The 141,037-nt window shown below is 40.5% G+C and overlaps 11 protein-coding genes, 1 long non-coding RNA gene and 2 other non-coding genes across 16 annotated transcripts; 11 read left to right on the plus strand and 3 right to left on the minus strand.

Moving 5' to 3' along the window:
* The first annotated feature begins 4,247 nt into the window (after window positions 1–4,247).
* TRNAD-GUC (transfer RNA aspartic acid (anticodon GUC)) lies at window positions 4,248–4,319 on the plus strand. Its single transcript has one exon. It is a non-coding gene; the product is annotated as a tRNA-Asp (tRNA).
* Window positions 4,320–4,825: 506 nt separating this feature from the next.
* Window positions 4,826–4,897, plus strand: TRNAD-GUC (transfer RNA aspartic acid (anticodon GUC)). Its single transcript has one exon. It is a non-coding gene; the product is annotated as a tRNA-Asp (tRNA).
* Window positions 4,898–8,175: 3,278 nt separating this feature from the next.
* On the plus strand, window positions 8,176–15,656 carry LOC115675965 (DNA replication licensing factor MCM7). The gene is made up of 15 exons (XM_030598789.2): window positions 8,176–8,308; window positions 8,407–8,474; window positions 8,676–8,735; window positions 8,831–9,054; window positions 9,439–9,616; window positions 9,853–9,975; window positions 10,115–10,204; window positions 10,857–10,999; window positions 11,774–11,951; window positions 12,316–12,507; window positions 12,778–12,950; window positions 13,060–13,263; window positions 14,099–14,264; window positions 14,587–14,808; window positions 15,256–15,656. The coding sequence occupies exons 1-15, from the start codon at window positions 8,278–8,280 to the stop codon at window positions 15,358–15,360; spliced, it is 2,157 nt and encodes a 718-aa protein (XP_030454649.1). The 5' UTR covers window positions 8,176–8,277; the 3' UTR covers window positions 15,361–15,656.
* Window positions 15,657–19,843: 4,187 nt separating this feature from the next.
* Window positions 19,844–22,824, minus strand: LOC115676198 (receptor-like protein EIX2). The gene has a single exon (XM_056308305.1). It carries the CDS (start codon window positions 22,822–22,824, stop codon window positions 19,885–19,887), a length of 2,940 nt encoding a protein of 979 aa, XP_056164280.1. The 3' UTR covers window positions 19,844–19,884.
* A 7,716-nt stretch (window positions 22,825–30,540) lies between these two features.
* Window positions 30,541–50,966, plus strand: LOC115675964 (uncharacterized). 2 transcript variants are annotated; one of them, XM_030598788.2, is made up of 25 exons: window positions 30,541–30,730; window positions 35,149–35,518; window positions 36,001–36,155; window positions 38,875–39,114; window positions 39,697–39,806; window positions 39,906–39,983; window positions 40,076–40,182; window positions 41,845–41,939; window positions 42,025–42,155; window positions 42,337–42,440; window positions 42,541–42,618; window positions 42,776–42,854; window positions 42,998–43,166; window positions 43,708–43,778; window positions 45,127–45,207; window positions 45,297–45,367; window positions 46,469–46,565; window positions 46,645–46,704; window positions 46,991–47,045; window positions 47,137–47,531; window positions 47,621–48,414; window positions 48,491–49,367; window positions 49,466–50,038; window positions 50,164–50,222; window positions 50,549–50,966. In XM_030598788.2, the coding sequence occupies exons 2-25, from the start codon at window positions 35,160–35,162 to the stop codon at window positions 50,742–50,744; spliced, it is 5,034 nt and encodes a 1,677-aa protein (XP_030454648.2). In that variant the 5' UTR covers window positions 30,541–30,730; window positions 35,149–35,159; the 3' UTR covers window positions 50,745–50,966. The 2 variants fall into 2 exon arrangements, with proteins under 2 accessions (XP_030454648.2, XP_056167155.1); XM_056311180.1 differs by lacking the exons at window positions 30,541–30,730; window positions 35,149–35,518; window positions 36,001–36,155; window positions 38,875–39,114 and having other exon boundaries at window positions 39,699–39,806; window positions 40,060–40,182.
* Window positions 50,967–52,290: 1,324 nt separating this feature from the next.
* Window positions 52,291–54,245, plus strand: LOC115675977 (uncharacterized). The gene is made up of 2 exons (XM_030598805.2): window positions 52,291–52,455; window positions 53,796–54,245. Exons 1-2 carry the CDS (start codon window positions 52,315–52,317, stop codon window positions 54,087–54,089), a joined length of 435 nt encoding a protein of 144 aa, XP_030454665.2. The 5' UTR covers window positions 52,291–52,314; the 3' UTR covers window positions 54,090–54,245.
* Window positions 54,246–54,759: 514 nt separating this feature from the next.
* Window positions 54,760–57,612, minus strand: LOC115676197 (histidine kinase CKI1-like). The gene is made up of 4 exons (XM_030599083.2): window positions 57,294–57,612; window positions 56,633–57,207; window positions 55,255–56,391; window positions 54,760–55,002 (listed from the first exon to the last, which is right to left on the minus strand). Exons 1-4 carry the CDS (start codon window positions 57,610–57,612, stop codon window positions 54,760–54,762), a joined length of 2,274 nt encoding a protein of 757 aa, XP_030454943.1.
* Window positions 57,613–61,786: 4,174 nt separating this feature from the next.
* Window positions 61,787–64,559, minus strand: LOC115676071 (uncharacterized). 2 transcript variants are annotated; one of them, XM_030598932.2, is made up of 7 exons: window positions 64,352–64,539; window positions 64,118–64,189; window positions 63,450–63,517; window positions 62,876–63,026; window positions 62,347–62,427; window positions 62,119–62,214; window positions 61,787–61,990 (listed from the first exon to the last, which is right to left on the minus strand). In XM_030598932.2, the coding sequence occupies exons 1-7, from the start codon at window positions 64,484–64,486 to the stop codon at window positions 61,883–61,885; spliced, it is 711 nt and encodes a 236-aa protein (XP_030454792.2). In that variant the 5' UTR covers window positions 64,487–64,539; the 3' UTR covers window positions 61,787–61,882. The 2 variants fall into 2 exon arrangements, with proteins under 2 accessions (XP_030454792.2, XP_056166782.1); XM_056310807.1 differs by lacking the exon at window positions 63,450–63,517 and having other exon boundaries at window positions 64,352–64,559.
* Window positions 64,560–76,832: 12,273 nt separating this feature from the next.
* LOC115676073 (universal stress protein A-like protein) lies at window positions 76,833–78,551 on the plus strand. Its single transcript, XM_030598936.2, has 4 exons — window positions 76,833–77,175; window positions 77,521–77,630; window positions 77,774–77,892; window positions 78,195–78,551. The coding sequence occupies exons 1-4, from the start codon at window positions 76,968–76,970 to the stop codon at window positions 78,283–78,285; spliced, it is 528 nt and encodes a 175-aa protein (XP_030454796.2). The 5' UTR covers window positions 76,833–76,967; the 3' UTR covers window positions 78,286–78,551.
* Window positions 78,552–81,412: 2,861 nt separating this feature from the next.
* LOC115676072 (GTP-binding protein SAR1A) lies at window positions 81,413–84,423 on the plus strand. Its single transcript, XM_030598933.2, has 3 exons — window positions 81,413–81,823; window positions 82,366–82,497; window positions 83,897–84,423. Exons 1-3 carry the CDS (start codon window positions 81,695–81,697, stop codon window positions 84,215–84,217), a joined length of 582 nt encoding a protein of 193 aa, XP_030454793.1. The 5' UTR covers window positions 81,413–81,694; the 3' UTR covers window positions 84,218–84,423.
* Window positions 84,424–85,844: 1,421 nt separating this feature from the next.
* On the plus strand, window positions 85,845–87,495 carry LOC130140221 (uncharacterized). Its single transcript, XR_008818240.1, has 2 exons — window positions 85,845–86,024; window positions 86,977–87,495. It is a non-coding gene; the product is annotated as an uncharacterized LOC130140221 (long non-coding RNA).
* A 3,428-nt stretch (window positions 87,496–90,923) lies between these two features.
* On the plus strand, window positions 90,924–91,955 carry LOC115676196 (uncharacterized). The gene has a single exon (XM_030599082.2). The coding sequence runs from the start codon at window positions 90,977–90,979 to the stop codon at window positions 91,574–91,576; it is 600 nt and encodes a 199-aa protein (XP_030454942.2). The 5' UTR covers window positions 90,924–90,976; the 3' UTR covers window positions 91,577–91,955.
* Window positions 91,956–97,580: 5,625 nt separating this feature from the next.
* Window positions 97,581–101,978, plus strand: LOC115676187 (probable beta-D-xylosidase 2). Its single transcript, XM_030599074.2, has 7 exons — window positions 97,581–98,119; window positions 98,647–98,934; window positions 99,480–99,649; window positions 99,769–99,866; window positions 100,093–100,443; window positions 100,602–101,015; window positions 101,180–101,978. Exons 1-7 carry the CDS (start codon window positions 97,694–97,696, stop codon window positions 101,776–101,778), a joined length of 2,346 nt encoding a protein of 781 aa, XP_030454934.2. The 5' UTR covers window positions 97,581–97,693; the 3' UTR covers window positions 101,779–101,978.
* Window positions 101,979–117,541: 15,563 nt separating this feature from the next.
* LOC115676188 (uncharacterized) lies at window positions 117,542–120,860 on the plus strand. The gene is made up of 3 exons (XM_030599075.2): window positions 117,542–117,920; window positions 118,217–118,650; window positions 119,347–120,860. Exons 1-3 carry the CDS (start codon window positions 117,765–117,767, stop codon window positions 120,629–120,631), a joined length of 1,875 nt encoding a protein of 624 aa, XP_030454935.2. The 5' UTR covers window positions 117,542–117,764; the 3' UTR covers window positions 120,632–120,860.
* The last annotated feature ends 20,177 nt before the right edge of the window (window positions 120,861–141,037 follow it).

Genomic DNA, 141,037 nt, shown 5'->3' on the forward strand with positions numbered 1-141,037 from the left:
CGGTATTTTCCATTTGCTTTTATGTTGACAACTTCAGGTGTCAAGTATCATAAAATTTTCATATTAATTATAAGATCAAATAAAATTTCAAAATTATAAATATTATATCAGGTTCATAAGCATTTCATTGCATAACCATATTAAAGAACAATAAAAGGTAATACATTTAAAGAAAAGCAACTAGAAAAGAACTTATTAGAATCATAAAATTCGAAGTCTAAGTTATCATCCACCAGTGTGATGCCTCATCAAAGTAATCAGAGGTCCTCAAAGAAATCAGAGACATCCAGGGATGCATTTGCTACTTCAGGAGCAAGAGGAGTCCCACCAACAGAGATATTGTTAGCCTCAACAGTGGTTATGGCAGCAGGATTAATTTCAATGGCGTGAGATTCACCATGCTTGCCCGTATTTTTTAAAGATGCATGGTATAGATCAACAAAGTGATTTGGCGTACGACAAGTACGTGACCAGTGCCCAGTGCCCAGTCATGCCACAACGATGTCAAATACTTTCATTAGTCACCTTCTTTGGCTTCTTTTCTTTGTCATGATTCGGGCCAAAGTTAGATTTCCTAGGGCGGTTAAATTTCCTGCCACCCCTTCGAGGATTATATTCTTGCCTGCGCTTGTAGCCCTTAAAATGGCCAGTAATTTTCTCAGAGTTAGCATGTGCTTCAGGCAATGCTTTTGAGCCAGCAAGTCTAAGATCATGATTTTTGAGCAGCAATTCATTAGTTTGCTCAGCAGTGAGGAGCACAGAAATTAATTCAGAGTATGTGGCAAATTGACGCCACCGGTATTGCTGTTGCAATACAATATTCGAAGCATGGAAGGTGGAGAAAGTTTTCTCTAACAGTTCCGCATCAGTGAGTTTGATATCGCATAATTCAAGCCGAGAAACAATATCAAATAAAGCGGAGTTATAGTCAGACACTGATTTAAAATCTTATAGTCTGAGATTTTACAGTCATATTGTGCTTGAGGAAGGATAACAGTCTTGGTATGATCATACCTATCCTTCAACCTCTTCCACAGGGTCTGAGGGTCTCGAATGGATAAATATTGAGTCTGCAGGCTCTCATGCAAATGACGACAAATAAAAATCAGTGCATTTGCTTTATCTTTTGCATTTGAGGTTCCGTCTTCTGTAATTGCACTAGCGAGATCTTGCCCTTGGAGGTGCATTTCCATGTCAAGGCACCAGGATAGATAATTATTTCCACCCACTTCCAGGATGTGGAATTTGGGCTTTTCAATATTTGCCATAATTCTTGCAAAACAAATGAATCCTTAAATTAATTAGAAGGATTTCCAAATATCCACCGCCACTTCAGGAGCAGAAGAATACTTTTAGATTGGAAATTGGCTTCAGGCCTAGAAAAAGAAAAATGAAGAATTGATAGGAGAAGATGAAGTATAAGTTGATTAGTGAAAACAAAGAGAACACTTACCTTGCAAAAGTTATTTACTCAATTGGTAGATCTTCGTGCTGATAACGTGTTGTAAAATATTGCGTTGCAAAAATATAATAGAGAGAATAGAGAGAGATTAAGTAGAGAAAGTAGATAAACACCAAAGATGGTAGAGAAAGTCAGAGGAAAAAATTTTATTTTCACTGTATATTTTCCTCTTTCATTCTCTTCTTCTGTTCTAATTTCTTACACAATGACCAAAACTAAGCTCCTATTTATAAGAAAACAAGGATGCACATATCATTAATGTCAATGTATTGAATATATACATTGAATAGGGAGATAGGCCATTGGAGATGTAGGTAGAATGTAGGTTATAAATGTACCATAATAGGTACATTGAATATTCATTCATGTATGTAGGTTACGAATGTGCCATATAGGTACATTGAATATTCATTCATGTACGTAGGTTACAAATGTACCATAATAGGTACATTGAATATAATGAATATTCATTCATATATTTCATAACAATTATGTTTTATATTTCAACGTTTGTAATACAAAGGTAACAAAGTCGTTGTAGTATAGTGGCAAGTATCCTCGCCTGTTTAGCGGGAAACCCGAGTTCAATCCTCGGCATCGATGCTTCTCCTTTTGCCTTTTTCTTTATTTTCTTTATTTTTTTCGATTTTTATCCCATTGCCTTTTGGACCTTCATCTTCGTGTATGAGATAATTGATATTAAAAAAAAAACTAATGCTCATCCAATTGAAAAGCGCCAAGTCTAAATATGAATGCAAACTGCTATATAAATCGTAATTGTTCCTTTGCAAACCCTAGCGAATGACTTAAAATCCTTTTCAAGAAAAGTTCTCTTTCGTTATCATTCACTTTCCTTCTTCGTAACATAATCGTAAACGGATTTCAAACCCCTTCAATTGAATTAAACATAACAAAAGGCAGGAACTTTGACAATATTATTATGTTTTACATTTCAACATTTGTAATACAAAGGTAACAAGGCCGTTGTAGTATAGTGGCAAGTATCCCCGCCTGTGCCTGTCACGCGGGAGACCCGAGTTCAATCCTCGGCAGCGACGCTTCTCCTTTTGCCTTTTTCTTTATTTTCTTTATTTTTTTTTTCGGTTTTTATCCCATTGCCTTCTGGACCTTCATCTTCGTGTCTGAGATAATTGATATTTAAAAAAAAAAACTAATGCTCATCCAATTGAAAGGCGCCAAGTCTAAATATGAATGCAAACTGCTATATAAACCATAATTGTTCCTTTGCAAACCCTAGCGAATGACTTAAAATCCTTTCCAAGAAAAGTTCTCTCTCGTTATCATTCTCTTTCCTTCTTCGTAACATAATCGTAAAAGGTTTTCAAACCCCTTCAATTGAATTAAACATAACAAAAGGCAGGAACTTTGACAATATTATTATGTTTTATATTTCAACATTTGTAATACGAAGGTAACAAGGTCGTTGTAGTAGAGTGGCAAGTATCCTCGCCTGTCACGCGAGAGACCCGAGTTCAATCCTCGGCAGCGACTATTCTCCTTTTGCCTTTTTCTTTATTTTCTTTATTTGTTTTCGATTTTTATCCCATTGCCTTTTGGACCTTCATCTTCGTGTATGAGATAATTGATATTTAAAAAAAAAAAAACTAATGCTCATCCAATTGAAAAGCGTCAAGTCTAAATATGAATGCAAATTGCTATATAAACCATAATTGTTCATTTGCAAACCCTAGCGAATGACTTAAAATCCTTTCCAAGAAAAGTTCTCTCTCGTTATCATTCTCTTTCCTTCTTCGTAACATAATCGTAAAGGGATTTCAAACCTCTTCAATTGAATTAAACATAACAAAAGGCAGGAACTTTGACAATATTATTATGTTTTATATTTCAATGTTTGTAATACAAAGGTAACAAGGTCGTTGTAGTATAGTAGCAAGTATCCCCGCCTGTCAGGCGGGAAACCCAAGTTCAATCATCGGTAGCAACGTTTCTCCATTTGCCTTTTTCTTTATTTTATTTCGGTTTTTATGCCATTGCCTTTTGGACCTTCATCTTCGTGTCTGAGATAATTGATATTTAAAAAAAAAAAACTAATGCTCATCCAATTGAAAAAAGCCAAGTCTAAATATGAATGCAAACTGCTATATAAACCATAATTGTTCCTTTGCAAACCCCAGCGAATGACTTAAAATCCTTTCCAAGAAAAGTTCTCTCTCGTTATCATTCTTTTTCCTTCTTCGTAACATAATCATAAAAGGATTTCAAACCCCTTCAATTGAATTAAACATAACAAAAGGCAGGAACTTTGACAATATTATTATGTTTTATATTTCAACGTTTGTAATACAAAGGTAACAAGGTCGTTGTAGTATAGTGGCAAGTATCCCCGTCTGTCAAGCGGGAGACCCGAGTTCAATCCTCGCTAGCGACGCTTCTTTGCCTTTTTCTTTGTTTTCTTTATTTTTTTCGATTTTTATCCCATTGCCTTTTGGACCTTCATCTTCGTGTCTGAGATAATTGATATTTAAAAAAAAAAACTAATGCTCATCCAATTGAAAAGCGCCAAGTCTAAATATGAATGCAAACTGCTATATAAACCATAATTGTTCCTTTGCAAACCCTAGCGAATGACTTAAAATCCTTTTTAAGAAACGTTCTCTCTCGTTATCATTCGCTTTCCTTCTTCGTAACATAATCGTAAAGGGATTTCAAACCTCTTCAATTGAATTAAACATAACAAAAGGCAGGAACTTTGACAATATTATTATGTTTTATATTTCAATGTTTGTAATACAATGGTAACAAGGTCGTTGTAGTATAGTGGCAAGTATCCCCGCCTGTCACGCGGGAGACCCGAGTTCAATCCTCGGCAGCGACGCTTCTCCTTTTGCCTTTTTCTTTATTTTCTTTATTTTTTTCTATTTTTATCCCATTGCCTTTTGGACCTTCATCTTCGTGTATGAGATAATTGATATTTTAAAAAAAAAAAACTAATGCTCATCCAATTGAAAAGCGCCAAGTCTAAATATGAATGCAAATTGCTATATAAACCATAATTGTTCCTTTGCAAACCCTAGCGAATGACTTAAAATCTTTCCAAGAAAAGTTCTTTCTCGTTATCATTCTCTTTCCTTCTTCGTAACATAATCGTAAAGGGATTTCAAACCCCTTCAATTGAATTAAACATAACAAAAGGCAGGAACTTTGACAATATTATTATGTTTTATATTTCAACGTTTGTAATACAAAGGTAATAAGGTCGTTGTAGTATAGTGGCAAGTATCCCCGCCTGTCACGCGGGAGACCCGAGTTCAATCCTCGGCAAGAACTTTGACAATATTATTATGTTTTATATTTCAACTGTTGTAATAAAAAGGTAACAGGGTCGTTGTAGTATAGCGGCAAGTATCCCCGCCTGTCACGCGGGAGACCCGAGTTCAATCCTCGGCAGCGACGCTTCTCCTTTTGCCTTTTTCTTTGTTTTCTTTATTTTTTTCGGTTTTTATCCCATTGCCTTTTGGACCTTCATCTTCGTGTATGAGATAATTGATATTTAAAAAAAAAAAACTAATGCTCATCCAATTGAAAAGCGCCAAGTCTAAATATGAATGCAAACTGCTATATAAACCATAATTGTTCCTTTGCGAACCCTAGCGAATGACTTAAAATCCTTTCCAAGGAAAGTTCTCTCTCGTTATCATTCTCTTTCCTTCTTCGTAACATAATCGTAAAAGGATTTCAAACCCCTTCAATTGAATTAAACATAACAAAAGGCAGGAACTTTGATAATATTATTATGTTTTATATTTCAACGTTTGTAATACAAAGGTAACAAGGTCGTTGTAGTATAGTAGCAAGTATCCCCGCCTGTCTCTAGGGGACCCGAGTTCAATCCTCGGCAGCGACGCTTCTCCTTTTGCCTGTTTCTTTGTTTTCTTTATTTTTTTCAGTTTTTATCTCATTGCCTTTCGGACATTCATCTTCGTGTCTGAGATAATTGATATTTAAAAAAAAAAAAAACTAATGCTCATCCAATCGAACCTTTTTCTTTGTTTTCTTTATTTTTTTCGATTTTTATCCCATTGCCTTTTGGACCTTCATCTTCGTGTCTGAGATAATTGATATTTAAAAAAAAAAACTAATGCTCATCCAATTGAAAAGCGCCAAGTGTAAATATGAATGCAAACTGCTATATAAACCATAATTATTCCTTTGCAAACCCTAGCGAATGACTTAAAATCCTTTTTAAGAAAAGTTCTCTCTCGTTATCATTCGCTTTCCTTCTTTGTAACATAATCGTAAAGGGATTTCAAACCTCTTCAATTGAATTAAACATAACAAAAGGCAGGAACTTTGACAATATTATTATGTTTTATATTTCAACGTTTGTAATATAAAGGTAACAAGGTTGTTGTAGTATAGTAGCAAGTATCCCCGCCTGTCTCTAGGGGACCCGAGTTCAATCCTCGGGCGACGCTTCTCCTTTTGCCTTTTTCTTTATTTTCTTTATTTTTTTTCGATTTTTATCCCTTTGCCTTTTGGACCTTCATCTTCGTGTCTGAGATAATTGTTATTTTAAAAAAAAAACTAATGCTCATCAAATTGAAAAGCGCCAAGTCTAAATATGAATGCAAACTGCTATATAAACCATAATTATTCCTTTGCAAACCCTAGCGAATGACTTAAAATCCTTTCCAAGAAAAGTTCTCTCTCGTTATCATTCTCTTTTCTTCTTTGTAACATATAATCGTAAAGGGATTTCAAACCCCTTCAATTGAATTAAACATAACAAAAGGCAGGAACTTTAATAATATTATTGTGTTTTATATTTCAACGTTTGTAATATAAGGGTAACATGGTTGTTGTAGTATAGTTGCAAGTATCCTCGCCTGTCGTGCGGGAGACCCGAGTTCAGTCCTCGGTAGAGACGCATCTCCTTTTACGTTCTTCATCTTCGTGTCTGAGATAATTGATATTTTTAAAATAAAAGTGAACCCGCTGTGCACATTATCGAACACCCAAGGATAATTGAAATTAATGCTACAAAAATTACTTTTTGCAACAATAGATGTAAATCGGAAATTTAGTTTCCAAAAGTTAGTGTCGAAAAAAGTCTCCGTCATATATATATAACTCCGGATAAGAAAATTTTAAGATCTTGAATGTAAATAAATAAAATAAGGCAGTTTTCAAGATTACTGATTCATTGGCAATATTGAGTCCCTTTGCCTAGACAAACCATATAGAAATTTATTTTACACTATATGTGTACTGATAAAAGTTCTTTCTCGATGTAACCCAGCTAAAATAATATTGCGAAAACACTTATTAGATTAGATATTATGAGAATTGAATATGAGAGACTGCCTGAAAGATTATTTTTTAAATTAAAAGGCATATAATTGCATCAAACCAGACCAACATTTTTTAGGTCTGTTTAGTAATGTTTATGTTCCCAGAGACAGTTTCTGTTCAGAAATAGTTTTTTTATTTCTATTCCCTGAACGAGTTTCTGAGCAAAAAAACGCGTTTAGTAATTGCCCAAAATTTCTATTTCCGGAGTAGAAAAAGAACAAAAATGCGTTCAGTAGGACACTAAAATTGTCGATGGAGACTTAACGATTTATATTTGGATAAAATTGGACTAGAAATAGAATAATAATATATTATGATATAAAATTGGATGATCTTAATACAATTATAAAGACAATTACTCCTTATAGACAAAGTCAAAATATTATTTACTGCCGCTATTGATATAAAATAGGCTGCTTTATTTGGGTGTCTGCTCGCTATTTCAAGGGATTCATTCAAGTTTGCATAAATCGTATTAAAATTTTCTTCAGATCCAAAGAAATGTTATTTCATTGCTGTTGGAGTTCTCTCCTCATTACAAATTTTTTATAAGTGAAACTCATGTTGCCACACATCAGCACATCCACTGATTAACTACAAACTCAAAGCAATTGTTTTTCTCATCACCAACCTAAACTAAAAATTTATGAAATCATTTTGGCGAAAAGATCAATGGCTACCAAATTCATTGGCTATTTCAAAAAATGAGACGATGGTGTCCGCCACAAAGTGCGGGTTTCTCGTTGGCGCAAAAAATGATCAGCTAACCTTTAGGACAATATACATATATATACATATGTATGTATAAAATCATTTTGGGGTTAACTTATTAGATTCATGTTAATTGGTTAATAACCTGGCATTGTAACACTTCGTGAGAACGCGGTAACTTAACGAGAAAAGTGGCCTAATTTTAAAAAAAAGCACAAACTTTACTTTAAGTGACAATTCTAGCCCGAATTTTTTTTTTATCTTATAAGAAATCACCAACTTTCACTTAAATTTCAAATTTGGCCCGAGCAATTTGAAAATTTCACATCACGGGAGCCGGATTTGGAATTAGAATAAGAGCTGGTGCTTTTTATTGAGTTAAAAAAAAAGTTGAAGTCAGAATTATTACTCATGATAAAGTTAGTGCGTTTTTTTTGGAATTAACCCCTTGAGAAAATTTTGGGTCACTTTCTCATTTAAACCATCACTGTCCAGATTAGGCTTCCCCAAACAAAACGGGCTCGAGGCGCGAAACCGAAAGATGAATCAGGACCGTTCACTCGAAGGCTACGGCGGGGCTCGCGGACTACAGTGCGCCCGCGCACACCCGATCGCGGCTCCCCTTCGCGTTTCCCGCCAGAAACTCGTTCCCCTCCACCTTCATTTACCGCCAAATCTCTCTCTCTCTCTCTCCCTCTCCCAAAACCTCACTCGCGAGATTCTCTCTCTTCTGTGCCGCCGCCTCCCTGTCATTCCGGTGAAGCGAAGCCATGAAAGACCTCGACTTCAAGGCTGATAAAGGTTCGTCTCCCTCTCTCTCTCTCGCGATGTTTTGTGCGTGGAATTCATGGGCGGCGTTTCGTGAAATCGAATCGAGTTTGACGTTGTGGCGCTGGCAGCGATCGCGAAGGATTTCCTCTCGAACTTCGCCGACGCGAATGGAGAAGCCAAGTACACGAACGTCCTCGTAAGTTTTTGTCCTCCTCTTTGACTATCGTCGTCGTTCATACGCGGATGCCCCTTTTGGAGCGTTGCGAGATGTAAACCGTTCGTTTATGAAAAGATTAACCCTAGATTTACAATCGAATCAAGCGTGGTTCGTTTTATTCTTTTTTTTTTATTTGCAATTTGAATGACTCACGCGAGGGGCCGCCTTTCCCGATTTCAGCAAGAAGTAGCGAATAGGAAAACTCGTGCTGTTGAGATCGAGCTCGAGGACATAGTCGATGTAAGTTTCTGCACCCCGCTTAGTGCTGTCGTGCGTGCTGAGTTTTCCTATGCTCTGTTAAGTTGCTTCTGACGCTGCGGTAACTATGCGTGCAGTACAAGGACTTGGATGAAGAATTTCTTAGACGGGTCACTGAAAATACTCGGCGATATATTGGAATTTTCGCCGAGGCCATCGATGAGCTCATGCCAGAACCCACGGAGCCCTTTCCGGATGACGACCACGACATACTTTTGACCCAGAGGTCTGAGGATCGGAGGGATAATGTGGACGGTGTGGATCCACTTCAGAAGATGCCTTCTGAAATCAAACGATACTTGTAAGCTTTATTAAAGGCCTTGTCCTTCAATACTTTGAACGTCTAATTTGTTCACTATTGACTACTAGTCCAATTATAACAATGCATTCATAGCCGAAATTTGAGGGTTCACCAAAGAAATTTGATTTTCTTGCACCAGTATTCATCGACAAAACCGCAGAATCCAGGCTGTTGACTATCTGATTGATGTCAAGATTTTTACAATTTATGGAGCGAGAAAAGTTTTCCCCTCTTTCTCTAGTATGTTGTGCAATGCTTTGGCTTTCTGCTAGTTGGCCAGAACCTGATCATTGCGTGCCATATTGTCAGTTTTCAAGCAAAATATCATGTTTGTTTGTTTGTTTCTTCAGTAGTTGTGACTCTCTCTTGAATTTTCTCGTTCAGTGAAGTTTACATTAGAGCATCTTCGAAAGGACGACCATTCACTATTAGAGAGGTCAAAGCATCTTATATCGGTCAGCTAGTAAGGACATCTGGGATCATTACACGCTGTTCAGATGTCAAGCCATTGATGCAAGTAGCTGTTTATACATGTGAAGATTGTGGTTTTGAAATTTATCAGGTAATCGTAACTAATCCCTGCCAACTTCCTTGGTAGTATCTGGCATTATCCAATTTAAGATTCATCAAATGCCATATCTTCATTTGCAAGCAATCATGGTCAATGGAATTTGAAGAGATTAAACATGGAAGCTTTTATATAGCCATATCCAGGATGCCCATATGTTGCATTGGCATCTCAACCCATCGCTGAACAGAGTGTAGAATAATTATTCATTTGGTCTACTCTTGATACAGGAAGTCACAGCTCGAGTTTTCATGCCTTTGCTTGAGTGCCCATCAAAGAAATGTACAATAAACAAAACAAAGGGCAACCTTATCCTTCAACTAAGAGCTTCTAAGTTTTTGAAATTTCAGGAGGTTAGTTGCTCTTTAATATATTGGGCTCTACAATATTTCTTTGTGAAGGGAGCTCTGCTAGTATGATGGTCTATATCTTCATGTGATGGTCTAGATGGTATCCATTTCTTATGAGGAAATTCTCGGCTTTGTAATGCAGGCAAAAATTCAAGAGTTAGCTGAACATGTCCCAAAAGGCCATATTCCTCGGACAATGACCATTCATTTGAGGGGAGAACTCACAAGGAAGGTTGGATTAGAATAATCTTCCTATTTGGTTTAGTGAACGGAGTTTGGTCTCTCTACTTCTTGTTAGAGTAGCTTTTGAATTTTGTATGGTTGAACCAAATGTATTGTTCAAAATAATTATTTTATGATCACCAGTTATTAAAAATAACAGCTTAACCATAGCAGCTTTATTTACTCGACTTATATAGGTTTGAGATATACTGCTTTTGTAAGGATTTCCATTAGTTTATTGCCGTAACTCTTAAGCAGTGTATTTTGAATGTCATTATTTTTCCTTACTAGAAGATTTTTCCAATTTGAAAGATTCCTGTAGCTAAATTTGAGGTCTTCTATCTAATGGTTCAGATTTGTCTGATTTTTAGCATGATAATTTGATTAAAAATAAAAGTTCCATGGCAGTCACCATGATTCTTTGTTTTGGTAACACCAATTGAGCATATATGGTCATCCAAAAGATGTCCCTAGAATGAGTGAAGTTTGAGATGGCATAGATGAGTAGTGTGAAAGGTTACAGTTCCAAGAATCTCAATTTTCGATCTACTCTTGACTAGAAGGCGTAGTGCTTTTGGTTCAACAAGCTGAGGAAACTCATTGAATGAACTTTGCTGTAGATGATTTTTTGACTTCCATTTGTCTTTGTTGAACATTATCAGGTAGCACCAGGCGATGTTGTTGAATTGTCAGGAATTTTCCTTCCAATTCCATATACCGGTTTTAGAGCTATGCGTGCTGGCTTAGTTGCGGATACATACCTGGAGGCCATGTCTGTTTCCCATTTCAAGAAAAAATATGAAGAGTAAGCAACTCCAACCTTTTGCTGCTAACTGCTAGGTCCTCAGTATAAAGCAGTTGAATGAATTATCTTCAACTGATCCACTTCTGCTTTGCCCCCTCCTTATTGGTTTGGAGCGCCGGAGAGTGGATAGGAGTAGTTTCGGGATTGCATTGTGGAAAATAATTGTTGGACAATATATAGCATTCCTTTGGGAGACAGTTGTAGCATCATACTACTGAAATGATGCTACTAAGAGGCCTATTCTTGTCACTTTCCATGATCAAATTATACTCGCATTAATATTCCATTTATGAAAAAGTTGTGAATTTCTGTTCTATTCATCCTGCGTGGTAGCCAAACATTGGTGATTCGGATTATAATGTATGGAAGAGAATATTGGATGATTGTTAAGGCTGTTGATGCAATAGATATGATGTGCAAAGGAAGTTTCCTATGAAATGTGCTCATATGCTTGTTTATTCTTCAAGGTTTTCTGCTTTTTGACTTTTTCACCGTTATGCTTAATAGAGACATGTAATGGAAATTTTTTGAATGCCGGACTGGATGCAATATAATGTGCTAACTGCAAAGTAAATAACCATTCCGATGAAGTGGTGGTCTAATTGTTTTGGTAAACCATGGTTGTCAAATCAATCCTTCTCTAGACTAGCTTGAGGACAGAAAACTTATATATTTGCTTTTATAATTGAAATTCCTGCACTCGCACCTTTCAGCAATGAAAAGATCATCATCTATCTTAGGCCTGAAGAAGAATTTGTATAATTTCCACTGCAGTTACGAACTTAAAGAGGCTGAGGAAGAACAGATTGCACGTTTAGCTGAGGATGGTGATTTGTACAACAAGTTGGCACACTCATTAGCACCTGAAATTTTTGGACATGAGGACATTAAAAAGGCTCTGCTTCTCCTTCTTGTTGGAGCCCCTCACCGGAAGCTGAAGGATGGGATGAAGGTAAAAACAGTTGTGTTGTTGAATGATGGACTTTCATCTTCTTGACTGGCTGGTTTTTCCTTCCATATAGTAGGACAGTAGAGGTGATGTAGTTAATGTGTGGCAACATGAGTTTCACTAATAAAAAATTTGTAATGAGGAGAGACCTGCCAGTTTTTGGCTATGCTGTTTCTTCCTTCTTGAGGATGTTTTGCTGGACCTATATGATTTGCTTATTGCAGCTTTGACTAGTATTCACATCCTGTTCCTTTTCTCATTTCTTACATTTGTACCGAACATTCAAGGCCGGTATGTACTTTCAGAAGCGTTCTTATCCTTTCATCTGTGTATTTCTAAAACTTTAATGTGTACTTGTGCATTATAGATTCGGGGAGATCTACATATTTGTCTGATGGGTGATCCTGGGGTTGCAAAAAGTCAACTTCTGAAGCACATAATAAATGTTGCACCCAGAGGGGTATACACCACAGGCAAAGGAAGCAGTGGAGTGGGTCTCACTGCTGCAGTCCAGAGGGATCCAGTGACAAATGAGATGGTTTTGGAAGGAGGAGCACTGGTCAGTCTCTCTCTCTCATGCACGATGACACATAATTAAATAGCACCCATATTGTTCTTAGGCAAACTTGGTGAAGGGGGATGTCACTTACAATCTTACAGAAGAATCTATTAGTAGTTTTGTGCTGAAGCAGCCTAGTTGAAGGATCTCGCTCAAATATTGAGCTCAAATGCATGAATAAGCATAACAGTTGGGATAACTCAGTTACAATATACAAATACTTGTGCATCTTTTAAACATGTTCATAAACAAGATAGAAAATCGATCCAGGTACTAGCAGACATGGGTATATGTGCCATAGATGAGTTTGACAAGATGGACGACTCGGATCGTACAGCAATACATGAAGTGATGGAGCAGCAAACCGTTAGTATTGCTAAGGCTGGGATCACCACATCATTGAATGCTAGAACTGCTGTCTTAGCTGCTGCTAATCCAGCTTGGTATGGCTCCTCACTGTACTCAGCGGTGATGCTTGTGTTACTTGCCTACATATAACCCCTTCTTTCCTTGGGTTTACTAACATCGGCAATATTTAATTCTGAAATACAGGGGAAGATATGATCTCCGCAGAACTCCAGCTGAGAATATCAATCTGCCTCCAGCACTGCTGTCCAGGTTTGACCTTCTGTGGTTGATCCTTGATCGTGCAGATATGGATAATGATCTTGAAATGGCTAGGCACGTTGTTTATGTCCACCAAAATAGAGAATCTCCTGCTCTTGGGTTCACTCCCCTTGAGCCGTCCATTCTTCGGTGAGTTTCTCTAGATCTTCTCATATCGAAGATTCATTTTATACGAACTCACAAAGCATGTCTAGAGTAAATTAATGTCATGTGGGTTGGCATCTGCTTTACTTTCGAAATAAAGTTTCTCCTGCAGGGAGTGCATGTTTAAGGCGTTCTTATCAAACAGCTGCCTGATAATTACAAGGTCAAAAAGAATTCCTGGTCATTAATGTGTAATTTTTCTGGATATCACCCGTTTTACAGAGTTGATGTTCTTTTGAGTCTAATTTGTGCTAAGGCTAATTGTCCATTCATTTCGACATCAGAAGTAACAGTGATGTTAGTTCATGAAAGCATTGAATTTTGTTGAGATTTATGCTTATGAACTGTGGAGCTGCTTCCCTTACCAAAAAAAAACTGTGGAGCTGCTTCTAACTGCACTATAGAGCTTGCTTGTTAGTTATTTAAAATTATTAAGATGCCTTTGCATCTTGGTCGTATAAGTTTTAGCAGCTTGATAGTTTGGTTAATGTATGTCTTCCGGGATTACTTCTGCACTAGCATGCGGATTGATATCTCATCATATCAATTAGGTGAAAATGCTGATTTTATACTTGTGCAGAGACTCTGATCTTTTTCTTGTTCAGTTTATGCTGCTTTTTATGCATATATTCTCAGAATCTTGACTTAGAAGGTCTCGATAATGGAAGACTAATGTACATTTATATGAAATGGTGGAAACCTAGTATTCGCAATTGATCATATTTTTTCTCGTCTTGCCTGAGAACATATGCTCTGTATCAGTTATTTCTCCATTAACCCTTCGCTTTGTTTATTAATTGACTCTCTTTGTTGTTTGCAGTGCATATATATCCGCTGCAAGAAGAGTGTCTCCTTGTGTTCCAAGGGAACTCGAAGAGTATATTGCCAGTGCTTATTCCTCCATTCGACAGGAAGAAGCTAAGACAAATGCCCCTCATTCCTACACCACAGTGAGAACTTTGCTAAGCATTCTGCGCATATCAGCTGTAAGTAATCATGTCTTTGTACTATCATGGATGACTAACCTAAAGATATTGACGAATGTCTACAAGTTTAGACTGGTTACACGTCAGAAACTTGAATTCTTTTGTTCAAAATCTTCTAAGTACTTTTTTTCAGATAGGAAATATAGGTTTGTAAGTTTTACCAGAATCATGGTTTGCATTAACATATAAGTTGAGAATAGCACTCCAGCATGTTTTTCTAATCTGGTCTTAGTTTACTAAGCAGAAGGGCGTAAAATCATTGCTCAATTAATGGAGAGGTTAGTGTTGTTTCACTCAATTAAATGACTGTCATTGCCTGTAGGCATTAGCCAGGCTCCGATTCTCTGAATCTGTCACCCAGAGTGATGTGGATGAGGCACTCAGGTTAATGCAGATGTCGAAGTTCTCTTTGTACTCGGATGATCGGCAGCGAGCTGGTCTTGATGCTATATCTGACATCTATTCCATCCTACGGGATGAAGCTGCTCGGACAAACAGGATGAGTGTGATCTATTCTGATGCACTCAACTGGATTTCTAGAAAGGTTAGCTCTCTGATATTAATTGCAGTGTGCTTTCTGATGATTGAATGTCTTAATTGCCGCAGCACTGAATGTCTTCCGAGTTTCAACTGCACTCAGAATGAAATAGAGTTCTCTGCAAGATTAATTCATTTTTTTCCTCTGATAATGAGTTCTCTTTTGATAAGAAATGTATTGGTAATCTTTCCCTTTTGAAACCATATTGTCAGAAAAGAGCATTGCCAGATCGGTCTTCTTATTTCAACTGTATATTAAGTAATATGAGCTCTCTTGTGGACATGCTAGATTTTCCCCAAAGGTTGTTGACCTTCGTTTTTGCTTATTATTGTCCCCTTCCTCATGCACTGCTAGCAACTCCATGCTTTAAACTGACTAATTTGACGGCTGATGAAATTACAGTTGCTTTTTTTCTATTGTTTCTAACTGATCGAGGCATGTCCTTTCATACAGGGTTATAGCGAAGCCCAGCTGAAAGAATGCTTGGAGGAATATGCTTCCCTAAATGTTTGGCAGATACATCCCCAGACCTTTGATATCAGATTCATTGACGCTTGATGTGTGCTCGTTCCTGCTGTCAACTATTTATCTCTCAGTTGCTCTTATAATGCCACTGAAGCCTCCATGACTTTAACAGATGTCTGAAGGTCTAGTAAATGGTACTCCTGAGACAGCTTGGTTGATCTTCCTATTCTTTTACTGTAATTTTATGGAGCTCAGAATGTATTGTGAATCTGTAGATTCGAGAGAGCAACTTATCCTTCAGTATGTAGTCAGTGGAACGACCGTGACAGGATGTAATGGACATCTTGTTTAGAATGTAGATCACTAGAATGGCCTCTGATTTTACTTCATCTACTGTCACACTGAATGTCAATTGTTAAACGTGTGCAAAGAGTACTGCCCTACTCAGTGAAACTTCACCCTTATTAACACTGGCACGATGACAGTATAGGTTCTCTCCGCGAAATCTTAAGATATCTTTATCAGAATGCGAAAGTGAGAATACATTAATAGTAGTGTTAATGAGCTCCACACTATCTTATGTTGTATAATGTTGCATCCAACGGATTTGAAAGCCCCGTTTGGAGATGGTTTTGGTAGTCCCCCCGGTATTGCATTAGCAACTGATACTCCTCGACTGCTTGCCATGTTTGGGTGATTTCAGGCCTGCATATTTCTAGATATTTATCTGAGTTGATTCATTGTTTGTCGGAGGAAGATCGATGGGTCTATTTGCAGTCATTGAGATAGTATCCGTTCGGTCTAGTCTTGTTACTTGCATACTTTTTCCAATGTCTCAAAATCGAGGAAGGAAATCTATCTTGGGAAAGAAGTACGGCGGGGGCACTGAGCCACTAACGATTTCATGGCCTGATTTTGTATTCTTCACAAATTTGCCTCATCACATAATTAGAAGCAACAGCATAAACATGATTAGATGGAGTTACGACATATTTTCACATCGGTAACAAGTGAAACATCACGAATGTAATGACACGAAGTACCTCTACTGGTAATGAGCTGAGCAATGTCAATTTACAAATGGCATGATTTGCGCTGCCCGTTCTGTCGACGGCTTGCTCGGACAAGCTTGAAAATAAAGAAAACAGACATTGGCCGCTACTTAGAAAGAGAAACAAGCCAACTATAGAGATTATTCTGCCAGAACAGGAAAGCCCAAGAACTTCGTGAGATCAGAGAACGACTGGATTAATTGATGATGTGGAGAAGAGGCTTTTGTGTTGGGATTTTAGTATCCAAAATCCATAAATTGTAAATGAGAAGTGTGAATGGAAATAGTCCTACATTGGATAGAAGTTGTGATGAGAGATGATTTATTTAGATGAGCCTCTCAAATGGGTTTGGGCCCCAAGAGGTACCCCACTTTGTGGCATTCTTATTTTCCCGCGAGATTTTTTTTCGACACTCTCTACACATTTTTCATTTGTTTCCGCACGGCATTCTGCTGCATTTTCTTCATCATTGTGCGATTATTCTGCGAAATTGCGTTCGAATATTTCCTTTGAAGAAGTACCGCTTCTTTGGAAAGACGATCCGTTCTATCCTGAGAGACAATTGTTCAACAACCTTGGGTACCGGTAGAGGGGACAAATTGTCTTAAGGACACAACGTGAATTCGTTGGGCTCGGATCATTCGTCGACATTCGGATTACTCGTCAGAACCTGATTTCAGGTTTGTCGAACAACTTTATTTTGCATATACAAGCACTATTACTTGACAACATTTCGTTCGTTCTTTACACTCTTCTCAATCTCCTCTTCAACCGGCTCCCTCTTCTGCAACAATCACGCACACCGTGTCTATTTTACGATGCACAAAGTCGAAGCACGCACCTCTCCGATTCTTCTTGAACACCAACGCTCCAACAGCTCCCAAAAACCCAGTTGCAAACCCGAGCATTACGACTATGTAGAACATCACTTTCCTTCTTCGTCGGTATCTTTTTCAGGATGAGCGATTTTAGGCGCTTGAGGCGCCTCCGCACCAGGGTATTTCTTTTGTAGAGTATCTCCACAGAGCAGAGGATTATCAGCGTAAACCGAAGGCTTATCCAGGGTCTACATTATATTCTCTCTCGGAATTGGCCTCATGAAGTCGTTGTTCCGACAAATAGAGTTTGCTTATGCTCTGTGGGATTGATCCTGACAGGTGATTATTCGAAAGATCAAGTGACTCGGATTAACTTCATATCTCCAATCCTAGCTGAAATGGCTCCAGAGAGCAGGTTGTGCGATAAGTTCAAGCCTTGCAATCCAGAGAGCAAAGTAAGCTCTCCAGGAATCGACCCAATCAATCTCATACAGTAGTCTCTCTCTCTCTCTCTCTCTCTCTCTCTCTCTCTCTCTCTGTGCGGACGTCCAAGTAGTCACGCCTCAGTATCATACTGCTTGAAGTGGGAACAGAGCAAGTGTTTGCCTTTGCCGACTGCCATAAGCCAAGCAACAGATAATGTACGCACTTTAGTGGGGCTGGACCAGCAGCATCACCGTGGAAAACTTATGTATGGCCAAGTTTTGCAGTGCAAGATCCGCATGCATCAAGTCAAATCTTGAGGTCCATGTCGTTGCCTTATACAACGACGTGGGTCTATATTGATCTGGCTGCATTTCTTGTGGATTAATGCAAATTCTAACAGGATTTGAGTATGCCTTTCTGCCACTACTCAAGATGTCGCCGTGGATTTTGAGTATGAACTCGTATTTCTTTTACAAAGTACGTCGACGGGATGTTTAGATGAAGAAATGATGAAAGTTTACGAGAGAAAAATAAAATGCAGTACCAAATCAATGAATTCTCGTGAGAATCTCTTTAGGGTCGAAAGAGCACGCTCTTAAATCTTTCTGTTGATGTCAATTGTTCATCAAAGGAGGACACGACCATAGGAGAATTAAGGGTCGTACACACATTACCAATTTCGCTACAACAGTCTCCCTATTATAATATGAAATTGAAATCGCCATATAATAGAAGAGACAAGCAAACAATCCCTTGATGATTGAGCTAATGAATCCAAGTAAAATGGACATTCTCTCTCTCTGCGTAAATTGAGCAGCTTCCAAGATGATACATATTGATGTCATGGATTCTCAAAATATTCTCGTGGATGATACAGTTTATCAAGTCAATTGTACAATGTCTTTTACCTTTGATAAAAATGAAAAAAGCAATGCAGTGTCTCCTGTAGGTTCATTGTCTGTAAATGAACAGGAAAAAAAGGCTGACTTTTGACCCTAATTCAATTTTTATTCAACTGATAATGTTCACATTACTAGCCTCACCCGTTTTAGTACTTCTACGGTATGTATAGATGGATAAATTATTAGATAGGTACATTATACATTCACCAAGCGCAGTGAAGAATTTTGACCCCTTTGTAATTAATCATGAAAGAGGTTCTAAATAAAGAGATGGGGAAATGATGAAGCTCGCAAGAGGAAAAAGATGGAATGTGGTACAAAATCGTGCAACATTCCATTCCCCGTGAGTATCTCTATGTTATCGAATCGTTGATCTTGTTGCATTCATTCTTAGAAACTTGCATTGATGACATATGTGCCTATGCAGTCATTAGCCATTTTGGGTTGAAGGAGAATTGATTTAAGGGTTAATACCACGAAAAACCCTAAACTGATACACTTGTGACACATTTACCCCAAACTATTTTTTTGACCACAAAAAACCCCAAACTGGTACACCCGTGACAATTTTACCCCCTTTTTTGACCACCAAAAACCCAAATAGTCCTGTGACAATTTTACTCGAACTTACCACAGAAAATCCCAAACTAGTACACCTGTGACAATTTTACCCTGAACTTACCACAGAAAACCCCAAACTGGTACATATGTGACAATTTTATCATGAATTAAATTTTTAACGAGCCTCGCCCGGCGGCGACGGGGCCAACCTTGCTGGCATCGCCTCTAGCCGGTCGCCGGTCGCGGCCGCCGAGGTTGAAGATGAAGAAAAAAAAAGAAAAAAAAAAAATAAAAATTCAAGAATTCAAAAAATAAAAAATAATATTAAAAAATTAGTTGGGTAAAATTGTCACGTGTGTCGTTTGGGGTTTTTGTGGTAAGTTCGGTAAAATTGTCACAATATACCATTTGGGGTTTTTGTGGTATGTTCGGGTAAAATTGTCACAAGTGTATAGCTTAGGGTTTTTGGTCAAAAATAGTTTGGGGTAAATGTGTCATAAGTGTATCAGTTTAGGGTTTTTCGTGGTATTAACCCTTGATTTAATCACTTAGTCTAGCCCACGCGTGTTAAACCTTCAAAAGGAGTACTCAAACGGCGACGATACGAGGGTGCATCAATGACATTTCAAACCTTTTCCTATATCATATGACACTTTAGGGAAGAGATTATTAAGAGTTCTCGCTCGGGACAAAGTTGAAAACCTCATAATATACTGATTACAATACATTCATGAGCAAACTATTGAAAGGGGAAGAGATTATTAAAAGGGAAGAGATCACACGAGCACAAGAAGTTTTATACACCCAAAATGAGGAACCAAAGGCAAGAGAGAGGGCACGATCGAGATTGCTCATTACTCAAGTGCTTCTTGACTGTCTCAGTCTCTTCAACTTGGCTACCTTCACCAATATAGCCACATATGCCTTGTCTATTGCTTGATCCAGAAAGCTGAAATATGCACGTCTCCAATCCTTCTTGAACTGCAAAACTCCAAAAAAGCCCCAAAACCCAGTCGCCAACCCAAGCATTACAACCACGCAGAACAACGCTTTTTCAATCTTATCCTCTTCACGTGTATCGCCAGGGTGAGAGATTTTCGGTGCCTGAGGCGCTTCAGCACCAGGGCATCTTCTTTTCAGAAGATCTCCGCAGAGTAGAGGATTGTCGGCGTAGATGGAAGGATCGTCGAGGGTCTGAATTTGATTGCCTTTCGGAATCTGCCCCGTGAAGTTGTTGTGCGAAAGGTTGAGGTGGCCTAGGGATGTTAGCGCAGAAATGCCCTCTGGAATTGTTCCTGAGAGACGATTGTTGGAAAGATCAAGAGACTCGAGTGACTTCATGTCCCCGATGCCATTGGGAATGTCTCCTGAGAGAAGGTTGTGTGACAAGTTCAAACCATGCAATCCCGCAAGGAAAGTAAGTTCTTCGGGGATTGACCCGATCAAGTTGTTGCTCGAGAGATCCATATTGACCACAAGTTGCAGAAGAGTTTTGGTGTATTCATTATATCTTCCCTTCAAGATCTCAACCACATGCTCTCGATTCCAATCCAGATGAGATAGATTGTCTTGATTGAAGTTTTTCATGCCACTGATATAGCCAAGACAACGTGGGATCATCCCCGTAAGATTGTTCACTGCCATGTCCAGAATTTGCAATCCTGAGAGTGAGCAAAGCTTTGGAGGAATGCTGCCAGTAAAACTATTCTCTCGAAGCCTCAGGATCATTAAGAGCAGAAAGCTTTCGCCAAACCATGTCGGAATGCTTCCAGAGAAGTCATTCTCTCCAAGATCTAAAATTACCAGACTTGTGCAATTACCCAAAGCTATAGGAAGCTCCCCATTGAGACGGTTTCCATTCAAGTGAAGGGTTGAAAGTTGATATAAAGATCCGATTGAGCTAGGAATCACTCCTGACAACTTATTGAATGACAAAATCAAGTAAGATAATCTAAAACCCTTCCAACAGTTGGGAATACTCCCGGATAGCTTATTACCGCCAAGATTTAAGTCAAACAATTCCGACATGTCACATAAGAATGATGGTATCGTGCCATTGAAACGGTTATCGTTCAGATACAGGGTATCTAGGTACATCTCGCCGATATGGGCTGGAAGAGGTCCAGAGATCAAGTTGTGGGAGAGATCTAGGATGGAACAGTCAGAAGATATATTGGGCAAGGGTCCGGTAATCTGGTTGAACGAGAGATTGAACTCGCTGAATGTCATGTTGCCAAACCATTTAGGCAAAGCCCCAGAGATTGAAGCATTGGAGAGAGATATATCATTGACTTCCACTTGTGTCTGCATCCATTGGGGAAATGTGGTTCCGAATTTACAGGAATTCATCCGAATGAATTTAAGTTGGAAAGGGGGTATCCAGCTATGTTCTGCCTTGAAAGTCAAGTTGTCATTGTCGCTGATATCCAAATACTTCAACCTGGACAGATTAGAAAAATGGGTTTCCGAAATCGCTCCTTCCAAAGAATTGCTGAAAAGATAAAGAACCGAAAGTCGGGAAAGTTCTCCAAAACTATCAGGTATGGCGCCGCTCAATTGATTGCTGTAAAGGTGCAAGTCTTGTAAAGCCCGCAATTGGCCTAATGATGATGGAATGGTCCCATTCAATTGATTGTAGGAAAGATCTATTCTTACCAAGTTTGGCAATGCTCCGATGACTGTAGGAATTGGACCCGAGAAGAAGTTGTAGCCAAGCAACAAGTATCTCAAGAGTGTAAAGTGCACCAACCAGTTTGGCAAAGCACCTCTAAGAGAATTACTATGTAGGATTAAAATCTCTAAATTATTCTCCATGAATCCTGAAGAATTCCCCTGGGACGTCGAAATATCGTCTCCAATTAGGTTATAGCCCAATCGCAATGATTTGAGGTACTTCTTGCTCTTCAAGAATGAGAATAAGCCTCCTTCGATGCTGAGAAAATGGTTTCCCTCAAGATTGAGATAAACAAGGCTCGTGAACTTGTCAAACCATGCGGGAATCGAAGAGTTGAGAGAGTTCCATGAGAGATAGAGATGCCGGAGAGAAGTCATGTTTTGGGATATAACATTTGCGATGGGACCTTCGAGGAAATTATATGAAAGATCAAGGTACTGAAGATGAATGAGGCCTGCAAACTTGTCAAACCACGTGGGGATTGAAGACTTGAAAGAGTTTAATGAAAGATCAAGGTACTGGAGAGAAGTCATGTTACAAAATATAGAATTTGGGATGGGACCTTTGAGGAGATTTCTTGAAAGATCAAGAGATTGAAGATGAACTAGAGAAGTGGAATTGCCCAAGCGAAAAGAAGAAAGATGAAAATTGCGAAGTCCACAAGCTGATAAGCTCAAATGTGATAAAGATGGGAGCATGCTGATCACCTGCATGAGGTCTTTTGCTTTGGCAATCTTTAAGCCACTCATGTCGAGGTAATTTAGTGATCGAAGATAAGAAACCCACAGGGTATCGTCGATGACCAAATCTCCATCATCATCATGAAGATCAAAGACTTGCAACTCAGTGAGGTTTCCCAATTGTCGAGGAACCGCTCCATGAAAGTTACCCAATGATAGATCAAGGTGCCTCAATTGTCTCATCGAACCAAGGAATTCAGGTATTCTCCCATGTTCAAAATAGATCCCACTTAAGTCCAGGTAGGTCAAGTATCTCAAGTTGAGCAAAGACGAGTTCAACTCACCAGACATGGAGAACTTCTCTTCTGTGGGACTAACAATAGTACCATTTTTATCTCTTACAGTATGGCGTAGAAGTTGGAGCTCAATGACATGGCCATACATTGCATCACAAGTGACTCCTTCCCATGTGCAGCAATCTTCACCTTCCCAAGAAGAAAGCAAGCAATATGGGTCCGAGAGGCTTTGTCTAAGTTGGAGTAAAGCCTCTCTTTCTTGCTTTATGCAAATGGATGTTGAAATTTTGCAAAAGCATACGCACGAATGATCTAAAATAAGCAATAGGGTCACTAGTGCAAGCACTTGGGAATGATATCTCCCCATGAACAATAAGGGAGAGAATAAATATATGCTTTAGAGAGTGGGTTTGAGGGTTCTGTGATTAAATCCAGTTCACTTATATAGCAAGGCACGGAGAGATTTTACTTGTGAATGCCTGTATGTATATTCAGCACATGTAAGGTTCCCATGTCATAATCATAATCAAGAGGAAAAGGCACGTCCATTATTGCAGTTGAAGTTTGTAAATGGGATAATTATACAAACAGTCCCTGAACTTTGACCAAATATGCAATTTGATCCTTGAACTTTTAATTTGTTCAATATAGTCCTTAAACTTTAGGCTAGTGTTCAATGTGGTCCTTGAACTTTTATTTTGTTCAATATCATCCCTGAACTTTTGGTACATGTTCAATTCAGTCTCTGAACTATATGAAAATGTTCAATGTAGTCCCTGAACTTGAATTAATGGAAATGATTGCATTGAATATTTTCATATAATTCGGAAACTGAATTGAACGCGTATCAAAAGTTCAGGGACTACATTGCACATTAAGTTAAAATTCATTAACTACATTGAACAAATTAAAAGTTCATATATCAAATTGCATATTATGCCAAAATTTGGGGACTGTTTGTGTCATTTTGCCTTTGCAAATTGATGACTGGACCCACCCATCTAGAAGAGAAAATTGACCCTTTACAAAATAGGGCAAGTCAACTTGGAAGCAAGCAGCACCACCGAGGAGATTGTTGAGAACTCTGTCCAATCCTTGCGGCGCTGGACGCGGAGCACATCAAGTCTTTTGGGTCCATGTCATTAGTCCTCCCTCTAAATGCGTGACATTCTTTGACCAATAATAAAAATGTGTTACTGTCAAAGCACCGCCTGTTTCACGTTACATTTTACTAAGTTAACGACTTTGAAATAAAAATCTTAATTGGAATGTTGCAGTCGCTACAAAAGATAGCAGCTCAGAAGTGACCAAATGAACAATGATGACACCGCAAAAATCTAATACCTTTGTAAAAGAGATCCAAGAGAGAGCCTCTAATTTGAGCTCAGTAACAACATACTTTGATCTACATTGACTCAAAAGTTTAAGTTGCTAAGTTACAGCCAAGTAAGTATTATCAATTGCTTCTTTGAGCTCTATATATTCAATGTGAGGCTCTTTCTTTATAAAGGGATGTATGGGCGTGTTCTCATCTCATATGATATCCTGCACAACTATGGTGTACGTGCTAGGTGAATGACGGACACATGCATCTAGCGAATCTAATAATTTCAAGAAATCTAATCCTCACTTTGATTTCCAATTGCAATTAAAAGTTTGCATGTTTCTTTCAATTAAGGTTTGTCAAATTGAAAGTCCACGGATAATGACATCAACTTCCGTTAGTCACATCACTGTGGAAAACCCCGCAAGACCCACAAGCACCAAGTCCAAGTCTTGAGGTCCATGTCCTCCACCATATCATTGACCACATGACAATATGAAGATTTTATGGGACCTGGTGTCAAGTAATGTTGATAATATTTCGTTACCTTTTTTTACGTACAAGCCGGATTACGAGCAACACGTGGAATCTAGTTTACATGTTTCTTTCAATTAAGGTCTGTGAAATTGAAAGTCCACAAATAATAACATCAACTTCCCTTAGTCATATCGCCGTGGAAAACCCGCAAGACCCGCAAGCACCAAGTCCAAGTCTTGAGGTCCATGTCCTCATTCTACTAGATCCTTAACCACATGAAAACATAAAGAGCATATAAGACTCGTTGTCAAGAGATATATGGCAATACTTCAACACACCTTAAGTGCAAGCCGGATTACGAGTATTGCGTGGAATTCAAAATTGTGACCACGGCACTAGAGGTACATTTGCAAAAGGATAGTACTTGTTTCGATACTATGTTAGAATGTCCAATCAAAAGTTTAAGCTGATATGTAGATGAAGACCACATGAATATAAATAACATATATGACCTATTATTAAGCATGTGTGACAATACTTCTCCACATATTAATCTAGTTGCATTTATTTATTTTTCGATAAGTAAATATATTGTATTAATGTCTATAATCCCAAACTGTTCTACAAACTTCCCAATTGAGCAAATAGTGTCCCAAAACCCAATACAAGACTAACAAAAATCAAGTCCTCAACTATCATACACCCTCGAATTATAACAAGATCTCAATTGTCCTGAAAATGTCCAAAAGTTCCAAACAGATCGGGCAACGCCAGAACAAACGGCAAGAACAAAAGCAAGAAAGCATATATTTGTAGGATGTATACCTAATTCTACCATTACCCAAAATAACCATCATGGATTTTTTAGTATAAACTCGTATTCTTTCTTCACTGTACATCTATGGGATATGCATGTTAGAATAATTAAATATTAAATCACGCATTCATATAATAGTTTAAGCTTTTAAACCAGTTGGTAGTGGTCCTACAAAAAAATAAAATAACGAGTCAATTGTCCCTTCATCAAAGCATGACATGGTCAACGAATTAAGGGCTGAATACGCGTCACCATGTATAAAAGAGACTACCAGATTTTCCATTTGATGGTTAAGTTAAAAACCATCTCTTTAGCACCAAAAAGAAAATGGAGAGAATCGGATTAACGAAGGAACTCGTTCGGTTTTAACAAAAAGAGAATGAATCTAGAAATATGGGAAGACTTTTTTCAAGAACGTATGGAGAGAGAAAATCAGTGTGATTATAATAAGTGAATTAATCCCTCGAAACACAAAAGCAAGTCACAAAAAAAATTTAAATCATTGTGGTGGATGAGAGAGCTTAAAGTCGGGCCAACTCAACACACGAAGAGTTTTGAAAAATTCTTGAGGCCCAAAATCATGGGGAGAGACTTTGTTATGCATATGAAAACACTGTTTGAGTGTCGATCATAACGCAGCAAAACACATACTTCTTTTGATTGGAGATTCTATAGGCGACAGTCCGCAGATAACTTAATTTCATTCGACTGGTAATGTTCATATTACTAGCCTTCCACATATTGTAGCCGAGAACTTTCGAATTCTAACAAGAAGCATCAAGCACTTCCAACCAAGTGCCCATTATGAAATCCCAAGCTTCTAGTATTCTGAAAGCGCTTCAATAGTTTGCATCAAGTACAAAAGATGGACATCAATCGTCTCACCCTACAAAGATCGGGAACACTTTGTTAAATCATCACTCAGAGCGTTTTTCACGTTGAGCTTCTCATTGTTTAGAAGGTGCCCTTGGCATTGGTGCATTAGACAAGAAGCTCTGAAACAAAGCATGTGTCTGAGAGCGGAGATACATTGGCACTTCATGTCATAAGCCCATTACAGCAACGAAAGTCAATCCTTTATATACCTCCATCCAACCTGCAAGCTGGGTAACCAAAGAGCCTAGTTTTAAAGCTTTTCTTAAGCTTGATTTGAATAGCGCTTACCATATCGTTATGGTTTTTTTTTTTGGTGTAAATGTAAGTAGTATGTATAAGATAACATACAGAAGTTTAGGGGCATTCCCTAGCATTACAAATAGAACTAAGATTCCAAAAAAATGGAGTGGGAGAGTCTCCATATAGTAGCCAAAGTTTCATCATATCGTTATGGTTCCAGGGTACCATTTATCCTCTACTTTCAACTTTAGTGCCGCAATGCTGCGTCGGGTTGTTGACGACGGAACAGCTGCATCTGTTGTCCCACTATTCAAGAGAAGACAATGATCCATGAAAGGCAACACTGGGCAGTGGGCACCGCTAAATGACGGTAAGAGAATAGACTCCTTGGTGATGAATTAGAAGAAATGCTCATTTCCGCATATGAATGTTTGTACGCCACTCCTACCAATTAACACCATCATAGGTATATCTCAAGCCTATCCAGCATGTTCTATGATACATTCTTGTTTCAGGTAACTTGATAAACCTCACCTATATATCCAGATCCGCAGGGGTGTACCTATGAGTTCTTTAAGGATAGGCAGGACCGATGATTCTTTGTCATTTTTGCTGTATCTGATTTTGACTTACGGTTCATTGCATAAGCCCAATCACAAGATGAATCTCCAGAAGTTTTGCATGCCCTTGGTTTGAACAAAGTTCTTGCCTCATGAACAAAACCTGCTGAGATTGTAGTTCAATGAAATATAGGAGGTGTGGATGTGGAAGGATTCTCGCACCTCTTTCCTTATCACGAACTTCACAGTGTCAGTCTCCATGCAGAATTCCTTCCCATTTCTACACATCAAATCCTGCTTGCAGAGAAAAAAACTATGGATAAATTTGAAGCTATTTCTATAGATTTCTTTCCTTGCCTGCATGGACATATTCACGCATTGCCTCACATATATGTTAAAGCCATTTATATCTCCCACTTCATTTAGGTTTGCTTCATCCCATGCCTTTTCGCAGCCTTCAGGATCTCAACAACAGAGCAAAAGTTCCCACATATTTTTTGTGCGTAGTGTCTGAAATCAGCCCGTGATTCCAAAAATACTCAAACATTCCTGGATCAAAACTTAGTTTAGCTCAGAAGCTAAAAGAATCTGCTTCGAATGGAGATTCCAGGTTGATCATCTCGCCAAGAATCCCTTCAGATTGATAATTGGTCGGGCGATACCATTGTTCTGATTCACTGTCATTCGAGCGAGTTGAGGAGCATAATGGCCTAAAACAAAGGTCAATATTGAACTTGTGACTGACATAAACTGCGCTGTATAAGTTGGTTCATTAAGAAAATCGTGACAAAACACACGTACCTGCACTGTTGCTGCACATCTCTCTCCGGCAAGATAAAAGTCTCTCGTACTAGAATTTCGGGAAGACTTCAGGCCATTTATTTAGATGCTGGGTATTGACTTCTTCTTTTGTACTCCCCAAGCCGATGCCTGGCCACAGCTACGGCTGCGAGCCTTCGCCTAGTGGCCGGTGAGGGTCACCCCGGCCATCACTCCAAAAAAAAAAAGTAAAAAAAGGAAAAAAATCATAAAAAATTCAAAAAAAATACTATATTATTAAGTAAAAATTCTCACATCCCGTGTTACATGGAACGGCCAGCGTCCAAGTCAGAGTTTCCAGACAAAATTGATCGAATGGACTCATGGCAAATTGTCAAAAGGTTTATGACTCAATTGACAAAATTGAAAGGTTTAGAAATAAATTGGCAAAAGTGCAATATGTTATGACTTTTTGGACAATTTTTACCATTATCTTGTGTATATTCGTTCGAGTTATTATTACACGCCTTGATATGTGTACTAAATTGAATAGGGACCGACAGACCTTCCATTTTGAACGGTCTAAATTAAATTTAATACATTTACAAGGTTTGTGCGAAAAAAAATCCCCCCCATGAATTAATCTAAAAATTAAAAGAACGGGGGTTGTAGGTCGAGAATTTTGAACTGCAACTTCAATTTATGTGAATAATATGGACGTTTTTAGAAAAAAATTACAAATATTTATGTATTGTGTATTCCATTTTTTGATAATTAGTTACAAATATAATGCGTGTGATAGAGTCCAACACTCAACGCACTCTATGTAAGATAAGGGCCTCAACTTCAAATGTATGCCAAAATTAGGTGTGTCAATGGGTCGGGTCGGGTCGGGTTTTCATGATACCCGACCCGAAACAAGACCCGAACATGATATAGCCGCACGATCGGTTCGGGTCGGTTCAGTTCGGGTTCGTGTTTTAGATTTTTATTATAAATTAAGGTTAAGTTACGCCTAGGGGTGTCAATGAGTCGAGTTGGGTCTAGTCTCCACGCTACCCGACTCGACCCGAATCATAAAAGATATGTGGACTCTTGACTCGATCCGAACATGACCCGAAACGCAAAAACCAGGTCGGGTTTCGGGTCTTTTTGGGTTCAAGCTAATATTTGACGATATTACAATTGATTCGAAGGTTGATGCTTATTGTTTGTTTTATCTAAATTGACGCTTCCCATGTATCCCCGGTTTTCATCGCCCTCGATTGCCTCTGAATTCGGGGATTCTGATTGTCTCTTGTCTCCGTTCTCACGTTTCGGTTTCTGTTTAATGTGGGTCAGGATGCTCCAAAACCATGCTTTTTACTAATTTTGTCATGGATTTGCCCGGGAATTACATCATGTTGTCCCGCCATTTGCTTGAAAGTTATCGGATTTGATGCAAGTATGCATCTTTGCTTGATGTACTTATCAAGTTATCTACCAAAGACACAAATGCAGATGAAGACTTGAAATTTTGCCAGTTGAATCGTTGATCTAGTGACACCACTTCGAGACGGACTATGGTGACTCGTGAGCTCTCTGGACCGGATGACGGCGGCAGAGTAGATGAGGAGGACGGAGGCAAAGTCGCCGAGGAGGATGAAGTTGACGACGGCGGGCGATTTCACGTTTTGGAGGAGGACGAAGTTGAACGACAGTGCTACAAAGTGAAATGTGTTTCGGTTCTAAAAATAAAAAATAAAAATAAAAATATATGTTTTTCGGTTCGGTTCGGTTCGTGTTCTAAACACGAACCAAACCGAAACCATTGAGATACCCATTTGCTTAGCTAATAACCGAACATGAAGTTGACCCGGCCCGAAAATACCCAAAACTTCGGATCGGTTCGGGTCGGTTCGTGTTCCAGTTCGGGTATATTGTTTGGTTTTGACACCCCTTGCCAAAATACCCCTTTTTAATTAAAATAAGAACTTACGGACAAAAAAAAATTAAAATAAGAGCTTAGACCAAAAAAACAAATTAAAATAAGAAACTCAATTAACCACCCAAATTTTGTGCGAATTACATTTAGGTAAGAGGAAGCTTGATTCTCTCTTCATCGGAGTTATCTAAATCCGAGCATTGTTTAGATTGGTCCAGGCAAAGCTCCGATAAAAAATCCTCTTGCGCCAAATCAGATCGAAACATCCGATTACGCTTCTTTTAACTTTTTCTTTTTAAATTTATTTCGGCAATGGATCGATCTCATTAACATGTTCTCTTTTTGTTCGAGCGATGTTCAAAGTCATTTTCCAAACGGGCCTTTTCTTTTTCGGCTCAACAATTCCAAATTAGAAATCGGAATCTAATTTAAAACTAGTGACCAAATTAATGGACCAAGAAGCACGTGATCTCCCCCCAAAAAAAAGGGAAGGGAAAAACCGCCGGCGATTACGAGACCCAAGAAGCAGTTTCCACGTAATGACAATGTCCGGGAGAAAACCGCCACGCGTGGCAAAGATCGTGAATTCCCCGGGAACAGAGACCGGCGGCCGACGAGGGCCGCCGCTCCGGCAGCGTAAAGACGCTCTTGCCCCTCGCGCCGCGCCGAATCTCCGGCCCCGGGCCGGGGGCATTTCCGGTACTTTCGTGGCCGGGCACCGCTTCGGTCATCAATGCTCGGGGGGGGCGCACCCTAATCACTTTCCCGAAACGAATAAAAAATTCGAACCCAAAAAGTCAGGCAAATGATCAATTTTTTTTTTTTCGTTGATTATTTTTCGTAATTTACTCGCGCGTTTCCGCAGAAAAGAAAAAAGAAAATCCAAAGGCAATTTCTCATCATCATCATCATCTCTCTCTCTCTACTTCTCTCCGAGTCACTTGGTGCTCTGCGCGCAGGCAGCTTGGATTCTTCGCATGCGGCGTCGATGGCGGAGGAGAGATTCGCTTGTCTCAATGCTTGAACGCGAGCTTGCATTCCGTGGCGTTTGAGCCCCGCCCCCCTGCTCTGATTCGGGTAAGCAAGGGAATCTTTGTCCGGTAGCAGCATCAGCAGCTCCAGTTTCGGCAGTTTCGGTTTCCCTGTTTTGTTTCTTGTTTTGTTTTTTTTCTGTTGGGGGCTGTTCCATTTGATCGTGTTCGTGCGTTAGATCTTGTGTTGGGCTCGTGCTTTTGAGGAGCTTTTTTAATGCGTGTGAACTTGGGTCGGAGTAGTTATTGCGGGATTGGGGAATTCTTTCCATGTGGGTCCTTCGCGGGAGAAATCGGACCCATGGAATGGCGCGAATTCTGGGGACCCTGGCTGGGGCTGCGGCGTCTCTTTTGGTCCATGGTGGTTTTGTGCATTCCGTGATTGCTTTCGGTGTTTCTTCGGGGTGTCGTTGTTTCCAGGGCGGCGCGGCTGCGCGAGGGACTTCGCGCGATTGGATGGGTGTCTTTGGGAAATCTAGCGCAGCTTATGCGATTTTCACGTCGAGCTTGTAGTTTTTTGTTGTTTCGGTCGTTTGTCTTGCCTTTCTTGACCGGCCGCTGTTCGGTACTAGTGGAATTCCTGCTAGTAATTAGTTTCGAGTTGGCGTCGCCGTTTTGTAGTTTAATAAATGCGTTTCCTTGGATGAAACTGGGAGAAAAGATGATACGGTATAGGACGGGGTGACTGCTGTTTTCAGGCTTTACAATGGTTTGATTGATAGAAGCATCCCATTTAAAGAATGGAACTGCTCTGTTAGCAAAGTGAACTCCATATTCAGTCATTTGCCAAAATATCATTTACTGCCGCTATTGATATAAAATAGGCTGCTTTATCTGGATATCTGCTCCCTATTTCAAGGGATTAATTCAAGTTTGCATAAATCGTGTTAAAATTTTCCTCGGATCCAAAGAAATGTTATTTCCTATGCTCTCAAAGATTGATGTTGGAGTTTGCTTTGGAGCGTTGGAGTATGAAACGCATTTTAGGGTTCATAAATTCATGTCCGTGGCCTTCCGGCGCAAGATCACTTTTTCCTCTTCATATCAACAACAGAAACAGCCTGCCAACTATGAGCATTATTCAAATAACCAGTCTAGGGATACTTCTCTATCCATCAATAGTGATATCTGAATTTTTAATGTCGTATGGATAGTACATTCATTCGTTTGACTGGGAATGTTCAGATCTTTATCTATCATAACTTTACTCGTCGGAGTGGAAATGAACTGGACTTCAATGCTTTCTTTGTCCAATATTATGGGGTTTTCAAGGTGTCCTTGTATATTTCCTACAATGGATAGAATCTTTTAAAGAAATATACCTGTCAGCAATAGTTGCCTCTTTACCTAACTATTCAATAAATTTATGCAATTTAGTCATGCATCTAGTATCGATCTTTGAAAATCTTTTATATGCTGATGCATTGGGTGTTGGGGGTTAGCTTGGCTCATGGATTGATATGGGATGGGTTAAGCACATTAGAGGCAGTTTCTATTTTTCAGAATTTAAAAAGAAAGAATCTAGTGATTTTATCAAGAAATTGGATTGCTTGTCAATGAGACCCCCATGTTTTGTTTGAATGAAGCAGCTGGCTATGCTATCAGCTCTACGTGTTTTTTATTGACCTACTTCGTGCCATGAGTTGAATTAGATTGAAATTGCTTTGATTCGAATTACGATGATCCTTCCCATATGAAATGGAATTAAATTGAATATTTAATGAAGCCGAACTGCATGCTGCTTCGGCAACAATTCATTGATCGAACAAAATAGGGCAAATTACTAAACCGTTTGTATGAAAGGTAATCAGCTAAGCGCAGTCGATTCCGAAACCTTTTCATTGGTTCAATTAGGTCATAAACCTTTACAGAAATAAGGAATTGAGTCCTGGAAATTGCAATTTAAGTATGCCAAGTGGGTGTTTATTGACTGCCATGGTGGCAATTTTAGGCATTGTTCTTTGAAAGGACTTGATTTCACTTTTTTAGAAAAGGTTAAGGATTTAACTGAACTAATTAAAATGTCTTCTACTTGATTCCACACACAAGGTTTAGTGCTTATCGTACACTTATATCCAATCAAAATATATTCAAAAGGTTTCCCAGATTTCCTATATTATATTTCATGTCTTCAATTCCATAGTTTGGGTCTAGTAGAAATGCACTCAACTCATCATTGTGTACAGTATGTTAACAGCTTATGCTGCAATAATGTTTATTGATTAGCCCAACCAATCATTTTATTCCTGTCTCTTCGTTATTTCTTTCATTTCCTTTATTTTATAATTGTTGGGCAACAGTAGGGATAGCTCCCAGAAGGATGTTGAAGGGAAGGGAAGGGGGGCGCGGTGTGGGTTAAAGAATGCTTCAGGAGCATTGCTCTTGGAGCACCTAATACAAATTACATGCAGAGGGTTGGGGTGGGGGTTGGTCTGATTAGAGCATGGATCAAATGTTATCCTAATTCATTTAAAATGAATACATGCCATGAATAGAACAATCTAATTTTTATGTAAAATTGTTACCATCCTGTTAATGCATTTTCTTATGGTAAATATTGAACAGTCGTTTATGTTTTCATACTTTTATCACATGGCTTGGATAGTTAGATCAGAAGCATTCTCATTGATTCGTCATATTATTTTGTTGTAATGAAGTAAATTGTCAAAAAATATATTCCTAGACAATTTAACATAAAACATCATTGAATATATTGGTAGGTCTATGGGTAGTACGAATTGGAACATGCAATTTCACGGAAATGCACATTATTGGGACCTTCAAGAAGCAGAGAAACTGCAGGTGCTTAAAAATAGTGAAATAACTACTTTGAAGGATAGATGCTTCTTGAAGGAAATTTTGGTAAATACATTAGTAGCGTGGAGTCTTTTTAAGACTTGATTGACACATGATCTCTTGCCATAGGTGTTCGGCCTGTGGAAGTGGGTTTTTCGGGGTGGGCAGGTTGGGGTATGTGAAATAGAAACTAGGATCCAATCCTAGAGAGAGCAAAAAAAGAGACCTGTTTTTACTGATCATGAGCTGGCACCCCCTCGGTGCCACTTGCGAATATAGGCTAAAGAACTAAATGACAAAATAATGAAAAAGATACAAAACGTACTCCCTATTAGAAGAAAATACAGTAATGAAGAGTAATGCTCAATGATCGAAGGAGGCAGTCACAAGCCCTACCTTCTGTTAGCATGAGACTAGAGTGAGAAGGGATTCAGTTGCTTTTGAGCTAGTCTCTGTGCGCTTGACTGTCCTGTGCCCTTAGAGCCATGTCAATGGAACACATGTAACAGGAAATTTCTCTCTCTTCTTTCCTTTTATGCCTAACTCATTGGTTAGCTCAGCTCAGATGTGAAGGTCTGTTCAAAATGCATTTATTCCTTGCTTGAGTAAAACCCCTTCTCTTTTGGCTTAATCCCCATAAGATCGTTTGCTGGCCGTGTTAATTTGCACCTTTAAAGAGTGAATGAAATGCTTTTATCTACTTATTTTGGAAAGCTGGGATAAGGAACTTGATCTCATTTAAAATGTGGTTTGCTTTCTGTTGGAGACATGGATTTTGTCTTCACTGCTTTCCTGCTGTATCATTATAATGGCAGCCCAATTTTGAGTTTGTTGGTTCTCTTAATCTGTCTTAACTGATTTAAGCCCGAATTAGCCTTGCCGTCATAGCTTGACGACACTTGAGCTTTGTCCATGGCACCCTAATATTTCATGTTTTTTCAAATTGTGAAACTGCTCATGAGTACGGTTGATATGTAGATTTATTAAAGAACGCTGGCTCATTTATTGATTGTAATTGATGTTAAGGAATATGTTTGACATATTATGGTCTGTATCTCAATTTAAGTTGTAGAGGAGAAGCGGATGTCTAATATGGTATTACAGTATTGATCAAGAGTTCCATTTTTATGATTTCCTTTTATACATATCGTTCTTTTTGTTGCTCCTCTTTTAATGCTCATAATATAATTTCTAGAGCTTGAGGTGGTAGATGAAGACATTGTTTATTAGTAATTGCTATAATATCTGGTACTCAAAGCGCTAAAACAGCAGTGCTGTCCAAGCATGCTGTCATCCCTTTCTCTGGGAGTCTCTCTTCTAAAAAGTATTTGAATAGGTGTGGTGATCACATTTTTCCCAGGACATTAGCAACAAAGAAGATGCTTTTCACTATTGATGTCTAGATAATGTAAGAAAGAACAATAGTCGATTCCTTGAAGATAGACATGTGGTTCTAGCTTCATGTTTCTGTTGCTTGTGCTAACAGTTTTAGTTTTGATACAAAGGTTCAACAAAATGGTTTTAGAGTTTTGATCGACAGCATATTGGGATCCTCGTTCCTTCAGAAGAATTGCATTGACAAGTTGATATTCTTGTTAATGGCTATCTTGTGTAGACGCATATTTAGATACTTAGAGTATTGAATGAGTGCTTGTTTTGTTGTTTCAGCCTCCAGTAAGATGATGGATTTTCCAAAGTGTGCTTCTTCTGGTGGAGCACTTTCTTCTAGCATGGGACCTTTGATTTTCTCTAATAAGGTGCATGAAGTGGTTGAAATCGGAAGGCCAGTGAGAGCTTCTGGTCATGCTGTTGAGACTGACGTTGATGTAGACCTCAGAGAAATATACTTCTTGATTATGCATTTTCTGTCGACTGGGCCATGCCAGAGAACCTTTGGCCAACTCCGGAATGAACTTTTGGAGCATCAGCTGCTTCCTAGAAGGTATCATGCTTGGGCTTCTAGGAGTGGAATAAGAAGTGAAAATGAGGATGATGATGGCATCTCTTTCCCTTTAAATTACAGTAATCTGGCGGAAAGGTATGTTAGCTTCTACTTTCTAGCCTTGTTTACCTTTTTATACCAAAAGAATTTTTAAATCCTATCATCCAAGTGAATCAATCTTGGGATCTGCATTTACATATTCATTCAATTTCACAACATCTGTGCAGTGTATGCTTTGGTATTAACCTCATGCTTTATAAGTCTGCTTTATCTCAAATGATTTATTTGTTAATATCCAAGCCCAGTTATTTCGTAACTTATGATCATCTTGTCTAGAATTGACTGTTCTAATCAATCTGAGAGTTATCAAAACCTTTCTTAGAGATCACGTGGTGGGACTATAGTTTGTGGGGGTAAAGAACAGATCAGAAAGTGAGATGCAGAAGAAGGAGATCGAATTCAGGCTGTGGTTATCTCAAAAGCACGAGACATCAGTGTTATATACAGCGGCATGGTCCTTCATATTATCTTACGTTTAGATAATGTAAACTGAACATTCTGACATTTTGTATAAATAGGTATCCCCACATTGGGAAAGACCACTTGGTAAAGCTTCTCAAGCAACTGATGCGGTATACGGGCCATTTAGTGCAAGACAAGGTTGGAACAGATGCACTCAGTGCTGCTGATGTTCCAACGTTGCTGGGAGTTGGTTCCTTTTCCTTGTTGGATGGTATGTGATGTTCCATGGTAGTTCGATTTCCTATCCACTGTTTCTTCTGATAAAGTAAATCCATCTAATTGTTCAACATTGTGACCTGTTTACAGTTGTAATCTATCCGGTGCATACTATTATATTTGCACCTTACATAACATTGAACCTATTATTATTCATTTTCAGCTTACCACATATAAGTTGTATGCAATGTAAGCTTTTTTTTTTCATTTTTTTTTTCGAACAATTTATGTTTCGTAATAGAGGAGGAGGCTTTACATAGGGTTTGAACCAATGAACTAGACACTAAAAGATAGATTACATATAAAGGAGGCTCCACATAGGCACTGAGAAAATACTTCATAAGGCCCAAATTTGTCTCCAAATAGAGGAGGTCACATAGGATTCGAACCGATAAACTTGACACTAAAAGACAGATCACACTGACCTAAATGTGATTTGTCTAAAATTAATGGTGGGCTCATGTTTTATATAGATAAGCTTAAGAGCTCCTATATATCTGCATTTTGCATGACAACACCCACACAAACAACTTGTTTTCAACATAAGAATTTGTTCAGTTTTTTGGACTATTTATGTTCATGATAGTTCTCAAGAATTAGTCACATATAAAGTATTTAATGTCTTAGACAATAGAGGACAAATCGCTCCTAGATGGGATTTGTCATAGTGGGCTCATGAGTTATATAGATGAGTTGAAGAGACGTAGTATATCTGCACCTTGCACAACAACGCACCTATTATTATTCATTTTAGTTCAATTGTGGACGAATCATAATTAATATGAGCCTTCTTAATCTAACTATTTGTCAATTAAATTTATTGTAAGCGTTTTTTACTTTTATTAGATTAAGTATGGTCATAATAGGTCTCAGTTGTAGACATGTATAATATACTTGAGGGCTAAACAAAGTAGACAAATAAAATACAGATCACAAAACCGCAATTTAGATAAAGATAAATGCCCACATTGGTATACGTCTTGAAAATGAAGGTTAAAACGTGTCGAAATAGCAGATGAGGACCGAGGACACTTGGCGCACAAGGGATGCACCACGTATCGACGCCGCACCAGTTTGAGCAAAACTCAAGTTTATGTCCTAGTCTGCTGCCTTGTGCGCACAGGTTCCACATTTTATTAGCATATAAAATTAATTAAAAGTATTTAGTACCAAAACTAGTGCAAAGTGTACTTGAGTTTTACGCTACGTCTAATTAATTTAAATTAAGAGGGAGAAAAATGTATAAATGGCAAGCCAAATATACTCTATGGATGATCCGAAGATACACAGTATATGTTTTGCACCAATTAATTAGTGAGCTAATCTAAATATTACGAACTTCAAATATACTATAAATTTAATTTATGACAAATGTACCATACTCTATGGATAAGATCAAGTCCCATGCTCGTCCATCGTTGGATATATGAGTCACTCTTTTTTATGCATCTGTACAATTCACTTAGATTATGGTAGACATAGCATTAGCACATGCAATTTATTACCTTTGTGATGGTTTCCAGGTACTTATTGTGTGAGCTGAATAGACTAAATACATCAACATGATCGATTTTATTTATATATATTTTACGATGCCTTCATCGCTATTTATCGTAATTTATATTGGTAATGAACCATGTAGATAAGTCCAAAAGACTTATTGTAATCACACTTTGCATGGCAGCTCCTTATCCGATCCACAGTAGACTCATCAGGTGCAGATTCTGTTTAATATAAGTTCTGTTTTCAAATTTGCAGACTATTTAATGTTCATATTAGATCTCAATGATGGACATGTACAAAATGTTCAAGTAATGTAGTGGACATTAAAGGTAGATCGCACAAGCGCAACTTATACATAAAAAGGCATGTCCAGATTGGCATATGTGTTGCAAATGAAGAGCAAAATGTGTAGAAAAAGTGGATCATGGCCGAGGACACTCGGCACGTCACTGCGCCACATGTCGGTGCGGTATACATTTTGTAGGAACTTCTACTTTAGATGTTTCTATAAATATTCAAAAAATCAGGGGGTCTCTATTCCTGTTTTCAGGCATGAGTGATATGTTTTTGCCAAGTGCTGTAATTTCAGTTTATTCTGGCCTGTTTGTCTTTCTCACCTAGGAGGTCTACTTTTATCTTTGGGCTAGAAAGTGACTTTCTTCTTAATTTTCCTTTTTTAGCACCATAGTCATGCTACTTTATGTAACTGTATTTAGGCAAAGATTGATAAAATTATTAATATGCATATTTGTAGCCTATATTTGGTGAGTGAAATCATACTTCTTTTTTTCCTGGAAGCGCAGCATAGGAGGTTCGTTATCCACTTCATGCGATAGCTTTTGGTTATAGCTTCATTTTTACAATAGTCAGTTTTCTTGCAGCAGTGGTCTACTGTTCTGAATTGTTCTTGATTGAGGTTTTCTGTCCTGTTCCTCGAATGGCATTTATGAGACTTGAGCTTGCATTTCAGCATGTAGCCTTGTTTTTGTCCTTAGTGCTCTCTTTAGTGTTATGTAAGGGATAATGCATGAAACGTGCTCCTTGACATTATTGTCATTATTCTGTTGGATTCTGGCTTTTTTTGTATATTAAATTCTATCATCTATATAGATTGATATGCATTTTTCTTCTTGAGCTTAGCTTGATCTAATAAATACACTTTGAATCTGACCCAGCGATAAGAAGTTTAACTTCTGATCGATGATTTACAGCTGACAGGAGCAAGATCAATAAGCAACTTAAGCGTCTACCAGCTTACTTGCACTGGCCACATATGCGGGCTGATCAGGTCCGTGGGCTTGGTTTAAGGGAAATAGGGGGAGGTTTTGGAAAGCACCATCGTGCCCCATCAATTCACTCTGCATGTTATGCTACTGCGAAGCCATTGATGTTGGTTGAAAGGATGCAAAATATTAAGAAGCTAAGGGGACATCGAGTTGCTGTCTATTGTGGTAGGATTTCGTGATAATTTATTTGAGAGTGAGAATGTCCTCATCTTTTCTATTTTCTTTGATTCAGTAGTATGCTGCATTTGTTTATGTCTTTCTAAACATTTGGTGTTGTTACATTTTTTTAATATTTATAATGCTTTGTCCTTCTCTAACTGGAAGATGCAAGGTACTAGCCTACTGTAAAACTACATCATGTTGTGACAATCTTTCTGCCTTCCTTTTCTCCTCTCCTCTCACTTGCCCACTTGTACACTATGCTTTGGGTTGTTTTCCCCTCCCTTTGCTGGAAACATATTGACAAGCTGACTGTTTTCTAGTCATTGTGGTTTCCCATACATCTGACTCATCTTTTACTGGCAATTCCCTGAGAATACGAGGTTTTCTCTAAAATTCCACTCTTTTTTAGTGCTTCCGCTTATGTGTCCTTGAGCCTTGTGCCAAGAAGGCAATTTAGTTATTTAGTGGGTCCTTTGTCTAGTTACATCCCAGAATTTTATTATTACTGGGGCAGTTGTTAGTAGATTCAAATGATAAAGCATGGATTCACCTAGATATTTTCCCCAATGTACTTGTATCTTGCAGCGATATTTGATCGATCAGGAAGATATGTCATCACTGGGTCAGATGATCGTCTTGTGAAGATCTGGTCAATGGAAACTGCCTTCTGTTTGGCAAGCTGCCGAGGACATGAAGTTAGTTTATTATTTCTGCATAATGAAATCAGTTTATGAAGCTTAGCTGTTCCTCCCCTATAACTGCTAATTTCCTCATTGTTCATGCAAAATCTGAAGGGTGATATCACTGATCTAGCTGTAAGTTCAAACAATGCATTGGTAGCATCTGCTTCAAATGACTTCGTTATTCAAGTTGTAAGAATGGCTTGCTCCGTATCTAACTGCACTTTCTTCTCTTTATTATGCACCTCCTGCATCATGATTGTTGTAGTTCTTTTGCTTTACAGTGGCGCTTGCCTGATGGATTTCCAATCTCAGTCTTGCGGGGGCATACTGGAGCTGTCACTGCTATTGCATTTAATCCCAGGCCCAGCGCTGTATATCAGCTATTATCGTGAGACCCTCTTCTTTTTGTTACTTTTCCAATGTTTTACTGCATCTTCTGTGATTGTATATTTAAGGATGATGACTTTGTTCATTTCATTTTTTTATGTAGTTTCTCCACGTTCAAACTTGTAGAAGGACAGATACAGTTTATACCTTGTACCAAGACATCTTTTGCTTAAAACACTTAAACTATATATAATATAACAACAGTTTTTCTTGAGTCACAATAGCCAACTTATCAGAGTGAATGGATGGCGTTGTTTATAATCAGCCAGTATATGCCATGACGCTCCAACAGCGAGGACAGGGGGATAGTTGATTTTCGAATTGACGGGATCAAAATCAATATTTTCCAATTGGCCACCAAATCGTAGTGTCGGCTTTGTGATTCCACTAATTAGTTTGACCCCATTGAGGCCAGCACGGTATTTGCAACTCGTTATCAATTAGAAATTAGAAACATTGAGAAAGCTAGAAGAAAGGTACAAAAAAAATTGTGTACATAATAGCTCTTTAACCAAATCTAGAGAATGATCTAAGGGTAGTTATATAATGCAGTTTTAGTGAATACATAACTCACAAATTTCTTGTTATTTGTGGGTTGGGGTGCTTAAAATGCAGTGATTGACAAGAATTAAATTCAAAGCCAATGCAATTTATAGGTAGTGGTCAATGCGAACTTAAAGTTGGTATGCAAACTTCATCTTTTTACCTCCTCATTCCGTTTCTTGAATTTTCATACTTTCGCATTTTAAAAATGGATCTTGTTAACTAGTGCACTGGGGCTGTGGTTTGCCATACTCAATAAGGAAATGTTTTCATTTCCAATGCACTAATTACATATAACAAGAGGAAGATGGTGCATTGGAAATGACAGAGTTTCTTCATTGAGGTGTTTAACAAATGCTCCTGGGGCACCTGTTAACAAAATCCTTTTAAAATGAACTCTACATATGTGATGGTTTAGCAATAAATACCGACATGCACACAGAAAGAGTGTAGCAGAGTTGAAAGTCTAGTAGGAGTTTGTGGACTTTAGAACAAAATAATCAGAATGAGAATATTCAAAGGGAAAGTCTGTGTGACTTGAGTTGAGAATAAGATGGGAGATTTTCTCTGTAGGTGGTTCGGACACGTGAAGTGGTAGATTCAGATCTTTTGGTAAAAAGAGTGACCTTGTGATGGAGGTGCTAGGTTAAGGAGACAAGAGTACCTAAGGAAACCTAGGCTTGTACGTTAAGGAAGGATCTTGAGTACTTAGACATTAGGAAGGATATGATTGTGAGTGCAACTTCATGGCATGAAAGGATCCATGTAGTAAACTTTCCCTAGTATGGAGGGTTTAGTTGTTGTTATTATTGCCGATTAACTGAGTTAACCAGCAGTTGTTGCTTCTTCTGGTTTTGATTGGATCTTTTATCATCTCCAAGTCAAGTGGATCACAAGTGAGGCATATGGTTTGTTATAAGGCAGGCAGGCTCCGTTTGTTTTTTCTAAGAAACTGAACAAAACACGGGGCGCACTATGATTTTGCCTCTGTAAAAAATTTATTTCAACAAGTTATGCAGCACTTTCGTCCTCCAATTTATGAAGTGTCCATTATCAGAACGGTGGAGTTGCTGATTTTCTTTTGGCGTCTCTAGTAAGCCATTGTTTCTATCATTTGTAGGTCATCAGATGATGGAACTTGTCGAGTCTGGGATGCTAGGTATTCTCAATGCACTCCAAGAATATACCTGCCAAAACCACCAGATGCTATTGCTGGTCAGATATTTGCTTCCAGATCAGTTACTTCAAAACTGGTTTTGGCAATGAGAATGAGCTTAAAAAACTCTCAAGCATTTTGCAGGGAAGAGTAACGGTCCTTCAAACAATGAACTTTCTTCTAGTATTGCCCCGCAAAGCCACCAAATACTATGCTGCGCTTACAATGCCAATGGAACTGTATTTGTGACTGGTAGCTCTGACACCTTTGCAAGGGCAAGTTTATTCTCATAATCTGTCTTATGATATTCTTATGTCTATTATTTATGTTTTTCTTAGTAGTATACCAGTAATTGATGTGGACTGTTTGCAAAATATAATTGTGCTGTGGACTGTGTCACGGTTACTTTATTTTTTCTCCCTGTCATAATCTTATGAAGATATATATATATTGCAGGTCTGGAATGCTTGTAAATCCAATGCGGATAATCCAGAACAGCCGGTTCATGAGATGGATTTGTTATGTGGGCACGAGAATGATGTCAATTATGTCCAGTTTAGGTTAGTTAACCATGAAAATTAAACCTTTTTCTTTTTCACTGTGTCTTTGTTTTTGGCCAAAGTTTGCTCTGGATCTTTACTTGGTCTTTTGTACATGCAGTGGTTGTTCTGTGGCTCCCCGATCGTCAATGTCTGATAATTTAAAGGAGGATAATTTTCCAAAGTTTAGAAATTCATGGTATCCTGTCTTATTATTTTATGAAATTTGACTGCATTATCTTATGACACTTCAAATCCCAATTGTCCTCTTTCATTTGTTTAATCTGTGGCTGCTTGCTTAACCCTTCCTCTGTTGATACACTAATCACATGCCTTCATGATGCCGAGATTCTCAGGTTCTGTCATGACAACATTGTCACTTGTTCTCGTGATGGAAGTGCCATTATATGGGTGCCGAGATCCCGCAAATCCAATGCGAGTACCTTCTAAACAATCCAACAAGAAAACTGTCCGTTGTGAATTTGATGGAGCATTTTCCTTCATTTTCCTTTTGCATTATCCATCAATCTTTTGGGGATTTTTGTTTTGAGGTGTATTGAACCCTTTTGCTTTTATAGGGAAAAGGTGGACGTTGGGTGCGAGCATACCATTTGAAAGTTCCACCTCCCCCTTTGCCGCCTCAACCTCCTCGAGGAGGTCCACGTCAGAGATTTCTTCCGACTCCTCGTGGTGTTAATATGATCGTGTGGAGTTTGGATAATCGCTTTGTTCTTGCAGCCATTATGGGTAAAGACCTACTAAACTTGAACACGTCTAAATGAAAACGCGATTTCCTCGTCTTAACTTGATGAAGACTCTTATATTGCAGTTATTGTATGGTCATATACTACTTCTTTTATGCGACATCCTTCTGTTTAAATGGAACCTTATCTTTTTCTCATAAAAAATGTACAATTCTCCACAAATAGTGAAGTCACTTCCCTCTATCAGATTGCACCCCGTGGTGTGATTCTTGGCAGTCTGCTTAGGACCTAACTGTCTTGATAAACATACAACATTCTTTAATGACTAGCAATAAGCGTTCCTTTTTCTTGTTTGAGCGCAAGATCTTGGTCCTTCCTCCAGTCTCTTACACAATCTGGCCTCCCTGTCTTATTGCATTTTCTCAGTTTGTAAATGAACTAATCATTAGTCAAGCAACTATTGTATCATTTCTGCTTGTTTTTAGTTGTCCGGCTATGGCTCGTCTCTTTATTTTCCCCCTGATTTCTCCAGGTTTTTCTTAACTCGGTACTCATTATTATTACTTTTTTTACGATCAATGCAGACTGTCGGATATGTGTGTGGAATGCTGGTGATGGAAGTTTAGTTCATTGTTTGACCGGTCACAGTGCCTCCGTAAGTAGCTTCTTGATCTTGTGATGCTTATAAGACCAAAAAAAAAAAAAAAAGATCTTGTGATGCTTAAGTTATAGCAGTCTCCTAATTAACACTGATACTCCATGCAAAGGAAAAAAAGAAGAAAATATTATACAAAGCAATGTTTTGTTTATTGACCACAATCTGTCTGTCGGCAGCATGCTTATTGTTTTCTATTTCCATTTATGTCCATTTTCTTTTCAATTTCTCCTTTATTGTGGAATTCTGCCTAGTAATTGATTAGTTTCTTTTTTTTTTGACACATCAAGCCTTATGGGCATTATCCCCAGCCTCAAAGAATCTATCTAGAAAACATCTGCCGGACTTTGGAAGCATATCATCTAGTTTGTCTGAAAGATTAATTTCTTCTTTCTTTTGCTGCTGATCTCACAATGGTAAGCAAATCCTTGTTTATGATCATCTCAACTGGAAGAAATCGATCAAGCCGCAAAACCCCTTGATTCACCTACATATTACCAAGAACCCTGGGACCAATTTGACCAGAAGCTTGAGGATGAGATTATGGAAACTCAGTTCATGTTGTCCCAAACCGCCATTAAATCTTCAGAATAAAAAAAGTTCCGTCAGGAGAGAATGCTGAAGTGGCTACAGAAGGGATTGATCTTTAGTGTTGCACTAGAGCATCTAAAGTTTGAAAAGAAAATTCTCAATTGCACTAGACTCCCAATTAGCATTGAGACCTGAGGGTGAATTAGATTCTGATGTTGCAAAGGGAAGAATTTAGGCGTACATGAAAAAACATATTACAAACCCATCAGAAATTGTTGTTGTTGTATTGCTGGTGTCTGACTGAGAAGGAGTACCAAGCGCAGTTGACTATAAAGTAATTGAAGGAGTGCATCCTATATCAAAATTGATGGTTTCTTGAGAATGCTCCTTTGTTTGACATATCTCTTTTTTTCTGTTTCTTAATATGATGAGTGCATAGTTTTTTTCTTTTATCATTGTGTGGAATACCTAGTTGAGGTCTGTGACTCATCCATGTGAGGGCGGATATGATGTAACAACTGCCAGAACTATACAAAGAAAATACATGAGCAGACAAGGCATCGAAAAGATTGTAAATGAGAGCGCAGAACATAGTCTCTAGAATTTAATCTGCAGTATAGTATCAGCACTATGGGTTGCTGTCACAAGTTGTCTAGTGTAAGTTGATAAAGTGGTTTCTGCATACGCAAAGTGCCAGTTGAATCAAGCCTTGTGATTGTTTATGGATTAACATCTTGATTCTGGAATTTCATCCAATTTACGGTCTGATTTGACTTAAAAGGCTCTGGCTCAGCACTTAGTTGTTGTTCACTTGCAGTCTTATGTGCTGGATATTCATCCATTCAATCCCAGGATAGCTATGAGTGCTGGGTATGATGGAAAAGCAATTGTTTGGGATGTAAGTTTTATGGTTCTTAAAACTATTAAGGCCAATTCTTTTTCCCGTTTGTCAATACGCTGGTTTAGATACTTTCCTTTTGTTTATAGATATGGGAAGGCAGACCTATTCGGGTATATGAAATTGGGCGCGTCAAGCTGGTTGATGGAAAGTTTTCTCCGTAAGTTCAAATTTTTTCTATTATTGAGTAATGGTTCTGTCGTACTGTCTGTCTGTCCATCTCTCTCTCTCTCTCTCTCTCTCTCTCTCTCTCTCTCTCTCTCTCTCTCTCTCTCTCTCTCGCACACGCAGAGAGAAGTGCAAAAGGCTTTCTCCCTTGCTGCTACTTCATTTTTTGAACTTCTATTTTCACTCCTGAGCCTTGGGACGCTTTCTCTACTTGTGAAATATATCATTCGTACTCATCGGAGAATTTTTTTTGTAATCACCTCATAATTAGTTTGGGCTGATCCAGATAATTTTCTGCCATTTGTTGACCATTATCAACTTTCCTAATGTTTGTACGAAGAGGCTTATGGAGTCTCAGAAGTTGGGAATAACCTAAGCATCAGAGTCTTTCATAGTTCAATTGTACAGAAGATCTAATAAGGATTGGTTCAGAAATAACCTAGTAGCCCAGTCTTTCATAGATTACTAGGAAAAATCCAATATTGATTGGTTGAGAATTGGAGAAACGAGTCGATCTCATGTTGTTGAGTTGCTTGGGATGCATTAGTTACTGAAATAGTAACACGGGCCACCGCAGCTGCTACAACTAAATCAAGATTGTTGTTTCTGTGCCTTTGCATTTTTAATGCAATAGTAGCCATATGTGGAATCTATCTAGGACTCGGTGCATACTGCCTTTACGAGCCGTGCTGATGCTCATAACTTGTTATCTTAGTAAACTATAAGCAACTAAAACGACAGCTGGATTGGAACACAACTCACGCTTGGAGAAGCTAAAAGGATGAAAATTGCTTGTTAACAAGTAACAGTTAAGTGTTAAGCTAATTGTTATTAGGAGGGCTCTCAGGTGAGTATAACCAAATTCGGTTTCTTCACACTATTTGATTTCCGACAATTGATGGTATATTAGAGTGCCAAATAACTCTGTTTGATGCTTGAAGTCTTTCTGCAATTCGTGATTGAATTTCTCTATGTGTGAATCAATAGCAATTCTCGATTTTCTTTTTTGTTCCTCTGGTTAGTTTTGCCATTGTAGGTCACTGGGTGAAGTTTAGAGCACATGTCTATCCATGTAAAGAGCTTTGTTATGTAGGGATGGGACTTCAATTGTACTTTCTGATGATTTTGGGCAAATACATCTGATAAACACTGGTGAAGGCGAATCCCAAAAGGATGCCAAATATGATCAGGTATCTGAAAATTTCTGTTTTGAGCTAGTTTTTATCCTTTATTTCTCAGAAATCCATGATTCCTTTTTTCTACATACAGTTCTTCCTTGGGGACTACCGCCCCCTTATACGTGACACTGTTGGAAACGTTCTTGATCAGGTGAGTTTTCCAGTCTTTTGTTGATTATAAATGCTATATATACTGCTCATGCATTAGAGACAGCTGGCACAATAGTCGATCATCTTAGTTAGTGATGCTTTTTGATGTCTTGCTTGTTTTATCTTTCTTGTTCTAATCTATTGAGAAGAACTCGCCTCTCAGGCATTATAAATTGGTGTTTCACCCAAACCTAGGGTTCAAGTTTCTGGCACCTCATGTACTGCCACCCTCTGAATTTACTTAGAGATACGCTTTCAGTATGGTTGTCTTAGATATTTATATGCAGGAGTCGCAACTTCCACCGCATCGAAGAAATGTCCAAGATCCTCTTTGTGACTCGAGTAAGTGGCTTCTTTACATCATGCTTATTATCAGATTGCTTAATTGTAGACATTGATAGGTAACACCATAATCTCCGATCCTCTATCCCAGGTCTGGTTCCATATCCAGAACCCTATCAAACTATGTACCAGCAACGACGACTTGGTGCCTTGGGTATTGAGTGGCGTCCTCCGACTGTTAGATTTGCTGTTGGCCCTGACTTTATGCTCGGTCAGGAGTATCAGATGCTGCCCTTGGCAGATTTGGAAAGAATGATTGAACCTTTACCTGAGTTCAGCGATGCTGTTTTCTGGGAACCGGAAAATGAAATTATCAGTGAAGATAATGACTCGGAGTACAACGTTACTGAGGAAAGTGAAGGTGAGAGGGGTAGCTTAAGTGCTGGATTTTCCAGTGATCCTGAGTGCAGTGGAGGAGACAGTGATGCCAAACAAAGTCATAGAGATAGCCGCCGTAGGGCAGGAAGGAAAAAGCATAGAACTGAGGTACATTCTTTGTGTGCTTAAGTTGATTCCTTTTTCTTTTTCTTTTTGCATTTTCTTTGGGAGTGAATCTGGCCTCATATGCTGTTAAGGTTGAATGGGTAACTTCGTCGGGGAGACGTGTCAAGAGAAGGAACTTGGAAGAGTGTGAAGGCTCTGCTTCCAGGGATACTCAAAATAAAAAATCAAAAAATCGCAGGAAATCTTCGAAGAGGCAGTCTACCAAAGCACATAATTTGAGGCCCCAGCGTGTTGCAGCACGGAACGCTTTGAACATGATTTGCGAAATCAGTGATACATCTACTGAAGGAGAAAATATTGACGACTCAGGAGACTCATTGTCTGAGAGTGAGTTACTGGGGCTAAACCCAAACAAACAAAGAGACGACAGTGACAGGAACTTCCCTGGTCTACAGAAGGAATGTGGAAAAGGCAAAGAACCAATCACCAAACCTGATGAATTGCCTGAGTATCAGTCAAATGCTGGAAACAGGAAAAGATTGGTCCTGAAGTTTTCACTTCGTGATTCTAAGAAAGTTGTGCCTTCAGAAAACACCAGAATGATAACGCACGATGATGCTGATCTGCTGAATATACCTCCTCATCTTTCTCAAGAGATGACAGAGAACATGAATGCTACAACATCCATCAATGTAGCTTCTCATTCTGTGAATTCGAGTAATGTACATGAGGATAAAGAAGTACCTGAAAATATTGACGGCGTCCTGATTACATCTGCTGGGGACAATGAGAATGAGATCAAATGGGGAGAGGTCAAGATGCGGTCATCAGTGCGTCTGAGATCAGACTTTTTGCCGACTGACGCATCAGAAGGAATTAGGGCAAGTTGTGATGTGAACGAGAAAAATGAGACTGATTTGAATAGGTATGATCTGGGAGGAATTTTAAACTATCTTACTTCTAGAAGTTCTAGTATATTCTGGGTAACTTTTGTCTTGCAGGGGTGAGGAAAAGTGTGGAGCTGACGTACGCGAACCTGGGGAACTCACAAGAACGGAACACCGTGCTAATCTTGAGGGTGCACATACATTTTCATCAGCTGACTTTCCCCCAGAGAGCCAACCAGATGGAAATTCAGGTGCAGTGGAAGAGGACCCTCCACAAAGACCAACTATTTTAAGATTCAAAACAAGGGGTCCGTCCAAACTGAAATCCACTGGAGTCGAAGGTTCAACTGGTGATGAAAGCAATACGAACATAAAGCATCCTCCAGATGCGGAACACAATCAAGACCCTGAAGCTCCCGAAGAGGCTCCATTTGCTGAACCGTTGACCACCATGGAGCAGCTGCACTTGAATTCAAATGCGGTGGTGTCCGATACAGACTTCGACAGGGAAAGGCCACAGAGCTCTGACACAGATGTGGAAGATCTTGATTACTGCAGGGAGGAAGGTTTCGCTGCTTTCAGAGATCCCGATAATATTGCTATGGACTACCCTGAAGTTGTGACAGATGCAATACGTAGAGCAAGATCTTTGAAGATGAAGGCAACGTCCACGGAGCCAGATATCATCAACCACAGTTCCAAGGTTAGAGGACATGAGACTTCAGGGACATCGAAGTTTGCAGAGATATCCTCAAGAAAAGCACGTGATCAGCTTATATCTAAAGATTGGGTGTCAGGTTCAAAAATGATGGTCAGATCAAGGTCTAGTAGGAGCAAAAGGGGCGAGAGTAATAATAATGATCAAGGTTTCCCTTGGGGGGGAAAGGCAAGCCAGAATCTCAGGAAAAAGTCATGGCTGACTTTGTCAGAGCATGAGGAGGGTTATCGCTATATACCTCAGTTAGGCGATGAAGTTGTTTACTTGAGACAGGTATCATTTGATTATTTACCGCGAGCAGTGCTTAATAAGAATACTAAGCTCTACTAGCTTCTTCCTCGGCAATTATGTTTTAATTATTTGATTTTCAGGGACATCAAGAGTTCATCGAATCGAGTTGCTTGCGAGATGTTGGCCCTTGGAGGTCACTTAGAGGGAGTCTGAGTGCTGCGGAAGTTTGCAAGGTTGAAGCTCTTGATTATGCCAATAGTCCAGGCTCTGGGGAGAGCTGCTGTAAACTGACTCTTAAATTTGTGAATCCTGCTTCTAATGTGTTTGGACGGACATTCAAGTTGATGTTGCCAGAGCTGATCAATTTCCCTGATTTTCTGGTTGAAAAGACATGGTATGATAATTCCATGCAAAGAAAGTGGAGCCTTAGGGATAAGTGCCTTGTATGGTGGAGAAATGAGAATGGGACGGGAGGAAGTTGGTGGGAGGGTCGAATAACAACTGTACAAGCTAAGTCGTCCGAGTTTCCTGACAGTCCATGGGAAAGATATTCTGTTCGTTATAGGACTGATCCTCCTGAAAACCATCTGCACAGTCCTTGGGAATTGCATGATCTTGAAGTATCCTGGGATCATCCTCATATAGATTCCGAGACCCGAGATAAGCTCTTGTCCATGTTTTCCAAACTAGAGCGTTCAGTCGGCAAGAACCAGGTTTTTCTTCAGTCCCATATCTTAATATCAGTTTTTGTTTGCTTGTCCTGTCATGCATCCTAAAGTTCATCAGTTTAGAAATGAGAGTCTGGATGCTTACAAGTATTCCTGTGCAAATGTGGCAGGACTACTATGGCTATCAAAAGTTGAATGAAGCCGCTCAGAAATTGGATTTTTCAAATAGGTAACTCCTCTGTATCCAGCCATCTTCTACATGTCGCTTAAAAGTGTAATTTTGATGGATCTAGCAAGTTGCAGAAGTTTTCTTTACAAAACAGAACGGAGGTGGTTCAGCCACTAACAACTAATGTGTACTTTTCAAATGGGCAAGATGCTGAAACATTAGCCTTTTTAATGGAGGTTCCGTATATAGGATCACGGCTACTTTCTTTGTGGTGTCAAATCTGCAATCTATGCAATGGACATGTAACATAATGTTCTTTGGTCTTGAGACAGTGGGTAACCTAATTACTGACCTACTTTTACCCCTTTCATGTTTCGATTTTGCAGATTTCCAGTGGGTTTGGATCCAGAACTGATCCAGCTGAGGTTGGAGAACAACTATTATCGAAGAGCGGAAGCGGTGAGGCGTGACATAACCGAGTTGATGCGCAATGCTCAATCGTACTTCGCGACAAACGCCGAGTTGTCTGTCAAGATGAGGCGCCTGTCTGATTGGTTTACCAAGACATTGTCGGGATTTTAGATTCTTGTGTTCCTTCTCAACTTCACTTACTCTTTTTCCGGGTTGGCGGGCTCAGCTCGAACTACAGTTACATAGAAAACAATTTTGTCAACAGAGCCTCTTTACAGGCAGATAGAGAGAGTAGTTTGTAAGAATTTACTGGTGGCGATCAGAATACATTTATGAGTTCGTCCACATTGAGTTCAATTAATTAATGAAAAAGCTAGACATTTGCTGTTGCCATTCCATTTTTGTTTTGTTAGTCGAAAGCCGAGTGATTTGCGTTTTCAAATCAGTGGTATGTCTGTCTCTCTTGTATGGTTTTTAGTGCAACAGCAGATTAATTGCACAGGTGCGGGCTCCTTGGAACATGGTGGATCTGAGATTTTCTCATGATTTTTTTTATATAATTAAGGGGATGCGAAAGGACGACCAGCATTGGCAATCTTGACCTCTATCTACAACACGGACGGCGACATCACCTGAGCCCGGTCTGGGACGTCTGCCCCATGCCTGTTGCTCGCCGCCGCCGCCGTCACCATTGCAATCTCCCTTCCCTATTCACGAGTTCTCTCTGTGTGTTGGTGTTTGTCTTCTTCTTCTTCTTTTTTTTTTTTTTTTGATAACCCAGGAACCCTCCGCACGGCCGACAGCCGGAGGGGTAAATGTCATCATCCTGGCCCGAAAAAACGTTAATATATCATGGATGATAAGTCCGGTCACAGCCAACGTGGCATTGACGGGGGCCGATTTGCATTACCAACTTAGGCTACTTAATAAATTATATAATAGAATGATGAAAATAAACAAAAAAATAATATTGTTTAAGGGTTAAATTGATAAATAAAAAATTAAGAAGGCGAAAATAAAGAGACTATAGGCTCCGTTCGTTTGGCGGAAAATATTCTCCCGGAAAAAATTTTCCGGGTTTTCCGGTGTTCGGGGGGCGGAAAACGTTTTCCGTGGGAAAATATTTTCCTTCCCCCCTCACAAAATAGCCTAAGTCTATGGAAAATGACTTCCGCTTCTTCAAAAGTGGAAATCATTTTCCGGAGCTGCTTCTTCTTCTTCTTCTTCACTAAGGTCGCCGGTCGCCGCCGCCCGCCGCCCGCCGCCGCCGCCCGGTCGCCGCCCGCCGCCGCCGCCCGGTCGCCGCCGGCCGCCGCCACAGATCGCCGATCGTGCGTCAGCTCGCCATTTGCCCGCGAAAAATATTTTCCGAAACTTTTTCATATTGATCACCGAACACCGGAAAATTATGTTCCGGGAAAACATTTTCCAGAAAAATGACTTCCGGAAAAATATTTTCCAAAAGGAGAATATTTTTCGCCAAACAAACGTAGCCTAAATGTCTTTATTTCTTAAATTATTTTTCTTGAGCAAAATAGCATCCCAAGCCATTCATGGACCGATATGGCCACTTCTTTTGCAAGAGCATTTCTCAAATTATGGTATGATAATTCGTTGTTCTCACATCTAGCTAAAAAGGGTAACGAAAAAGATTAAATTTTTTGGAGGGGGTCAATGTTTTCGGGTCAGAATTAGATCAATTTGAATGGTTTGTGCTTCTTGGGTGTGCCCCGAATATGTTATGAACACCCCAAAAGGAAGAGGAAATAAGGGAAAGATCGAAGCTTTGACGGCGAGAGTCAGAAGACTCAGAACCCACTTCAACCCTCGCCCCCTCCCACTCATCTCGGACAAAAACTCTTGCTTTCTCTTCGCCTTTCAGGTTCTTCTCTCTCTCTCTCTCTCTCTCTCTCTCTCTCTAGGGGAAAGATCGAAGCTTTAAAGTATGTTCACTCGAATTACTCGCGTGAGCTTCAATTGTTGGCGATGATTCGTGCCCTGTTGGCGACCCGTTGGACTGATGCGGCATCTTTTCTTGTTTTGTTTCTTTGTGTTTTTTCGGTGTTTTTGGTTGGTGTCGCGTGGTGGTTCGTTATTATGAACACGAAAGTACGTTTGAGCTGTCCATGGCAATGCCAGAAATGGATTCTCCATGACCAAAAAATATGGAGTACTTAGTTTTTACAGGATAAGTTTCCTAGTTGTAGTAGTGTTGTTATGGGAAATAATTTAGCCGCTGCATTTGTTTGGCTCCTTTGGCAAAAGGTTTGAAGATATGTATTCATTTTCCAAATGGGTTGGGAGTTCACTAATCGCGTTGAAGGAAGAAAGGGGACGTGTGTTCGTGGGGCAAAGGGTCGTTGGTTAATGAAGTGGCAGATTTTTTGGGGCATCATAATCATGTTATGATGACATGCGTTCTGTTGCGGTGTCGGCATGCTTTGGTCCTAGCGATCACTTTGCGAAATCAAGCTTACCCTTCCAGACTAGCGGGGTGGAAAATCTAGGGCTGCTCTAGTTTAATGTTTGACATCTGCAAGGACCTTGTTATGTTTGCAGCGTAGCTTGCAAGCTAGCCGACACCGTTTTGACTTTTTTAGTGTCTATCCATGATAAAATAAGAGTAGTTCATCTGCTCTTGCCTTTGAAGTGGGAATATGAAGGTTGTTTGTTATATAATGCACTTGTGCAGTTCCGACTACCCTGAAACCATTAGTCTCAGTGCTCGCATGCCTTTTGCTTGCTACTTGAACATTGATCATGTCGTCATCTAGCCACTTGATCATTTGCTTGGCCAGTTTTAACATTTAAGGACACTGTTAGAAAGAAGAACAAAAACCTTCGGAGTATGGCATTCCCCAACTGTGTTGGGGATTTGGAAGTTAATGTTGGGTTAACATATACATGTTTGGGTGTTTGGACTGCGTGATTTTTGTTTTGAATATTTTAGTTAAGAAGAGTATGGCAATAGATGAAAGTGAATTTCGTATGAGTTTAAAAACCTCATATCAGAGTGGCGCTGTGCCCAGGTTGCTGAAAGTAATGCTGCCAGATTTTCTGTTCTTGGTTAATTTTGCCAGATTCTTTTCGCTTTGATAAGTTGTTGTATGTAGTTTTTACATTCAAATGGCGGAGAACTGATGGTGCAATCTGGCTGGCTGGCTGTTGGTAGGAGTTGCTTGCCTCCAATTTGTTTCTGATCTCATTCTTTGATCAGTACAGGCCCACAAGTTCATGATGGAGGTCCAATCTCTTGGTGTTCCAAAGCCCCTTGTTCAAGCCGCGCTCCAACTTGGATCAGAAAAATATGCTGTTGCGGCAGCTGCTAATGGCAGCGCTCTTTCGGAGCAACTGGCTTCAATGAAAGAGGAAAGCATGAGGATATTCAAGGAATATATCACCAAGCATAATGTCCCCACTGATGTTCCGGACGACCTTGTTGAGAGCTCTTCCGAAGATGATGTTGAAGCCACCGAGAAGCCACCAGTGAAGTCGAAGAAAACAAAATTAAATTAATGTTCTTGTTAGAATGCCAATTAGATCGTGTACGAGGAGCTCATTTAACCTAGTTATTGTCGTAAACTAGTTTTTAAATTCCAATTAAGTGGCTGCTTAATCAAATTGCCTGATATCAATGTACTTAGGCATTCTCATAATTCTGATATTCTATAATTCTGGTTTTCGATATACGTTCTGTTCTTGCTTTCTCCGTCAGGTTGCAGAGACACAAAGATAAGGTTTATATGGTGAATCACTTGCAAAAAAACCCGTTTGCTTTTAGTAACCAGCAAATCACTTGTTTTAGAATTTGAAAATCACACTGGCCGTTGCTTCTGTTTGCAAAAAATCGTACAGGCTAATATACGTATAGTAAATGATGTGCCTACAACTTTATATGTAGTATCTGGACAAGCGTATATTCCAACTTCATTGACAACCGTAGAGAGAAATCTAACCTTTTTTTCCTAAACGAATCATTTAATGACTATGTAGTTCCTGTAGAAAACCCAGCAACTACACGACAATCTGTACAAGTTCGTAGAAAGTGTCGACTCCTAATGCTGTTGGGTAGGGTATACTTTCACAAAGCAGATTCTGCCACATCTTGTATGGCAATTCTTAAGTTGACCGTACGTAGGAACATGCACTGTCCAAGTCCATTCCTATGCTGCATAGGATCCACATATTAAACATTAGATGCACTTGATTGTACACCTCCTCCTCTACTTTGAATCTCACTGATGGCTTTCATCAGGTGAACCCTGTTCGCAGGCTTTTCAACATGGAAATCCATGCCGGCCTCAAATATCTTCTTCACTTCGGCGCCTGAAGAATGAGCAGTCAATGCTATGATCGGCGTATGGATTCCGTATCGTCTCTCCTCCTTTCTGATCTTTCTTGTCGCTTCATAACCATCCATTGCGGGCATCTACACGGACACAGGAAATCAATGAAAATACTAGCTTAACATTACTTATCTTTAGGAAGTTCAAATCTTGTAACCATTATCTGAATTCAACAAGCAAAATTTCGAGAGGCCTAAACATCTTTTGAGCACTTCAGTGGAGTTTAAAAATAAGAACTCGTTGCTGACGGTAATATTTCCGACAGTTTAATCATGTTCTGACATCGAGGTAAACTTTGGCTGAATTTGAAAATGGTCGTAAGTCTAAAACTATACCTGGCAGTCCATCAATATGTAATCGTAAGGACAATGAATATGTAAGACTCCTCGCTCTCTTTGCTCGTCAATACCCTCACGGATCAATTGTACAGCTTCTTTTCCATTTTCGGATAGCTGAACAGTTGCTCCAAGATTCGAAAGATTACCTAGAGCCAGCTTTCGCATTATCTGGCTGTCGTCGACGACCAATACTCTCTTCCCACTCAAAGGTTTCTCCCTGCTGGTACTTCCAGTTTCTTCTGCTAAAGGTTTGGTTGCTTCTGCAATTTGGACTGGTCTCTCCTTCACCTGTTTGCTCGGTCTTTTCTGCAATGAGCCCCCGAATTCTGGAAGAAGTCTTATCACTCGAAGCAAACGGGTCCCATGAAAGGGCTTAGACATGATGATATCGTCAGGGTCGAGGTTGCCATTAATGGCCCTTTGGTCAATACTTCTCATTGTCGGCTTATCTAACCACACGACCTTACAACAAGTGCTTGGTATGAGTTTCCTAAATTCAGCCACTGCCATGAATATTTCTTGAAATGGTCCAGCACTTGCATCGATTATAAGTAGCACGAAGCCCACTTGATCTTTGTGACTAGGACTTCTGTAGACAGGGAGAATATGGTCTGCTCCATCCAGTGAACTGAGAGATACGCCCCTGACTCTACTGCAAGACTTGCTGCACGAAGCGGATTTGCTCAATCTTTCAATCCTCCAACTCATTTCTGATTTTCCCGAAGAACTATGATATGCATCGTTGACGACCTTCATTTGTACCTTCTTCAGAATAATAGGAAGATCCTGCCACGGGCTCACTACGAGAACTTCTATTCCAAGTTTTTCCATGTAACTCTGACAAGTTCTCCGCCGCTCTTCGTTCTGGATCAATAACACAACAGGAGAACCTTCTGGTTTGGGGCTACGCACTTGTCTGGTGCTTGAGCTTCGAAAGCTCAGCCCAGGACTAGTGGCACGGATGGTTAGCCCAAGATGACATGCTGCTCCATAACCTCCGGCCTCGAGGTCTTCCTCTAATAGTTTTGTAGCACCCGCATCACAAGGGGCAAGGAAAACATTGAACCTGAAGCAGGTTCCTCTCTCGCCCATGTCCTTGTCCCTGATCTGTATATCTCCACCCATGAGGCGGACCTGGTAAAGTGTCTCAATTAGCAAAGACAAATAGTTACTCATGCTATCAAAGATGGCGTGATGATGATTTCTCTTTCCATCAGATGAAACCCCTAGATCATAAGCAGCACAGTTTTATAAAGGAAGCTGCTTCCTACTGATTATAGTGGCTAATATAGTCCCAATGCTGTAGTACGGTTACAGAATGTAATACAGAACATGGCATGCTCATAAATAAGAGGTACAGAAATTGGGAACGTACCAGAGACTGCACAATGCCGAGGCCCAAGCCGGTGCCTTCTTGTCCTTGAGCTGTTTCTTTGACCTGGATATAGTTTTCAAATACCGACTTTCGCATCTCTTTGGGAATTCCTTTGCCTGTATCGTCTACCTCGAATACAAATTCTGCAGAATGAGGATTTTGCCGGAATTCCGTCATAGCTTCATTGCCACTGTCCTTGTCATTCTTCTCAGAGGAGAAGCACATTAAGCGATTCCACCAGCTATTCCCAGAGGAAGTGAATATCATATTTTCTAAGCTGGGTTTTTGAACCCATGCCCGGACCGATATGTGACCGTCATCCGTAAATTTAACAGCATTGCTCAACAAGTTAGATAGTATTTGTTTAAGCTTTCCTCTATCTCCCTTCACAAGTGATTGTTTGAGCACTGTGCCATCGTTAGGGTCTAAAACTACATCCACGCCTTTTCTCATGGCCACTGGATGATACAGATCAACTACGTCTTCAAGAAGCTGAGCCAAATCGAATTCTTCTTCAACGAGCGGCATTTTTCCGGCCTCGACTTTGCTCGTATCGAGAATGCAATTCAAAAAACCTGAAAAAAGGAATGTTCGAACTATCAGTTCTACGTAATTCGTCGATTTGCTCAGGGAACTACAAAAGTTCGTCAGCTGGTTTTACCCAACAGGTCCTTTGCGCAAGCTTCCATCTGCTTCAAGTTTTTCTCGAGCTCCGAACCAGGAGAAACTTCATCATAACTTATATCTATAAGGCCGATTATCCCAGCCAAAGACGCGCGAACGTCGTGGCTGGCTTGAGCAAAGGCATTGCTCTTGCTCATACTCTTCCTCTCGGCTTGTCGAGTCGCTTCCATTTGCTTTATAAGTGCAGCTCGCAAGTGCATCTCTATAACCCGAGCCCTCATAATCAAGCATATCAAACCGAATATGGTGATGACCCCCACAGCAATCGATATCACGAGAACCAAGAGCAAGCGCATGTTCCCACGGCGAATCAAACCGATCATTGGATCTTCCAGTTATGACCATGAGAATCTGGGACTCTTCTGCATTTGTGGTTCAAAGAGCAGAGAATCCAACACGAAAAGCATGTAAGCAGACGCATGTTTGTATTATTTAAGGCATAAAATCAGAACGAATCATCTCCTATTTAAACCTTCCCTTTCTCAACAGAATAGCCGTGTAGGTATGTCTTTGAAATCTGCTTACGAAGCTAGGACATGACATGGAATTTTTTCACATGCATGACAAGTATATAGGTAAATTTACAAAAGGGCAATTAGTTAGAAAGCCATTAGCAAGATTAAACATCTACTTGCAAAAAATTTTATTCAGATGACAATGATTGTTTGCTTCTAGTATTATCGATGCGATACAAGTGAGCATACACGCCGTGCTTGGCGATGCAATATAAATAATCTAGTTGTTTTCTAATGTTAAGACGGTTGTAGATGCTAAAAAGGAATGCTAAAAAACAATCGCTTTAAGTCGACACGCTTGCAAACTTAAGCCGTCGACTCCCGGCTGGGACTTCAGAGAGCTTTGATGGAGCATTTGATCAAGTTCGAGGATTGATAGAGCATCGACTCATGACAGAAATTGGTAGCTGAAGATCCACCTTCAAGTGCAAGAATGCTCATAGAGCCTTCGATCAAGTTCTCAGCAAAAGAAACTACATTGCAACAGGTTCTGTCTCAAAGTTGTCACAAGAATCTCACACCTTTGGATCTTCATGAATACCTCGCAGCTGGTCAGATTACATGATGTATCTTGAATCTTCAAATGACTGATGGTTCTTACGGATGTGATTCAGGTAGAATTCTATCATAGTCCAGTTACATCATGCTCTTTGCTCATGTTTGCTAATTCCTCAGGAGACTATAAAATTTGTTAATGATATGATACACGAAAAAATGGGTGGTAAAAAAATAATTAAAATAAATAAAAGAAGAAGGAATAAAGAGAAACAAATCTGATTTTACAAAGTGTGATCTTCATTACCGTTTCTGTAAACTTCCTAATAAGGATATCTAAATCTCTTGCACCGCCTTGACCCACAGAGAAAAGAGAAAAGAGATTAATGACAGGAAAAATCTCTACAAAACTAAAATTAATATAAATTAAATGTTTACTGCCAAAAAATAAAAAATAAATAAATAAAGGAGGACAAAAAGTGGAGGATGTGAGAAGATTAGTTTAGGGATTGTCGATGAAAGTTTAGACTCGCTTCTTTTATCACTTGTTTCTAGCAGGGCAATCGTGTTTTAATTTTTTTCTAGTTAATCTCATTTGATTACAAGTTTATGTGGATGCAAATCTAGCAAGAAAATTTAGAAAAGATTGATAGCTAGTCAAGATTGCGGTATCTCTATTATAAAAATCGAAAAAGTTTTGGGACCTAATTGAGCAGACCGGAAAAAAGTTTAGAAAATACCGATGCCTTCGTCTCGTATGCCATTGCATGTAAAATCAGTTCCTTCATCGTCATGTCAGTTTGTAAACTTAGTCAAATAGATGACACAAATTGATGTCATGTATATGATTTTCACTGTTAATGAAGTCGTGTCGTGGACAGAGCATTTCGACACAATTAGATGGTGTAGGGCTATTCAATGTGCAGATTGAAATTATGTTTGAGCGAACACAATTAGCCTTCGTTTTTAAAAAGAGTATCTTCTATCTATGGACACAGAAGATATTAAGTATAATTAATGGTGGGATCTGATATCACTGAACTGTTCAAGGAAGGTATGCTAAAATTACTTCTATCTAGTGCAAGATCTGCTATTAAATGTTTGAATTTGGTGGGCCTCTTTCATTCATTATTATTAGCAAAAGGGCGTATATGTATGGCAAGCGAAAAATAGCTCAAGATATGAACTTTTTTTTTTTGCAAGTTTTTTTATAAGATAGGAAATATTCAAAGTTTAAAATTGAAATACGTACGTCAGATATAAGATATAGCGATTAATTTGAGTATTTGTTCATTGACGGTAAATTTATAAAATATCTAATGGAGGATATTTTTGGTAAGAAAAAGGGATTCCGATCTCTTATTAAGAACCTTTGTTATAATAGTATAAATCAGCTAATAATACAATTGATATGCGCTCATCTCATGGCATTGCACCCAAGTCAGATCTATAGGGGGATCTTACCTAATTGCATATTTGTCATGCTTAGACTTGACATCACGTTTCTCACCATAGTTCAACATATTTCTCGTTTTCCAACGTTTGAATCGCTTAGAAAAATGAGTTAATAGACAATGTTATCCTAATCAACGAAGAATATATGTTTAAATTCAGCATAATAATTCCTCATTAAAAAATTAGAAATCATTTTATAATAATGTAATTAGAAATCAACGCTTGAACCAGTAACTTTGTGATTAAGCACAAGAACCCAACGCTCGTTCCCGGGCCCTTGGTAGTGAACCCGGGTCTAGAGGCTAGGGCCGGGTCCACCAAGGTGCATCAATGCCAAGCCCAGGTCCAAATAGGCCGGGCCCAGAATATCGGTGCTTACAGCCAAGTCCATAGAGGTTGGGCATGTATAGGACCTCGGCGACTGTGGCTAAGTCCCCAACGCTTGGGCCTAGGTCTACAAAGGCCGAGCCGAAGACTCCAATACCCTTGCACGGCTCCCCAACGCCCTATCCCAAGCCCACAGAGGCCGGGTTCGAGGCCTCAATAATCATGCCCAGATACATAGAGCTCGATCCAAATCCATTGAGTCTGTACTTGGGACTAGGTCCCCGGTATCAAGTCCGAGTCCACAAAGGTCCACCTTGGGACCCCAGTGCAGGTGCTCGGGCCAAGGTACCAAGCGCGGGTCCATCAAGGTTGGGCCTAAGACCTCAGTGCTTGTGCTTGGATCCCCACGCCTGGGACCCCGGTGCCAATGCTTAGGCCCTCGACTTCCATGCCTCGATCCATCGAGGCCGAGCCCGAGACCGGGTCTTTAGCACTTGGGCAAGAGGCCTGACCTCAATAGACCGAAGATTAGGTGTTGGGGACCCAAGCTCAGGAATTAGGGATCCGAGCATGGGCACTAGGGTCCCGAGCCTTGCTTTTACGAACCCAAGCCTAGGGACCTAGCCATTGGTGCCGAAGTCTTGGGCCTAGCCTCTATGGATCCTGGCTTGGGCACCAGGTATGCGGGCCTTAGATCCAGTCCCGAGCGTCGAGGTCCCGCCCACGGGCACCGGGGTCATGGGCCCGGGCTTAATGGACTTAGGCGTGGGTTGCTAGGGTCCCAAGCTCAGCCTCTATGGATCTGGGCAGGGGCATCGGGGTCTTAAGCCTAGCATCTGTAGACCTGGACACCAAGGTCCCCCACTTGGCCTTTGTGGACCCAAGCCCAGCCTTAATGGACTCGGGCCCAGGTACCAGGGATTCAAGCAAAGGGCACTGGGGCCTTGGGCCTAGCCTTTGTGGACCCCGGCTGGGGTGCTAGGGAGCTAAGAACGAGTTGGTTCTCGGGCCCAACTTCCATGGATCTAGGACCGATACCCGTGCTCGTGCCGAGGACCCAGGTGCCCGTTGCAAGGTCCTTGGCGCTCGGCCCGGGGGTCCGTTGAGGTTGGACCCAATATTCATGCCCGGCACATGAGCAAGTCACTAGCACACGAATGGTGTATATATATTTAGAAAAATCAAATTATGTTTTCCTTTTCAAACAACGGAAAATAATTTTCATTTATACCTTTTATGGAATTATAATGAATATTTGCATAGAAATCCACAAACCCGTCTCTCCCATTTCTAATTAGCTTAAGGAAACGCAAACGAGGATACATTGTTCATCCCTAATTCGTTCGATTATGGATTAAGAATGATTAATGGGCCATTATTGAAGTCATCATTCATCATCCACACGGTCCAATTCACGCCAATCAAATTGGTTAATCCCCTCTAACCGAGAATTAACTATAGCCCGCAATTATTTTTTTTGCGTGTGCCTTCATTTCCTATAGATGACAATAGCAATCTACCATCATCACGTGCATTATTTATCTTTCCATAAATCCAATATCAAATCAATATCAAATCACATGCACGACTTCGCTTTTCACTTTAGAAAGAATAAAGTTACATTTATTTTTTTCTGCTTCTCTTTAATAATTAGTCATCATTCTCGCACGAGGAGCTCTTCACAAAATAATGAGATCAGCAATTCAATATATACTACACCGAATGAATGAAGAAGAAGAAAAAGAACAATTGTAAGAATTATCAACAAGAGACGTCAAACTATGTGTTGACGCCGCCGGTCACTGTCGTCGTCGTCGTCGTCGTCGTCGCTATCTTCTTCGTCATCCGCCGTTTCGTCATTCGCCGTTTCGTTATCCACAGCCTAAAACATACAAATTATTTAATGAGTACTTAATCTTTATTTTTTTGGAATTATCACTTGCGGTAAAAATTTCCTTTCTTTTTTTTTTATATTTTTTTCCCCATTGAAAAAAGGGGGAAGAAGCTCACGTGGTAACGTTGCCGGAGGCTGTTCTGAATTGCGGTGATTGTCCGAATCAATATGTACATGGGGACGACAATCCCACTCATCCTCAAAACAAGAACCTGTTCCCACCGCACGAAATATCGAAATTCAGACCAACAAAATCCCACAAAATCTTTAAGTTGGTGACCAATCAAACAACATAAAAGTTCATATGTTTTTTCACTTTTTCAAGCACGAGTTTTGGAACTTACGGTGATGAGGGCAAAAGGGTATTCTTCGGGTTTGCCAGAGAGCACATCGAGCATGTGTCTTAGAAGCAAAAACACTGTAAGCTGCCCACAAAAAAAGATGATTAGGAAGTTAGAACCCACACCCACATCGAACCACTTAGATACCTAATAAGTGCAAAAGTAATGTAATGGACCACAAACTTAGTTGTAGGAAACATGAAATCGACAACCTCCTAGGAAATGGAAGACAAGAAAGATCCCACCAAACTGACACCAAATCAACTAACTCTTGGGCTATGTGGCCTTCGTTTCCTCTTCTTTATTGAAGTTACGCTAACCCAATAGGATTTCAGACCATAAATTGTTTTAAGCGGGGTGCTGCAGAATCCAGTTTGGTTGCCAACTTGCCAGGTGGCAAATCGTGGGCACTGCTCAGTTCCTTCAAAGTTGTGGTCACCCAATATGTTGTTTATGCTAACCTAACTGTTTCTCATTATAATAAGATCAATGATCACCGGGGGTGGAGCATGAATGTAACATATGGACTTACGGTGAGAGCCAATGTCCGGCAACAAGCGGCGCCCCGGTCGGCGGCCGAGGTGCAGTCGGGGTAGACGGCTTCGATCGGCACTCCTGCGGCCACGGCCACCAATCTCGGGCTCTGCGGTCCGGGCTCAACTCGTGGAATTTGCAAGCTATCCCTAAAAGGACAAAAAAGTTTTTTGGATTGGTGTTGAGTGCAGGCAAATGATTGAAATAGATTACCATCTGTCTTGACTTGGATTACATAATGTCATGAAGATTCAAACAAAGCGAAGTTCCAAGAACCCCAAAACTTGGTTTAAAAAAAGGAAACTTTTTTTATAGTTTTGTAATGCAAGTAGTCCCATGTTAGCAGAATAATTAGTCGTCAAGCATGTCCGGCTTTATTATATGGACTTAGTCAATAAAGATGAGTGCATTTCTGGGGACAGCATTCCGAAAGCGGCGCAAAAAAGGGTGGTGATCACTAATGAGAATGTAGGTGCTGACGAAAGGGAAAAGACTAATCGCCCTTAATCTGTAGGCAATAGGCCATGGATTAGGCTAATAAAGTAAGATCAACGAATGAGCAGGAACGGTACCTAATGGTAACAGCTGCTTCAATCATTTGAGACTTCTTTGAAGGTGCTGTGTAACCAGGTTCGTAGTTCTGTGAAAAATTCGCAGATGAAGAAAAACAGAGCAGGTTAGAATAAACACTTGGTGTTCAAGCATGCGAAGATGGTGAGATGGGAATGCGAAAAGACGGCCAAACGCTCCCTTCAAGAAAACTCCAGGGAGAATAGAAAAGGAAAGAAAGAAAAAAAAAATTGTGAGAATTTCGAGAACCCAAATTTGTTTGGACGGCATCCTTTGCACTCCACACATGTGCCAATTCTGATGACATGAGCAGAGAGAGGGAGTAGTAAAATTCAGACGGAGCATAACTTCAATTGAGACAGATTTGGGACGATCCTAATATTCACATGAAGCAAAAGACGACATCTGAGAGAGTTTGAAAAAGCAGAAGCTTTGAAAATTTGGGAAAAAACAAAAGGAGCAAGAGTCCAATTCTGAATTGCAACAAAACACACGTATGGAAAAATCACGCAACGAAATTTCATCCGAACCCCAGCTATCTTCCACAGGAAAATGGAAAAGAAGAAAGGAAGAAAGAAGATAAAGCATGAACATGAACGTTCCACTTTTCGGTCCTGCTCTGTACAGCAAAATCGAATTTTCTTTCTTCTTTTTTCTCTTTGAATATTACCTGAAGACATATTTCACAATTAGTGCTTCCCTTCTCGTTACACCATCTCTGGATACAATCCCTGTGCGCGAACTGCGACGAGCAAAACACAAGATCAGAATCTCCGCGGAGTGGGACAAAGAAAAAAAAGAAACTCGAGAGGGCGATCAAAACAGCGACCGGGGAATCAACGACGGCAAAAAAAAAAACCCGAGCTCAAAAAGCAGAGGAAGGGAATTCCACGGGCTCTCTCACCTTGACGGTCCCCGAACAAGCGCAAGGAGCTTCCAAGCTCTGCTCGCTCTCGAACTCTGCTTCGTGGCAAATCCGGCAGCAAGGAACCGAGGGGCTCGACGGCAAATCGTCCACGAACAGCAAAACATCCCCCATCTTCTCCTTCTTCTTCTTCTTCTTCTTCTTCCCCAGCAGTCCTTCCTTCGGTTCTTTCTGGTGCGGGCGTGTGTTATGCGAGGATGATGATGAGAACTTGCTCTGTTCTCACTTCTCTGTTTCTTCTTTCCAAGTCTCCGTGCCTTCGCCTGTGGCGAGGAGGCCAGGACTTTTAAATACGAAAGTAACCGGACTTGAAATCCCGAGATTGCCCTCCCATTTTATGCCCACCTTATATTTTAAGGCGGATGCTCTTTTTTTCCTAATATTTTTTATTATTAGGAATGGTCGATTTTGCGAAAATTGCTTCGTTACTTTTATTTATTTTTTTAATTATTTATTTTTTGGGGGGGGGGGGGGGGGGGGAGCGGTGTTATGAGAGGATTCCACGCGTATGTGGGAAAGTGAAGGCGAAGGCTTTGACCGGGCAATGCATGGACACGCCGAATTCGAATTGGAACGGTGATGCGGAGTCAAAGTAAGGAAAACGACGTCGTCATAGGACCATTTTCCAAGCTTCATAGCTGTATCGGGCCGACCATTATTTCTCTTTGGTCAGGCTCCTAGAATCTTCCGTTTTTCTTTTAGGGATGATTGCATTGAAAGCCCTAAAATTTATCGTCAAAGTACAATTAAATCATAAAACTTTTAAAAAGTATAATTAAGTCTTCAAACTTGTCACAAAATACAATCGAGTCCTAAAATTTTCAAAAAGTGCAATCAAGTCCTAAAACTTATCAAGTCAGTCCAATTAAATTCTTTTTTCGACTGCACTTTTTGAAAGTTTTGGGACTTGATTGCACTTTCATGACAAGTTTAAGGACTTGATTGCAGTTTTTGAAAATTTTAGGACTCAATTACACTTTCGTGAGACGTTCTAGGACTTCTAATGCGCTTCTCTCTTTCTTTTATAGTTTACCAATGATCATCGAGGGATAAAAGCACTTTTTAAGTTGTTTTCTCTATATAATGGAGTTGGGTTGAGGCTTTACTATAAGGGTTTCGCCACCAGTACAAAATGTTCGATTCGAGCCATGATCGTCTCGATTTGTATGTAAGCGCGGGAGCCGTTTATCGCCGATCCGCCAGAAGGTAAGGAAATCTCTCCGCATGAAATGGCAAAGATGCGCGAAACGACGAGCTGACCAGAGAAGAGAGATGCGACCCTCTTGCCGCCGGGCTACCGGCCCTCGGCGACGGCGCGTTTCTGTGCTGCTCCTTTTTGCGGAGGATCATCGTTCATCCACCCCATTTGTTTTTGTGTCATTAGGCTTTTTCTCTGCTGGTTTGTTCTTGTCAATGGAGAACAGTAGGATCGAGCCCACCACCTCCAATAATGAAATTAGGCGTTTTGCAAGGAACTGGTTCTTGATGGCAGCAGTCACGGTGAATTATGCCGCATAAAAAAACTAATTTAAAAACTAATTTATTAATTCCATAAAGGTACGGAAAATGACCTTTATCTCACTTTTTAATTTTCAAAATTATCCTTGCATGATCACCCACTTGGAGTAATTACCCAAAACCCATATTCTTTATACGCATAATTACCCAAAACCCCTTTTTTTTTCTCGTTAAAAGTGTATTATCGTCTCGACATTTAAATTTGCCTAAATCGTGGGGGTCTCATCTTGCACTAGTGGATATACCTCAAAGTCACTCTTGCATTCAAAAATAAATGCAAGACACGTCGGAGCATCAGTGACACCATGAGACTTTTAATCAGCTCTTCTCTATCAACAGGCCAAAAAATAAAAACGGGAAATTCAGCTCTCGTCAAATACTTCACTTGATCGACCGATACTCGACCTAGTTGAACAATGACATCTGATACGAGGCTCGTAACTATTTCCACGCTATGCATCAAACCCAACGTTGGACCCCGAAAAAAGAAGCCCGATCATAAACTTCTACCCCCATCTTTCAAAATCCGAGATCTCATTTTCCTTTCCCAAGCCTGCCGCGGAAGACAGCGATTCGATTCGATTCAATTCGATTCGATTAGACTTGAATTGGAGCATTGCTTAATACGACAAAGAGTATTCGCGTACGAAAATAGAAAGAAAGATAGTTTGATTGTGCTATATATTTCAGAAAATAGATGTACATTGATGTAGGATGGGGGAGATTTTAAGATAAAGTTTAGGATGTGATCACATGACGTGACGTGGACATATAAGCTCATATTAAGGCTAAGCTATCATTTTTCCTGGCTCCTAACCTCGTGTCCCAATTGGGCCAATTCTTTTTATTAGTAAAATGATTGTCGCAATTCGAAATCTCCTCTCAACCTCAGTAATGCAAATTATAGTAACACCCCCCCACCCCAAAAAAAAAGCAAAAAAAAAAAAAAAACCCCTTTCCGCGTCCCCACGCCACGTGGAGCAGCACCCTTCGAAATTTCAAATATCGCTCCCTTCCTCGGGTTCAAACGCCGACCGTCCGATCGCGCAAATCGAACCGCCACCCGAGACGGGCCGAGGATTTGAAATGAGAGAAAGTGGGCCCCGGTCCGGAGAGATAATAGAAACAGGGGGGGGGGGGGACGCGGTCACCGAGAAAAGGCTAGAGTTAGCTGTTGATCCAGCGGGGCCCATCATTGAGCTCCATGATAAATAAATTAATAATAATAAAATTTGCGGAAATGACGGTAATCTATTATCCGAGGAACGGAAAAAAAAAACAGGCAAGCACAAATTTTTTTTCGCGTTTTTGTTTGGTTTTGGGTGCGTGGGACGCTGACATACGTGCTTATCCCCTCCTCGATCTTATCGTTTGTCCGTCGCCGTTTCTCCTTTACTTATGTTCTTTTTGCCACCTTTTTTCTCTTTTTTTGGAATATCCTTTTTCTTTTCTCTTTTTGGGTGGTCTCGTAATTACGTGGGCAAGAACCCACGATTCGAAAGGTCGAGAATCCTTTTTTGTTTTTTTTTCACTTGATTTTTTTTGTTTTTGATTTTTTGAAGTTCAGGAAGGGCCATTTTAAGACCTTACCAGGCATAGCAAGTGGTCGGCGGCGGCGGCGGCGGCGGCTCTGTGGGGGCTCCTCCACCGCTCGGTCGCGGCGGCGGATTTGAGTTTCTGCCCAATTCCCAGCCGGCTCTCCGCCACTTATGTCCTCCACGTTTTTTAAATTTCAGAATAACCGATTCTATTCGTCGAAGAAAAAGATTAATATTTTAAAAGCGGTAGGTGGTTTTCTTAGAATCATGGGTGAGTCGACCACGTGGAGGAATCATAACACGAACGATACGTTGAGATACGGTCATCGATGGAGAAGCATGCTCTTGGGAGTCAAAAAAAAAAAGAAAAAAGAAAAGAAATTGTTCTTTTCCACGTCATTTTTTTATATTATGAACTGGGCTTTTTCCACGTCATTTAGGGGGGGCGGTTTTGACTGGTCCGACGTTGACGAGGTTTTCCTTAGAAGCAAGCTTGAAAAATGTCAAACCTTTAAGCTTGGGACGCACATTATATATCAACATACGGGGACTCGAGCTCGCGGAAAAATTAATCTTGGACCGTGCCTTTTGTTAGCAGAGACCGCATAAAACGATAAATAAACTAGAAAAATCGAATTTAGATTGTTATATAATCTGGGTTGATGACTCCGCTTGAAACGAAAATTGAAAGATTTGACCGACAAAATTCACGATGTAGATAAGCTTAAATTCACATCCTTAGGAAGAGGGTTCCGAGGGGTGGGATAGAGGGTTCCAAGCGGCCGATCGGTTTGAAACGAAGTCGTTGTCGCCCTATAGTTCTTAGGATAAAAACCCACTTACCAATCTCATTCGCTTGCCTAATGAAAAGCAGCATGACCAATGGAACCAACGAGACATGAAGAAGGCAACCAACATGTGGTGAATATTTGGTAGGGATTGGCAATATAAAGTTTGAAATGCATGGAGTACATTTGAGATTAGCGAATTTGATTTTGCTTGTGATTGGGACGGTTGGTTGAACCGATGGATTGGAGAAGGGTTGCCTTCAGAAGCTCACCACCTAACGTTGGACACATTTGTGGTAGGGGTGTGGCCCATCATGACTTGAGAATTAGGTTCACGATTGTTTTCCGATAGAACTTTTAGGCCCATCTCAACCAAAATAAGAATTTTATAGACTCGTGTTCTATTTCATTTAAGGAAAATCAAGTGAACAGAACACGATGGGCTAGCGAATGCCCAGTTGAAATTATTCAGTTATGGGCTGCCCGGTTTTCCTATAGATGAGTCTATTTTACAAAGTATTGAAAAGTTTTGACACCAAGGCGGAACGATAATAATAAAGGGAAATGAGAGCATACACCGACAGAGTAAAAACGATTTTCCACGAGTGTTCTTATCCATCGTTGATTTGAGCATCGTGACTGTCAGCTTTCTCATTGACCATCAAATTGAGGATAGATAGGGCAGTTTGTGGAAACTTTCTCTTTTACGCTAACCGTTCATGTTGTAAGTACTCTGAAAATAATATATGAACCTTTGCCTCCAATGAAACATATGGGGTTGATTAAATTAAGGTCGTAGGCCGAGTTGATTGTAAAATTTAATCTCCCATGTTACTCCATTCGATCACAAGTTCGAGTCCCTTAGTCGCTCCTCCGTTTCAAGGAATCTCAATTCCTCTATGGCGTTGGTTTGACTTGTGCGTAGTGGATAGAGATCACTCCGACTTTACTCCAGCTCTAGGTCGGTGCGGTGCCGGCAGGTATGCTCAAAATGATCAGTAGCCATTACTCAAACCAAGCACTCCAATCGCAGATGTTGGAAATTATCCAAAGTCTGTTATGCGCATGCATAATTAGGGTGCGCTTATTTCGCGAAAAATGAATGTCCTACAAAAATAAATGAACAAAAAATATTATTACCTTCCACGAAAATGTTCAGGTATCAAATTATTGTCGATAATGATAATATTTTGCACGCGCTAATTATTTCAAGTGATATGAGCGATCATTTTTAGTGGAATATTTTTTAAGTCGTTTATTTTTCATGAAACAAAAAAAAGCCTCTCTCTTTTGAAGATGTGGAAATTCAATTTTCAAAATGGTGAGAAAAATTATTGTTTTTAAAACTTGTAAATGGTGGAAGTTGGGGATCAATGGAGAGTAACCATTACCAACCTTACCAACACATGAAAGTTACGTATCCCTAAACACACAAGCGTATTTACGGTTTTAACTCTTTCATTATCTATTCATTTTATTTTAGCGAGGGTAATTTAGTAAGGTACTATAGTTGAGACCGAAGAAGTTTTCTGATCTTATATTATATAACAATGTCTTTAAAGCTGCATTACACATGAACTTTAAGTTGGGCTATAAAGTTTGAGATGATTATAGGGATAATGACACAAATAGTCTCTGAACTTTGACCAAATATGTAATTTGGTCCATGAACTTTTAATTTGTTCAATATGGTCCCTGAACTTTAATTCAATGTGCAATGTGGTCCATGAATTTTTAATTTATTCAATATGGTTCCTAAACTTTTTGTACATGTTTATATAAAAATATTTAATGTCATCCTTGCATTAATTCAAGTTCAGAGACAGCATTGAACATTTTCATATAGTCCAGCGACTTAATTGAACATGTATCAAAAGTTCATGGACCACATTGAACAAATTGAAAATTCAGAGACAACGTTGCACATTGGGCTAAAGTTTAGGAACTACATTAAACAAATTAAAAGTTCATAGATCACATTGCACATTGGGCCAAAGTTCAATGACCATTTGTGTTATTTTCACTTGATTATACATAAGTTCTAAGGAAATTTTTTATACCAAACCCTTTTAAAGGAAACCCCAAGATCCTTGATTAAGGCTCCATTTGTGTTGTGGAAAATGGATAATTTGGAAAACATTTTTCTAAAAATCATGGCTTGTATCGTTTGAAATAATTAGTCAAAGAAAAATATTTTCATTATCGACAACATCTTATGTCTAAACATTTTCGTAGATAATGCAAATATTTTTCGATTATTCATTTTTATGAGAGACATAAGCAGGCAATTTTAGGAACATATTTTTCAAATCGTTTATTTTTCGCTAAACAAATTATACCAAACCCTATCAAGAGAAAGATACTCGCATGGTTCAGAATCTTCTCCTCTACTGTTGTACTCCATTCGCCGTCATACATAGGACAAAACGAATGCATACTCTAAGCATTTCAAACGATCATATCATAGAGGAAATATAAACGGAATTATAAAAAAATATACTTCATTTTTTACTCAATAATCATCGACGCACCTCTATTTTTACAAATATCATTCACATACCTCGGAACAAAAATCGACGTGAAACCAACCAAACTATCCCTCCTTACAAACTCATTTTAGTATTTTGTTTAGGATATGGGTGGTTCGGTTTTCAGTTAATTTTGAGTGTTTTGAATAGATGTGAGGATTTTAGGATTCAGAGATGAGCATTTTTTAACGATTTCTGTAAATAGTGACAACAGTAAGAATTAATGCAAAAGTGTAAAGTGGTCTCCAAAAGGTAAAATTCACGTATGTGTTTAGTATTTTTACAAGTAGAAATATAGGTAATCATCGGGTAAAATGTAAATTATATTTTTATACTTTTTAAAAAAATTAATAAATACCCTTAGGCTGCGTTTGGTCGTCCAGATTTCTAAACAGGATAGGACTGGATAGGATAGGATAAGAAATCCTGGGATTTCTTCATATCATGTCCACTGTTTGGTGGACTACGGATTTAAAGTCGGATAGGATAATTTTTTTTTTTTTTTGCTATTCACGGGTGCGGAGGAGTCAGTGAATGAAAAAAAGTCGAGAAATTTTTTTGGTGAAAGCGCACAAGGTGTGGGGATGAAGATGACGACGAGTGGAGCGTAGGGTTTCTGGAAAAATAGGCATTAGAAATCCTATCCGGGTCTATCCCACCCCTCCCGCCCGGATTTTTTTATCCGGTCTATATCCGACCTTATCCTATCCTGGACCACCACCAAACACAGGATATGATAAAACATATCCTATCTTGGCTTTTATCCGGTTGACCAAATGCAGCCTTAGGCTCCATTTGTTTCACTCAAATGAATGATTTAGAATATATTTTTCTAAAAATGATCGTTTGTATCACTTTAAATAATTAATTAATGAAAAATATTTTCATTATCAACAACAACAACCTATGTTTAAAATATTTTCTTAAACGATGAGAAAAAAATTTCGTTCGTTCAATTCATTTTTATAAACGATACAAATTATTATTTAAAAAATATATATTTTTCGAATTATCGTTGAACCATTTTTCTCTGATGTGATGGGAAGAAAGACGATGCACCTCCCTATGTAGATTCAAAGCCTTATTGAGCCGTGGATTGCTCATGAACCACTCAAAAGTGGATGAGGAAGAGGGCATAAGACGTGCTTTTATGGCCGTAGACGGCCGGAGAAAGAGACCGCCACCGGTCACGCTCCGATTTTTCTTTTGCCCTTTTTCACTTGCAACTTGCACAATAACAATTGATTTGGACCCTCCCCTTTTCTTAATCTCTAAGTATGGAAAGGTCGCATCTTCCGGGATCGAAATTTCAAACTAGGCAATCTAAAGCGACCGTCGTGTCCCAATCCAATTAAATTCATGTCCCGATCCAATTAAATTCGACACCCCCGGAATGCTCCAGAAATTTTCATGGATGACGAGGGCCTTCCGGACACGCTTGGAGTAGCTACTTAGAAAGAATTTTGCAGTATATAGTTAATGTAATGGTTTTTCCATGTGTTATGTGTCATCAACACTTTATAAAATCTAATTACTCCGATCTTAAATGTGTTTAGTAACGACTTCTTCTGTGCGAGTAATAGGTGCTCCGGAGCCCTTGTTCTAGTATTTCAAAAGAATAATTTAGCACCAACTTTTAATGCGACAGGCTAAAATGACGTTAAATACCAGCGATTCTATTGAAAATTTCTGAGATAAATTCGCTCATAATTGGAAAACCTTTTTCTTTCTCGATTTTTCTCTCCCGAGAATCTCGATATCTTGAAAACCTAGTTTTTTATCATCAAATCATGATTAAAATACTTGAGTTGGTGCATTCTCTCTAGAGGAGTTCCATTGCGCGATATGGCATCACATGGTACACCCAGATATTTACTTGGGCTTTGATAAGCAATGCAAGATGTTGACAGAGAGAAATTGAAGGATGATGGACTTTGCGAGTTCTTGGTCCCCCTGCCTACTTGAACTTTCCACTCTCCCCAGCTAGCTACAACCAAAATTCAAATAATGCAAAACGTCTTCTTATTATAATAATTTCATTTTCAACGCATCGTAATACATTTCGGAAAAGGCAAGCTTTTTTTGTTACGATATTTAATAAATAATCTCGAAGCACTTGTTAAAACGAAAGTGATTGTGATATGAAGATCATGTTCGAATGTCAACCTGAATGTATATAGCAAATTTCATCGATCTGACTGGAAGGGGATTCGGTGTAACCATTTGACTTCCTAGCGAACGGGTTGCGCCACCCTCTATTGTTACTTGCAAACGGTTAGGCGACCGTCTACCGCCGCTGCAAAGGGCCAACCACCGAGCAATGGAGGGGCTGCTGCCACCATCAAACCGCTAGAGCTATTTCGTTTTTGCATTTGTAGCTTTTCAGGCAGGGAGGTGTCTGCTCACTCTATCCATACATTGAATCTGTCTTCTTTTTTGTTTACTCTTATCTTTTTATTAATATACAAGTCAATACAAAATTCTCTTTTAATTGGTTTTTGTTTTCACACTGCGATCGTTTCGAGTTTACACAAGTAATCCTATGACGAAATTAAGTTTTTTTTTTATAATTGGAATAATAATATTTTTTAGTGTCCTAAAAAATATGAAACTTCAAAAAGAAAAAAACTTGAAATATTCCCCTGACTAAAAATATTTCAAAAATACCCTTTTAGTATTTTTATCTCACTCATAATTTTTCATTGTTATTATCATCTTGTGTTTTTTCTATTAATTTAATATGCAACGTTCTTTCCTAAAATTTGACCAAACCTCCCCTAAACCTATTTTTAAGTCAGCTGTAGGCAGATGTCACCTCCGCAGAAGCGGTGGTCAGTTGCAGCCCACCTCCTCTTTCTTTCTTTTCTTTTTTTCGAAAATTTTTTTTCTTGAACTTTTTAAAGTTTTTGAAACTTTTTTATTCTCTTTTTTGTTTCTGTTTAGGTAATAGGGTGGATGTCACGTCAATCCAACGAGACCCCACGTAGCATTTCGTCGAATAAATTAGTCGGATCACCACGGTTCAGAAGTGCAACAACACAAAAAATAAGTGAAAGTTTACTGAATTGGATAATTAAAAAAATATGCATTTGGTGACATGATTGCAAGTATAATTTAAGTTCAGAGACTGCATGTGAAGTTCAACTGGTGATCGATCGGGATGAGATGCTTGCGACGAGATTGTGTTGGTACTTGGGCCGGTAAGGAGACTTAGGGTGCGTCTCTTCGACTGAAAATTTCATGATAATAAAAAGTATTTTTCTTGAAAATCATTTTCAAGGAAGGTGGTTAGTTTTTATTTGTTTGATGGTATGGAGAAAGTGGTTTCGTTTTTTGCAAGAAGAAGAAATTGTTTTGCCCCGATCTAAACTTATTGTTTTTAGTCAATATAAAACGTTTTCCGTAAATCGATTAGATTTCTGTCATCTAAATACTGAAAAGTTAAAAAGCAAACTTTTGAAAATAATTTTCTTTCAAACAAATGAACCTTAAGAATGATTTGATTTTACCAAAATACACTCACGTTCTGAAAAATAATAATAATAATAACTAGAATCACACATAAGTCGTGAATCACTGCAACTACATCCAACGCTCTTAGAGGCGATTGGCATAACCATTGCTTGTGTCGCTCAAGGGTGGCATTAGCAATCAAGGATGGAGTAGCACATAGCGTTGTTTGCATTTCGCCGGCGACGGAGGCTTTTTTTTTGTTGTATTGGTCGACCACGACGGAGGCTTTCATTAGTGAAGACAGAATATGGAGGACGAGGAGGGAAAAAAGAGGAAGAGGAGAGAATAAAATGAAATAATAGAAAAAAAGACAGGTGTCCTTTTCTAAAAAAATGTTAAATTTAAGAAGTAAATTTATTGCATTAATTTTTATTATAATACCAATTCATATGGACCCAAAAGTGTAATAATGTTTCTTTTAATCCCATAATTGACTTATTAAGGACGCGAATGATAACCATTCTGTTTTCTTATTTTTCTATTTTTCTGTTCCTAAGATCATGTTTGAAACAGAAATCCGTTTGGCAACACAACTTCATTTTTTTTTATTTCCGAAATTTTTTTTTAACTAGAAATATGTTTAGAATAAAAATGATAAGTAGATTTTTTTTTTGCTTTTCTTTTTTGGGAACTCAAATAGAAATAACAATTCTTCTTATCGTTCGCCCTCGCCGCCCACCTCCGCCACCCGCCCACCGTCTGGCCGTCCGCCGCCTTGCTTCTGTGACCATCTGCCACCGGAAACAGAAATTTAAGAATAACCTATCGAATAAATTTATATTTAAGGAACATAAATTTCGTATCAGTATTAAAAGTTACTTTATGTTCAGAAACTTGTTCAGAGAATAGAAATAAAAAATCTATTTTCGGCCAAAAATTTAGCCGAGGAAGAGAATGATTTTCAGGGAAAATTTCAAATAAGGACTTGCAGTGGATTTTGTGTCAACTAAGGGCCTAAAGTGACCATGAGAGTTTCAAATTAGGGCTTGACCTCGTCGATCGTCGGCAGACGAATTTATTTCGACTGGTCGAGGGCATTTTCGTCCAAAGAAAATTTTAATTTTAATTTCTTTTTTTCCTTTCTTTTTTTTTCTTTTTCTTTCTTTTTTCCGTTCATTTCTGTTTTTCCCTTTGTTCTTCGACAGTGGCCGGCCAGCCGCCAGCGAAGCCCGATGGCTGGGAACCCTCTCTTGGGCAAGGCGAGGTCGTCCTTCACCAAATCGAGCAAGGGCGACCCTTGCCCAGCCCGTCCCGGGCTTTGCCAGGCGAAGAACAAAGAGAAACCAGAAAAAGAAAAAAAAAAGAAAGGAAAAAAGAAATAAAGAAGGAAAAAATATTCAAAAAAGTTAAAAGACGAAAATGCCCTTACCATCTTAAAATATAGATCCTTCTTTGAAACAGACATAGCCACTTCGTGCCCTTATTTGAAATAAAATCAACTTCACACCCTTATTTGAGAAAATAAGAGCACTTCATACTTTTATGGGAAAATTTAAAAAGTGGCTTTTTAAAAGGCGTTCAAAGTTAATCGGGTCGGGCGAGGCTCGACCTCGCGAGGGCTCGGCCCGCCGGCCGGCGCCGAGCTCGCCGGCGGCCGGCAGGCTCGACCTCGCCCGAAAGAGGTCGAGCCAGCCGGGCCTGGCGGCTCGCTCGCGTGCAGGCGGGACCTTATTGGCGCGCCACAACCTGCGAGGCGAGCTCGCCGTCGAGCTCGCCGCGCGCGAGCCGCCTCGCCCGGCAACGGCGAGGTCGAGGGTTCGACCTCGCCGGCCGCTGGCGAGCTCGACCTCGCCGGTCGGCAGGCCGGTCCTCGCCTTTGCAGGCTAGGTCGGCCTCGCCCAGCCGGCGAGGTCGAGCCTCGCCCGGCGGCCGCGAGGTCGAGCCCTCGCCCGAGCGGCGGGCTCGACCTCGCGTTCTTTGGGCGAGGTCGAGCCTCGCAGTGCGCGAGCCCTCGCCGAGCCCGGCGCGAGGCCGACCTCGCCCGGCCTGGGCGAGGCGGCCTCGCCGAGGCGGCGACCTCAGCGGGCCCGGCTATGGCCGGCGGAGGAAGAGAAGAAAAAAAAAGAAAAGGAAAAGAAAAGAAAAAAACAGAAAAGGAAAAATAAAAAAAATTAAAAATTTTGTTAGTCTTGGAATAGTAACATTCTCCGCCGGCAGTATTTTGGCCGGCCGGCGACTCCTTATTTGAGACTTTTGGCACTTCGGGTCCTTATTTGAGCTGATTGGGCACTTGCAGGCCTTTATTTGACACTAAATCCACAGGGTCCTCTTTTGAGAAAAGGCTCACTTGAGGTCCTTAATTGGGATTTTCCTACTTTTATTTGAAAGTAAGTGTCCTTATTTGAGAAAATGAGGATGCGTCATGTCTTCATTTGAAATTTTTCCTAATTTTCATTTATGTAGTATTAAAAAATTTAAGAATAACCGATTAAGCCGCCACTTTCTGGATTTCATCTAGAAAACCACTTACCAAAATCCCGAAAACAGACAAACCAGAAAACTAGAAACAGGAATCCCCGCGAAACCCAAAAAAAAACAAAAACCACAGCTCAAAATTGCAATACCTCCTCCTATAAAGAAGACAAGACCGTCTGCTGTTCTTCTTCAACATCTCCAAACCAGCAGAACACGTAGAGAAACCTCTCAATCTCTCAGATCTCTGGTGGCCAACAGAAAACAAAAAGGAGTTCCATTCATTCTCGGAGAGTCGATGGACGGCGAGGTGAACATGAACATCACGATGAAGAAAGACAAGAGAATCGTGGTGGCGGTGGACGAGAGCGAGGAGAGCATGCACGCCCTCTCGTGGTGTCTCACCCACCTCATCTCTGCTGAGCAACCCAGCAACAGCAGCACCACCCTCGTGCTCCTCTACGTCAAGCCTCCTCCCCCTGTTTTCTCCTTCTTCGACGCTGCAGGTAATCGTCATCAGCCATCAGATCACGCTCCCCTTTTGCTTTGTTTCTCTGTTTCTGAATTGTTATCGTGCTTCCTTTCCTTGTTCCCGGTAAAGAGTCTTCTTTTGTGGAACTGCGTGTAGGCAAATTAGTGATTTGGATGCAGAACAGAGCATCCCACTCTTCTTCCTTTCTTCGTTTCTTTCTCTGTTTTCTGAGTTGCTTCGTGCTTCTTTTTTCTTGTTTCCCAAAAAAGGATCTTCTGCTATATAAGCATGTAGAGGTAACTTCGTGATTGGGTCAGCTTCGATAAATTTTCTTCAAGAACCAAATTCACTGTTAAAATTCAATTCATTTCTGTTGCAGGGTACATGTTCTCGAGCGATGTGAATGCGGCCTTGGAAAAGTACGGGTGCGACTTGGTGAATTCGGTGATGGGACGAGCAGAGGCGATCTACAGGAGCTTCAGCACCAACGTAATGCTCTCTTAATCCTCCTGTCTTTCTCGATTTGATTTCAGATATTCCTGTTGCTCAAAAGATCGCGTCTCTTTCCTTTCATTTGTTCTTTACTTTAGTTTTCTGATGACATATTGATATTCGGGGAATTGATTTTGCAGATGAATGTGGAGAGGTTTGTCGGGAAAGGGGAAGCGAAAGACGTGATATGCAACGCGGTGGAGAAACTCAGAGCGGACACTCTGGTCATGGGAAGCCATGGATATGGTTTCATGAAGAGGTACATCCACTTAAATTTTGTTTTCTCAACATACCCTTTTCTTAGATCAGCTTTCGTTCATCGTTGAACGCCTAAAAACACTGAAAAAACATGTGAATGACATCGTAAGGATCTGGTTCATCGTCAAAACGACTGGCTTTCTTTCTGTTCTTGAGACAATCTCTTTCCAACAGTCCATTTTCTTCTTCGCTTCTTCTCCATTTGACTGACAAGAGAACGGACGATACCAGAAACCAAAGGAAGAGAAAGAGAGAGAGAAAGGACGACGGCAGCTTTCTAACGTTTGATTTTGACGTGGGCAGGGCTCTCCTCGGGAGCGTGAGCGACTACTGCTCGAAGCACGTAAGGTGTCCCGTGGTGATCGTGAAGCATCATCCAGCCGAGGACAACTGAGCAAATCTCTCTTTCTTCTTAAATTGTACAATCTCATTCCTGTCAGTGTCTACATATGGCGTCAGATCCGCGGGCGGCTGCACAAACGCATTCAAGTAAGTTAGGTATCTTCTGGTTATGCAGAATGTTATGGGACGACAGAATTGGCTTTCATGAGTTATTTTTGTTCAATCGTATGGTCATGCCATTGCCATGTTTGAAGTTTTGGTGGGAATTCTACTGGGTTTCGTTCTGTGTTGTGAATGAAGAAAGAAACTTTATTTTGACTCTTTGACCAACGATAGACTTTGTTGACTTCGACGAAGTAATCTCAAAAAGAAAGTGAAAAGAGTTCGATTTGAGAAGGCTGGGGATTCATGAGAGAGCACATGCATGGACTGTCACTGAAATTTCCAAGAACCAGGTGAGCATGTGGATCCTCCTGCCTAATGATCAATGGAAATGGCCGATCCAACAGTACTTCAATCGATTAGATATGCTCGTCGGGATGTGTTTGTGATATTAATGCGGAAACTGGCGGGATCCTGCAATGTAAATCAATGCGAAATCACTAGAGAAGTAAACGATGAATAATAAGAACATTAAAGACTTACGTGATTCGGTCTTAGCGTCGATACTTAATCCATAGAAAAAGTCAAGAACAAGTAATTTACTGATAATCGGAGAATCGGGGTCACCATGGCTCTTATCCTCGAGCGAATCCTATGCCTAGATTAAAGTCTAAACTCACAGTATTTACAAATAAACAACTCAATTTGATACTCAATGGGTGCCCTTATTCTTTTCATTTTACCGGGGTCGCCAAATCTACTACCTTTGACCTGGACCCACCAAATACTCAAATTTTCTTTTCTGGTGTGCCTTTTGGCAGAGACGTCCACGACTTTCTTTTAAGGAATATATGTGAGCCCCTTCCTTTTGTGTATATATCCGAAGTGCCTCCTCCTCCTGTACGTAATAAAAAGAAAATCCAACAAGTAAAATTGGTCAGAGATGACCTTCTCCAACAGAAAAGAAAATCAACATCCTTCGCCCGACGAATTCAAATGTGCGCAGGATTAAAAGGGCATGCCAGAATTTTGAAGAAAATTAAAATCCTCATGACGAGTCAGGTTTCGTACATGGCTCAAATTCGAAAATAATTTAGCAACATCGGATGCATCCACACTCTCACATGTATCGTCGCTTCACATTAAAGATTTCCACGTGGATCATACACGGGGGACTCAATGAATTTCGAATGCCAGATTAGTGTCGATGGACCTTCACGATAAATTCATAAAACGAGAAGTATGCAATATATAGCATTATACATGGGAAAAGTACAAAAAAAAGTCTTAAAACTACTGTACTTGTACCGATTTAATCATAAATCTTTCAATTATGCCAATTTAATTCTAAAAATAATTTGCCAATGTAATCTATTCGGCCAATATTAGCCAAAAATTGCTAATACGGATGCTAGCCAACCTATGTGGCATAGTTAGCGCTGATGTGGATAATTTTTTAATTTTTTTAATTTTTTTTTATGAATTTCTTATTACTTTTTTTTTTCTTTTTTTCTCAAAATTAGCCGGAATGACTAAATTGACAAACAGTAAAAAAGATCTGCTCCCAAAAGAGCCTCAAGAAATAAAACTTGTGTGCATTATGAGTTCCTAAATCTTCACTTTTACCTTTCTGCCTTGGATGATTCTTTAAACAAACGCATGCGTTGATTAGTCCTAGTAGTATGCTCTACACTTGTCATGATATGAAATCTATGCATCAAAATTCTACTACTATAAAGCAGTTCTAAGGTGCGAATCAAAATTCAAAGGAGGGCTTGGTTTATGACTGAATTGGCATAAATGTAATAGGTTTAGGAATTTTTAAGCAATTTCCCCCTTTATCGATAAATGAGAAGATTGCGTCCTCCCGCTAACATGGTTTTCGATGTCTGCTCTAATTTGGCCACGAGTAGGCTCGTGATTGATACTCCTTTTCGTCGCTTACCTTGCTTGGGTCTTTCGCTCCATCCGGCCACGACAATCCTTTTTCGTCTAGAGTCAGTAATCTCGATCCTCCTGCATGGTGTACTTGAGGATTGTAATTGCACAAAGTGAACCAAATGACAAATTGGTGGAACGTGGGTTAGTCGATTGATTCCACGAAGATGGGCATAACTTATAGGCATCGTAGGCTTTTTGGTTGGAAAAATGTAACTGGCAAATTGTTAAAAAGTTTATGACTCAATTAACACAATTAAAAAATTTAATGTTGAATTGTCACGAATGCAATACATTTTTGGCTTTTTTTGATAATTTTTCCCTTTCATCAGGACAGGGAGTAGAAACTTGATTGAAGTATCATCTAAAAACTAGAAAGCCAAAAACATTAATGCCATCCATTGCAGAACCAATTGATACGGCTGTGACTTAGGCCAGTCAGTATCAACTTGTGCCTTTTGGTTTAGAAAAAGTGTCCAAGTCTGGGTGAAAAGTGAATTTTAAGTCGTGAGATCTTGGAAAAGGCATTGATCTGGGTAGAGTTTTGGGTCATTCTCGTCTAGTCAACTGAATCTAGACCGGACCTGAGTTTTCAGGTCCCAATTTACGTAGTTCCCATCTTCTATCCGACCAATAGTTCTCGGTAATCACTAGAGTTGAGTAGTTAAGATTGATTTCGGAGTGAGTAAGTTCCAGTAGGTTTCCGATCAAAAGCTTGAAACCTACAGAATAAGATTCCGTTCTCCATTTTCGAAATCGAGAACCGAATTGATTGGAATTGGCTTGTACCCAAGTCGGCTAGTTCCAAGCCTGAAATATATTTTTATTATCGACGACAATTTATATGGGAAATTTTTGGTGAACGATAAAAAATGCTTTTCATCCGTTCACTCTCGTAAGCGACACAAGCGGGGACAAAACGGAGCCAAAAGATTCCTGGCGGGAACCGACCCGACCCGACCCGGTCGGCCCAAGCGCGCGACGAAGCCCAGTATAGCCGCCCAAGGCCCATGGGCCGCGGAAGCCGTCTCCGGCCCCACCACGAAACGAAACCAGATCCAGCTGGCAATCATCCGCCACCTGTTTTTTTATTTCTATTCCCTCATTTTTTTCCTACTTCATTTTCCCATTGGCCGCTCTCTCTCTCTCGCATCAAATTCCTTTCTTCCATCGTCCTTGATCCAATTAGGGCAAGAGGACAAAAAGCAGTCGGATTGATTCGCGGCAGCTGGTCTCCTTCCTCGCCGATCCCGCATCCGGCGATCTCCATTCCTCGCGTGAGCTGATCATCGATCCCCCCCCTTCTTCCTCCCCGTTTCGCGCCTCCGCCGATCACCGGTCCCCGATCGGCGATTTCCTCTTCCTCCTCCTCCTCCTCCCCTCACTCCGGGAGCGCTTGCTCGGGCTTGATCGATCGAGATATGTTTCTGGTGGACTGGTTCTACGGGGTCCTGGCGTCGCTCGGCCTGTGGCAGAAGGAGGCCAAGATCCTGTTCCTCGGCCTCGATAATGCCGGCAAGACCACCTTGCTCCACATGCTGAAGGACGAGGTTTGGCTTCTCGTTCCGTCTCGTGCTCGGTTCTGGTCGGGTGTGTTTGGTTGTTGTCGCCGGTTCGGCAATCTGTTCGTGGTTGGACGCGGGAGCGTGCGATTCGAGGATCTTAGGGTTTTTGGAGTGGTTTTTGTTTGATGATGGGGATGGATGGGTGGAGACGGTGGCTACGGCCGATTGATGGACTACTAGACTGCGGATTTGGATTTTTTTGTTATTCCAGAATTTACAGTTTCTGATTATTTTCAGCTGCGAGTTTTGGTGTTGTTTCTCGTATGGAGTCGGAAAAATGTTAAATAGTGTTGATATCTGAGGTCGGAGTTTCTTCTGCTTGGTCGATGAATCATGTTATGTTGAGCAGTTGTTCAGGATGGTAATACTGACTAGTTTAGTAAAACTTGTAGGATTTGAGCTGGTGTAGTTTATGGATGGTTTGTGTTCTATGTTGATTGAGATTGGTACATAGCAAAGTGGTTTTTGACTGGAAGGTAGGAGTTTTGATGTAACAATGGGTATTGATAGATTGTTTATTGTTTCAGAGACTAGTTCAGCATCAGCCCACGCAGTACCCGACTTCTGAAGAGTTGAGTATTGGGAAAATTAAGTTCAAGGCTTTTGATTTGGGAGGCCATCAGATTGCTCGCAGAGTTTGGAAGGATTACTATGCCAAGGTATATCTTAAACGGAAGTCCTAGTTCGTCTTGCACAGCATCCAGTCGTGCAGTGTGTCTAGTTGTGTAGATAATGCTAATTTTGCAACTTTCTTAATCATTTTCATTTATTTGTCTTCGAGATTCGTCTTTATTGTCTCCTACATGGCAAACTCTCTCTCTCTCTCTCTCTCTCTCTCTCTCTCTCTCTCTCTCTCTCTCTCTCTCTCTCTCTTTCTCTGGTGATGATTTGCCCAGATTTCTCTCATTTTCTCCAAGTGAATAATTGCACTTTTTCCCTCACTACTCCCCTTATGAAAACATGCTTTATTCTGGCCTATCTTTTTGTGAACTTTTTGGCCAAGGAAGTTATAGCCTCATCTACTTTTTTTTTTTAACCCAGCCCTTCTCTCGTATTGGCAATTCTTGACATGATCCTTAGTAGATCCACACTTACTATATGAACTAAGGTTCCTCTTATTAACAGCTAGATCACGGTGTCTTTTGTGCACAGTGATCAATGGCAAGCATGACATATTGGGAAGGATCTCTGCTTCCCTACAAGAATGCAAATTATTGCCTAGTTAGTTTATAGTAGTAATATATTAAGTTTCCTATAAAATTTTTTAGATCCTTTCGTCTCCTTGGATTGATATTACGAATTGCTAGTGACTTTTTACCTTTTATTTTTTTTTTTCACATTTTGCAATTTGATTTTTTTTTATGTGAAACACCAATCTTTCAAAATGCACAGTTATTGATATATTGTCAGTTTTTCAAATATTTTCAACAATTTTAAATGACATTTCAAATTTTGGCAGGAAAATGAATATGTAACTTTTTGTTTTAAAAAGCCTAAACAAACAACCTCTTAGATTTAAGGTATCTTTGATTGCATTATGCATGCAGAATAAGTAAACTTAAGCAATTGAATCTTTTATTGTGTCGTGCGATTAATGGTTGTCGTGAAAAGAAATTGCTTCATCAATTATAGATCTCAAAGTTCTTTTTCTTTTTGTAAACAAGGAAGTTTTTAAGACCTATAATATCATTGGAAGTTTTGCAATTTCTATTATCATGGTGTTTTGAACAAGGAAGTCATATGGGTAAAACGAGGAATTTAGAGTGCATTGTTTGTCTAAGCTCTCTCTTTAGTCTTCACACGCTTAACAAAGCAAAAATGATCTTTGTAATGGATAAGTTCTTTTCATAATTACATGTGCAGCTGCTGATTGAATGTGCTTTTGGACACGAAACTTTAGTTTAGCCATCCATACAATTTTCTGTCTCTTTTGTGCATTTTTGCACCTGTTAGCTGTCTTTTTGTCATATTTTCTAATTTACTAATTGGCTCACTTTGGTTCTCTACGTAAAATGCCAGTTCTAGTGCTATGGGCAAATAACATCTTCTGCTTCATAGGTGGATGCTGTCGTCTACCTGGTTGATGCTTATGACAAGGAGAGGTTTGCAGAATCAAAGAAGGAACTGGACGCACTCCTCTCTGATGAGGCCCTTGCGAATGTTCCATTCCTTGTATTGGGAAACAAGATCGACATTCCGTATGCTGCCTCTGAAGATGAACTGCGATACCATCTTGGTTTGACCAACTTCACCACCGGAAAGGGAAAGGTAAATCTAGCAGACTCAAATGTCCGTCCCCTAGAGGTATTCATGTGCAGCATCGTTCGCAAAATGGGCTATGGGGATGGTTTCAAGTGGCTTTCTCAGTACATTAAGTAGCGTATTGATCCACATGATGCAGTACAGCGCCCCCTGAGAAAAATCTGTTCAGCATTCACCCTCCTGTTGTTTTAGCCCCGGGGTTGGCTTTAAACTGGATATATGTTGTGAATGTGTTTGGAAGGAGGAATTGTTCTCTCTGTAAAATTCACTTGTGGCAACAAGGTAGTCTCTCTGGTATTGTAGTTTGCTGATCAAGTTCTCCATGCCTTGCTCTATTTGGAACATACGGTGCTATTTTTCGTTGCCAAATATGCGCCCCATCAGTTATATCTAGATCTGAAAATTGAGACCAATAGACATAGGCCTTTTTTATCTGGAAAAGGAAAGTATATATGTTAATGCCACTTTATAAGCTTCACGTTATGTTATCCCTCTATCTCTCCCTCTCTACCTTGATTCCGGATCTGTCGCAGTTGTGTGTTCGTTAATTGATCCGTTGCAGCTGACGAGTTTGGCTATGCAGACTTCCTGTTCATTGAAGAGAGAAAGTAGCAAGAATGGAAGCCGTTATGAACACTTAAAAAGGCATTTTAGAAGTAAGCTTGAGAGTACGATTCACAGAGTTCTGGATGAGTAGAATAAAAGCACTAGATAGCCTTTTCGTTCTTTTTTCTTTTGGAGGAAAAGCCTTCGCTTTTTCTACTGCTGTCTTTTTTGCTTGAAATCTAGTGCTTGATTTGCATAATGTTCGGGAGAACTGATGCGGATCACCTCTGGTTGAGGGAGAATCGATGAGATTCACATTGGTTTTTTGGTTTCTTCTTCCATAATTTCCAGATAGTATATATTTGGCTTCTCTCCAGTTTAGGTGCATGCCTATTCCATCCGAGTAAATTCATCATAGAGCATTAATCTTTGCTTTCATTTGGTAAACTTGGGAACTGCTTCTATTCACCGAAACAGGAGAAGTCCAGCGTTGGTTTTACATGCCCGAGTCAGATATGCTCGACTTGATTGAGTACTTGCCCGGTGATCTTCCTATGCAGACGGTTGATTGGATCTGATGTCTTTAAACATGTAATGACGTGTGATGAGTGAGCTTTGCTATGGAGTTCAAGTAAAAACTTCACCGATTCAAGGGGTGATACCCTGACATAATGGTCGATCGGCAAGCTAATCCTTGTGATTGTATAAGTCGGGTCTCCATGAATATGCCTTTCGAGATTTTGCTTGGTACAGGGGATGAGACAATCCACCTGTCCCGAAATGCTTTCTTATTTGCAAAATTTGCTCCAGGAAGATCTGTCAAAATGGGTCAATGATTCACTTATCAATCCATATTTAATGAGTTTGTCATACATGGGTTAGGCAAAATTTGAAAAATGGGTTATAATGGGTTTAGAGTTATAAAATAAGTTCAATCAAATATGCGTTTTAATCGGTCTATATTATTCCCATACTCAACCCGCCTACTTCTGAGACTCTCTCTCCCTCTCCCCATTAATGCCTCCAATTTCTCTACTCTCTCTCTCTCCTCTTCTTCAACTGATTGATCGGCAATGTCTGTGCAGTGCTCTGTATTATCATTTAGGAAATGATTAAATGATAGTTCTTAATTTACTGTGAGATTAACAGCAAATCTTGAATCATAAAAAAATTAAATAACAAATAATTGTAAATTATTGTAAGATCCACTTCTTCAAGAATTTGCGGCTTATAATATGTCGTTACTCTCATAGTGGCCCAAACCTGTTATGCTATCAAAGTCCCTATTATTTTGAAGAGGATTTAAGTGCTCTCTCATTGCTAACAATTTAAGATTTGAATCCAATTGCTAATGAGCAATGTGATTTTGAAGGGAAAAGTGCCAAAGAAGTCCTAAACGTTTTGCATTGGTACTAATTTAGTCCTAAACCTTTTTTTGGTGTCAATTCAGTCCTAAACCTTTTTATGGTGCCAATTCAGTCCTAAACTTTTTATATTTGTGTCAATTCAGTTCTAAACATTTTGTTTTTGTGCCGATTCAGTCATTCCGGTCAATTTTGGCCAGATTTTGCTGACGTGGATGCCGACCGGCCGGTCACCAGCGCTGACGTGGACAACTTTAATAATATTTTAAACATTTTTATTGAATTTTTATTTATTTTTCTTTTTTTTCCTTTTCCCCCTCCCCTCCCTTCTCCCTCCTTCCTTCAGCTGATTGTCGAACCGGCGACTGGCCAAAGGCCAGAGGCTGGCGAGGCTCGCCCTCGCCAGCAACGGCGAAGGCGAGCCTCGCCATGGCTGGGCGAGGCCCGATCTCGCCAGATCTAGCGAGGCACGCTGGCGAGGGCTTGAGCCTCACCATGGCTGGACGAGGTTCGACCTTGCCGTCGTTGGCGAGGGCGAGTCTCGCCAATGGCCGGCGAGGTCGACCTCGCCAGTCGCCGGTTCGGCAACCGGTTGGAGGAAGGAGGGAGGGGAGGGAAAATAAATAAATAAATAAAAATTCAAGAAAAATATTAAAATATTATTAAAGTTGTCCACGTTAGCGCCGGTGACCGGCGTTCACGTCAGCAAAATTTGGCCAAAATTGATCGGAAGGACTAAATTAGCACAAAGACGAAAGGTTTAGGACTGAATTGGCACTAATGCAAAAGGTTTAGGACTGAATTGACACCACTGAATTGACACCACAAAAAAATTTAGGACTAAATTGGCACTAATACAAAAGGTTTAGGACTGAATTGGCACAAAAAAAGGTTTAGGACTAAATTGGCACAAATGCAAAAGGTTTATGACTTCTTTGGCACTTTTCGCTGATTTTGAGACCGGAGGAGGTGGCCAGGGGCCCAAGGGGAGGAAGTTCAGCATCAAGAAGAGCTAGTTAAAGATGAAGTTGCAGGGGCAGGAGAGAGGGAGGCAAGGGAAGCTGGGTATTGCCGCGGAGATCTTTGCCGTGACGCGGTCGTTCTTGTTGGAGCAGATGAAGAAGGACAACGGGGATACTCCGGAGTATAATCAGTTCTGTAGCAAGGAGCTCAGGCCTGCACTCAGAGACATATTGTGGATATCTCCTACTGAGAACTTAACACCTGCTTGAGGAACTTAAATCTTTTGTGTTATTGGAATCAATTGCTTTGTCAGCGTTGTTGCTTTTAGAGCTCTCAAGGTTATGGAAATTGAATTAGATTTGTTGTCATTGACTATCAGTTATGTGATCCGTTTGTGTTGTGCTTTTGGGTTGGAGACGGAAATTGTCACAGCTGTGTGCTTTCCTTGTGGTGTGTTCGTGAATGGATTTGCTTGTGGCTTTGGCTTTAGAGATGGAAATTTGGGAGCTATTGCTTGCTGGCCTTTTTGGTTCCATCTTTCTGTCATAATTTGCAAAGTGGATGAAATCTACTGTCAAAGCAGAAAGGATTTGCTCTCTCTCTCTCTCTCTTTGGCTCAGCAAATTAGAGCATACTGCACGTTTACAAAATGCAATTTGATCATTCCCAGCAAATATGCATATGATTTTTGGAACTTTCATGATGATGGTGGTGGTGATAAAGATTGGCATGCTTCAACTATGGCATTTCAGTTGTTGTCCTTTTCACACAATTTAAAATGCCACACATTTTTGGTTCGATCAGGCCAAGCAGAATGACAATTTCTTTTATATTCGTGGATACGATATTTACTTAATACAAAAAATCGACAAGTTTATTGTTGTGCAGCAAAATTCACAACTTGCTCATCAACTGAATTGTCTAACTTTGGAAAATGATCAAATGAAAATAAATTAACATGGATTTGTTTTTGTGACGAAAAAAATGTATGTTGGGTTTTCATCGAGTCCAATACATTAAGATCACTCGTTTCATGATTTATGGATGGCTGACACCGGACTTTCACCACCACCTTCATGTTTTCGTTCATAACCCAAACCCCCGAGCCCCCGCACTAACTCGGCAAGTTGGGCCATGGTGCCGCCCATCATTCAAAGACAACAATTTAAGAAGAAAAATTACTTTAAAATGGATCTTGGGTCGGGTGTGGGTCTCTAATTTTGTATCATATATAAATAGGCCTAAACGAGTCGAATGGGTAAATTTGGATCAAACCATTCTTAACTCGATCGACCCACCCGTTCGAGAGGTCTAACTTCATATCAATACGCAAAGCTGACTAATGCCTCAAATTACAAGTAATCAACAATCCAATCATCGTTCCTCCACGAATGAGATCGGTAATGCGAATCTTCCTAGGACAGCATTGATTTGGATTCACACGGCGTGCGGGGGTCGACACATCGTTTTGCGACCACATCAATGTGTCCTCGCCACAAGAAGAAAAGGCCAACTAAGGGAATTACAACAAATGGGTGGTGAGTACTCCTCGAGTCGCCACCATGTCTCCTCCACCAACACGAATTTGACCAATCCACATCGAAACCCACGCCCAAATCCCGTGGAAGCTGCCATGGATCAGATCCGCGTCTTCGACACCAACCTCGAAACTCCTCATAGATGTCTCTCCTCTTTGTCCCTAACTAAAGTCGACCCTCACTCTCCATTGCTCCTTTGACTCTTTTCCTTGGACGTTCCTCTTCCTCTAGTTTGACTCCTCTCCCTCCTCTCCACGACACAACCTATTTAACGACTCCATTCGCGGGCAATGCTTCCTCCATCTCTCGCAACAACAAAGTTGAACCGCAAGTTAAAAAATCTCCTTAGAACGATCGTTTGCACCGTCGGCTTTGAGAAATTCGTGCCTCAGACGAACGTAGCCAATGGGTAATTTCCCTTCTTGTTGTGCCCCGCCGTGCCCTGAAGAAGCGGTGCTCTTCGATCCCAACGGGAAGCTGTGGTGGCTCCCCGCCCCGGTGAAAGTGGCGGAGGTCATGCTCGAGGCGCCGGGGCACGTCGTCGCTCCGGTCGACGAGATGTGGAGGAGCCGGCGTATCGTGGCCATGCATGCTGACGACGAGCTCATGGCGGGGAAGGCGTACTTGGCGGTGCTCGTGGGCAGGATGAACCACAAGGTGGACGAGGCGGAGTTGGCGGCGATAGAATCGACGTTGAAAAGGAAAAGGGTCGGTACTGGCAAGTGGGGCGAGGCAAAGATGAAGAGCAAGGGAGGGACTTTATATGTAGCTATTTCGGAAGAAGAGAAAAACGGCGGCAGCGGCGCGGGTGGTGGTTTCGATCCTCAGTTGAATAGTTGTAGTCGGAGACAGTGGAATCCTGTGTTAGAGCCCATCTTGGAAGACGATTAGGACATAGATTTCTTCTCCGTTCCTTTTGGAAGATCAAAAGGACTTCAGATCTTTCTTTTCCCTCTCTGGCAAATGGATCCTTCATGTTGATATAGAGAGTTGGGTCGTTCTTAAGCTATTATAAGCTGATCTTTGACTGAGTCATGAATTGTTGAAGGAAGCATGGTAATTGAACTTAACCTCTATCTAGATCTTATGATGCCGGACATGCCATAATAAGATTTTTATCCGGTGTAACAAACAATATCGGAAGAGCAGACAAAATCAAAATGACTCGAGCAAGAAATAAATGCGGAAAAGTAAACCCGACACGGTAGATTTACGTGGTTTGGCAATATGCCTACTTCACAAATAGAGATCCATGGCATGATTTCACAAATATATCTCGACCCCAATTATATCCCAAGAAGCCCCACAAGAATTAATCAAGAAAATCTCTCACAATAGGTTTCTTTCCGACGGAACTGCGGAAGTACATGTAGAAACCAGGGCAAATTTTATTGTGTATACGATCATTCCATTTTAGGTCAGCTCGTTGACATGAGTAAATCATAGAAATAGGGCAATCAAAGACCAACAACTACACGAGAACATATGTCGTTCAGGTGAGATCATAGAATGGATGGTCCACCTGGTTTTTTTTTTTACATTCGATTGACTTGATCTAATCATAAAGGAGGAGTTCATGTGATAATCTTTTCTAATATCGCATGGGGCAACATAGGGAAGTTGTAGTTGGACCGCCCCGGTTCAACTCCTGCACCGCCACATATTATAGTATCACTCTGACATATTTAAAACCGATCTACTCATGTCCCAGAAAAAGAACCAATTGGTCAGCAACAGGGAGTTAACAACAGTTACAGTTGAACCGTTCCTTGACTTCTTCCTCCACTTGTTTTAGGTGGAGCAAGATTTAGGAGACCAAATCAGCTCCGAAAAGGACCACACCAAGCTATAAACAGCATTGTAATTATATAAAGTTGAATGAATCTTGGCCAACCTATTAGCTACCGGAGGTGTACATGTTTGGAGCTTGCGGATCGTATGTTTCATATCATCAGTATAATGTCCATTAGAAATGCGATCGCGAATTTCAAATAAATTCGATTTTCCTAACCGAAACGAACTTTAGAGCGCAGAAAATTCGGAAACCCCACTATTTCTATTCAAGAATGTGAAAGTTCGATTATCAGTTAAGTTCATGTTATTGATTAATGTTCATACAAGGAGGTGCATTAGTTAGCTGAAATTTGTCGAATTCAATTGAACTTAGGGAAACCCATTATGGCAAAGATCCTAATTGGATACCTTAATCGAAGAATCAATGACTCCTTTGGAACTTGGTGTTCATCGAATGTAGGGTCACATAATGTTACGAACACTAAACCAACGACCCTGTCTTCGGTTATTACCAATTCCACCCACATCACGAGATGGAGCCGTTTAACCAACACCCCCCTACACATTCCTACGTAGACTCGTTCTTCAACCACCATATAATGCAACACATCGCTACACCAAATACTTTAACCGAACTCACATTCACTCTTTCTGTCTCTCTCTCTCTCTTCATGGGGAATCAGGAGTCTAGGAATCATTCCTCCTCGGGGGGCGGAAAGGTCGTCCTGTGGGACGGCACGGTGCACCAGTGGGAGGACCCCGGCGTCACCGCGGCCGAGCTGATGCTGGAGCACCCACAGCAAGTTGTGGTCGAGTTCTACCCTGAGGCGAGAGGGAAGAGGCCGACCCCATTGCCCGCCGACCAGGAGCTCGACCCCAGGAAGATTTACCTCATGCTCCCCATGAAGCGGGGGAAGCCCGTGTCCCTATCCGCTGAGGAGGCCCGGCACGTCCTCTTCACGGCGAACTCGGTCCTGCGCTCGAGGTCTCTCCTGAACTCGTCCTCAAGGTTCTTGCCGCTGTTCACGCGGATGTGCATTCTCGGCCCCGGAGGCGACAGATACAACGAGCACACGCCGCAAGAGCGAAACCAGGAGGACGAGATGAAAGCGGCCAAGAGGTGCGCCATAGCAGACCCGATTATGTCGGAGATCATGGACGGTACGCCGGACTACTTGAGCAGGCAGCTTTCGGGGAAGGGATGGAAGCCGAGCTTAGACACCATCAAGGAGAAGAGGATTGAGAAGAAGGTGCCTTACTGGCTGTTCTAATCACTTTAAGAGGTCATCCAGCATTATATAGGCTGGCTAAGATTAGAGTCTCGATGTTGAAGAGTGCTGCTTCTGTTTTCTGAAGTGCGTTAGGGAATCTCATAGTTGTTGTGATAATACTAGTGGCAATGCAAAGACATGGGAGGGATCAAAGTCAAACAGGACTATGTCCTGACCAGGCTTTCGAGGAAGAACTCTATAGCAATGAATGATAAAGGAGATAGGTAGTTCTATGGTGGTGCGTGTGTTTATGGGCCGTTTGACCCGAAAGTCTGTCCATGACAAGGCCTGGTGGTGTCCTGATTTTGAGCCCATCGACCGTATTGAACCGGGTCGTGGAGTTTCGTTTTCGTATGCAAGTGATTTAATGCGATCGATTGGATCTTTCTTCAGCTAGTTAGGACATAGTGTGATTGATTGATGCTACACAAGTAAAATTGCCATTGAGCGGCAGGGTATATTGTTAAGAAGTTTTCCAAATGGCCCGTGTCCGGAGGTGAGACCTCCGGGTTCCAAACGCGGCTAAGCCATGTGGAGAACACTTTTACATGGGACTGTCAATAACGTCATGTTATTAGTCATCACGGAATCAATTATCCGGCACGCATCAACGAGATCAGATTTCCAACGATCTATTCCCAAAGGCTCCCCCAAAAAATAATTGGAAAAAAAAGAATAACTTAAGTAAAGATGAAGCTCCACGCCGCACCATAAGATAAAGAGAGAGTCCATTTTGTGTATTCGTGGCTGTATTATGGCCGTGTCGTGCCGTGAAGCCTCACGATTTGCGCGTCTATAATGCATGTCTTAACCCCGCGATTTGTTGAAAGCGAGGGCTCTAACTTTCTTGGAAAAAAACATAATTGTGAAGCTATAAGCTTGTTTGTAAATTGCAAAGCACGTTATAAGGAATTACATCACCCACAACTAAAGTCATTATCATGAAAAAACAACCTTAAGTTCTCTAAATTCTGGGCAAATCAATCATGATATTTGATGATATTTGCCCCTATTGGTTGTTCACACGATCGCCAATGATCACTCTTACCAAACCCATCTTTTTTCTTCTGACATTGTTTGCTACAGATGTTGGACGAACAACATGAAATTGAGACTTGGACTAAACTCATGAATGATGTAAGAACTACTTGTGTTATCTTGTGCTTTTTGTCAAGGTCGAATGGTGGTGGGGGGGTGAGCAGCCGAATCTCCCATTGCTTATTGGCCCAAAAGAGAACGAGAATGATCGAGATCCTTTAATTCTCTAATTTGAGCAGCAGATCTCATTTTCCTATGTGCTGGGTTCATAGGAAAATTTAATTTAAAAAAAGGAATTAAGTGAGAGATTAAAAAGAGATAAAGATCAAAAGGGGATAAAGTAAAAAATTATGGAAGACCACCGGCAACCCTCTGCTGCAAATCTTGGACACATCCCCAAGAAAGACACCAATTTTCTTTATCTAGTATACTCTATCAATAATGCAGAAAAGAGCTTTTCGAAATGACAGACTCCCCCATTCGACCCCAAAAAAAGAAATGACAGACCCCAAAAAAAAATTTGAATAATCTTCGAAAGAAGTGGTTTGTATGCTGCATTAGCTAAAGCTTTTCGAATCCTGGACAATAATAATAGTAATAATAGTAATAATAATAATAATAATAATAATAATAGTTTGGACATGGAACGAGACGAAGGATAATATTAATTTCTTTTCTCAAGTGGAGGGGACGGCAATTCTCGGATAGAAAAATAAGAGATCCAGAAATGAGTTCCGAGGCCCGATCATTTAGATTATTCTCCTTATGCTTTTTCAAGTAAACCAAAGATTATTTTGAATTTCACAAAAATTATGATATTTTGCACTCGCGTAACATTTCATATATTTCAAAAAAATTACATGCGCTCGACATTTAACAAAAATGAAATTCTAAAAAGTGAAATGCAAAACATAAAAAAAAATCGTAAGTCATTTCAAACAAATTTTTCTATTCCATAGACAACAAGTATTGTTCTATAATCTAACGTCATATAGGCCTTTTAAGTGATTATGAAATTCCAAAGAATCCGCTGTCCATATAGTTATTCTACGATTAAAAAAAAAAAAGAATGCACATGTTAAAAGTATTTTACAATCTCTTTTTGTACATAAGATCTCTATCTATCTATTGGCTTAAGCATGCTGCATTTATCGAATTTCGTGTGTCGTTTGGGAATTATATAATACATATGCAGTTTTTCTCTATTTATTTATCTGAATTTTTAAGTGGGACATATTATTGGAGTAAATAATGTTCGACTGTGCACTGAAAAAAAGAAGAAGATAATAAAATGCCATCATTAAAGTCCCTAAAGTCAAAAAGATCTGAATCCAGTTGGTGGAAAATAAAATGAAAAAATAAGGGAAGAAGAATAAGAAATGCTGAGGGAGTTGATGGCCAACCTCTCTTCCAAGCCAAGCTTGCTCGCACCACAGACTTTGAATGTCAAGTACAGTCAGGATCAGAGGATGGGGGACTGCACATTGTGACAATTTTATCCTAAATTATTTTTTTGATCACAAAAAATTCCAAGCTAGTACATTTATAATGAATTTATCCCGAACTATTTTTTTGATCACCAAAAATCCCAAACTGTATATTTGTGACAATTTTACCCAAACTAAAATTTTAATATTTTTATTTTTATTTTTTCGATTTTTTTTATATTTTTTTTATATTTTTTCTTTTCTTTTATTTTCTTTTTTTCCTTAATCTTCTTCATCTTCAATTTCTGGCCGGTCGTCGAACTGGTATACTTGTGACAATTTTACCCCAACTAATTTTTTAATAATATTATTTTTTTTCGAATTTATTTATTTATTTTTTCTTATTTTTTCTTTTCTTTTTTTCCTTAATCTTCTTCATCTTCAATTTCTGGCCGGTCGTCGGACCGGCGACCGGCCAGAAGAGGAAGCCAGCAAGGTCGGCCCCGTCGGCCGTTGGCGAGGGCTTGTTGGCGGGGCCAAGCCCTCGCCAGATTTGGCGAGGCTCGACCTCGCCCAACAGCCAGTGGGGCCGAGCCCTCGCTAGATCTGGCGACGGCGAGGTCGAGCCTCGGCCGGCGGGGCCGACCTTGTCGGCTTTCGCCTCTGGCGACCGGCCAGAAATTGAAGATGAAGAAGATTAAGGAAAAAAGAAAAGAAAAAATAAAAAAATTCAAAAAAATAAAGAATAATATTAAAAAATTAGCTGGGGTAAAATTGTCACAAGTATACCAGTTCGGGATTTTTAGTGGTCAAAAAAATAGTTCGGGGTAAATTTGTCACAAGTGTACCAGTTTGGAGTTTTTTGTGGTCAAAAAAATAATTTGGGGTAAAATTGTCACAACTGTACCAGTTTAGGGTTTTTCGTGGTATTAACCCTTACTTTTACTCCTTTTCACATGCAGGGTCATTGTTGTAATTTCCCCTCCTCGCGCCTGCGTAAGTGTACCGTATTATAACGTACCGTGTTTCAGAGAGCATTATGTCTGTTACCAAGAGTGAATATGGTTCCACGGTAAAACCGGGAATCGGACCGGTGGGAACCGGTCTCATTCTAGATTTCAAGGTGTGCAGGTAGATTTCAGTTTTTAAAAATTGGAGAATCAGTTCCGACGGATAAGTCTCGAGAACAAATTTTGATGTTTTTCTTGTTCTATGATGAGTGTGTAATTTAGAACCACTAGTATGAACTTCTATTTCTGGCAATATCTATAATTGAGACTTTTACTTTGTTAATGTTTCGTATTCTTCGTGTTTCTAAATATGAGTTGTAGTTAGCGAATTGTAGCAATAAATGGTGGTCATTGGAGGTGATGATTCACTGCAATCGTTCAATAAAAATACAAGTGGAACCTGGATAGATTTTACAGCCGACTTTGAAACTTGTGATAAGATAATGTTCTAGAGTATGCAATGTAGATTTTAGGTTCCAAAATTTTGGAAACCGGTTCTGACGGGTAGATTTCGGGTCGCAGGTGGAACCTGGACCGACTCTGAAACCGCTCATTCTTATCCGCTTCACCATAGCCTACTCCGTCGTAATTCATGGAAAAATCAACTATGAGGAAAATTATCCTTCTCGTGAAATACTTTAATCGAATTCATGAATCTAACAAGTACGATGAGCGTGTAATTTAGAATCACTAGTATGAACTTCTATTTCTGACAATATCTATAATTGCGACTTCATGGATCTAACAAGTATGAAGTGGGTCTTTCGAGTTGATGCTTGCGAGGTAAGGGAAAAGGTTTTCTGATGAGTGGGGCTCATGAAGAAGCTTCGGTGGCCGTGCAAAGTGAGAAAAAGATGTGGGAGTCGGATGAGCTGACGTTCACCTGATTGGCCTCGTATAATAATTGTCTCACAACTGGCCCCCGACTTGTGTTTCTTCGCAGTGGGAATTGCACCAGCCAATCCCCAATCCTCTGTCGCAACCCACTTCTATGACCAATCCGACGACGCCATCTGTGCCCTCCGGGAGCCTCATCCTTCGATAAATACTTGTCTAGATTCGCATCCACGCAAAACTTGAACCACAGCGCTCGTCGATCGTATGGACCGCCGTGCGTGTGGGTCGCACAAGATCACCACCAATCGAGATGTACTTGGATCGATGGAACCGAGTCCATGCAAAGGCTTTGCCTCCCTCTCTATCGGGTCAGGACATGCAAACCAGGTCCATCGGCCATGTACGATTTTGTGCGCCTGGTGACTCGCATGTTCAGCGGCTGTAATTGATTTGGTTCTCGTGAAATCGGGTCGAGATAAGTTTCACTCCTCTTCACGATGCCGTGTACCACGCTAGCGTCGCGTGCGGTCGTTAACATCTTTTCTCATATTTGATTAACTGATCTCGTGTTCATTCATACTCGGAGCCCCGTTTGACTTTCTGCTGCACCTAGGACTATGTAAAAAGATATTGACATTTATAAGAAACTCGGTAGACGTTTTATAACTACAACATTTGCCCGAGTACTCCGGCAACATAAAAAACAACAGTATTTGGAAAACCTTCTTGTTCAATTTTTTTGGAGCGCAGCGTCTTCAAAAAGATATGACAAAATGCGCAAAGTAACGACGCTTCACAATACGGTTGTGACATAACATAGTTTCATCATATTAGGAGTGTGCAAAGGTATTGAGAACTGCCCGGACTATCTAGAACCGGACCGGACCGGAACTGGCGGTTCCCGATTTCAATTTACTAAAATCGGTGAATACCGATCCGGTTCTCGGTTCTAGATGTGAAACCGCCCACCCACCTACTCGGACCGGATCGGTAATATATATAATTTAAAAAAAAAATTCCAACTAAATAAAAAAGAAAACATTTTAAGAAAAATGAAAACCCTAAAATCCCTAATCTTAAACTTAACGTCCATTAACTAAGTGCTCATCTTGTCTCTATCTCTCATTCATGGTCTCGACTTTTAAGTTCATCGTCCATCAACTCATGACCTCGACTCTCAATTCCCATCGATTCACGGTAGCGCCTCCGGCCATTCATCGCCTCCTTCTCTTGCTTTCGATCACTTCCATTTGCGTGAAACTTGGTGGGATCGGTTCCATGGACCCACTCGGGTACAGGACCGGATTGCGATCAGGTTCTCGGGTGGATTCATGAAACTAACAGGCAGTTCCCAGTTCTAATTTTTCGAAACCGATCCTTAATGGGTAGTTTCCGATTCCGTGATGGGAACCGCCCATCTGGGACCACGCTCACCCCTGTATCATACCCGATGATCAAAGAAAACAAGTGCTGTCCCGTCAATGTTGAGTGAGAAACTTGCAACGTCTCGACTGATAGCATACTCACAATGAATATTTATCTTTATATAATGTATTTTTAACGTGCAAAAAAAAAAACCATCTTTTCTTAACTTTTCTCAACTCTATTCCCCCAAAAAAAAAAAAAAAAGAAAACCAAAATGGCTGGTGAATCCAATAATGTAATCGACCAGAAAGAGAACACCGCTTTCCCTCAAGCAGTTCCGATTGCATCACTTCTTTAGCCCACAACACTTTCTATAACTACTCACGTTTTTTTTCACCCCGCTCAACCCAACACCCCACTGCCTTCAAAACCGCCGCACGATGACCGGAGCCGCCGTCCCCGCCGCCTCCCCCGCCGCCGCCGCGGCGACCCTCGCCCTCCTCCTCCTCCTCCTCCTCATCATCATGTCCAGCGATGCCCGCGAGCCGTTCGCTTGCGATCCGAAGGACGAGAGGACGCGGGGTTTCCCATTCTGCCGCGCGTCGACGCCGATCCCGGAGAGAGCGAGGGACCTGGTCGGCCGGCTCACATTGCGGGAGAAGGTGAAGCTGCTGGCGAACGACGCGGGCGCGGTCCCGCGGCTGGGGATCGGGGGCTACGAGTGGTGGTCGGAGGCGCTCCACGGGGTGTCGAACGTGGGGCCGGGGACACGGTTCGGCGGCGTCTTCCCCGGCGCCACCAGCTTCCCTCAAGTGATCACCACCGCCGCTTCCTTCAACGCTTCGCTGTGGGAAGCAATTGGACAGGTGATCGTCTGGCCCCCGTTCTGCTCTAGTTAAGCCAATGAAAAAGCTTGCATTAACCTAAACGAATCATTAGAGAAGCGGCAAAAAAGGACACTATCCTCCGCAGATGCTCTCTTTTCCCAAAAAAAAAAATGAGATCATTCGATCATGTCGTACGGGTTTTCTGAATGTGTTCTCGACACATTACGACGCATTCGTTTTCCGACGGATCCCAGGAATGGGTCTCGTTGTTTTTGGCTTTTTTTTGTTTATTGATTTAGTAAGATTAGGTATGGCCTAGATTATTAATACCGGAATGAACTTGGCCAATCTCAATCAGAATAATTGGGACGGGCCCAAGTTTGTAATTTTATATCTAGGCCATCTTTTCGGGAGTCGCAATGGTACGTCGGCACGTACGACGACCTTTGAGCCCTCCCTGTCCATTCATGCGACCTGTCGTTGCAACTTGCCCACGAAGTTTTACGAAGGAACTAAAAGCGCAACGTCGTTTTAATGCCTCTCCTTTTGCTGGTGGGGGTGCGCAGGTGGTGTCGGACGAGGCGAGAGCCATGTACAACGGAGGCATGGGCGGGCTCACCTACTGGAGCCCCAACATCAATGTCCTCCGGGACCCGCGCTGGGGCCGGGGCCAGGAGACCCCCGGCGAGGACCCCTTGGTGGTCGGCCGGTACGCCGCCCGCTACGTGCGGGGGCTGCAAGGAGGCGGCGGCGGCGACGGTGGCCGGCTGAAGGTGGCGGCCTGCTGCAAGCACTTCACGGCCTATGATCTCGATAACTGGAACGGGGTCGATCGCTTCCACTTCAATGCGAGGGTAAGTTTCGTGCTGAAATCACATGCGAAATCATTCATTATATTCAGTGACGTGTTAGATGACTTGATCTATCAATGGGGTGGTTGGCCAATCGAGCTTTGGTTTCATTTTCGAACCTGAATGTCCTTACCTAGATCTTTACACTTTTAAAACCTATTCGGTAATCAAATTAAACTCAGAAAACTAATTGCAAAATCCACCGGAATTTAATCATTGTTAGTCAATTTTTTCATGTGACTCTTTTATTAAACTCGGGCCAGTGACAAGAATGTAGTTGTCACGATGGTTTTTTAGTACCTGACCATCTCTATTCATGAAAAAGCTTTTGGACGTCTATTGAAATGGGAAAAGAAAAAAATCAATTAACTCTCGCGAAATTATGGAGGGACTTAATGCACGTAACTTAGGATGTATAGAAATGAATTCGACGCGCAATAAACATACGACGATGTATGATTATACGACTAAGTTTGCGTAAATTGTTATGGAAACGAGAACATATCGCTAGTGTCACATTCTCATGTTCGGAACACTTATGGACACAGGTGAGCAAACAGGACATGGAGGATACATTCGCCGTCCCGTTCAGGATGTGCGTGATGGAAGGGAAGGTGGCCAGCGTGATGTGCTCCTACAACCAGGTCAACGGCGTCCCCGCCTGCGCCAACCCGAACCTCCTCAAGAAAACCGTCCGCGGCGCGTGGCGGCTCGACGGGTAACGCCTTCTACTTCGCGATTCGTTATAGTTGCGTAAAAATCACGGGACAGTGGTGTGCTTAATTAAGTAAGGGCCGGGTGGGCTAATTCGTGTGCAATTCGATCCGGGGAATGCAGGTACGTCGTCTCGGATTGCGATTCGGTCGGCGTGTTCTACGACAAACAACACTATGCGTCCACGCCGCAGCAGGCCGTTGCCGACGCAATTAAAGCAGGTTCCCTCTTCGAATTTTGCACTCTAACAATAGTAAATAATATTAATGCGACTTCCTATAGTCCCCGCACATATAGTAATTTGAATAATTTCTCTCTCTCTCTCTGGCCCATCACCAAAGGCCCATCATGTTTTGTGGGCTAAGTAAGGTCATTGGACAAAAATCAGAAAATTGAATCAAACATTTGAGAAAGGCTAATCTCATGTATAGGTTTCACTATTTTCAGGCCTAGATTTGGACTGTGGCCCATTCCTCGCCATGCACACCGAGGAAGCAGTGAGCGGCGGCCTGCTGAACGAAGCCGAAGTCGACGGCGCTCTGCTCAATACGCTGACGGTCCAGATGCGGCTGGGAATGTTCGACGGCGAGCCGTCGGCGCAACCGCACGGGTCGCTCGGTCCGAAGGACGTGTGCACCCCGGCCCATCGGGAGCTCGCCCTCGAAGCCGCTAGGCAAGGCATCGTCCTCCTCAAGAACCGGGGACCGTCCCTCCCTCTCTCCCCTCGCCGCCACCGCACCGTCGCCGTCATCGGCCCCAATTCGGACGTCACCGTAACGATGATCGGGAACTACGCCGGTGAGCATTCGTGTCGTCTCTGCCAAAATCAAAAACTGTTTCTAATCGCGTGACCTTAAAATAGTATAATCATCAAGGTACATGTTAAGTTTAGAATATGTGATTGACCAACTCTTAGCAATGATCGATATCTCCTAAAATTGATTCTTGTGTATTAGGTGTCGCATGTGGATATACAACTCCTCTTCAAGGAATTAGCAAGTACACAAAGACGATACACCAGCAAGGTTGTGCGGACGTAGCTTGCCGCGACGACAAGCTGTTTGGAGGAGCGGTCGAGGCAGCACGCGGAGCTGACGCGACGGTGTTGGTGATGGGGCTTGACCAGAGTATCGAGGCGGAGTTCAAGGACAGGGACAGCCTCCTCTTGCCAGGACGACAGCAAGAGCTCGTGTCGAAGGTGGCCGCTGCCTCCAAGGGTCCGACTGTGCTAGTCTTGATGTCCGGCGGGCCCGTCGACATCTCCTTTGCTAAGGACGTTCCACGGGTTGCCGCCATACTGTGGGCCGGTTACCCCGGCCAAGCGGGCGGTGCCGCCATTGCCGATGTCTTGTTTGGAGCAACCAACCCAGGTCTGTTCCTTCTCGTTTATAATTCCTTATAAGGATAGATGTTACTTAAACTTATTTTAGACTTGAATCATAGTTAATTATATTATTTCATTTCCCTTAAGTTTGAAGTGATTAAATTCATTAAAATTCATTAGACTTAAATCATAGTTAATTATCTTGTTCAGGAGGAAAGCTGCCTATGACATGGTACCCACAGGATTACCTAGCAAGCGTACCCATGACCGTGATGGACATGAGGCCCACCAGATCGAACCTTTACCCGGGCCGGACCTACCGATTCTACCGAGGCCAGGTTGTGTACCCGTTCGGCCACGGGCTGAGCTACACCCGCTTCATCCACACGATCGCCGTTGCCCCCGCGGCGGTGTCCGTCCCCCTCGACGGCCGCCGCCGGCCCGCGAACGCCACCACGGCTCCCAGTGGGGCGGTCAGGGTCACGCACGCCCGGTGCGCCGGGCTCTCGCTTGGGGTCCAGCTGGATGTCAGGAACGCCGGGGCGAGGGACGGGGCCCACGCGGTGCTCGTGTACTCCACGCCCCCAGGTGGCGGCGGGGCACACTGGGCGCCGCGGAAGCAGCTGGTGGGCTTCCAGAAGGTCCGTGTGGCGGCGGGGGCCCGCGAGAGGGTTCGGATCAACATCCACGTGTGCAAGTACCTGAGCGTGGTGGACAGGGCCGGCGTTAGGAGGATTCCGATGGGGGAGCACCGGCTTCATATTGGGGATGTCAAGCACTCGGTGTCGCTTCAAGCTGAGAGGAATTAGCAAATTTTTCCATTTTTCTTTCTTATTTTGGGGGGCATCATGGCAAGATGATTAGGTATTCGTGGGAAATTACGAGCATTAGGCATTTCTTCATTTTCTTCGACAAGTTAAATATATTTCATACATATAGATTGACTCGAGTAGATAAGAACTCATACTTCGAGAGCACCTAAAAATCTCTCCATAATATAAATTAACAACTGATTTGGATAAAAGACCGTAGTCCATGTAGGTCGTCTTTTACACCTTCCATGAGTCACCGAGAACCTTTTTTTTTTTGGTCAGCAAACATTATATCTTATACTCATTCAAGTAAAAGTTTGCGATAATATACGAGCTTCAGAACAAAGCAATTCCAAAAGACAAGTAGGGGGATAAGCGATCCAATTAACCGGCAAATATTTATTACGGTGGGCTTTGGCGACCCAATCCGCAACTTGATTACTTTCTCTTCGGCAATGGGTCATCTTTAAATTGCTGAATAGCTTTGTGCGGGCCTGGGCTTCGGTGATCAATGCATAAGCTTCCCAACTCACTTGATCTGCTCCTCGCTCATCATCTCCACCAGATCGGTTCGATATGTCTCTAACACGATCTTCGGTTCACTTTTTGCTTCAAAATGTTTTAGGGCTTCAAGTACGGCGGCCTCCGCCTGAATCGCCGACGAGAACCTTGATCGCCATGCTAAAACTACTGGCTACTTGCTAGTGAAACAAGCGAAACTCAATTTGTGAACTTTTTCCCCAACACAGCTAGCATATCAACTTGATCACTATAACACAAAAGTTCACATCATCACCATAGTTATTTAACAAATGGTAACTACTGTTGTTTCTGCATGACCCAGCTAGCTCTTTACTTTGACTACTCCAAATACTTCACTATCTCCGATCGCTTGGGGGTTGATTCGCGTTCCCTAATCTCCTTCGCTCTTCTCATTTGGATATTTTTCGATACTTTGAGAGTAACACGCCTGAGGGATGTGCAAAACGGACCATCCAAACCGGAAACCGTTCGGACCGGCCGGTTTGGTCTGATTTCCGTGAGTGTCGATCCGGTTCCTAGTTCCTAAAAGTGGAACCGGTGTTCAGATGGTTCGGTTCCTAGTTTCATAGGGAACCGGACCGACTATATATATATTTTTTTATTTTTTTATTTCTTCAAAAAAAATTAATAAAACGTGAATTGAACCCTAAGTGAAACACGTTTTTTTATTCGTCTTTTCAATTTGAGGATCATTACATACATATTACTTAATTCAACACGAAAAGATGGCAACAAGTAGTCGGAAAAAAAAAAAAAAGTGTTCGGTTCCTTGGTCCTGTTCTAGGACCTATAGGACCAACCGGTCCGATTCCCCGGTTCCCAATTTTGAGAACCGATTATCTCGGTCCCGGATCTATTTTGAAATCAGATCGGACCGGAAACTGATTGCCCCTAACAAACATTCACTGCGATATTCACAGCGGTTACTCATTAGCATCGATTTTTTCGGTCGGAGCAACACCATCCTTTTCTAAGCAGACCCACTGCAGGACCAGACGCATTCTTGCAGACAACCATCATCACGTTCGGAAAGGATAAGCCTTGCCCATCTCCCTTTTCCAAGGAGTTCACATCCACGAGCCTGTGCTTGAACAGTTGAATTGAGTGCGAGACGAAACGGGAAGATGCAAAGTCACTCGGGGAGAAAATAGTCAGGAACTGCCATGATTGATGGAAGGAAGAGTCCAAAACATTACATGAGAACCATCGAAAACAAAAGGTCAAGAATGGCCACTGAAACTGAAACCCCTCCATTTGCCAAAATCCTAGGCCAAGTGTCTGGGAACACCTTCCTGTCGTTCCATGTGAATGTGTGTGAACGTGGTGGGTCGCTTCGCAGAGGGTCGCGAACAGCAGCAGGACCAGCTCGCGCTTTGGACTGCCTCAGAACCCCAGACCCATCATGTGGGGAGAGGGACTTAAGCCAGAGGTATTGACAAAAGTCCATGTCGAAACGAGCGAGGAACACAGCACGACGCGCTCGACCTTGACAATTGACATTCGCGATAAACGAGCCCCAGAAGGCCAAAATCTACTGCTGTGCGCCATGATTGTATCATGCATCGTGGGTCAGAGCCGGCCATGCCTGGCCCCTATCTTCTCCCTCCTTCCCTCCCTCCCTCCCTCCCTTCGCTCATCACCATCCTCTCGTTTCGGGTTTCGAGTTTCAACCCCCATCGCGTCACTTGTCTCGTGAACTGCGGCATCGTGAATTCAATGTGGGGTTTCGGCGTTTCGCTGGATGAATGGATCGCGCATGTGTTTCCCATAAATTTCTTTACTTGATTGTGCGAAATTGTACAACTGGCTCGCCCCAAAATGTTGTACTTGAGTTGCCAAAAGAGCATGAACCACGCCCCCTACCCTCTATTGTCAAATCCATTACGCATTAATCATTGCGGTCACCGTCACCGTCCTACGTAGTCCTACACTTCTTGGCCCGGAAAGGCTATTCAGAATTCTACTGTGAGATCAGCTTCACGTATTGACAAGAGCCTTCTTTTAGAACTAGTCCTCCATGTCCCTTTATTCATCCAATGTGTATATGATATCTACTTTTGAGAGCACGGCCATACATGTGAACCTATGTGTCGACATTCGCATTTTGCGAGAATATTAAGCGTTTCAAAATTTGAAAAAATTTCGATTAAGTAAAAAAGCGAAGCGAAAATCAATTCAGGCATAAGCAATCGGCGAAATCTGAAAGGACTCGACCTGGTTACCACATGAAAAGGAAGCTACGCGATGTGGGCTACGAAATCCTACGGTGAACTAAAAGTAGATACTAAGGAGTTTATCGTTCCATTTTGAACTAAAGAATCGACCAAACTTTAACTTTAATATTAAAGTTTAGTTTGGCCAGTAACCGAACCAAACTTGTTAGTCAAGTTTGAAAGATTTATTGATACATGGGAACTTCCAATTCAACCATTCTTCTCCTTCTAGACTAGACTCCGACGAAAAATTGAGAACTTTTCTTTTTGTTTAAAATTAGTCGAACCGAGAAAGAAATCGAAAGCATCTAAAAACTAAACTATACTAAGATGAAGTAAATGTTGTGCATTACCTCATCTTGCTAGAAGATGTTTGTTATTTACATGTTATCATACTGAAAACTTGCCAAAGAAAAAGGGGGAAGATTGCGGAAGATTGCAATGTGTCTGGCACGTCATGAAAGAGAGCAATTTTAGGGTCAAATTTCATTTGCTTTCCTTCTTCTAACAGACATATCCTATGGAATCTTCGCCATTTGTATGTAGTCAGCAAGAAAGGACTCCGCTCGTGCTAAAGAAGATTTCGATGCAGGCGAGCTCTTTTTCTCGCGTTGTGCGGCATCGGAGTCTCGATCCAATTTCTTGGAACACTTTTTACAAATCATTTCCACGTGTGGACGATGCTTCTCCGGGATGATTGTACTTAGCTTGAGTTCCAAGGTCGTAGCTTTGAATCTGGCCGCTTTGCTTATTCATGCTGAAAAGAAATTTCTCAGTTCTTTTTTTTTTTCCTTTCTTTTTCTTTTGGTTGTGAAAGCTTCAAGCAAAAGCTGACTCCTCTGGTTGGGGCTCGAAAAGATCCCTGTGACTTACAGCAAAAGTTTCACGAGACTCCCCACACCTCCTTTTGATTCTGTCAGGTGTTTCCTCATAATATCTTGCATTACTATATGTTTTATACGCATTAACTCCTTACTTCTTGACTCGATGCGATTAGCACTGGCTTCATTAAGTTTCTATATCATGTTTTATCAAGTTCCTTTCGCACCGGCAAAAGGAAATAGCTAGCGACCGTTACTTTTATTCGTTAGAGATAGATCATGAGATGAGGTCCGCGTTGGTATATAAAACTATGTGGTCTTGTGAGGACAGTCGTGGCCTCGCTATTGTCCGTTGTTTTCTCCTTACCCAAGTTCCATATCTGTTGATATTGTATTTGTCTGTGCAAATTTTCATTGACCCATATTGCGTGAGGGCAAAGGCACTAAAATCAGCCGCATCTGCTTTGTCAAAAGCCGAAGAAATCGTGCTGACTTCGGGCTTGTCATTGCCTTGTCTTTAAGCAATAGTAGGGAAAGAAAACATATTATTATTATTATTATTATTTATTTGCAAATAACTTTTAATCAACTATATTTGACATGTAGATCTCTCAACACTTACTTTTCCCAAATTCAGGAACCCCACTAATTAAGTCCACCTTTCCTTTTTTTGGGACCCTGAAACGTCACATCATCTCGAGCTTGAGATGAGATGATGAGAGGATTGATGAGGTAAAGACTTGTTTATAGCCAAAAAGATGGAGACTTGAGTCACCCAAAAGGTGCATCGTCTCTCTTCAAATTCTATGCTTGATACGATTTGTGTAGCATTATGGAATGTCGAATACCAATAAAGCTAAGTCTTGAGCAAACTTTTGCATGCATTAATCCTACTTTAATTAAGTTCCAAGATATGGATTGACTTGAATTGAAAAAAAAAAAACGCTGCATCAATACCAATTTTTCTGGGAAAAAAAAAACAAGAAATTGAAGATGGCATTCCTGACGAATCAATTCGGGTTTCATCTTGATTTTATTGTTACAGTCATATGAAAAAGTATCAGGATGTCTTGTTTATGTCTTCTTTCTTCTCATATATGATGTGGACCATTGTTACATTGTAATGGTACTTATAATTACGTGAGAGGAGGATGATGTGCATACATCTAATGTTTGCAAAAGCATTTTCTTTTATTTTGTTGAAGATAGATCATTGACTATCTTCATGCATTATCAGATAATTTAGCTTCAAAAAAACAAATTGGACAAATCCTCATTATGCCAAGTTTGATATAGCTGTGGTTAAACTATATCGTGATGTGCTATGAATGTGTTGTAATTCGTATGTCTAGTAGCGCGTGTTTCACGATTGCAGCACTTTAAAATTAGGCGAGTGTTACGAGCCGTTGTAGCTTTGGAGGTGGTACAGTTGTGAAGTGTTGCCAAATACAATACAACCGTTTATTACCGGCTTAGAATTCATTTTAGACGGAGATCTTGAGCATGTTAGAACTTTAGACCCTTTTATGATCGCTCTCAAAATACAAATATATAAGGAGGGGGCCAATTAATGAAGTAATAAACAATTATACTTGAATTGCTAGTCATGTCTTCCTTGACAAAGAAAATTAAACCAAAGAAAAATTAACCATCTGTCTCTCTCTCTCTCTCTCTCTCTCTCTCTCATCCACGTATAACTTCCCAATTGACTAAGCACTGAATACCTCAACTAGGCTATCAGTTTCTTCACATATCTTTCCATGCTATTATAATATAAGCTCCAGATCATGTGTGAAGAAGATGAGGGATATGGAATACGAGGGTAAACAGGCCCGATTCATGAATTGGCGATTCCAAGGCATCATTAATAAATCGAGGGGCACTGTTGCATGCACGATATGCATAGTTTAATCTCCAAATAAAGGCGCCTTCATCTTTCCATCAGCTGGCGATCGATGATGAGGAAGAGACATGCCCCCCCGCCTTTGATTCCTCGACTGACCAATTGCGAAATCAAGAAAGTTTCAGAGACCTTTTGATTTCTTCCAAGATGTTTTCTTCTTTGGTTTTGGGTTTATCCGATGATGAGTTGCAGAGGATATTGCTGCTGATCAAAGCAAAAGATGCTGTTTGCTCCTATCAAAGCATTTTTGAGCAGGGATATGTTTATTTACTCTCTCTTTCTCTTTCTCTCTCTCTCTCTTCAAAATGACTACGAATATTAGTTGATTATTAGATAGGAGAGAGTAAGTTGTAAAGTGTACAGTTCTAATTTTTTGGCCAAATTAAGATGTAGATTCCCATGATCTTTTTTCATTTTAGTTACCTAAAAAACAACTATCTTTGAAGAAATTGGAAGTTAATTACTAGGGCGAATCAACAGGTCGGTTCAATTTCAGATCCCTACTGATACTCGACCCTACCCTAATGTGGAGGGTGTGTGTGTGTATTGTGATCCAACTCGAGACTTGACCAGTATAGAAGGTCAGGTTATCGGGTTTCCTTTCGTATGTTCATGAATGTGTTTAGTGTTTAGCAAACATTGTTTTCTCTGATTGTTTTGGTTTTGAAACGAGTTCGGTAATTTGCTTCGAGTCGGGTCGGGTTCTTGAACCGAAATCGATCCGAACGGTCAGTGACCCACATAATTTTACTTGCTACCCAACCCGTAAAAGACCCTAAATTTATTCGGACAAGTTCGAGGTTTTTTTTTTCTTTTTTTCTAACACCCCTAGTAATCAGAACGCAGCCGCATATTACATCTTAAACATGACTATAAAAGTCAAAGCCAAACCATGTCTAACAAACACTTGGTTGCTAATGACATCACTTAATATAACCTAAAAAAAAGCAGAACGAAGCTAACCTCCCCATGATTAGCTAATTAATTATACATTAACGTGAAAAACATATGATTCGTCCCTGGCAGTTGGCACTTGTCAGCATTAATTGAAAACTCAAGCTCGTATCCGCTGAAAAACCATATTCTAATCCTTCTCTTTTTTTGCTGATTTCCTAAAAAAATTATTGACCAAGAGCAATTCACATTATCTACTTTATGCCCTAATTAGCACCAAAATCAAAACGGCCTCTTCACTTTTTTCACCTCCCCGCTCCTTAATTCTACTTTAATTCTTTTTTGTTGGGCTTTTCCCCTTTATCGAATTTGGCAAATGTACCAATTAAAAGCTCTAATTAAGAGTTAAAAAATCAATGAAAAAACTTTATTCCATGATGCCAAAGATGTCAGAGACTTATCCACCTCCCCTGAAAAGCAAGCTTAAAGAAAGGCGAATGGTAAAAATTTCACAAATCTCAAAAAGCGATAAATAAATAAATAAATAAATAATAGCATGTGAGTTTGCGTTAATCTCTGCAATATTAGGTGAATAATTAGCCACTTTTTCGTGCTAAAACAAGAGCAGAACACTGCGCTTAACCACCCCGGATTAGGCTGGCCTTCGCTTGCAAAAGCTGCATGTCGTTTTTGGCTCCCTCCCACGTACGCACGTGCTGCGTCATCGCGAGACACGTGCGGCCCACAGCCACGCCTCTGAGTTATGCAGTGCCTTTTTCTTTTATCAACTTTTTTGAGAATTTCTAGATGGAAAGATGAGTTAAGGGGGAAAAAAATTTGGCTTAGAGCCTGAATTTCCCATGTATTTTAATGACCCATTTCCTTATTTTTCATATATAATTTAGTGGCCCCATTTATATGCCGTCAAAATGGAAAAAGGGAGGGAGCTACAAGAACCTTATCTTAGGATTGGGGGATGAGGGGAATCTTTAGGGTTGCACGTCACCCCCAAATGCTCCCTTGGGTGCAAACATGTCTAGAGAATTGGAGAGTTTGCCACCACAAGAGATTCTTTGTAATTTTTTAATTCATGTGATTCTTGATTTATAGATTCTAATTTTAATGTTAACTAAGATTAGCAAAAGGAGAGAGAGAGAGAGAGAGAGAGAGAGAGAGAGAGAGAGAGAGAGAGAGAGAGAGAGAGGAGGATGCTTTGATTCTCTTATTAAGTAAGGATGTTGTTGGTGGCATTAGCCACCCTGGCAATGAATTGGGTAGCCACCACCATGCATTACGACCTATGATTTCAGTGTTCATTTTCTCACTTTACAATTCTGCAGAACTTGATCTACTACAACTACTCGATGATCGTGTGGAGGACCACCCCTCTTTAAAGGAAAAGAATTCGTGGGGGCTGTCTTTATATTCGAATTAGGATTCTACTCGGAGGAAGTCAAGGTTAAGATCATTAAACCTTACTTGAGAGAGCACGTGGTCTTTTAATGCTGGATCAAGTCGGATTTGTTTAATGAATGACTTACTGACAGGCCATTGTTATTACATTCTCCATCATGCACAAGGCACGTCTAAAGTAACGGGCACGCATTAGACTTACCTAGCTTCATTAATATGGTCGAGTTGGGTTCAATTGGTCGATCGAGAACCAATACAATGAGAGACCAAGACATAAATGCGTGGCATGGTTTAGTTTATAGTATGAACAGAAGGGACCACGATGCGATTTTCATTTTGTCTTGACATGTGATCAATTTGATGAATTAGAGTCACGCTTCATCTCTAATCTTGTTTTGTTTACATTAACCACAGACTAAAGTCATATGGTGAGTCCACTATCCTCGGATCAAAATGGTGAGGGAGTGGGAACACTACTAACGAACCACGCACCATAATCATATGTGGAAGTGGGGACGAGAAACTAATATAGTACTTCTCAAAATGCAGGTTGCCACTTGCCAGTACGGTCTTCGTCAATTGAATTCGAATCCATCTAGTTCCTATGTCGGAGCTGAATAATTGGCAATAGTTTGGAATGACAACACAAGGAAAAAAGAGCGAGTGGATCGTCTCCGAAAAGAATGTTAGAAATGAACAGCAACCACCAGTAATAGTCCTTCTGCAAGGGGGGGATGGACATAAACAATGCACAACCTTGTTGTGTGAATTGGTCAATCCCTTCACAACGAGATAGGGCAAGACATGGCATGTGTGTGTGTGGGGATATTGGATGCGAAAGGGATTGAACATTCCATGTTTTCTCTTTCGTTTTTTGTTGAGAATTGTCCCTAAGGATGGGAAGCTGTTAGGACAGCAACCCCTCTGTTGTGGCCGCATTCCCCCATTATTAGTACTGTTGTTGTTGTTGCTGCTCTCGGTGTTGTGAATATCATCCATACAAGATAAGAAATGAGGGATTTTCAATAGGGTCGCCAACTCGACGTTTTGCCATATTTTCCGGAGTCATTGTCTTCTGTCCGGCCTTTTGATTAATGAATTATGGAGATGGGCATCTCCTGCATTCATATTCAATTAAGTTTTCACGCGATTGATGTTATATAACACGTAAGGCATCAATCAGTGGTATCGTTGGAGAAATTGCTCCGATTAGGGATGCAGAAAATATATAGTAGGCCCAGCTTTTTTTAATGAGAAAGCCCATCTTATTAGTTCATATGTGCCATGTTAACCTCATGAGCTAGGTAAGACGCGAGCCAGAATTAGGATGAGCGCTTCTGAAAAATTATTTGTACTCAATGGTGTGGAGAATTGAATCAATGCCATGCCCACATACACGAATCTGTTCCTTTAACAGACAAACCAATCTCATAGCTTGTCCTGTATTAATCTCTCTCTCTCTCTCTCTCTCTCTCTCTCTCTCTCTCTCTCTCTCTCTCTCTCTCTCTCTGGTAGCCGTAAATGTTGGACACATGGGCCAAGATTTCAATTGGAACATGCAGGGGAGGAACCTAAGAGAAGTACATGTGTTGGAAGTGTGTATATGGAGGTAAGGGTGGGGTTGTTCACAAGAGCCTATTGAATCATAAAGTTTGTGAACCAAAAAAAGTGGACCCTTTTGATCATGCCAATGGCCCTTCCCTCCATTGATGACCTTAACCTAAGAATGTGATGCACATAAAAAAGAACAAGCACAAGAGCAATTTTATCCGTACGTGATAACTTTGTATACAACCTGGATCGTCTGTTAACTGTACTGGAGCTGCAAACCATATGGTCGCGGGAATCATCAATGGACCCAATATTTTTTGTTTTCCAAGACCCTCTGTGGCTTGTCAACGTGGGTCCAATGGTCCCGAATCTATAGGAACAGAAAAATACAGGAATAAATGCTACATTTATCGGACACATCTACCTTATCTAACATCAATGTAGGATGAACGAATTTCGAATTTTTCTCCCCTCGAAGCGTTTAATCATTTGGGTTTTTCTTATTGTACTGAATTCTCTGTCCCTTTTGCGATGTATTATTCTTTTGGTAACGGGGAAGTTGATTAGTATCATAGGATGCAATAATGTCGTTTTTTGCCACGAATGTCGAGTTTTGCAATCCCATTATTTGGTTTGTTGAAAGAGTGAAAAATCATAGTATTACTCATATAAAGTTAGCTACAGAACAGTCCACATAGATAATTTCTGCAACCTCATGTTTCGTCAGCAGATCTAGTATAATATGAATATCTAACTAGCTTGATCGACCAAGTTCATTATAGAAGAAGAAGCGGTTTACCTAAAGGCTATGAAACTAGGTAGACCATCTTGTCGTAAACCAATCCTTAAACCAAATTAGAGATAATGCCCTGATTAGCGAGGGTTTTTCATCTTGTGCACCTACATGGCGAATAAGATAATACTTCTTATTAGGGAAAATTGTCTTATTACTTTAAAAATTATTGTACGAATGTCAATTCAGTTCTAAGCTGTTCAATTTTTATCAATTAGTTCTAAAATTCTATGCGAAATTCCATTGTAGTATTTTTGGTCAATTTTCGTCGGAAATCGCTGACCTGGCGATATGCCATGTAGGGCGGCCGTCGATGACTAGACCGTCACGTCAGCAATTTCCGACAAAAATTGACCAGGGGACTATTTGTCATAAACCAATCTTTAAACCAAATTCATGAAAATACCCTTTATTTGCAAGGGTTTTGTTTTTCTCCATTTTGTGCACCTAAACGGCGAGTAAGATGATACTTCTAACCGCGAGAACATTTCCCTTTTCCGAGAATGAACTCACGCCCGCGAATGTCGGTTCTCGTCTTTGCTTCTGGACCAAGCACGATCATGTGAATGTCGAGGACTGTTTTAACTTCGGAATGGTGACTCTTCTTCGACAGGCTGGGGTTGGTATTGACAATGATGTCGTGTCGTCCCCATCAACGTATGACCTAACTTTCCCATGGCAGGAAAATTGGAGAAGCTGATGTTGGCTAACAGGGCACATGATGAATTGCTTCCATTCCATGCCCTTGAATCATTGGGAGGTCTGGTTTGGTTTCATTGATAAAATTGTCACATTACGTTGAATTGCACCCTTTTCAATTGCTTGGATGATTATGCATTTTGAAATAAGGATCTCTTGAGAACACATCGCCCCGCCATTGTCGTCGCTAGTCTCCGCGCAAGTGTCGACCATCGTGGCAGCCACGATCTCTCGTTGTCACGCCTCCATCGACAGATGTTGCCGACCCCTCATCGACTCGACTCGACTCGACTCGACTGATCTACTACACCACAGGATAGGCACGGGATGGGAGTTAGATTCCCCATCCCCACCCCATTAAGCAAGGATCTGCCCCGCCGCCGCCGCCGCCGCCGCATGTCCTTTGTGGGGCTGGGTGAGGCAGCCATCAAGAGGCAACGGTCCCTCTGAGGCACTGCGCTAGACACAAAAACCTCTTAAAGAGAATTTAAAAACGAGTTGCACTTGTGAAATTTTATAGAGATGGGCATGCTTCAATCTTTACAAATTAGTCAATATTGAACAAAGTGAAGGAGAAACACATGTTAAAAGTACTTGTTCCACATTGTTTATCTAGGGAGCTTTCCATGCTTACATCTCGTATAAAAGTGAGACTTGCAAGTAAGAATATCTCAGAAGTTTAGTCTCGCATTATTTTAGTGTTGAAAGTTATAAGCTAGCCTCACTTCAAAAAGACAAAACTTCTCTCAATGCCTAACACTTGATGATGGGCTTTTATTCTATCGAAGTTCATTGGATGAGTTGGAACGTTTTAAATAAATAAACGTAATTAACAATGTAATAAATATAAATAACTATGTTTGAAAGTGCAAGTTTCAAATAAATAAAAAAGTAATATAAGACAACTAATTTCTCTTTTATGTATATTTCTTGGCGGGGCGGATCGGCGGGTCGGGGTGGGGTCAAGGAATTCTATTCCATGAGTGGTCCAAATTCAATCTGTAGTTTTTCTCTAAACATGAAAGTTCAAGGAGTTGGAATCTTATTACCCAATAAATTCAATTCCACAGCCAACCAAACGAGACTTGAGAGTTTCGCATTAATTTCATACGAATCAAAAACCACATCAAGACCATCATTGAAAATAGTGCTCATAATAGCGAAAGGTTTCGTAGATCAAGAATGAAGTGGAAAATAATTAATATCAGTGCCATCGTCATAGCAGCGGTATATTAAATCGTGTTTTCATCTAACTACTTAAACATTCTAAGTGGTGGATAGTATGGTCACTTAAAGATATGCAGACCACACTTTTATCTAACCGAACACTTCGATAGTGATTTCATGGTTCTTCGAAATTCTACGGTAATCAATGCAGAAATTAGCGAGCAACAATCATGATCGGAACCCTCATTTTGGCAAATGTTGTTTGGACGCATTTCTAAGTGAGGAGAGAATATAATTGTAATGAACTTAAGCAGTCAAATTAACAGTGGAACAAATTAAAATACCCTAAGCACAACATTACAAATATTTTTATCTACACATTTTTTCTTGATGAAGTTACCAAATCGATAGAGAAAAGTAATATTAAAGTAGAGAGGATTTTTACTACCAATGACATATATGTAATTTTCATGTTAAAGTAGAAGAGAGAGTAATGCTGCTAATAATATACATGTAGTTTCTATCGTAATTATGTATGTCCTAAATTCTCGTTATATATTGGGGCAATATCTTTTGTAGTTGTAATCTTGAAACTTTTAACTCTGAAAACTGATACTGATGTTGATAGTGAAGAGATTGCCAAGTATGGTATTGTGGTTTTCCCTTTCTAATTTGAAAGGTTTTTTCACGTAAAAATTCGTATATCTTCTTCTCTATTTTTTCTCTTCAATGATGCGCGTTCTTAGCATTTCTCTCCTCTCTCTATAGCCTACACTTCCACTTCCTTTCCTCATCGTCGATTCCATCATCCCAATTGTTGCGGCCTCCACCTCTCTCCATTGTCACTAGCCTCAGGAATGAAGCAAATAAAAAGAGAGAACGAGCTTGATAGTCATAGGGGAGGGAGAAAGAGGTTGTGGTTAGTGACGACCGGGCCGTGACACCATGGTTGGTAAGTGGCAATGACGGCAAAGGTGGACAAGGAAGAGCTACTCGGAGAAAGGAGGAAAAAAAAGAAGACGAAATACTAAAAAAAAAACGCTTAATTTTGGTGGACTGATATATAAATTTACCCTCCATTTAGATGATCATGATCTTAATATGACCAGGCATGAGAAATTGATCTTCCTATATGATTGTTAATCATCCTACAAGTTCATTAGAAAACGACTCTAATTGTTGGCTTCAAGCTTTATACAGAGAATCAGCAGAATTCTCAACATATCTCTAATATAGGAAATTATTCTACAGAAATCCCTAATTATCTATAACATTCCCTTCAAACTCAAGGTGATTAAGTCAGCTTGAGTTTGGAATCGAGTCAAATAGTGTCCAATGGCTAAGCCTTGGCGGATGAGACGGCGTTCGGCAGCTGTTCATGGCTAAACTTCCAAATCTAGCTGACCTGAGAGTGGCGAGTCTAGTGATGGTGTTGACTTCTCGAAACAACATGCGAAACGTTGAGAATCAGAGGGGAAACAGCAAGCGGCTAGCTTCGAAATAGTAACTAAGCGACGCGGCCTATACGATTAGGTAGCATCAAGCGACTTATGTGACTGGCTTGGGAAAATAGTTATTGAGTGATTCGAAAGAGAAGCCACCTCCGTGAAAAAGGTTCGACTTGGTGATACGACCGCTACAATTGGCATTGAAGCACGACCATCGTGGATTGGGCTCGACTAAGTGTTTTCTCACATAAGAGTTGTGCACATGGAGTGAACACTGTTGAGCGGCGGGGATGGATTTATTTGGGTGTCCGCTCGAGGTGCACTTGGGGTTTGTTCAAGAACTGTGGCTTTGATACCATATGAGATTTTGTAAAATCACTACCAACTGTTCTAAAATCTTTTATAGTATCAGAGTAGGAGATCCCGAGTTCAAATATTTCCATACCCCTATTTGTCTCTCTAATTGCATATTTCCACGCTTTAGGCTCTGGCCAAAGTCCCCCTACGCTTGAAGAGAGTATTAGAATATTCAAATATTAAATCATGCTTTCATCTAACAGCTTAAATTTTTTAAATTGGAATTTCTAACATCTTTAGTGGATATACTTTCAAGTGATAACTCTCTTCTAATCACAATATCGATGCAACTAGACTTGAATGAAAATTAGGGATGTAATTCTTCCATTTAGAAATATAATCTTCCACCAACATTGAATGATATGACTCTGGCATGATATCAAAGCGGAAAAGATGACTCGATGTGTTACTTATCGCGAGAAACAAAAAATGTAGAAAGTTATGTGGTAACTATCTTCTTTATGGGAAAGTTATGTGGTACTTAACACAAACACAAGGCCATAAAAACTCCCATCTCGTTTGGGTTAGAGCCGAGTCCACTTGGACAACACGAGCTGGGATGGCATGGCAAGAAGAGTCGTGCTATGCACAAGATTGTAGGAAGGGATTGCTAGAAACTCTCTAAAGAGATGGTGTTCCTTGTGGGTTGAGGAAAGGCAAGATAGTGAGAGAGAGAGTTTAAAGGCAAAGGCCCGTCTGGTCATCTATCCAATAACATGTGCATTCATTAATCAAATGTGGGTGAATGAAATGGAAAGCAAAGGCAAACCCCAAAAGGGACTCAAAGAAAAGCATGATTCCTGTTCCTTCCCAGAGACGAGTCGCTTTCTAGCCCACCTCCTCTCTCTCTCTCTCTCTCTCTCTCTCCTCTCTCTCTCTCTCTCTCTCTCTGCATGCATTGGCACCATTTGCTTAACACTCATCTCTCCCCCTTAATTTCTCATTAATTATGTGCTTTTTCTCTATTTGGGTAATCACTAGTTTCTCCAAAATGGCAAAATAGTCAGAGACCCTCATTAATTACATGCTCTTCTCTATTGCTGTCATGTTCAATCACAAGAAATAATTTTTTTTTCTGCATCTTTACGATAAAGTGTTATTCCTCTTATGAATGGAATTCGGAAGACCTGACGTTGATTACTGACCTGGCAAGTAATGACCCCGTAATGAAACTAAAGCAAAGCTATTAAACAAACACTGTTATGTTTTTCCCCCTTATTAAGAAGGGATGATTCTCGATTCAATTAATCACGTCACGAGGAAGTCAATGTTCGCCAATCTCCTATCACTAGATAAATAGTGAAGAGTTCATGAGACCATAGATTTTATTAGAATCTAACGTAACATATCAATCAAGCATATACACAATCAAAAGGAGATATGTGCGCAATACTGAGATATGCGAAAAATTAAGAGAAATATCATAATAATTTTTAACGGAGGAAAATATCCTAGAGAAATATCTCTAATGTCACCAATACGAATGACCTTCGATTTGATCGGATTAAAAGACTAACTTAATCTCGTGCGCTTATTTTTTCCTCGTAAAATGAATCAATCTCAAATGTGAAAGCAGATCTAAGATATAGCATCGAGGAACGCTGTAGATAAAATTTGTAACCCAAAGAGAATGTATCGAGCAACAACACCTCCACTCCAATTGCACAAATTTTTTCCAATTGGAGTTTAATCTATCTCAATTTACCATGTGCTTTAGTATAGTGACTTCATTTACTTCATGTGGACATGGCAATAATCTTTAGGATCATTCCACTACACCAGCAGGGTCATAGCCATATAGGCCACTGTGCAATCTATGGAGAGAGAGACAGAGAGGGGGAGAGAATCTGAGGTGTGTTGCCAGCTATGAAGTTGAAGGATCAAAGCTTCCTCTGAAGGTCAAAGCTGGCATTTTCTCTCTCTATCTCCCCCTCTTATTTTTACTCTCCAAAAATCTCTTCAAGCCCAATTTAAATCCCTCCCATTTCCATTCCATTCTCTCTCACTCTCTCTCCACCACCACCACCAACTCCTTCCCATTTTCCCTCTCTTCTCATTTATTCCCTCCACTCTCCATTTCTCTCCTCCCCCTTTATTATTGCCCCTCACGGGGATGTGTTGGGGCCTCTGAGAGGGACAGAGAGGAGAGGGAGAGAAGAAGAAGGAGAAGCAGAGGAATCCATGGTTGATTGTTCTGCAGTAGCAAGAACAAGAACAAGAAACCACATTGCATCAACCCCAGCAAGAACCAGGACCAGGACCGGAACGACCATGGCCTCTTCTTCTCCCTGTCTGACTGGTGGCGAGAAAAAGCACTGGTGGCTCACCAACCGAAAGGTATTTGCCCGAAACAGAGCTTTCTCTGACCGTCTAATCTCGACCCTGAATCGCTCGTTGCGTACATCAATGAGATTAGTCTGAGGTCGAGAGTCTCAAAAATCGCATCTCTGCGCGGTGTGTTCTTGTCGAATCTCGACCTCGCTCCGTCTCTTCTGCTTCTTCTTTCTCATCCTTCCTCTGTATCTGCATTCTGATCTTTACTTGGGTTACGTACTTCGATCGATTCTTTTAACGGTTCGTTCGGGTCATTGATGGTTCTCGTCGTCACGCATTGATTGTTCGGTGTCTCGCAGGCTGTGGGAAAGTACATCAAGGACGCTAAGAACCTGATGGCGAGCCAAGAGCCGAGCGAGATCGCGTCGGCGCTGAGCCTCCTCGACTCGGCCCTCGCCCTGTCGCCTCGGCTCGAGCTCGCCCTCGAGCTCAGGGCGCGGTGCCTCCTCCAGCTCCGGCGGTTCAAGGAGGTCGCCGACATGCTCCAGGACTACATCCCCAGCCTCAAGCTGGCCAGCGACGACACCACCTCGTCGTCCTCCACCACCTCCTCGTCGTCGTCGTCGTCGTCGGACGGGTCGTCGCAGCAGCTGTCGAGGGAGCGGGTCAAGCTGCTCTCCTCCCCCGGGTCGCCGGGCCGAGATCCGGCCTTCAAGTGCTTCTCCGTGTCGGACCTGAAGAAGAAGGTGATGGCCGGGCTTTGCAAGAACTGCGACAAGCAAGGGCAGTGGAGGTAATTTCGCGCGGCTAACTGGTTCATTGAGATTTGCTTCCTTTAATTATTTTAATTTTTTGTGGATTTTTTTTCCTTTTTATTTTCTGGGTCATCATTATTATGAAGGAATGGTCATTTTTTTGGGGGTTCAACTTTTGATGACCTCAGGTTTGGGAACATCATTTCCATTCTTACCCTCTTTTTCATGCGTCTTGAGTAAATCCGGCAATTAAGGATCTGTTCTTAATTTGACCCAAAAATAATTATTTAGGGGCCTACTTTGTGTTCATTTTTTTGGGATTTTTTCACCCTTAAGTTTCCTCCATTAGAGCATCGATCTTGTAAATTGCCTTTTGCTTGTGTTACTGTGCATTAAAAAGTGGAAAAATTTTTCCCATAATGACTCCCTACTTTCCTTCATTACTAATCTTTTTTCTCATCTAGGGAAACTATAGGCTTAAGCAGGTTTGCTTAAAAAAAAGTTGCATTAAGAACCGAGACTGATACCCGTCTTTGTTTGGTTCTTTGTTTACTTTAATTGAAGCTTTGTCAGTGGGTAGAACGTGGACTTCTATTAGATGTGTGTGCCAATTGAATAGTGGAAGTCCTTGCGGTGGATGGTGGAACATTTGCATCAAACACGACTCGTTCCCCACTACTTCTAATTCTAGAAGTGTTGAAGATTTGACAGAGTTTTTTGTCTTTAATCTTCAGGTACATGGTTTTGGGCCAGGCGTGTTGCCACTTGGGCCTGATGGAGGACGCCATGGTCCTCCTCCAGACCGGGAAGCGCCTCGCCACGGCGGCCTTCCGCCGCGAGTCCGTCTGCTGGTCCGACGACAGCTTCTCCCTGTCGGACCTCCCGATCCCCGCCGAGATCGCGAGCCCGGGCACCCCGCCCCAGGATGGCGCGGCCTCGTCCGATCCTGAGTCCGTCAACCAGCTACTGAGCCACATCAAGCTCCTCCGCCGACGCCGCGCTGCAGCCCTCGCTGCGCTTGATGCGGGCCTCCACTCCGAGGCCATCCGCCACTTCACCAAAATCGTTGATAGCCGCCGTGGCGCCGCCGCCCCCCAGGGGTTCCTGGCTGAGTGCTATATGCACCGCGCCTCCGCATACCGCTCTGCAGGCCGGGTCGCGGAGTCCATCGCGGACTGCAACAGGACCTTGGCCCTCAACCCGACCTGCATCCAGGCCCTGGAGACCCGAGCCCAGCTCCTGGAGGGAATCCGGTGCATCCCAGATTGCCTCCACGACCTGGAACACCTGAAACTTCTCTACAACACGATCCTGCGCGATCGGAAACTCCCCGGGCCGGCCTGGAAGCGCCACCATGTGCATTACCGCGAAATTCCAGGAAAATTATGTACACTCACGACCAAAATCCAGGAATTGAAGCAACTGGTGGCATCTGGCAAGACTGGGAATGTGGATTACTATGGGCTGATCGGATTGAGGCGCGGGTGCTCGCGGTCTGAATTGGATCGGGCCCACCTGCTGCTCTCCCTGAAGCACAAGCCCGACAAGGCCGTGGGCTTCATCGAGCGGTGTGAGTTCGCGGACGAGCAGGACCTCGAGTCTGTCCGGGACCGTGCGAGGATGTCGGCATTGTTACTGTACCGGTTGATCCAGAAGGGTTATAACAGCATCCTGTCATGCATCCTGGAGGAGGAGGCGGCGGCGGAGAAGCAGCGAAAGCAAGCTGCCGCTGCTGCAATCCAGGCAGCGGCGGCGATGAAGCTCCAGCAGGCGCGGGAGAGCAACAATCCGGAGGAGCCCAAGACGAACCAGGCCCCAAAATCATCCATAGAAAGTGCGAATTCCGCAAGCAATAGGATACCTCCTGGCGAGAACAAGAACGCCACCGCTGCGGCGGGAGCCAACGGGACGATGTTTCAAGGGGTTTTTTGCCGTGATCTCGCAGCGGTCAGTAGCTTGTTGTCTCAGGTTGGGATCAATCGTCCGCTTCCGGTGAAGTACGAGGCCCTGAGTTGCTGATACGTTTTGCTCCTTTAGCTATGAGCTTACGGTCTATATAGGGATTCTTGACCGGCACCTGAAAAAAAGGGGTGGAAGGAAGAAACACCAGACCAGTTTCGTCCATTTGTACAAAGTAAAAAAGGAAGTCGGATCTTGCCGGGAAAAATTTTGTTAGTTTCTGCTATATGAACATCTCATGCATATGTACAGAATTTTTCACTATCGAACTAGTTCCATTTTGAATCTCTCTTCCCCTTCTTGCTTCTAAGTTTAGGATTTGCACTAAAGTTGTAGAAACTAAAATATAATAAGATGGATTGACTAAGTGGGTATCATGCTAATTAAACATGGTAAAGACCAAGCATCCTCATTGGGGGATTCAAACATATGCTTGTCTAAATGAATTAGTAATTTGGGAAATGGGTCATGTTCTATCTATCACTTGAAAAAAAAGAAAATCCAGTGTACTTTTGTGGCAGTAAATTGCAGTTGAAAGTGAGAGAAGGGTCTGATAAATTTACTGTAGAGAGAGATAGAGAGAGGGGTAACGAGGGACTAAGCATTGGGTTCTCTTGCCATGTCTTGTCTGGAAATAATTGATTATTGCTGGGGTTTTGTTCATCCAAAGCACCTGACAATGTCTGACATTCTACTAGATTTCATTTATTTTGCTAGGTTTTCTGCTACGCCCCATGCAAAAAAAAAAAAAAAGGTCCTCGATTAAACCCCCCCTCTTTTTCCACGGAGTACCACCGATCCTAGCTTGAATCTCTCAATTCCTAAGGCGGTCTTACGTTAATTAATGTGATAAACTTTGTCGTATGTTTAAGCATGTCAAATTTAGAATACCCATTCACAATGGGGATTCCATTTGTTCATTGGCGCTTAACTTAGGTTGGATAAATCCACTACAAATCCCAAGGAATAGTGACGTGATTTTGTCAATTCGAGTTACATCCATTTCTTTGATATAATTGTCCATAATTATATTTGGCACGAGAAAACAATAACAGGGTACCGTATATAAATATCCTAAGTGCGAAATAATCCGTCAATGGGGTAACTTCGCATTCTTGTGTACTCGACCTCTTTGAAAACGACAAAAGAAAGAAATTAACGCACGAAAAATTCATAGACCATGGACATCTCATTTCATTACATGCATAGATAAAGACTAATCTTCCTTCGTTTTCAGATCACACGGCACAAGATGATGATATCTCGGTGAAGAGATCGAAGGGCGGAGGACGGTGCTTCGTGGCGGATGGGCATGACTTTGAGTGCACCAACGTGGCCCTCCTCCCAATGGTGTGAAAGAAGGGTTAAAGAAAAGAAAATAATGTGTTAAGCTAAAAAGGACACTGCGAAGTCACCACAGTCCGAAAGTATATGTCAGTCGCTTCGATCTGATAAATTTAGCGAGGGTAAAAGAAAATCACGAAAAGAAAGAAGGAAAGAAATAAAGAAAGGGTCTAATCAAAACACTCAATACGAGAAAAAAAAGAAAACAGGCGGGTATTTCATTAATTGAGAAAAAGGAAGAAGAGAAGAGAAGTTGATTTTTGCCTTCTCGTACTCCACATTTTGCTTCCTCCACTCCCCATCTATATAGAATGATTGATTATTTCCCCGAAAGAGTGATTATTTTGACAGTAAGGGTTTTTCATCAATTAAATGCCCAATTTGTGCTATGTAAAGTTTGAACACACGAGTTATATGTAATGTGTTTTTTTTTAATGACTGTCCATATAAGCTCAATTTTCCAAAAAGTATCATAGACAAACTAAAATCATGCAAATTCATCGAGCAGAAATGACTTTAAGATGATAAATTTAGTCACAACACACAATGTTTTTGAGAACTTTTCCTTAGGACCAAAATGCTTTGCAAAATTCATAACTCTAGCATTTAGAGGGGTTTAATTTCTGCAAAATTATATTATAATGTCAATTCCTGAACCGAGATAAAAAGGCCAATAATGCAGCAAAAAAATAAAGCAAGGAGTCATGAATTGGGTGAAGCTGTATGGACAATGACTAGTAATGGGGGGGGGGGGGGGGGTGGTGAGAGAGTTTGGTTGGAGAATCAAATAATAATTATATGCACTGTATCTGTAGTCCCCAATGGCCATGTTATGGCCCTTACTGCAATCGCATGCATTGCCTCTTTTCAAACCCAACAATGAATTGACACGCTTGGCTCTCATGAAACTTGTTGGCGCATTTATCTTTTGAAGGGTTCACTTCTTGTTGTCGCTTTGCCCAAATTAGGGCGGATGATTCACATGTTGCCTGCGCTCATCAATTGATTTTGACCATTGTTGTTGTGCCATTAAACGAAAAGGACAGCGAGTACATGTGGTTGGGAGGGTTGTAGGAGTTCTTGATATTTGTTGATTAGCATAAGGAAATTAGTTGATTCTAGGAAAATGAACATGAATAAAAGGCTTTGAAAAGTAAGAAGAACGGGCATTCGGATCCGAACTTTTGATGCGAGTCCTTGCTATGCGAGGAGAGATTGCAATGTATATTAATCTTGTACACTTTATAACGACCATAACATGATTTTACTTCGTTCCTTTTCCACTATAATTTGATGGGTTTCATCCAGATAATTTAATTATACAAGGCTCAATTGACATCTCAATAAAGAATGTTTGGTCGCATGATAAAAAATAAGAAAAGGGTAATGCCAAAATTGCAGCAGTCAGGATTAGAGCACTAGATCATGTAAGAATAGGTCAGGTGCCAGTATATGATTATAAGCAACTGTTTAGTAGATATTATCACTCTCGTTTTTCTTCACTTTCATAAAGGGCTTTCCTAACCTACCAATCGTGTTGACCACCCCATAAATATATGCTTATTTTACCGAATTTCACCTAATTTTTTTTCCCTTTTCTTTGCTTGCAAGTTGCATAATCCTCAGTCTTTGAGTCTCGTGACATACTGTTCTGGTTTTGCCCTTCCACGCTACTCCAGCTAATAGCATTTTTCTTTCTTGTCTTTTCGGCTTTCTTTTCATACTAAACCCTAAAAATGTCATCAATACTAGATCTTAGTTCACACCCACAGCTAACCACAACCTCGTTTGCTTTATATGGATAAAGACAGCTGCGATAGCAGAAGTTCCTCTGGTGCAATCATCTCACATCAATCCCATTAACGGAATGAAGCATATTGGATCTATAATTATGATCTTGATTTTATAGAACATTTCTTTCATAAATAACGAAAAAGGAGTCATCTGCCATGTTCTCGAATGATAGCCCACTTCGGTCTATGCTTGTTCTAAGTACAAGTGTTGGGTCTCAGCTCATGCTTCCACTACTCCACTTTATTCTCTAGAAAAATGGATAAATATTGCCAAAAAAATACAACTTCCCCTCAACTTTTTTTTTTTGGCCTACCTAATAATTTCGTGGTAGAAGGAATTATTATGCCACTGGCTCCGCGTGACTCCACATGCACAGCTACTCATTATACTTAAAATGCTCGATTTCAATTAAAAGAAATAGAGGAACTGAAAATGACTTTGAATATACAAAGAATTGGCAAAGTGCGATGGTTAGTATAAAATACATTTTGCGTGGGATGGAGTTGGAAACATGCCATGCACATCTTGGTTTTCCCATTAAATAAATCTCGAAACTGGAGAATTATAGGAGTGGAAGCCAGTCATAATTCAAATTAGTGGGAGGGTGCTTTTGAGTTGCTGCTGGTCTGACAGATGTAAATCTCAATGGGAGAGAAGAAGACCCATTTTCTTATTAGGGTTTAATGTGTGTTTTAACGGAGATTATATGAGTTTCCTAATGTTCTTTCTTTTTCTTTTTTTTCAAGAGTCAGTATTTTATTAACTCGAGGCGAAAGTTTTTTTTTTTGGTCAAAACTTGAGGCGAAAGTTTAGGTGGGGGTTTTTGCACATCTCCTCACGAGGGGCATCGATTTTCATTCCCATTTTTTTTCATTAAATGGTCAGTGTGCTTATGGAGCAATTTTTTCTTTTATATGACTTTTTATTCAAGTCTAACTCACGACCAGCTTGTCTTTCGAAGGGCGGTTCTGCCCTCATCGCATTGAGAACAGGAGCTGCATGGAAGCTTTTGGCAAATTAGCATGTTATTTTCGAAAGGGTGAATCTTTTTTGCTGCTTTTGGGGCGTTTGCTTGAGAAGGCTTCCATCAATAAGCTCACCAGCTAGGTTAATTATCGAACAACAAGCTACAAAGATTACCATATTCTCTATTGCACCAACTCTTTTTACAAGTATGCAGTCAGGATCACGAGCCATCGACGACGACCGTCATTTTTAGATCCACTCGGATTGAAGCAAGTCGGAGCACACGAGCTCAACATTCTAGTTAAGTACAAAAGTAAAAATCCATCCAGACAAACCATCAATAAGCGCGTTAGGGAGCTCGTCGACGTCGTAAATCTCTCCGGCAAAGTTAGAAATTTGTAAATGGGGTGGGGGAGAGAAGCGTAATTTGACGATCCACGACTTAAAAAACCGAAATCGGCACGTGATGTTTGAATGTTGGGAACATCGGAAAGAGGAGAAGTCGTGGCCAGATATGATGATGTCAGTGACAACATGTGATGGGCATCATAATCATCCCCCCTCTCACACATCCCCCCATTCGAGGTTTAATCTCCTAATAATAACAAGACCCCCTTTTTGTACCTAAGCGCAAAAATTAAAATACTAATTAATAATAATAATTAAGCTAAGTTCTCAAAGATGGGTAAGTGCTTTCAAAGATCTGACAAATTCTTTTCACACCGCCTCCCGTTCGGGGTGCATTGGTTCGTGGGTGTCAAAACGGAGGGGAAAGGAACAAAGGAATATGTGTTTTTATCTTTGGCATAATTGTTAAGAGGCGATTAATTAATGTGATTAGGGTTTTGATTTAGTGGCGACCCTAGGACGCGCTTGTTTCTTCATTGAGATCTGAGTTCGGAGGGATCAAAGCTTTTGAGAGAATAGGGTATATATAAATTAATCATGGTCTTCAACAAATCTTTGAATTATGGTCTGTCCAACATGTGGGTGCCACCTTTGCAAAGTTTTACCAAGTCAAGGGAAATCAAATTTGACCAAAAAAGATCTAAAAAAAGAAGTTGACTCTGGTAAAAAAGTGAGGGACAAAGAAAAGAACATAATCACTAGTCAAGATGGGCAGTTACTTCGAGACAATCAAGACCTCTCTTTTTAGGATACTAAAATATGATCAAGTTCATAGGGGTAAAAATTTAACCGACCCCATATAAAGCTTCAATGAAGAAAAGTAATTTCGACAAATAGTATGTTACACATACATGAAATAGTTATATAGAAATATCGGTTTTAATGGCGTAACGGCCAAGCGGTATGATAGATAAGTTTTTATGTGCCGGACCTATTTATGGATTCGCACGTAGCAATGGTCCTGCATTAAAATGAAAAGGGTCGACGCGGAATGAAGTCTATTGAAATCCAATCGTTTTTTCACTCGAATTTGTGTTGTCTAGACATCCTGATATTTGGCCACGGTGATTGCATATCACGGAAGGGTTAGTGACAAATTCTGGTCATTTTTTGCTCGTTGACTCCATAAGATTTCACGAAAGTATATCAGTCTTGTCTTTCCCCCCACTACAATCAAAGTCCTCGTCATCGTGAGTTGCGTGTACATGACTAGTTTTATGTCTAAGTTTGATTGGCCTAATTTGGATATTCAATAAAGTCTGATATGATGGGTATGATTCGTTCATTATGATCAGATTCAAGTAATCGAGGAAGTGCCCAATAGCATACACGGCCCCGTAAAAAGGCCCTTTCAAAGTTTAGGTCTTGATAGTAGGGCCGAATCCTAGGGACTAAGGTCCACTAGCCGGCCTGACAACGTTCCTCTAAATACAACCCGGCTTCCATTCTGAGCAATTTTTCTTCTTAACTAATTATCTTTAAGAATAGGCGACTCCATGGATTAACTTGCCGAATCAGTGAGGGAGCTCGAGGGTTGAATTAATGATGGGGCTGTGAAGGTGATGGTGAGGCGAAAAGTGGCGGATCTTACACGAGTGACTAGCAATACCCTCGCTTTACGCACCACGGTCGGAATATAACTGTTTACTTTTCATTTGTACCTCCTCCTTTTTGCCCCTATCCCTTTTAAAGCATATGTTCTCAGAGGACAAACGACTTTTTATGCTATTAGATAGAAATAGGGATGCGGAAAAACAAAGAATGTGTGTTTTACAACTAGTGATGACTAATGGGGATAACGTTTGAATCAATATTGGATTGCTTATCGTGCGGATATTTTGATTGTGCTCTGATTCTAGAGCGAGCTGGGTAAGCTGCAACAACATGCACAGTGGACGGTATGGAAAAACCATGCAACATATTATCATTTCTTTGTGTCTTTTGTGATGTGAAGCAGAAGGTGGGTAAGGCAACATATATTAGTGGTTCCCCCGAGGTTTTATACTATCTAAATCATCGGCCAAAGAGATCTTTTTGTCAAGTAATTATCAATACTTGAAAAAAAACAAGAGACATTCGCTTGAAATTGTGTCGTGTCTCGTGATTTAATCTTAATATACATCTCATGTGGTTTCAATTGAGATAAGTGAATTTATGTATTTTACCTTGCTTGAATGAGAACTACAAGTCCCTTATATAGGGCAAAAGTGAACAGTAAAAATGAATAGTAAACCCTATGAATAGTAAACCCTAAATTATATCTAACATCCCTCCGCAAACTCAAGGTGAGTTGAAACAAGTCAATTGGAGTTTGGAGAGAAGATCCAGGAAGCGCCCAGGTGGATGTGTCTTGGTGAAGATATCGGCAGTCTGATCGATTGATGAAGTAAAAACAAGTCGTAGAGTGCCACGAAGATCATGGTAGCGGATAAAGTGACAATCTATCTCAATGTGTTTGGTATGTTCATGAAAAACATCATTATGTGCAATTTGGATAGCACTGCGATTGTCGCAATGAAGGACTGTCCTGCTATGATGATGGACTCCCATATCTTCCAGTAACCATCGCAACCATAATAACTCCGATGTGGCATCAGCAAGAGCTCGATATTCAGCTTCTGTACTAGAACGAGCAACAGTGGATTGTTTCTTGTTGCGCTAGGAGATAAGTGAGGTGCCCAAGAAAAAACAGTAACCTGTAGTAGAGTGATGATATTGAGGGTCACCACCCCAGTCAGCATCTGAATAGGCTGTCAACTCCAATGTAGAATGAGCAGAAAAGTGAAGGCCATGAAATAACGTACCCTCGACATAGCGAAGAATACGAAGAACTGCAGCAAAGTGAGTTGTACGAGGCGTTGTCATGTACTGACTGACAATATGAACAGCATAAGCGATGTCAGGGCGAGCAACGGTGAGATATATAAGACTGCCCACTAGCTATCGATAGAGAGTAGGGTTTTGGAGAGGAGTCCCATCATTGGCATCAAATTTGGCATTGGTCTCAAGAAGGGTCGTAACGACCTTGGTGTCCGTGAGTCCTGCTCGAGAAAGAAGATCAGTGGCATATTTGGCTTGCGAAAGATAATAACCGGAAGTGTATGAGGTAACCTCCAAGCCTAAAAAATAACTAAGTTGCCCAAGATCCTTCATCTCGAACTGTTGACTAAGATAATGCTGGAGTTTTGAAATTCCGGTATGATCATCTTCAGTAATAACCATATTGTCCACATATAAGAACAGCAGAATAGACCCATGAGAAGTATGTCGAACAAAAAGAGCATGATCGTAGGGACTAGATTTAAAGCCAAGGGATGCCATTGTGGAGATAAACTTGGAATACCATGCACAAGGAGATTGTTTCAATCCATATAATGCACGACGTAATCAACACACTTGATGGGAAGAATGAGTGTAACCAGGAGGAGGTACCATATAAACTTCCTTGGTGAGATCGCCATTTTTGACATCCATTTGAAACATAGACCAACGCTTAACAGTGGCGACAGTAAGAAGACTGCGAACAGAAGTAAGACGTGCAACAGGGGCAAAAGTCTCTTCATAGTCAATGCCATATTCCTGAGTGAAGCCTTTTGCAACGAGACGAGCTTTATAGTGGTCCACAGCACCATTTGCTCTTGGCTTAATCTTGTACACCCATTTAAAGCCGACATCGGACTTATCAGGAGACAGATCAACTAAATCCCAAGTATGAGATTTGTGTAAAGCTTGTAACTCATCTGCCATTACCTTTTGCCAAAAAGGGTTAGTACTAGCTTCTCTATATGTGCGAGGGTCATAAAGGGAACCTATCGTAGAATAACAATGGTAATCTCGAAGCCAAACAGAAGGTTGACTTACTCTGGTGGGGCGACGATCAGAGGAGGAAGGAATGACCGGTGGTGAAGAATCCACGGAAGGTGCAAACACATCAGAAGTGACCAAAGTAGGGTCACCAGAAGGCCCTGCTTCGAGATGAGGGAAAAATACATTTGGAATGGAAGAGTCAAATGTGGACGAAAGTGTGGCATCTCCTAGAAATAAGTCTACGGAAGGATTGGCAAAGAAAGGAACATGAGCAGACGGGTCGAAGGGATGAATAGAAGAGAACATCTTGTGTTCCCAAAAAGTCACATGACGGGACACACGAAGACAGTTAGAAGTGGGATCCCAACATCTATACCATTTGTGCTTAATGCCATATCCAAGGAAGTAGCATACATGGGCACGGGGTTCAAATTTCGTGCGCTTATATGGGTGAAGGTGCACAAAACAGGCACCGCCAAAGACATGTAGCAGAGTATAATTTGGGACACTACCATACAAATGCTCGTAAGGAGGTATGTGACTTATAATAGATGATGGAGTACGATTTATAGTGTAAAAAATAGTGTGACAAGCTTCCCCCCAAAACCGTTCAGGACAAGAGGTAGATATGAGCAGAGTGCGTGCAACATCTAAGATATGCCTATGTTTACGTTCAGCTCTACCATTTTGTTGAGAGGTGCCTGGGCAAGAGCGATAAATGATAGTACCATTTTGAGAAAGAATTCGAAGAAATTCTGTATCTCTATATATCATAGCACTATCAGTACGAAAAATCTTAATATCCTGTGAAAATTTGGTTTTAACCATGGCAACGAAATCACGATAATACGAGAAAGTTCAGAACGATTTTTCATAAGATAAAGCCAGGTATACCGAGAACGGTCATCCACAAAAATGACAAAATAGCAAGAGCCACCCATGGTGGGAGTGGGAGATGGTCTCCATATATACGAGTGAATGAGATCAAAAGGAGCATGAGATATAGAATCACTAGTCTGAAATGGTAAAGCATGATGTTTTCCCATCTTACAGGGCAGACAGTCAAAATGTTTAGTGTCAACAGAACTTAAATGACCACTTGAAATTAAAGAGCTTAACCTAGAAGAGGAAGCATGACCTAACCGAGAATACCAAGTTTCAGATGACACTGTGGCAACACAAGCAGCAAAAGAGGTCGGAATATTTAGGGAAACAAGCTCAAAGAGGCACCCCACTTTACGGCCTGTCCCAAGTGTTTGTCTCATCCGAGGATCCTGCACATAACAACCATGAGAAGAGAAGTGAATATCAAGACCTAGTTCACACAATTGGCCGACAGAGATCAAGTTGAGTGAAAGTTTAGGAATCAGGAAGGTGTTAGTTAAAGATAATGTATATGTGGAAATGTTTCCTATATGACTAACTCTCATATGTGAATTATCGGCAGTAAGAATATGAGGTTCATGTGAAGCGGAGGATTTAGACTAAAATAAGGCAAAGTTGGATGTCATGTGATTGCAACAAGCAGAATCAAAGAACCAAGAATCAGAAATACCTGGAGCAATAAACATAGCAGAAGTGCTATGAATAGGAGGGGTAAAGGTACCAAATTCTCGAAGAACGGTGCGAAGATCCTCTAGGGACACTAGTGTGAGCAGTAGACATAACAGGGGGACCTCGGCTACGAGGTTGAGTGATCGATCCCGTGGGTTGCATAGGTTGTAGCCGATAACAATTTGATGCCAGATGACCATGTCGACGACAGTGTTTGCAAAATGGGCAGCGCATGGAGGAAGAACTCGAAGTGGCAAGTACTGCATCCGTAGGTGTGGACATGAGCATAGTAGAACGTTGCATTTTCAAGGTAGCTAGCCGAGTCTCCTCATTCAGTAAATATGATATAACTGTCTCAATAGAAGGAAAATGATCTCTATGTAGAATGGAGGCTCTCACAAGTTCAAACTCATCATTTAGAGCCATAAAAAAATTGCATGACACGAACATGATCGTTCAGCAACTCTGCGAATATTTCCATCCCCTTCCAAGCACGGTTCACACAAGGTCAACTGATCCCAAATAGCATGCATAGATGACAGAAAATCATTAATGGACTGACCTGGCTCCTGACGCATGTGATATAAAGTCACTAACAACCGATATTGATGTGTAACATCTAAACTAGAATAACGACGATCAAGAAGATCCGAAGCCTCCTTTGTTGTATTAAAAAGGCCAAACTGGAGTCAGATAGATGGGATCGAAGTGTTTCGAAATCATGTGAAAATCTGATGATTTTTGCTATCCCATTCATCCAAACGATTCACAAATTTATCATCAGTTTCTTCAGTAATTCTAGTAGGTACCCTAATTTCTCTAGTGACATAACGCCAAAGCCGGCGTCCTTTCAAGAAACTTGATATTTCTTGAGACCATAAAATATAGGGACAAGTGCACTACAAGTCCTAAAACTTGTCACAAAAGTGCATTTGAGTCCTAAAACTTGCAAAAAGTGCAATTGAGTCCTAAAACTTATCAAATTGATTTAATCGAGTCCTAAACTTAACATCGTCGCCTAGTGAGTCCATGCGCCAAGGTTGACGTCAGCAACCCGCTGACACGGGTTGACCTGGTTGCTAGTGGGTGACCCGACCCGGTTTACCGTTGGCCTGACTGGTCGGACAAACAATCCAGACCAAACCAGTTAAACCGGCCAGACAGGCGATCCAGGCCGAATAAGGCATGCTGAGCATGCGTTACACGTGCTGCGCACTCAGGCAGCGCATGCGGACTCCTTTTGGAGCGTGCTTGATGCCATCGTTCTCATATAGCGATGCTCTACATTGTGGCATATTTAAATTTACATGTTTGATGCTCTTAAGGATATGAAAATGCATACAAAACCCTATATACGTGTATTTTTAGGGTATTTTTGCTTCTTTTTTTTTTTTATATATTTCTCTATGATTTCGGAAATAGAAATGCTAGCTCACGTGTATTAAGTACTTGATAAATCTTTCAGTACGGAGTCATCCACTCATGGTGAAATATTCTCAACTTTTATTTATTTCCTTTTTAGGTGTAAATGCTAGATGATATACAAATGTTATTTTCCAATAAGAAGTTAAATAATAAGGTAAAGAATTGCATTATCAATAAAGATTTCGTATTCAAGAGTGGCTTTTATTTTCAGTTCTGGAAAATATGAAAATCGGTGTATATACAATTCATTTACCAAAGTATAAGAAACACCTTACTATCGAAAAATAGTATATTAATAAGGTAAAACCCCGAGGTCTTATTACTATATAAAAAGAATGTAAGTGTAGGCGATAGCTTTCTAAATAATATAACAAATTAACAAGAAACATAGTAACTGCACGAGACATACAAATAACGAGCAGATTCATAAAATTACTTGCTAAAGAACAAATGGTGGCCGATTGGTAAGTAGAGCAATTTGTTTTTGGATCTAAAATAAATTTATATTTTTCTATTTGATTAGAAATTGAGATTCAAGAACTTACTGACAGTGGTTGACCTGTAAGTGCTCCATCCATCAACGTTAGTGAGTGCGAGGCCGCAAGAGAAACAAATCGAAGGGCTATTACTTGAAGAACAGATCATCAGCTGACATTGAAAAAAGAGCGGTAATCTACGAAGAAAGATATTAAAGAAGAAAACAAGAACATAGCACAACCGGCAATTGCTATCCGCCCTACACAAGCACAATAGCACATAAGCCGTAGACACATTATGCAACATTTCACGGGGCATTCAAATGGTGTATCTTATGCTTTCGATTTCAAGTTAATGCAACGTATGTACTAGTCAACTAATCCTCAAGAACACAGCACCACTAAGAATAGCTATTAGCCCTAGTTGCTGAACCAAAAATGAAATTTGAAAAACAATACCAATAAGATAAGCTAAATGTGCAAAAATTACAAAAATACCTAGTCTTGCTACTGTTCGGAGCGGCGGCCATAGCATCATTGATGGAGTTAAAATTACCATACCCATCCTTTGCCATCACGAGATTGAACTTTGTCGCATTTGTCTGGTATTTGCAACGATATGCTATCTTCTAAAGACATCTGCGTCGGGAACCTCTCTCTCATACAATGTCAAGAACCACGCATCTTTGTCAGGAGGAATAGTGAATTGCTTACGCGGCGTGAGGCGCTCGAGAACCTATCCTTCATGCTGTCCCCGAGATTCAAATTATTTGTGCAAAGGTCAAACTCGTCAGTGCACATGTAAACAGCAGGCTTATCTGACCAAGTTTCCTTAGGAGTTTTTCAATTGGTATTTAGTGCTTCAGCCCAGAAATCTTCATCTACTCCAATATTAGAAAGTAAAAAGCGAGCTCTCCCTAATATAATTCCATTCATCAATTTTGCGACTTTTTTTAGCCGTGGCGAATTGACAACAGTGTGGTGTTCCGTAGGCTGGAGACTCTAACTAACATAACTAATGAAACTGAAGTAACCAAATTAGCCTCGAGTCTGGGATGGTTGCCAGATTTTTTTTTCTCATTTAGTTGTACAAATCTTTATGGATTTTTTTTTGTTGCTACATTGTTATTTGAATTCCAATCCACACTATAATCTGCAGATCTCATATCTGCAACATTTACGGCCGCGAATTGAAGATTTTAAGAACAGCTTTGTTCACAAATTAAGTCATAAATTTCGCTTCGTGTTTTTGTCTTCATCAAAAAATTTTCTAACAAGGATTGGTATTATTTTTACCCGGTATGTATTATAATCCATGAAAAACATATAGAATTTCTATATCTCGACCATTGATTAACGTATTGCAAATTATTCTTAGGCGTATTCGTGGATGATTCCTGTGTCTCTCATTTTACTAATTAAAAGAATGATTGGAGGAAGTATCTTCCAATTGGAAATAAAATGGAAACATGATCCTTATCTTTATCTCCTCCTCCCGAGCAATGTTTCTACATTTGCCACCATCAATAAAAGTTGCATATTTACTTATAGATATCCATGAAACGAAACCATTATACTTCATTAACACACATGCCAAGTGTAGGCTCTCAATTTTTCTTTTTGACTAACATGCTGACTCGTGAATCGGAATGCTAGGCCGTGAAAAAAAGAAGAGGAAAAAAAATAAAAAAAAATAAAAAAAATTAAAATTAAAATATTAAAAAATTTTGCCACGTTAGTTTCGGCCGGACGGCCGGTGCCAGCCGACGTCCACGTCAGCACCGGCCGGCCAAAATTGACTGGATGGACTGAATTGACATAAATGCAAAAGGTTTAAGACTAAATTGGCACAAAAAAAGATTTAGGACTGAATTGGCACGACTGTAATAGGTTTATGACTGTTTTGGTAATTTTCCCGTCGGTAAACGAACTCTACCAATTTCCTCATTCAAAGAGAGAAAGAGAATGACGATAAGAGATTGAGATTATCACCGAGAAAGTTAGGACTCTTCTTTTTTAATAATTATGTAGGAACTTAAAATCTTTTTCTTTTTTACTAAGTGATAGACAACTTAAGTCGTAGGATTCTACCATGCACATAACTTCTTTTAATGCCTCAAAATGAGTTTCATTCAAGTGGTCGAGATTTTTAGAGACACCAAGAGGAGTACTACGTCCAGGGTAAGGTAGAGGATCTCAATCCATTGTATCCCAATAGCAAGATAGAAGGGAAAAGTGTTGAAAAAAGTGTTAAACCTAATGCATTGGAATGCTAGACATTCATGTACCGAAGAGTCGGGGCACTATGGTTGGTAAACAAACTCTACCAATTTCCTCATTGGAAGAGAGAAAGAGATTGACGATAAGAGATTGAGATTATCGCCGAGAAAGCTAGGACTCTTCTTTTTTTTAATAATTATGTGGAACTTAAAATCCTTTTCTTTTCTACTAAGTGATAGATAGCTTAAGTCGTAGGATTTTACCATGCACATGACTTCTTTTAATGCCTGAAAATGAGTTTCATTCAAGTGGTCGAGATTTTTAGAGAAACCAAGAGTAGTACCGCCCAGGGTAGAGTAAAGGATCTCAATCCATTGTAATCCAAGTAGCAGGATAAAAGGAAAAACTGTCATAAAAGTCCTAAACGTATTGTATTGATGCTAATTCAGTCCTAAACATTTTTTTGGGAAAAATTGTCCAAAAAGTCCTAGTCCTATTACACTTTTACCAATTCAGTCTTAAACCTTTCAACTTTGCTAATTGAGTCCTAAACTTTTTCATTTCTTGCCAATTGAGTCCATTCGGCCAATTTTTGCTGGAAATCGCTAACATGAACGCTAGACGGCCACGTGGCGCTGACGTGGATATTTTTAAATAATATTTTAATAATTTATGATTTTTTATGGTTTTTTTTTTTACTTTTCTCTTTTTTTTTCTGTGTTTTGAAGTTAGGGTCGGCGAGGGTGGCCAGCCGACCCTCGTTGGCCATAGGCGAGGGCCGGCAACCCTTGCCAGGTCTGGGAAAGGGCGTCGCGGCCTTCGCTGGATCTGGCCAAGCGAGGGCTTGGCAGCCCTCGTCGGCCCCAAGTGAGGCACTTGGTGGCCGTCCGGCGTCCACATCAGCGATTTCCGGATAAAATTGGCCGGATGGACTCAATTGACAAGAAATAAAAAGGTTTATGACTCAATTGGCAAAGTTGAAAGGTTTATGATTGAATTGGCAAAAGTGCAATAGGTTTATGACTTTTTTGACAATTTTCCCCCTTTTTTTGGTGTCAATTTATTCCTAAACCTTTTGATATAGTGCCAATTCAGTTCTTCTGGCTAATTTTAACCAGATATTACCGATGTGGACGCCGACTGGCCTATGTGGCATGACCAGCGTTGATGTTGACAATTTTTAATAATATTTTAATATTTTTTCAAATTTTTATTATTTTTATTTTTTTCCTTTTCTTTTTTTTTCCTCCTCTCCATTCTTCCTCCTGCTCATCACCGGACCATGGTGATCGGCTAGAGGCCAAGGTTTCTAGCGAGCCTCACTAGCGGCTAGGCAAGGCACGACCTTGAGCCCTCGCCAGATCCGGCGAGGGCGAGCCTCACTAGTTGCCGGCAAGGTCGACCTTGTCCACCTTGGCCTCTAGCAGGTCGTCGAGGTCCAATGACCGGCTAGATAAAGAAGGCGGGGAGGAAAAAAAAGGGAAAATAAATAAATAAATAATTGAAAAAATATTAAAATATTATTAAAAGTTCTCAAAGTCAGCGCTATCCGTGCCATGTAGGCTGGCTGGCATCGACATCAACAATATTCGGCCAAAATTAGTCAGAAGGATTGAATTTGCATGATATCAAAAGGTTAAAGACTAAATTGGTACCAAAAAAAGGTTTAGGACTAATTGACACTAAGCAATAAGTTTATGTTTTTTTGACACTTTTCCTCAAGAAAGAAAGAGTATATAAAAAAGACTCAAAGAATCATGGAGATTCATGGACCGTGCCCTACTTTATTGGCTAATACGCTCTTCATCACATCCCTCGTGCTCTCACTCCCAAAATTCCAACAATCCAAAATTCAATGATAGACAATTGAAAAATGTCAACATTACGTTTTGTCAAAGGTGGAACTATGTCTTTCTCCTGTGATTCTCAAGCGTCTCAAGTATCTTCACTAGTCGCCGCTCCAGACCCCCAACTAATCACATCGGTATAATGCTTCGCCTTGTAAAATTGGGATCATGTCTTCGCCCGCACAATGAGTAAGTATCCAAGCAAAGCGAGAGAGCTTCGAGTAGACGCGATTCCAATTTTTGCTTCAACAATTGCTTAATGTACTCAATCGTGCCAGTCAAGTTGTCTTGCTACAGCTTGATCCCCATCTGGCCTAGTCCCTCAAGAAGCAATACAATCTATTAATCTTGAAAGCAGAAACAGTTTGTTTGTCACAATCGAAAAACTGATTCTCTATATCTACAATTATGATTAATGAAAGGAACTATTTGTGCGAAAAGACCGCAAATCTCTTCTATTTAAAAATCATACACTTTCTTCTTCATAAGGAAATTGATGACATTCTCTAAAGTTATCCTCAAGATCAGTTAGAAGAAAAAAAAGGAGATTATTGTCCGAAAAGTCCTAGAACTATTTGCACTTTTGCTAATTCAATAATAAACCTGTCAATTTTGCCAATTAAGTCCTAAACATTTTGACAATTTGCGAATTGAATCCATTCGACTAATTTTGGTCAGCAATCGTTGACGTGGCACGGCCGACGCTAATGTGGACAAAAATTGTTATTTTTGAATTTTTTTGAAAACTTTATACTTTTCTTTTCTTTTCTTTCTTTTTCCTTCTTCCTCTGCCAGTTGCCGGGCCTTGGTGATGGTGGACGACTGGCCACAGACTACGACCCGCGAGGGTCGCCTTCGCTGGTCGCAAGCAAGGTTCCCCTTGTCAAGATCTAGCGAGAAGGGACCTCACCCTCACCAAAGCTCAACGATGGCGAGGCTTGCTTGAGGCCAGCGATTGTGGATACAAATGAAGTTCCGACGAAGCCGGGTGATCTTCTCCCTATCGAGATTTGCAACTTGGGACCTCTACCGGGTGATGAATGGGTCTCATGGCAACATTCAACAGAGAAAATGGAGGTGGGTTTCTAACAGATCATTTCTAATGTGCAACCAAAGCAAGTGAGGGCCGGCCTCGAGGCTAGGGTTGTAGGCTATGGCCAGCTGTCGGCCATTGCCAGGGCCCGGCGACCAGCGGAGGAAGAAGGAAAAAGAAAACGAAAGGAAAAAAAGAAAAGTATAAAATATTTAAAAACTATTTAAAAATTAATAAATTTGGTTAGCGTTAGCGTTAGCTGTGCCATGTAGGAGGGTCGACATATACGTTAGTGATCTTCAGCCAAAATTGGTTGGATGGACTCAATTGGCAAATTGTCAAAAGATTTATGACTCAATTAGTAAAATTAAAATGTTTAGGATTAAATTGGAAAAAATTCAATAGATTTAGAACTTTTTAAACACCTTTCCCAAGAAAAAGCTATCTCTAAGTTGTCTTTTTTTTTTTTTATGGTAAAAGCTCGTTCTCTAAGTGATAGGTTAATAGAATCGTCCATATTAATAAATTCACACATGTTCGAACATGCGTTGCGCTAATTTACACAATGTGCTACTCTCTTTAATTTTTTCTTGGGCGTTACGTACATGATGAATAAAATTTTGCATATTCATTGTACTTTTGATACTATAATATCTATATTAAAACACGACTCTTTTAATTATTTGATTAGTGGTTAAATTATTTTAACTGGATAGTTTGTAAGTGAATTGTATTATGGAACAATAAAATAAGAATGTAATATAACTAGCAGCCAGACATAATAAACTTTGTTTAATGGATATCACGTTAAGAGAACATTTGTTATTAGGCGTAACCAAACATTGCTTTTTATTAAAGTTCGTTCAAATAAATGAAAAACAAGTTAAACAATACCTAGATCGAGTAATTATTTCAAAAATAGTGAACAACATACTTCATTATTTTGATAGCACAAAATTCTTATATTTCTTAATCAGAAAAGGGAAAATTCCAAATAAGGATATGAAGTGCCCTCATTTTCTCAAATAAGGGCCCGAAGTAGACTTTGTGTCAAATAAAGACTTGAAGTGTCATCATTTTCTCAAATAAGGGCCTGAATTGGCCATAATAATTTCTGATAAGGGCCTCACCTCGCCGGCCGATGAAATATTTCGGCCGATCAAGGGCATTTTTGTCCAAAAATAATTTTAATTTTGAATTATTTTTTTCTTTTTTTTCTCTTTTTCTTTTTTCTTTCTTTTTTCCTTTTTTTCTTTTTTCTGGCTTTCTCTTTGTCTTTGCCGGTGGCCAGTTCCGGCGGCCGACCAGCTGGCAAAGACAAAGAGAAAACTAGAAAAAGAAAAAAAAGAAAGGAAAAAAGAAAGAAAAAAAGGAAAAAAATTCAAAAAAGTTAAAAGACGAGAATGCCCTTATCATTTGGAAAGTTATAACCCTTTTTTGAAACAGATATAGCCACTTCAAGCCCTTAATTGAAACAAAATCCACTTCAAGCCTTTATTTGAGAAAATAAGAGCATTTCAGGTCCTTATTCGACACAAAGTCAACTTGAGACCCTTATTTGAGAAAATGAGGGCACTTCAGGTCCCTATTTGAAATTTTTCCTCGGAAAAATGATTACATCTCTAATTTAAATGAATGAAAGGAAAATTTGGCTTTTTTTTTTTTTTTTCCAAAAATAGTAATTCACGTCATCTTGCTATAATGCTCGATTTAATGCATCAATAAAGTACTAAATGCTCCTACTAGGTGCCAAAAAAAGAGAGAGCCCGTGATCGGCAACACACCTAAGCCTGAGCCCGTACTTCATAGACTAATAAAGCTTTCCTAAAATCGAGAATAGACTAATGAATCGAACCCCTGACTTTTTGCTTGCAAATCAAATCTTGAATCATTGGACCGACTACCTAGTTGGTAGGAAACTTTAGCTTAAGCTCCAACGCACAAAAGACTTTGTTATTTAGGTTTGCACATTTCTTCTTCCCCACAAAATTACATAAGCGCAATTGATGCCTTTAAAATTTTTGTGAATGATGCAATTACAAACTCACAGAAGGCATATTTCATTACCATCAATAGCGATCCTCTTATATCATGTCGTGAGAGCTATTGATGCCTTCAAAATCTTTATTTATGTTTTGCATAACTAGCAAACAAAACCTCAGAGCCAAATGTCACATGACTAGAACATGATCGCAGACCCCCTACTTCCTTACAAACAGAACCTCTCGCAGATCCAGGACGTTATCGGATCGGCTACCAACGACAACAAGGAAGATACGCAGCAATACCAATTCAAGGGAGATCTTAACGATATGATGATCCATGGTGATTATAGATTTAATTCACAAATATACTACTCAGATGATTTAGGCAAAACGAACTTATAGTTTAATCGTAGCACATATACAGGAACATTCCTCAAATTTGCACACTGATAAAAAAACACATGGTATACATATCAGTAGAATGATCTATATGCAGGATTCTATCGACAACTCACTTCCATATCATCACAAAGGCAACACAGTAATTTCATATCATCAAAAAAGTCTCAATCGATGCCAATTTTCAACAGTTATTGCCCCACTTTAGCCCACTTCTTACTCGGAGATGACTTGATATTCTTTCTAGATGGGACAATCACTGAATGCCAAAATATTGCTTCAGTTCTGAACCAATACTGCTTTGTTTCAGGCCAAGCAGTCAATTTAAACAAGTCAGGAATCTTTTTCAGTAAGGAGTGCCCACAGAATTTGAGAATAAATATGGCAGAACAACTGAGGGTCCCGGAGATAGAAAAAAATGGCAAATATTTAGGCATTCCATCTGATTGGGGGGAATCGAAAAAAGAAATGTTTGCTTGGATTACCACGAGAGTAAATAAGAAGCTTGAAGGTTGTTAGGAAAATCTGATAACGAAAGCGGGAAAGGAAGTCCTTATTAATCAATAGTACAAGCATTACCTCAGTATGCGATGTCGATTTACAAAATTGTAGTCTCCATTTGCCGAGCTATTGAGAAAAAGATAGCTGCAGTCTGGTGGAAAAACAACATAAAACAAACTGGTTTGCATTGGAAAGGTGGGAAACCTTGAAGTATAGAAAGGATGCCGGAGGCCTTGGGTTTCGAGATCTATTGACTTTCAACAAGGCTATGTTGGGAAAACAAGCATAGAGGATCTCACAAGATCCTTCGTCTTTGTGGAGCCGTTTTCTAAAAGGAATATATTTTCCAAGAGAGAATTTCTAGCGCACTACGAAAGGAAGCAAACCTTCATGGGATGGCAAAGCTTTGTTATTGGAAGAGATGCCATACAACTATCGATCATATGGGTAGTCAGTAATAGGGAAAAGATTAACATTAGAGAAGACAAAATGGCTTAAACAGGGTTTGATTGGGGGACTCTCGAACAGAAACGAACCTAGAATGGTGTCAGATCTAATTATAAAAGAAGAGGAATGCTGGAATGAGCAACTGGTATAGCAACTTTTTGATCCAGATACCAGCAATGAAATCTTAACTACTGCCTTGGGAAGTCAGGATATGGAAGATAGAAAGGTGTGGACACCTTCAAAATCAGGAAGTTTTACAA

Source organism: Syzygium oleosum, unplaced genomic scaffold (assembly GCF_021117445.2).
Source record: "Syzygium oleosum isolate NSW1041296 unplaced genomic scaffold, Sole_v2.1 Sole_v2.01, whole genome shotgun sequence".
NCBI classification, from domain to species: domain Eukaryota; kingdom Viridiplantae; phylum Streptophyta; class Magnoliopsida; order Myrtales; family Myrtaceae; genus Syzygium; species Syzygium oleosum.

What these genes read in the sequence shown, in the direction of transcription:
- LOC115676196 (XM_030599082.2), top strand. Translation starts at nt 90,977, where the DNA reads ATGGGGAATCAGGAGTCTAGGAATCATTCCTCCTCGGGGGGCGGAAAG.
- LOC115676073 (XM_030598936.2), top strand. Translation starts at nt 76,968, where the DNA reads ATGGACGGCGAGGTGAACATGAACATCACGATGAAGAAAGACAAGAGA. An exon ending in CTCCTTCTTCGACGCTGCAG is followed by an intron (nt 77,176 to 77,520) that starts GTAATCGTCATC and finishes TTTCTGTTGCAG; the next exon opens with GGTACATGTTCTCGAGCGAT. An exon ending in ACAGGAGCTTCAGCACCAAC is followed by an intron (nt 77,631 to 77,773) that starts GTAATGCTCTCT and finishes TTGATTTTGCAG; the next exon opens with ATGAATGTGGAGAGGTTTGT.
- LOC115676071 (XM_030598932.2), bottom strand. Translation starts at nt 64,486, where the DNA reads ATGGGGGATGTTTTGCTGTTCGTGGACGATTTGCCGTCGAGCCCCTCG. An exon ending in GAAGCAGCTGTTACCATTAG is followed by an intron (nt 63,027 to 63,449) that starts GTACCGTTCCTG and finishes TTGTCCTTTTAG; the next exon opens with GGATAGCTTGCAAATTCCAC. An exon ending in GCCGGACATTGGCTCTCACC is followed by an intron (nt 62,428 to 62,875) that starts GTAAGTCCATAT and finishes TTTTGTGGGCAG; the next exon opens with CTTACAGTGTTTTTGCTTCT.
- LOC115676197 (XM_030599083.2), bottom strand. Translation starts at nt 57,612, where the DNA reads ATGCGCTTGCTCTTGGTTCTCGTGATATCGATTGCTGTGGGGGTCATC. An exon ending in TTGCGCAAAGGACCTGTTGG is followed by an intron (nt 57,208 to 57,293) that starts GTAAAACCAGCT and finishes TCCTTTTTTCAG; the next exon opens with GTTTTTTGAATTGCATTCTC. An exon ending in ACATATTGATGGACTGCCAG is followed by an intron (nt 55,003 to 55,254) that starts GTATAGTTTTAG and finishes GTGTCCGTGTAG; the next exon opens with ATGCCCGCAATGGATGGTTA.
- LOC115676072 (XM_030598933.2), top strand. Translation starts at nt 81,695, where the DNA reads ATGTTTCTGGTGGACTGGTTCTACGGGGTCCTGGCGTCGCTCGGCCTG. An exon ending in TCCACATGCTGAAGGACGAG is followed by an intron (nt 81,824 to 82,365) that starts GTTTGGCTTCTC and finishes TTATTGTTTCAG; the next exon opens with AGACTAGTTCAGCATCAGCC. An exon ending in GGAAGGATTACTATGCCAAG is followed by an intron (nt 82,498 to 83,896) that starts GTATATCTTAAA and finishes TCTGCTTCATAG; the next exon opens with GTGGATGCTGTCGTCTACCT.
- LOC115675977 (XM_030598805.2), top strand. Translation starts at nt 52,315, where the DNA reads ATGAACACCCCAAAAGGAAGAGGAAATAAGGGAAAGATCGAAGCTTTG. An exon ending in GCTTTCTCTTCGCCTTTCAG is followed by an intron (nt 52,456 to 53,795) that starts GTTCTTCTCTCT and finishes TGATCAGTACAG; the next exon opens with GCCCACAAGTTCATGATGGA.
- LOC115676187 (XM_030599074.2), top strand. Translation starts at nt 97,694, where the DNA reads ATGACCGGAGCCGCCGTCCCCGCCGCCTCCCCCGCCGCCGCCGCGGCG. An exon ending in TGTGGGAAGCAATTGGACAG is followed by an intron (nt 98,120 to 98,646) that starts GTGATCGTCTGG and finishes GGGGGTGCGCAG; the next exon opens with GTGGTGTCGGACGAGGCGAG. An exon ending in GGCGCGTGGCGGCTCGACGG is followed by an intron (nt 99,650 to 99,768) that starts GTAACGCCTTCT and finishes CGGGGAATGCAG; the next exon opens with GTACGTCGTCTCGGATTGCG.
- LOC115676198 (XM_056308305.1), bottom strand. Translation starts at nt 22,824, where the DNA reads ATGTATGGCCATGTCATTGAGCTCCAACTTCTACGCCATACTGTAAGA.
- LOC115676188 (XM_030599075.2), top strand. Translation starts at nt 117,765, where the DNA reads ATGGTTGATTGTTCTGCAGTAGCAAGAACAAGAACAAGAAACCACATT. An exon ending in GGTGGCTCACCAACCGAAAG is followed by an intron (nt 117,921 to 118,216) that starts GTATTTGCCCGA and finishes GGTGTCTCGCAG; the next exon opens with GCTGTGGGAAAGTACATCAA. An exon ending in GACAAGCAAGGGCAGTGGAG is followed by an intron (nt 118,651 to 119,346) that starts GTAATTTCGCGC and finishes TTTAATCTTCAG; the next exon opens with GTACATGGTTTTGGGCCAGG.
- LOC115675964 (XM_030598788.2), top strand. Translation starts at nt 35,160, where the DNA reads ATGATGGATTTTCCAAAGTGTGCTTCTTCTGGTGGAGCACTTTCTTCT. An exon ending in CCAAAGTTTAGAAATTCATG is followed by an intron (nt 42,619 to 42,775) that starts GTATCCTGTCTT and finishes CGAGATTCTCAG; the next exon opens with GTTCTGTCATGACAACATTG. An exon ending in AAGTTGTTTACTTGAGACAG is followed by an intron (nt 49,368 to 49,465) that starts GTATCATTTGAT and finishes TTTGATTTTCAG; the next exon opens with GGACATCAAGAGTTCATCGA.
- LOC115675965 (XM_030598789.2), top strand. Translation starts at nt 8,278, where the DNA reads ATGAAAGACCTCGACTTCAAGGCTGATAAAG. An exon ending in CCAAGTACACGAACGTCCTC is followed by an intron (nt 8,475 to 8,675) that starts GTAAGTTTTTGT and finishes TCCCGATTTCAG; the next exon opens with CAAGAAGTAGCGAATAGGAA. An exon ending in TTCAAGAAAAAATATGAAGA is followed by an intron (nt 11,000 to 11,773) that starts GTAAGCAACTCC and finishes TTTCCACTGCAG; the next exon opens with TTACGAACTTAAAGAGGCTG.